The 144179-nt window shown below is 38.3% G+C and overlaps 1 non-coding gene and 1 pseudogene across 1 annotated transcript; one reads left to right on the top strand and one right to left on the bottom strand.

Moving 5' to 3' along the window:
* Positions 1-24189: 24189 nt before the first annotated feature.
* Positions 24190-108172, top strand: LOC129048480 (NADH-ubiquinone oxidoreductase chain 5-like; annotated as a pseudogene).
* Positions 93949-94076, bottom strand: LOC112135331 (small nucleolar RNA SNORA40). Its single transcript, XR_002916629.1, has one exon. It is a non-coding gene; the product is annotated as a small nucleolar RNA SNORA40 (small nucleolar RNA).
* Positions 108173-144179: the final 36007 nt, after the last annotated feature.

Raw genomic sequence — 144179 nt, 5'->3', positions numbered from 1 at the left:
GCAAAGCCACATTGCCAAGGGTTGCTGATTTAGGGAAGAGAAAAATTGCAGTCATTTTTGTAAACAATCCACTTCTGATGATAATGTTTTGATAGGAAAATAATGTACAGAAGCTGGGTTGGATTTGAAGGGAAATATAAAATATTTGAATATATTGAGTTTCAGGCTCTACTTGAGCATCTAGAAATACTCAGTGAGAAATAAATTCAGGAAAAGTAAAGTGACTTGCACAGGTTATGTAATTAGTTTGAGATACATTGCACTTAGACCAAGGACTCAATTTGCAGTCCAACATTCTTTCAGCTAATCTGTTTTTACTTAATTGAAAAGATAATTCAGAAAGATCAAATGATCAATTCTCATTCATTCACTTGATTCATTATTTCTTTATTTTCTCTCTTTCTTCTTTCCTTTCTCCTCGCTTCCTCCCTCCTTCCCTTCTCTCTTTCTTTCTCTTCAATATTTAGTGAGTTCCTAATACATGCTAGATGCTACAGGCATGGATAAAAGAGTTAGACTTTATTTCAAATTGGTTACTGAAAACTAGACTACAATGTACTTAGTAAAGACACTGGACACCACCCTCACTTAGGAAGATATTTATCTGTTTTGAGCTTCAAGTTGGTGATCATCTAGTCAGCCAGCTTTATTTACCTTTTGACAAATAAAGTAATAGCATAAAGAAGCAGAGTGGGCCAAGCATGGTGGCCCACGCCTGTAATCCCAGCACTTTGGGAGGCCGAGGTGGGTGGACCACGAGGTCAGGAGATCAAGACCATCCTGGCTAACACCGTGAAACCCCGTCTGTATCAAAAACACAAAAAATTAGCCGGGTGTGGTGGCGGGCACCTGTAGTCACAGCTGCTTGGGAGGCTGAGGCAGGAGAATGGCGTGAACCCAGGAGGCATAGCTTGCAGTCAGCAGAGATCGCGCCACTGTACTCCAGCCTGGGCAACAGAGCGAGACTCCATCTCAAAAAAAAAAAAACAAAAAAACGAAGAAGAAGAGTGAAAATTTCTAATTGCAAACTGCCTTTTGTGACTTGATTAAACATTCTACTCCAGAAGCAGAAATTAGAATCTTTTGCGTGGCTGCTAATGAGTATGTGAAGCCTCTGTTGTAGTTGGTTAATCATAAGAAGCTGAGCGGGAGAATGCTGCTGTTTACCACAATCATAATAGCTTTAAGATAAGCATGTTTAATACCTCAACTAAAACAGATTTGAGAAGTGTGATGTTTCATTGGCTGAGGTATGATCTCTGTTTTAAAAAACAAAGATCAGCCAGGTGCGGTGGATTACGCCTGTAATCCCAGCACTTTGGGTGACCTAGGCAGGCAGATCACGAGGTCAGGAGATCGAGACCATCCTGGCTAACACGGTGAAACCCTGTCTCTACTAAAAATACAAAAAATAACCGGGTGTGGTGGCGGGCATCTGTAATCCCAGCTACTCCGGAGGCTGAGGCAGGAGAATTGCTTGAACCCAGGAGGTGGAGCTTGCACCATTCCACTCCAGCCTGGGCGACAGAGCGAGACTCCGTCTCAAAAAAAAAAAAAAAAAAAAAATCATCTTTTCCAATAGAAACCAATTTAAAACAAGCTAATTATACTTGAAAATTTATTTTCAAATACGTGTAATGCATATTTAAGAGAAAAATCCCACAGCTCACCCCTAACTGAGAAATGAATTCACTTACTTGTAGGCGTACACTAAGGTCTCAGTTTTTAGTGAATGACTGATGGAGGCGGAATTCCAGATTTTCTTCTTTCTGTTTAATATGATTATTTTAAAAAAGAATACCTAAAAAGAGAAGGTAATCTTGGCTGTTTTACCAGTATTAAAAAGTTATACCCTCTGCCGGACATGGTGGTTCATGCCTGTGATCTGAGCACTTTGGGAGGCCGAGGCAGGTGGATCGCTTGAGCTCAGGAGTTCAAGACCAGCCTGGGCAACACAGTGAGAACCCGTCTCTACAAAAAATACAAAAGTTAGCCAGGCATGGTGGCGCATGCCTGTAATCCCAGCTACGTGGGAAGCTGAGGTGGGAAGATTGGCTGCAGTGAGGAGAGATTGCACCAATGCACACCAGCCTGGGTGACAAAGTGATATCCTGTCTCAAAAAAATAAAAATAAAAATAAGCTATACCCTCCAAGTCAGCTGAAGTTATTGCACAGTTTACATACTTATCCTGTATACATGCAAGTTCTTTCCAGATTCCTCTGTCGTTGGTGATCCTGTTACTTACATATATCTCTTCAAAATATGTTTTAAATATTTCAATTAAGCGTTAAAATTTAATTGTTTTTCATTTAAATATTCATACTTACATTTTTAAATATTTGGGTATTTAAAATTAAAGGAGGTCCTATGCAATATTTATTTGTCAATTATATATTTTAAATTAAATTAGATTAAATTAAAGGAGAAATACAAAAGACTCCAAGTAATAATGTCACTTTCATTCTTTAGTTCAGGTTAAATATAAAACATAGGACAAAAGAAGAAAGACAATGAAAGAAAAAAAAAGAAAGGAGAAGAAGAGGAGCACTCTTTTTTAAATATAAATTGCAACTTCTACATGGTATTTATATTTTTATACTCCTTAGCCTAGCACATCTAATAGAGAAATCACTGTATCTACATAAGAGGCAGAGAAGCACATATTCCTACAAATATGTTTTGGTCTTCCCTGTCATTTTAACTAACCTGTCTGATCATGTTAATATAGATCTAGAATTCATTGTGCCCAGAATATATATTTTTTACTTCTTTTTCAATTTATTCTTTTAATAAACTAACCAGCCAGGTGCGGTGGCTCACGCCTGTAATCCCAGCACTTTGGGAGGCCAAGGCAGGGGGATCACAAGGTCAGGAGATCGAGACCATCCTGGCCAACATGGTAAAACCCTGTCTCTACTAAAAATATTAAAAAAAAAAAAAAAACAGCTGGGTGTGGTGGCACACGCCCGTAACCCAGCTACTCGGGAGGCTGAGGCAGGAGAATCACATGAACCTGGGAGGTGGAGATTGCAGTGAGCTGAGATCATGTCACTGCACTCCAACCTGGGTGACAAAGCGAGACTCTGTCTCAAAAAATAAAATAAAAAAATAAACTAAGCATATTTTGGCATGTCTTACTTTCTTGATGTACGTTTTATCCTCAGCCAGCATTGCATAAGTTTGAACCTGTCAAAAATAGAATGAACAGACTCTCAATAACACTTACCTAATGCTAGAGGGCAGGAACCATAATTAAAGCAGTGTTCTGCAGTCAATATTTCAGCTGCTTCTCAATTCATGGGAAAAACTTTAATTAGTTTAGTACCTGGTGAGTTTCTACTCACTATTACTCACATAAAGTAAGATATATTACGGTTGGATAAAAGATTAATGGGTAAATGATTTGCAAGTATATAACCCAAAATTTCCAAATCAGGATTAACCAGAAGGAAGGAAAGGAAGGAAAAGAAAGTGGAGAAGGAAAATGAGAAGAGGAGGAGAGGATGCTGGAAAGAAAGAGGAGGAGGAGAGCAGACAGAAGAGAAATATTATGATATCTCAGGAGCTGCTCATTATACTTCTAGCCCCTGGCTATACGACTCCTGTGATGGGGAAAGGCTGCGAAGGAGAATCCTGGGAGGTACAAGAAAGCTACAAGAACCTGCGAAAACTCCTGTAGTAAGCTTTGCATGATAAAAGGAAATATCCACATTTTTACTTTATGATTTATTCATTTTGACATCTTAACCTAAAAGAGTGTAATTGTTACATCATTTGAGGTTATTGAATTCTTTTATAGAACACAGAGATATAAATTAAGGGCATAAAGCTGACTACAGAATAGTCAGTAGCTTGTGAGAATCATTAGACTCAGAAAAGTAAGTTCAGCTTAAGTGTGTTGAACATGGATAGGAAGGGAGAAAAGGCCTAAGGAAGCATTAAGTAGTTACAGGGCGCTAGATCTTCCTCAATTTTTGGTTACCTCCATTCTGGCCCCATATGTCTCTTACCTAGGATATGCAGACAAATCCCAGAGCATTTCAGCAGTTTCCAGTGAGCCCCAGCTGCTGGCCAGGAGTCCCTGAACATGTGCCTCTCTGTGGGAGGAAGTGAGTGCTAGCTTCAGGGCACTTACTAAGCCCCTCGCTCACCCTGCGCTCTGAACCTTGAAACCACACCACCGCAGGGCAGGGTTATGTGTCAGAGAAACAGGATATGTGAAGGTTGTGTAACACTGGATTCAGGTGCCATGGTCTTCTTGTTTTGCTAGCTCCCTTTCCTAAGTTTATGAACTAACTTCTTCTCTTTTTCCTTGCATCTTGCTGTATGATTTAGCAAGCCATGCGACTTGAGCATCTTACTTGGGTCTGGGCACCATTCTGTCCCATGACCTCAGAGATAATCGGCTTAGAGCACACTTGGAGGCCACTGGGACTTCAAGAACCTATCCCGTCACAACAGATATAATTGAGTCCACATGTTGATGTTTCTGGATCAAGGAAAACATACTAAGTTGTCTTTCATACTCACATTAGATTTTTTAGCAACAAGAAGTTCAATCACACCCCAGCGAGCTGTTGCTGGTCAATGATACAAGTTGTTTCTATTTTCTTTGTGCCAGCTATCACCAAAACATCTGAATTATATTCTTAGCTCTGTGAATGTTAAAATTTTCACCCTCTTCAGACATTTGCCTCAGCAAATGTCTCATTAAAATTTCATGACTTTAAAGCAGTTTCTCTTGCTCTTAGCATTTAGTGCTTTCTCAGACACTCTACTATTTTGAAGAGGACAATAGTCTCACATGTAGCATAATAACTTATGAGGCTCCCAGTGCTGTATGCTAAATGCTTGCACCCCCAGAGAGAAAAATGGAAATTAACATTTTCCTCCATACCTCTCCATCTGCACGCCACCCGCCTCAGTATATGGGCTCACAGATGTACATGAAATTTTTTCCATTGCATGTAAAGTTTGCCCAGTAGTTTTAACATGTTATAAACAAGAATTGCTGGAACACTAAGTCGCATATGAATAGAGAAAAGCCAAGTTTCCAGCTAAGTCAGACAACTCCATTAGTCTACTAAGTCATTCGCAGGCAGTAAAATGTGTGTTTAGCAGGCTAAAGTAATGGATGTCTGTTGCTCTAGACTATTGAAAATTACAGACACACACACACACACAAAAATATTTTAGAACCTCAATTGGTGTGTTTGAATAGGTGATTAAGCAGAAATAAATTCAACCATCAAGCAGACAGATTTTATTTTTGACTATAGTCTTCACAAGGAATCTGGTGCTTGGAATAGAAAAATCAAGATTCAGTCTTGGACCCTTGACATTCTCTGGTGTCTCATAAATAAACCTTGAGAATTTGATTAATGATGTTAAGCAGGGACTTAAGACATAAATGTCCTTGACCACAAAAGAGTTCTCCTCTCCCTGTTGAAGGTTATTATTTTTCCTTAAGTGCTTGTTAAGAAAGAAGGACCTAAAAATGTGAAGAATGAAGGGGATCCCCACCACGGCCAAGCAGAACAGTGAAATCTGCATCTGATCCCATTGAGGGAGCAGTTAGGGCTATGTTTCCCTTAGGTTCAAAATATACAGTAAATTAATGTATTGTGTGTACATGTTACTAAATGTTTCTGGGTATAGCAAACTTCTCATAGATCTTAACATGAGATGACAACGTTGTCACCATTTATATAGTTCCCCATGTCACAACAGACTATTTTTTTTTTTTGAGACAGAGTCTAGCTGTGTCGCCCAGGCTGGAGTGCCATGGCATGATCTTGGCTCACTGCAACCTCTGCCCCCCTGGGTTCAAGCGATTATCCTGCCTCAGCCTCCCGAGTAACTGAGACTACAGGTGCACACCACCACGTCTGGCTAATTTTTGTATTTTTAGTACAGACAGGGTTTCACCATGTTGGTCAGGCTGGTCTCGAACTCCTGACCTCGTGATCCACCTGCCTTGGCCTCCCAAAGTGCTGGGATTATAGGCGTGAGCCACCGCACCTGGCCTTTTTTGTTTGTTTGTTTGAGACAGAGTCTCGCTCTGTTGCCCAGGCTGGAGTGCAATGGCATGATCTTGGCTCACTGCAACCTCTGCCTCCTGGGTTCAAGCGATTCTCATCCTTCATCCTCCCAAGTGGCTGGGATTACAGGTGTGAGCCACTATGTCTGGCTAATTTTTGTATTTTTAGTAGAGTCTGGGTTTTGCCATGTTAGCCAGGTTGGTCTCGAACTCCTGACCTCAGATGATCCGCTGGCCTCGGCCTCCCAAAATGCTAGGATTACAGGCGTGAACCACTGCGCCTGGCCCATGATAGATTTTATATGTACATCATAATCAGTGGCATAAGAATAAAATACTTATATGTACAATTTTTTACTTTTTATTAGCTAAACATGGGTAATTTTTTTTTTTCAGAAGGAGTCTCCCTCTGTCGTCCAGGCTGGAGTGCAGTGGCAGGATCTCAGCTCACTGCAAGCGCCACCTCCCGGGTTCACGCCATTCTCCCACCTCAGCCTCCCGAGTAGCTGGGACTGCAGGTGCCTGCCACCAAGCCCGGCTAATTTTTTTTTTTTTTTGTATTTTTAGTAGAGATGGGGTTTCACCATGTTAGCCAGGATAGTCTCCATCTCCTAACCTCGTGATCCATCTGCCTCGGCCTCCCAAAGTGCTGGTATTACAGGCATTGAGCCACTGTGCCCGGCCAAACTTGAGTAATTTTTATATTCCATTTTGTTCCATGTTTTGACACCATGTAGGGATAATTTAACATTACTAATTAACAAATTATTTAAAATGTGAAACCTTATCAAATGAGACCAATTTCTGCCAATGAGCATACAATTTTTTCAAAAGAACTTTCACTTCCCATTCCTTGAAAAAAGGAAAAAGAAAACAAATTTTTAAAAAACCTACTGGGTGTCTAGTCTGTAGCAGGCCCTGTGTGAACCGCTTTCACATATTACAACATTTCAGTTAATTTTTCTGCATCTCATAGTGTCTCCTTTCTTCCCCTGTGCTCTGGTGGTTTATTGCCAACGTACACTGTACTAGAACATTACAAACTGGATAATTCTACAACAGGCACTTTTAGTCACCATTCTCGTGCTCTGGAAAAGCTTAGCTGACACTTTATGAGGGCCTTGATTAAGTGACTAATGACTTGGTAATGATGACATCATACCTAGGCACACCAAACAGGATTTTTCTTTTTTGGAAAACTACACAAAGCCAACAGCTCTAACATAAATTGTTAGTGTCAATTGGGTTGATGAAATGAGAATTACATCATTTACAATTTAATGCCCTAGTTACATGTTTAAATTTTATAAAAATTTAGAAGAAAAAATGCTAAATTCATAAAAATAAAATAAATTACTAATTATGAAATAAATCATGAGATTTGTTGGTTATATATTTTTCTTCCACTGATAGGTGATAAAATAGCACCTCATTTTTTAAAATGGAGATTTGCTTGATGATTAAATTAAACATTTAACAGCTATTGACTGCCTATAATATGTATTATTCATTTAAAATCACTCAATTTTCTGAAACTCCCATAAGCTTCCCAATTGTTATGTGAATAAGTAGAATGATTTCTAAAGACATTTTTAGCCCCATTTATCTAATGGCTCATGTATACCTAACAATTCTTTAAAAAAAACTATAAAAGACACTATTTACAGATTCATTTTCCTGTCATTACATATATGCATGACTCTAATGGAAATAGAAAAATTCAATAGTATATAAAGCAAATACACTATTCATTTCTATCCAGAACTGTGGTGATTTTGGACACTGTAAAAATCTAAGTAATCTAAGCCTTTATTAGTCAGTAGAACTTACTAGTTCTTTACCAGCTGATTTGTGCATTGTAATTACTAATTGTTAATGAACCGAGGTTTCCAATTCATTTCTGAAATATCTTGTTAAAAGTAAGTATCTTTGCAAATGAGTTGAACTATGAACATGGGGCACACAAATTTATATATGGTCACTCTGAATACTTTAGTCATCTTAGAGAAGACTATTCCACAAATTGTTCATTCAATGGTTCTTCACTGCTTACAGAATAAAACTTAAAATTCTTTAAGACCGTCACAATTTGGATTATGTATAACTTTCCAAACGTATTTTTCACTGTTTCCTTTAGGCACCTTGTGCTGGAGCAAAACTTAAATAGTAAACATTTTTAAGAAGTTCTCCAACTTGGCTGGGCACAGTGGCTCATGCCTACAATCCCAACACTTTTTTGAACCCAGGAGTTGGAGCCCAGCCAGGGTAACAAAGCGAGACCCAGTCGCTACAAAAAATACAAAATTTAGCTGAACATGGTGGTACTTGCCTATAGTCTTGGCTACTTGGGAGGCTAAGGCTGGAGAATTGCTTGAGCCCAGAAGGTCGAGACTACAGTGAGCTGTGATCATGCCATGGGTGACAAAGCAAGACCCTGTGGAAAAAAAAAAAAAATAGTTCTCCAACTTTATTTTTGTTTCTTTAGAGCAGTTTTAGATTCATAGAAAAACTGAGCAGAAGATACAGATTTCTCATTACTTCATGTGCCACATACACACAGCTTTTTTTTACTATCGAAATCCCACACCAGGGTGCTGCATTTGTTACAGCTGATAAACTTACACTGACATACCATTATCACCCCAATGACATATCACCATTTACATTAGGGTTTACTCTTGGTGTTAATACATTCAGTGGATTTTGACAAATGTATAATGACTTTGTTCTCCTTCAATATTGTTGTGGCTATTTTAGGTCTTTTGTTTGTCCATATACATTTTAGAATCAATTTGTCAACATATTGAAAATATCTTTCTAGAATTTTGTTTGAGATTGCATTGGACCTGTAAATCAAGTTGGGAAGAACTTGGTAATATTGTCTTCCTTTCCATGAACATGAAATATCTTTCAATTGTTTTAGTTTACCTTTGGTTTTATTCATCAGAGTTTTGTAGTTTTCCTCATTTTGTACATAATTTATCAATTTTTAACATAGCTATTATAGCTATATTTAAGTAATTTGTTTGAGTGCTAAAGTAATAACATTGTGTTTTAAAAGTTAAATTATATTTATTACTAGTATAAAGAAATACTATATTTATTAGTTCAAGGAGCTTTTTTGTCAGTACTGTTGGATCTTCTTGAGAGATAATTATGTAATCTGTGAATAAAATCAGTTTTATTTCTTCCTTTCCAGTCAGTATTCCCTTTATTTCATTTTCTTGTCTTATTGCATAAGCTAGGACTTCTAGTACAATGTTGAAAAGGAGAGGTAACTGGAAATATCTTTGCAGAAGATATCTAACTTTCTCACCAATAAGTATGATGTTAGCTGCAGGGTTTTGGTAGTTGTCTTCATTAAGTTAGGAAAAAGTCCTTCTACTCCTAGTTTTCTGAGTGCTTTTAGAAGGTAAAATGAGTGTTGAATTTTATTAATTTTTTTTTTTGTTTATTGATGTGATCATGTGAGTTTTCTTCTTTAGTCTGTTTTGATTACATCACATACAAATGATTTATTACATTAATTGACTTTTGAATGTTGAGCCAGTCTTGCATACCTGGGACAAATCCCACTTGGTCAGGCTGTATAATTATTTTTATACAGTATTGGATTGATTTGCAAATATCTTATTAAATATTTTTGTCTCTGTTTTTATAAGAGATAGTGGTCTATAGTTGTCTTTTTTGTAACATCTTTGTCTAGTTTTGGTATTAGGGCAATGCTGATCATTTAGAATGGGTTAGGAAGTATCCCTTCTGCTTCTATCTGCTGGAAGACAACATAGATAATTGGTATAATTTATTCCTCAAATGTTTGGTATAATTTATCAAGGAATCCATCTAGGCATGATGGTTTCTGGTTCAAAACGTTATTTATTGTTGACCAAATTTCTTTAATACCCTTTGACTATTTCTTTTTGTGTGTTTTGGCAAATTGTGTCTTTCAAGGAATTGGCCTATTACACTTACGTTATTAACTTGTGGGCAAAAAGCTGTTCACAATATTCCTTTATTATCTTTTTAATGTTTATGGGATCAGTAGTGATGTCCCTTCGTGTCTGATATTAATTTGTGCCCTCTTTCTTTTTTCTTAGTTAGCCTGCCTACTGAATTATTGATTTTTATTTATCTTTTCAAATTACCAGCTTTTGGCTCCAATGATTTTCTCTATTGATTTCATATTTTCAGTGTTACTGATTTCTACTCTAATTTTTTATGTTTCCTCTGTATACTTTGGATTTAATACGGTTACTGGTTTCCTAAGATGTCGGCATAGATGATTGATTTCTTTTTTCTACGATATGTATTCAAACTTGTAAATTTCCCTCTAAACACTACTTTTGATGAACGCCATAATTTTAGTAGATTGTGTTTTCATTTTCACTTACTTCAAAATATTTTTATATTTCTCTCAATATTGCTTCTTAAAGTCATGTGTCATTTAGAAATATGTTGTTTAATCTCTAAGTATTTGGGGATTTTCCAGTCATATTTCTGTGATTAATCTCTAGTTGAATTCTGTGGTAGTCAGAACAGACATTGTATGATTTTTATTTTTTTAAACTTAAGATTTTAGGTTCCAAATGCGGTCTATCTTGGTCAATGTTTCCTGTGAGCTTGAAAATATTTACTCTACTATTGTTGGATGAAGTAGTCAATACATGTTCATTATATCCAACTAATTGGTAGTGTTACTGGGCTTAACTATATATATATACATATATACATATATATATATATATACATATATATGTGTGTGTGTATATATATATATATATTTTTTTTTTTTTTAACATGGAGTCTCACTCTGTCTCCCAGGCTGGAGTTTACTGGCTCGATCTTGGCTCATTGCAACCTCCACCCCCCAGGTTCAAGCAATTCTCCTGCCTCAGCCTCCCGAGTAGCTGGGATTACAGGCGTCTGCCACCACACCTGGCTAATTTTTGTATTTTTAGTAGAGATGGGGTTTCACCATGTTGGCCAGGCTGGTCTCGAACTCCTGATCTCAGGTGATCCACCTGCCTCAGCCTCCCTAAGTGCTGGGATTACAGGCGTGAGCCACTGCACCCGGCCCCAAGCTCATTCTTATTAACACTATACCTACCAATTCATGTGCAGTGCAAGTACCTTATAATAACAAAGTAATTTGAACTCCTCTTTCCTTTGTTTCATTGCTACCATTTTTTTCATTTATATGTAAACGTACATAAGTATGTGTGTGTGTCTCTGTGTGTGTATGAGCATGAATACTGGCATATGTTGTTGCTACTATTATTTTGAACAAGTTGTTATACAATAGATCAATTGAGAATAAGTAGACTCCAGTTGCACACCTCACAGAGTTGATGTTTCTCCACACGAAGACAGGATTTTTACCTCTCTCTACTTGCAGGTTTTGTCCAACTATGCTTTGGACAGACCTTACCCTCTTTTGACCTTAGAGCAATAAGCTAGAGAATGCCTGTTTCCTGAAATAAGAACTTTAGATTTCTCAAAATACTTTTTGTGCACTTTTTCTAGATTATTGTGAACCCAAACATTAGGTCTCTTACTCTCCTTGAGTTAACCATCCATTGGTATCTCATCATACACTAAATATACTCCTTGGATGGCAATGATATACAACTACTTGTTATACTTTTGTGCTAATTATATTAAGAAATAGGCTGGGCACGGTGGCTCACGCCTGTAATCCCAGACCTTTGGGAGGCCGAGGCAGGTGGATCACCTGAGGTCAGGAGTTTGAGACCAGCCTGGCCAACAATGGTGAAACCTTATCTCTACTAAAAATACAAAAATTAGCCAGGTGCCATGGCGGGCGCCTGTAGTCCCAGCTACTTAGGAGGCTGAGGCAGGAGAATCACTTGAACCCAGGAGGTGGAGGTTGCAGTGAGCCGAGATCGCAACACTGCACTCTAGCCTGGGCGACAGAGTGAGATTCCATCTCAAAAAACAAAAAACAAAAAACAAACAAACAAAAAAGAACAATTTCCTCAAAAATTTTTAGCAATGGTATTACATTATGAAAAGGTTTGAAAATAACATCCATTTCATCAAAGATTCACAGATGAAAACTGTCAAAAAGGTAGAATTAAGACACTATTGCTCCATATTTAATTTCACATGACAGATATACCGGGTTGATGTAGCCAAGCCATTTAATTTAAAATAAATGTGCTGATAATTATTTAAAATGGGCAGGTTCTGCTTTTTAAAGTTTCTAATAAAATTTAATCAAGGAGAGTATTGAGGAGGCTATGACTATGAGATAAAGGATAAATATTTTTAAGTAGGAAACATAATTAGGAGTCATCATTCCAATCACATCTAATTTGCAGAATGACTTACTGCTCTATGAAAAAAAATTTTTTTTAAAAATGAAATGCCTTAGAATGCTGTGCTGTATTGACATACCTCAACTCTCAGTAGACAAAAATTAAATCAGTTAACTATGTCTTTTTAAAACTCCATAAGATTTAATGTGACCATGATATTTTTGCTTCCTCTTCTATTAGGTGTGAACTCTACTATTAGTTTATAAAGGTGTTTTGGGAGAAACAGAATGCAATCTTTGCCAAATATGACTGAGTAAGGATTTATAGAGGAGGATTTGTATAACTTAAGTCAATAAAGTCCCCAAAAGAAGTAATTGGAACATCTGGAGTCAATAATCTCATAGGACTAGACCCCCCTGCTCAACTTCTCTTTTCTTTTACTTCCTGGCAGGTTGTGCAGCCAATAACTCTAGGAAGTTATATTTGGTTTGAGAATTAAAATATATGTGGAGATGCAGCTGCAAATATCAGCTTAGGGTCAGAATGAGATCAACTATACAGAGAATTTCAGAGATGGATGTTGGAAATCAAATCATTTTATGTGTATTTTTTCAACAAATTAATAGAACCATTGTTAGAAACAATAACATTTTAAAAAACAATATTTAAATAAAACAAGCACAGATCTTCTATAAAAATGATCTGGACTTGTAAAGTCAGGATCATGTATTAATCTGATTTGTCTCAATGCAGATCCAATTGTTGAAATACAAAGGAGCATTTTACCTAATCTCCCAAAGTATATTAAAATTGAGTTGAGGAACCAAATTCAGAAATTTTGAAAAAGAATGAGCTCTTCACTTCCTTCCCTTTAGAATATTGTATCATTTTCTAACCAGTTGCTCAAGCCAGAAACCTAAGAGTCATCCTTGACTTGTTTCCTTATCATTGGTTTTTCTAAATACAAAACATAAAAATGAAGACTTGGGATTCTTTTTGCATTTTCTTTTAATATAATTTTGCTTGTTGGATTAGTAGAATGAGGTCAAGAAGGGTAGAGGTTTTTGCTTTTTTTGTTTCCAATCTGCCCGGTGCCTGAAATGATAACCAGTATGTTGGAGGTGCAAAAAAATATTTGTTGAAATGTTCATAGGTGACATCCCTGAGCAATAAGACACGCAATAAAATCAGTCTATATTTATCATGATATGAAAAAAACAGACAAAAGTTTTTCACCTCGGGTAAGTTACTTAATTTTTTCAAATCAAAGTTTTTACAAAGTAGAGGTCAATATGAGTACCAATAACATATGATGAAGATACACATCATTGGTGCTCAAATCCTCTCCTCACTCTTTCCTCTTTCTCCTAATGTGTCCTCATTAGGCAATAGAAGGCATGAATGCTTTTCTTTTGGCACAACCAAAAGAAAATAGCAGTTTTCATGGCGGCATGACTGAAGTAAAATGGAAGCACTGACTCACTGGGAGTAACCAGAGACAGAGTGAGCGGGGTTGGGGTGAATGAAAGGCTCAGAATAGTGTGAGTGTCAGACAACACAGTTTCAGCCGGGAATCATTTTCTGAAAATAGCTATTGCAGGCGGTAGTCCGTCCAGGGTATTATCTTATCCAAACATGTTTGCCATTCCCTAGTAAGGGGGCTAAGATTTGGGGGGGGGGGGGTGGAATTCACATGCCTTGATTTAACTGAAGTCCCATCAAAGATTGATTAGTTGAAATTGTCAGACACTGAACCACAAAGTGGCTGCTAACTTAGTAACTTAAATAGACAAAGTTTGAGAACAATATCAACTCTGCAGCCTGCAGTGACTGCCACCAAAACATATAATATGATTAAAACTCCATTACTAAGATACAGGATTGTCAGCTCAATATGATCACCACCTGCTGGGAACTGGGATCTCTAGGGATATGATACACAGAAAAGAAGGAAAGAATGAGAGAGAACAAAGAAAAAACAACACATATACCTGTAAAATCATAAAATATCATTCTCTCAGAATTTCAACCCTGGAATCACATTGTCAAATGCACATAAAATCAGATGTTTTCATTCTAATCGTGTCTGTTATTATTTGTGACCAAATATCCATTCCAAGAGCAGAAGAGATAATTTATTTATTAGCTGCTTTGGAATATTTACTTATTAAGAGGTCTTTTAAAAGTTCCATTCCAACAAAGTTTTTCTGCATAATGAAGTTATCAGAAGGACATAAATATTCCAAAGTTTTTATTCACTTCAGCAGTTCAGGTTAGTTCTTCTAACTTGAATTAATTCTGTTAGTTCAAATAATAGACCATAAACTCTGATTAATGAATGAATATCAATGGTGTTTTATTAAAAGTATTATTAATTCTTATCAAAGTGTGCACTGTGTTCACACTTAAAATTCATAGAACCTTGTGGTCACCTACTACGTATTTCATGGAAGGTACTTGTGAGGATGCATTATATTGAATTGGCTTTTATTTCTACTCACAGTCCAGAGACTGGAATGGGAATACCATGAGTACAGTCTTTAGTAAATTTAGAATATGTTCTGGTTTGGGGGGCAAATGATGTGTCAATGCTGTAACTTTGAAACAAACTTTACTCTTTCTGTTTGATTATGGTTCAATAGCTTACAAAATATGTTCTTTTGGATTTTCATCAAATTCTTACATAGTAGAAGCTTAAAATATATTGTCATATTAAGTAGGTATACCTTGATTTATTTTTAGTAACTTATACCTTTTAGAACAGTTTTACTTCATAATAGTTTACAGAATTAAGGCAAAGATTATAAGGAGATTTTGCACAAATACCCACACTCCGTTTTCTCTATTATTATTGTTATTACTATTATTATTGTTTTTTTGAGACAGAGTCTAGCTCTGTTGCCAAGCTGGAGTGCAGTGGTATGATCTTGGTACACTGCAAACTCCACCTCCTGGGTTCAAGGGATTCTCCTGCTTCAGCCTCCCAAGTAGCTGAGATCACAGGCACATGCCACCACGCCCAGCTAATCTGTGTATTTTTAGTAGAGATGGGGTTTCACCATGTTGGCCAGGATAGGCTCAATCTCTTGACCTTGTGATCTGCCCACCTCGGCCTCCCAGAGTGTTGGGATTACAGGCGTGAGTCACTGTGCCTGGCTTCAGTTTTCTCCGTTATTATTATTATTATTATTATTATTATTATTATTTGAGACAGAGTCTCGCTCTGTCGCCCAGGCTGGAGTGCAGTGGTGCAATCTCGGCTCACTGCAAGCTCCGCCTCCCAGGTTCATGCCATTTTCCTGCCTCAGCCTCCTGAGTAGCTGGGACTACAGGCGCCCTCCACCATGCCCGGCTAATTTTTTATATTTTTAGTAGAGATGGGGTTTCACCATGTTAGCCAGGATGGTCTCGATCTCCTGCCATGATCCACCCGCTTTGGCCTCCTAAAGTGCTGGGATTACAGGCACAAGCCACTGGGCCCAGCCAATTTTCTCTATTATTAACAGCTCACATTAGAATGGTACATTTGTCATGATTAATGGAGCAATATTGACACATCATTATTAACTCAAGTCCATGCTTTATTCAGATTCACTCAGTTTTTCCCTAATGTCTGTTTTCACTTGTGGGATTCCATTCAGAATGCCACATGACACTTGCCATGTCTCTTTAGGTGTCTTTTGACTGTGACAGTTTCTCAGACTTTTCCTATTTTTGATGACCTTGACATTTCTGAAGATTACTAATGAATTATTTTGCAGCACATCCTCAGTTTGCATTTTAAATATCCCCTTCATGATTAGACTGAAATTATGGGTTTGGGGGAATAAGACCATAGAGGTAAAGTGCCATTCTTTTCACATTAAGGGTACATACTACAAACATGATTTATCACTGTGCATATCAACCTGAATCCCCTGGTCTGCAGTACTGTTCGCGAGGTTTCTCCACTTTAAAATTAGTGTTTTCTTCTCTCTTTTAGTATTGTCATTTTTGGGAAAAAGTCTTTGTGCACAATCCACAAATGAGGAGTAGAAAGTTCTGTTTCACCTCCTTAAAGGCAGGGGATCTGCAAAAATTATTTATCGCTATTCTGCACTGAAGATTCATTTATTCCCCATGATTTTAAAATGTATTCAATAATTTATTTATATCAGTAAAGATTCGGGGATATTTATTTTATTCTTTGGGTTATAATCCCATACTACTGTATCAGTTAAGTTGTTCTAGCTTTGGCCATTGAGAGACCTTTCAGTTAGATCCTGTATCTGTTTGACACATTCCCATCACTGTGATATTTTCCTTCTTTTGAGCACTTTCCATTTTCTAGCATCACACGTTGCTCTAGGCTTAGCTTTTGCATTACCTGACCCAATCCCAGGAGAAGCCAGTTATCCAAGGATACCTGGTTAGTTTTTTTGAGAATGGCATTAGAAAACAAGATCCAGGTGCTAGATGTACTCTTTGCTACTGCAATGCCATTGATTCTGGGCCCTCTTATTGACATAGCAAAGAATTAGAAGTGCGTGTACTAACCTGCATATATACACATATCTTACATTATATCTACATATAACCATCTATGTCTACATTAACCTAAACATGAGTTCATACTGATATCTCCACTCTAATTCATTACCCATGGAGCATTCTAGCTTCCTCCCATTGCTCATCTAAAACCTTCAACTACAACACTTGAGAAACATGGTTTTTTTAATCATCAACCATTCATTTGTTTAATTTTAAAATTTCGGTATGCATATGTATTAGGTTCTCTAGAGAAACAGAACCAATAGGATATATATGTAGATATATAACATGGAATTTTTTAATAAAAATTGACTTAGACTTATGGTGGCTAAGAAATTCTACAATATGCTGTCTGCAGGCTGGGGAACCAGGAATGCTGGTGGTATAATTTTAGTCTGTATTTGTAGGACTGAGAACTAAGGGAGCCAACAGTGTAGCTCCAAGTCCAAGACCAAAGGCCTGAGAACCACAAAGGTGGGTGGGCAGGTAGGAGGGAATTCTTGTAAGTCCTGGAGTCCAAAGGCCCAAGAACCTGGAACTCGCATGCCCATGGGCAGGAGAAGATGGATATTCCAACTCCAGAAGAAGAGAAAACAAATTCACTCTTCTTCTGCTTTTTTGTTCTATCTGGACCCTCCACAGGTTGAATAATACCTGCCCAAGTTGGTAAAGGCAAATCTTTTCTCAGTCTACTAATTCAAGTGATAATCTCTTCCAGAAACACGTTCACAGACATACCCAGAAATGTTTTACCAGCTATGTAGGTATCCCTTAACACAGTCGACTTGACACCTAAAGTTAATCATTACAGCATGTATAACAGTTCAGAATTATTAACACAAAACCGTGTGGAGAACAACTTCATCAATTAGATTACAGTGCTTATGTACAGTTCCTTTCGGCCTTAGTTTGACATAATTCACTCTTTTTTCCAGAATTATTTAGGTCAGGACAGTATTCCCATACTGCTTTCAGTGAGGTTGTTTCTGATATTTGTAATCAATTTAGATTATTCTGTCACATTCTACATTCCATTCATCATATGGATACACCACAGTTTATTGATCTGTTCATTCCTTTAAAATATATTGTGGCTGCTTTCAGTTGCTATAAATATGTGTGCATAGGTTAATGTGTGGATGTAAGTTTTCATCTCATTTTGGTAAATATCTAGGAATGTGATTTCTAAAACATGTGGTAAGACTATGTTTAGCACTGTGAGAAACTGCCAAACTGTCTTCCACATTGGTAGTGCCATTTACCATTCTCATGGGAGTTCCTGTTGCTCCACATACTAGACAGAAATTGGCATTGTCAGGTTTTTATTTTTGATGTTTTTAGTTTGGTGTGGTTCTTAGCCATTTAAATCATTATGCAGTGTTTTCTCATTGCTGGTTTTTTTTTTTTTTTGCAACATTTCATTGCATTTCATTTCAATTTTCTAATAAAAAGTGATGTTAAGCATCTTTTCATTTTGAAGTTGAAACCAGAAGTAACCTAGTAAGATCCTAACTTGTAAAATTCTCCTTAGTCCCTTATTAGAATGCAGGACATTACTAAATATGAAAAAGTTGGCCGGGCGCGGTGGCTCATGCCTGTAATCCCAGCACTTTGGGAGGCCAAGGCGGGTGGATCACGAGGTCAGGAGATCAAGACCATCCTGGCTAACACAGTGAAGCCCCATCTCTACTAAACATACAAAAAATTAGCCGGGCTTAGTGGCGGGCGCCTGTGGTCCCAGCTACTCAGGAGGCTGAGGCAGGAGAATGGTGTGAACCCCGGAGGCAGAGCTTGCAGTGAGCCGAGATTGCACCACTGCACTCCAGCCTGGGCAACAGAGCGAGACTCCATCTCAAAAAAAAAGAAAGAAAGAGTTGAGAAGTATCATCGTCTTTTTCTGTTGTTTGCAGTGAGTCAGGAATCTACCCAGTAGTTCACCTCCAAGGGTCATGGGTCTTCTAGGTGTTAAATTGCCTCTAAGAATTATCACTTACTTAGTTAAGAGAATACCCAAATGCACTCCAAGAGGACATAGATAAGGTTTTTCTGTTTTTTTTTTCCTTTCTGGTAATTCTGTATAAAATGCATGAAATTGAAGTAGGAAGTTTATCAAAAAAGGCGTTGGAGGTTAAAAAGCACTAAACATATAAATATTTCTGAAATTACTGGTAAATATAATATAATGAAAAAGCTATTTTGAAGACCCTGGAATCCTTTTTTTGAAATTACACAAGTATTTTATTTATTTATTTATTTTCTGAGATGGCATCTCGCTCTTGTCACCCAGGCTGGACTGCAGTTGTGCGATCTTGGCTCACTGCAACTTCCGCCTCCCAGGTTCAAGCAGTTCTCCTGCCTCAGCCTCCCAAGTAGCTGGGATTACAGGTGCCCACTACCATGCCTGGCTAATTTTTGTATTTTTAGTAGAGATGGGATTTCACCATGTTGCCCAGGCTGGTCTCAAACTCCTGACCTCAGGTGATCCACCTACCTCAGCCTCCCAAAGTGCTGGGATTACAGGCATGAGCCACTGTGCCCAGACAGTATTTTTATTTTTTAAAGAAGATATAATTTTGATGAAATTTTAGATTGGTAAAAGATAACTTTGCCAACCCATTTTGAACTGTCATTACACAAAAGTAAAACTGTCCCACAGGTGACAAACACAACATGGATTCGAACTGCATTGGTCCACTTACATGTGGATTTTCTTCTGCCTCTGCCATTCTTGAAACAGCAAGACCAGCCGTTCCTTTTCCTCCTTCTCCTCAGCCTAGTCAACCTGAAGATGATGAAGATAAAGACCTTTATGATGATGATTCACTTCCATTTTATAAATAGTAAATATATTTTCTCTTCCTTATGATTTCCTTAATAACATTTTCTTTTCTTTAGCTTATTTTATTGCAAGAATACAGTCTATAATTTATATAAAATCAAAGTGTTAATGAACTGTTTATTTTATTGGTAAGACTCCTGGTCAACAGTAAGCTATTAGTAGTCAACTTTTGGGGGACTCAAAATTTATATGTGGATTTTTCTCTGCATGGGGGGTTGCTGGCTCTAACTTCCATGCTGTTTAAGGATCAACTATATATCATATTAAATGGTGTCATTTTTAATGAACTGAAGTGTTTGTTAATTGTTATCTGGGTGACTCTGATAAACCCCAATTAATTATCTTAATAATAATTCGGTTATGTGTCTCTTTAAGAAAGAACAGTGAATTTTCTTTTTAAGGAATGTTTCCTTCTATCTTTGCAGCCATGTTATAATATATTAGTATGTGAACGAGCATCATAATATAATTCACAAAATTTAAAATAGATTTATTTTAGGATATGGCAAATCTTTTTCCCCCTTAAATTATTATCTAACAGTGACATCAAATATAAAAGATGCCTAATTTTTATTGACATACAGACATTAGGAATAAGTCAAAAAAAAAATCCCAAAAAGAGACATTACAATAACTTGAAATGTTTTTACAGCTGCCGATATCATACCATTCCTTCACAAGATTCCTTTTACTTATACGCTAGGCAGTAACCTCAGAAACAATTAGGGAAGTATGTTTCTTTGAGCTGGATAATTAAATGCCAAGAAAACTCACCACTCAATATGTAATTCACTCAACATCTTGTTGTTTGAAGGAGCCAGTGTTCATACATAGGATGGATTGAATTCCTAACAACATCTGGCATGAGCAGTGGACTTGGCCCTCACCATAATAGCATTACATTCATGGTCAGACTGACAGCTAAATGGATGGATGGAGCTTGTCTGTAACGGGCCAGATTCATGACTAGAGCATAATGAATCAGAACGTTATAACCTCTGGTCACATACATGCTGGCCTGTTGCTCCTTACAGGCTCTATCAGGGGATATGGAGTAAATTTCTGTTGTCAGATCTAATGGTAAAGGATTCTGGCTTCTAACTTACTGGGAAAGCAAAGTAGAGTTTCCATTCCAATAATCTGGATCAAAACATTTCCTGATTGCTGTGGTCAATTTATTCTGTCACTTAATTAAGCCCAAAGCATTGCAAATCATGTCAGTAAGCAAAAGAGAGACTGCCTCCTCAACCTTGAAACCAGTCCTTGACACAAATATCTTATAAAGTTAGTTAAGTTCTAGGATATGAATTAAAGGAGGTTTTCTCTAGGGCTTTTTTTTTTTTAATTGGTTAAACAGGATTAAAGCAAATGGCAAACAAAGACAGAATTAAGAGTTACAAGAGAAATCAAAATGCAAGCTCACATTCATACAAAGGAATGAGAAGCAGAATTCTCACCACACAAGTTCCCCCACACAATGGAATAAAAATCTGAAATCCAGGAAAAGGATTAACAAAGTAATTCATATTATTTGAACTTTTTCTTCAGCTTTGAAAGTTAGTTGTAAAGTTTTCTGAGTTAAGGGCTCCTGGATAGTGAAAAGAACTAATAATTCATTGATTTTTGTTTGTTTTTCCATTTTTTAGTACATTCCTCTCCTTTACTTCAATATATGCAAGCTTTAGCAAAGCCCAAAGTGACTGAAAAGAGCGTTACAATAATGTGGCCTTTGTTGATAGCTATGCATCACACTTCTGTGTATCCAAAGTTAACATTTGTTCGCGATATTAAATTATCCTTGTCACTCACTAAGTTTTATAAAGTTCCGCAGGGAGAATTATAACTAAGCTCGTGTTTGCAAGCCTTTGTAGGTGTCTGCTGTTAATTTGCATGGAGTAAATAGTTTCACTGCCCTGCACTCTTCATTCTTTCCTCGGAGTTTTGAAGACACGATGATATGCCTCAAGAGAGTAGCTGTTTCCTGATGACATGTATTTATTAAGGAAATGTACATAAACTTCACTGCGAGGCAGGTAGCACTTTTTTAAGGAGGCGAACAGATTAGAACACATTCCATAATGACTTCCGGCGCAGAGAGCACAGTGTGCGCTCTGTATTTTAAAACACTGAAACTATCATTTGAGTATTTGTTAGGTCAATTTGCAACAGTTTCACTAGGAAGAGACCATTCAAGAGGCATTACAAAATATAGCTACACAGTTGAAAAGTGAACATGAGGGTTTTAGCGTCCTGCAAGTTGCTCTGTAACACACACTCTGGAAAAATGCTGTAGCTAAGCAGAAAGGGAGAGAGAGAGAGAAAGAGAAAGAGAGGGAGAGAGAGAACCCACCACTGATTCTTTTCCAATAAGTTAAAACCACGTAGTAGTTAGATTTCAGATTATGATAGGAGGATGGCTATGTAGATGTGAAAACTGCAAAACTGTACCTTGATTTCAGCTTTAATCAGTACATTCAGGGCATTTTAAAGCTATTTAGAGCGTTTAATAGTTGATGGCACTGGTGGACAATTTTGCAACTAATGACACAAATTATACAAAGTATTTCTTAAACCTTTTTTATCTACTAGGATTTACTTGTTTGATTCAATTCTGTAGTAATTAAAACATCATCAACATCTCAAAGTTGTTTCAAAGTTTTCAAAGCTGTGTATTCCACTCCAAAGCCCATAATAGTAATGTGGATGTTCTGTCCAAAAGGTTAAATTAATATGGAGGAATAAAATATAGGGAGGAGACACCTTTGCATATCATTTTAATTTAACTATATTCACATAATGCTTGCATATGTGTCAGCAAATAGTGATTTTGAGACCTACAGAACCATTCAGGCTTATGGAAACTTTCAGTCTTTTTTTGTTTGTTTTGAGACAAAGTCTTGCTCTGTCGCCAGGCTGGAATGCAGTGGTGTGATCTCGGCTCACTGCAACCTCCACCTCCTGGGTTCAAGTGATTCCCCTCCCTCAGCCTCCTGAGTAGCTGGGATTACAGGTGCGTGCCACCACACCCAGCTAATTTTTGTATTTTTAGTAGAGGCGGGGTTTCACCATGTTGGCCAGGATGGTCTCAATCTCTTGACCTCCTGATATGCCCGCCTCGGCCTCTGAAAGTGCTGGGATTACAGACGTAAGCCACTGAGCCCGGCCCCTCTTTCAGTCTTATAATGGAAGCATATCATCCAATTTTTTCAGGAAAAAGAGCTACTTTCTGGCTAGTTACATTAGCCCAGCAGAACATGAAAGTATCCATACAGTTTTTACTTGACTATTTTATCTGCCATCGGGCAATGTTTTTCAAGAAATATTTCAAAACTTTACTTGGAAAATATTGCTTGTTTTAGGAAAAAATAAATCAAACTATGAAGAAATATTTAAATATGAAAATTGTAATTTTCATTGCATGTCTAAAAAGAAGAAACAATTGATAAGGCCCCAATTATATCCTTTGTGTAAGGCCTTTTCCCTTTCTTCATCATGATCTGGGAAAGTAGAGACCAATCTCTGTAGTTCAGCAGTGTTCCTAAGAAATGGAGTGATGGCTGTTCTTTTACACTGCCCTGTAAATCAGAGGTTTCACTTATTTACTGGCCATAGAACTGGTGTGTACATAAAAACCATTAGCTAGGCCACATTCACTCAAAGGAAACACGTTTTTAATTTGGTATTTTGCGGTATATACGGTCCCAAAGAATACATACAATAATTGACTTTCCACACCAGTGATTCTAGAATCATGAAAACGCACATGCACAAAAACATAAAGAAAAGAGGTAACAGTAAATCTCCATCTTTAAGCCAAGTGAAGCATGTTGGCTTCTTGCAGTCTAAACTTTTCTGACATTGCTTTAAAAGAATCCAAATTCCAATATAACTGTATGTGCAATGGTTAGAAAGTGCACACTATCAATTCACTGCAGCACTAAAAATGCATTCTCTTTTATAAGAGGTCACTACATATTTGTTTTCTGAAGGACCACTTTTTCATCTCACAAGGGAAAAGGGAGGTAATATGCTGTATCCTAAGCACCTACAGCAGTGACTGGAAAATAGGGAATGAATAAGCTTTTGTTGGATTAATAAATACACGACTAAGATGTCCATGTAATGTCAATGCATTTTTACTTCCAGTTAGCAATTTTAGCATGGGCTTTGTGGTATTATTTAACAGGCCACATTTACAGCCATTACAGTTTTTGAATTGTTATTGGTACTACCCAATGTTCAAAATGGCAAAGGAAAGTACATGTGAAATAGAGCTTCTCAATCTGAAAATCATAGTTCCATTATTTTAAATATTTTTCTCTTTTATGGACCTAATATTCTAAAGGAAGAAGGGAGGTAAATGCTATACAGTAAATAAATAGGTAAATGTTAAATACAACTTTGAATACTCTTCAATGAATGGAAAAGGGGAAATTTTAGTATGGAATAAGAGGGATTTGGCTAAAGGGAGAGATGCTGAGACCCCTGGAACAGTCAGCCATGGCACTACCTGGGGTGGCTGCTTTAGGTGCAGAGACCTTCAGGGAGAACAGCCAGTTGGAAGGACAGACCTGCTGGGGTGGCCTGGTGTGGATACCAAGGGGGCGAGTGCTGCCGTCAAGTCAGAGAGGCGGCACATCTGGTAGAGCTTGTGAACCATGGTAACGAGTTTCAGTGCATATAATTCAAAGAGCAGAGAGATGAACTTAGTTGCTTTGGAGACAGCAGTGTTTACGAGCCTGCTGAATAAAGAGGCTACCACAGAAGAGGTATATTATCCCTGGTATTAGGATTAAAGATAATTTGTATTATTTCCATTGTATTGTATTCTGTATTTTATAAAGATTCTTATAATAATACGTTACGTTTTAGTAAAAAAAAAAAAAAATCCTGAAAAACGAGGCCACATACATAAAAAATAGGAGGGAATAGCTAATGTTGTAGAAAGAAAACTAGATGACAATGATATCCAGGAAAAGAGAGAATTTTAGTATGAAAAAAGCCGGTTCACTGTGTGAAATACCATGAGAAGTCAAATAAAATAAACATATAACATTGTCCATTGGCCTTGAAAATGTGTTAGGAGTGGCTTGCACCTACAGTATTAGCCTGCTTAGGGCTGCCATAACAAAATACTGCAGACTAGGTGCCTTAAACAACAGAAATGTATTTTCTTACAGCTCTGGAAGTTGAAATTCTGAGGTCAGGATAGGGTTGGTTTCTCCTGAAGCCCCTCCCCTTGGCTTGCAGACAGCCATCTTCCTGCTGGGGACTCACAGGACATTTTCTCTGTGCTGGTGTATTCATAGTATCTGTATGTCTGCATCTCCTCTTCTTATAAGGACATTAGTCAGATTGAATTAGGGTCCACCCTAACAGCCTCATTTTAACTTAATTTCCTCCTTCCAGACCCAATCTCCATAAACAGTCACACTCTGAGATACTGGGGCTTAGGACTTCAGCATATGAATTTCGTGGGAGCACAATTCAGTCCATAACAGCATATAATTGATTCCAGTTATTCACATATTCTGTACTGATGAATTTGCCTACTTGCTAAACTTTATTTGTAACCCCAAAACTGGGACTACAGGTGCCTGCCACCGTGCCTGGCTAATCTTTTGTATTTTTAGTAGAGACGGGGTTTCACTGTGTTAGCCTGGATGGTCTTGACCTCCTGACCTCGTGATCCACCGCCTTGGCCTCCCAAAGTGCTGGGAATACAGGCAAGAGCTGCTGCATCCAGCCGAATATACTAAATATTATATATTAAAAAATGTTCTTCAACCTAAAATTCCTCCTTCTTTCCTTCTGAAAAAAAAAACCATTTTAATAGACTCCTAAATGTATTGTCAGCCCTAGGCACACTGCCTCATAAGTTCCCCTATAGGATCAGGGCAGTTAATTCAGAAAATTCCTGCTCAATGTTCTCAATTTTCTCAGTGACATAGGATGCAAAATCTACTGCAGAGAATGAGATGAATTATAGACCAAAAATAGTTTTATTGAGTTGAAATTTAGAAATGCAAAAAAGGAGCTTGCCAAAATTCAACTAAGAACTCCCAATGTAAGATTTTCAGTCACCATGACTATATGATATTTCTTGAGCAGTACAGCACCCTTGGTGCAGGAGCAGAAGGAAGAATGCTAAACTCATATCGGGTTATATTTTGTAAGAAATATTGGACAGAAAAATTCAGAATGTCAGGTCAATCAGGAGAAAGTGAGTAAGTAATGGATCCTAAGGGCTAGGTTAGCAAGGACGGAGCAAAGACAGAGTGAGCCTGACAGTTTGGACAGACGGGGTGGTTGTCTGGGAACTCTATGTACTTTCTCTGTGTTGGGTCTTAGCAGGTTTTGGAGCAAATGCATAGTGGCTTTTGAGGAATAAGAAAGTGAATGAGCTGTAGGCAGGGCAACATGTTGAGAATGAAAGTTGGAGATATCAGTGGTGGAGAAATTACAGGTTGCAGTGAAGTCCATCGAATGGATTGTTACACTGGAGTGCTAGAAGTCATTCATATGGATGTGTTTAAGGGTTACAGACAGGGGAGTTGGACAGAAATTGCCCTGGGAGTGACACCATGGCTGGAGAGAACCTTCCTTGAGCCAGGAGCCAAAAGAATTGATGCATAAAAGGAGGAATGCCAGGAAGCAAGGAGATGACAAGAATATTACGTTATGCCAGACAGAAACTCCAAATAATTGCTTAATTTGTTCTTGTTATTTCTTTGTGTTTTGTCCAAGCTTCCTGGTAAACCACTGAGCAGTAGTAAATGTAAGCAAGAAAACTGACATCCTTGCATCTAATTCTTGGGCTTCTATTGTTTGGAAAGTAGAATAGTAAGTAACCTACATGGGAAGGGGCCGCAGGAAAGAATGTGCTTCCTTGGAACAGTGAGATTTCAGCCAGGACTAGGAAAGAGATGGAAGATGTAAGGAAAAGTGAGAGCGAGTACAGCAATGTGATTAGAGCGGGAAGGGCAGGCAGGCAAAGGTTTGGTCTGAAGGTTTACAGAGGAAGAATGAGGTTGGGGGAAAATACTATGGCAAAGTTAGAGCAGGAAAGTGGAGGAGAATGTACTCCTGGAGTTTACTTTTTCACTGGTTGTTAAGGATAAGAGTGATGAAAAGTGTTGGATACGTGAGCTCTGACAGAAAGCTGTGGCAGGAAGATCCTTCTCTGCCTACAGAGACAGATCTACTATGTGGTGTCAGGTCAGCAGTTTTAGCAACTGTAAGCAATTTATCTTTCTCAGGCTTATTCATTCCTAGGTCAAAATATAAAAGGACCAGAACTCACTAGATCCCCAAGGTAGCACAGAAAAACATTAAGAGCACTCACCCAGATGTTAATAGTATTCTCCAGTGCTATTATTTTGCTCTTTCCATTGGACATTTTATGAGTTAATTATTTTTTAATGAGTCCGTCTGAGGACTTCACTACCGTTTAACATTTTTTCTATTGGAAAATTGATTAGAAGTTCAAAACATCTAATTTTATAAATGGGCTTTCAGAAACAAACTCACAAGCTGGGGACATACTGTAGTGCCAAGATTTGTGATATTGGTTGGATAAAAAAAGAACTACACTACCCCAGAAAAGGCAATTTTGGAGTGTGTTACTGAGGATTACTCAATAGATTATATCCTTATTTCTTTGATGTCAGAAACTCCCTATGGAGTCATTATTTCTTGGATGATTTGTGAATAATTGAATGTATGATTTTAAGCAGTCATTACTTTGCTTAGCATGAGGTGTTTCAGTGATTATCCTAGTGTTAGTGGAGAGTTTATCCTTTAAAATTTCTCCCCTCCTGATTTTCTCCAAATAGCTTCTTTTTATCAGTCATTATGTACCTTGCAACACACATAAGTCATTTACTTTTACTTATACAGATGGGATATAGAAAGATTACATGACCATCTATCCATCTGTGCAGTTTTACGGTAACAGAAAATCCCCTGAAGTCAATAAATGTTTCCTCTCTAGTTCATAGCAGTGCCTGAAATTCCATCATCAGAGATACCTTGCTTTATGTTCATTGCTGCCAAAATCACTTAAAACTAGCTTATCTGGTATTAAATTATTCTGATAAATAACTGAGAATAGTACTTTTCAAGGGAGGGCACAAGGATCACAGCAGTGAAATCATCCAGGGCAGCAGATTTCAGGCGCTACTTCTCCCCATAATTCTTTTTTTTTTTTTTAGATGGAGTCTCTCACACTGTCTCCCAGGCTGGAGTACAGTGGCAGTGATCTCGGCTCACTGCAAGCTCCGCTTCCCGGGTTCACGCCATTCTCCTGCCTCAGCCTCCTGAGTAGCTGGGACTACAGGTGCCCTCCACCATGCCCGGCTAATTTTTTGTATTTTTAGTAGAGATGGGGTTTCACCGTGTTAGCCAGGATGGTCTCGATCTCCTGACCTCGTGATCTGCCTGCCTCAGCCTCCCAAAGTGTTGGGATTACAGGTGTGAGTCATTGCGCCCGGCCTCTCCCCATAATTCTTACATATGCTTCAGTGAATCCACAAATGTTAGGCATAAAGTTCTATTTTGGTGAGATGTTTTAAGGAAAGATTAGAGACTCAGAACTTCTTGATCTTAATTCTGCTACAAATTTCCTGTGTTCCTTTAAGGAAATATGGCAAACCATTCCGGCAAATTCACAACTTTGGTGTAAAGGGTAATTGTTTTTATAAATTTCACTCTGACCCCAGGGAATAAGGCCTGATATGAGTCCTGTGTGTTAAAGAAAACAAAGTGAATGTTCTTTTCTTATCTGTTCAGCGATTTGCTGAGTCCCATATCCTCACCCATCTTCTTTCTTCCCTCATGTTGACGTCACTACAAGTCATAGAGAGCAACCAGGGATGGTGGGAGACATTCCCATTGGATCCTCAGTCGCCACTAACTAAAGCTTCTCTAGTCAAAGGTGGGTGTGATATGGCTAATACTCAATGAACTCCAATGCCTCCTAATGTTTCCTGAATTGAGACGCAATATTTAAAGGCCATATGATTCTTCTGTGTATGCACAGACCTGTGTGTGTGTGTGTGTGTGTGTTTCTGGGGATGGGGGTGAGGGTTTGGAGGATAAAGTGTGCTTTAAAATAAAAGAAATGGTACAAGCCAAGAAACAGAAAAGAGCAGGTTTTGTTAAAGACTCAAGATGACTGGTTTTATGCTAGGAGGTTGTGGCAAGACATGAAGTGCTGCTATAGCTCATCTGCTAGCTCCCCTGGGTGGCTCACCTGGATGGCATGGGGCAGAATTTGGTCCCACAGCCCTTGCAGCTGTGACATAATCTTCTGCTTCATCTTTTCCAAGTTTCAGGCCAAGTGCATGTTTAGCTTCTCCCCCAGGACATCCCCATTAGATGGTGCACCAGGAAACAGGCTCTATGTGGGGAAGAACATAATTTCCAGAGCGTACACTCTCCCATTATGGCCTATTTCGAGCTATTTATGACCAGTTTTAACAATTAGGTGGCAATATTCCTGAATATTTAACAGCGTGCTCTCTTGAGCTAGTGTGAGCCAGATGCCACCCACTGACAGAAACAATCAACTCTTAATTGTTTTATAGAGAATTGTGGGTAGACAGTGGAAATGAGTCTTGTGCACATTAAGGAAAAATGAGATTTTATGGCTGACTAGTATGCCTGGTATATATGTAGATGTATGTCTGCAGATATGGATATCAAATTTTCTTGATCCAATATCATCCGTTCATGGACACTAAAGGTGATTTCATGACTTTGCTATTGTGAATAGTGCTGTGAGAAACCCATGAGTGCAGGTATCTTTTTGTTCTAATCATTTATTTTCTTTTGGGTGGACACCCAATAGTGGGATTGCTGGATCAAATGGTAGTTCTATATTTTGCTCTTTGAGAAATCTCCCACACTGTTCTCCATGGAGGTTGTATAAATTTACATTCCCACCAGCAGTGTATAAGTGTTCCCTTTTCTCCACATCCTCTCCAACATCTGTTGTTGTTGTTGTTGTTGTTTTAACTTTTTCATAATAGCCATTCTGACTAGTGTAAGATGGTATCTCATTGTGATTTTAATTTGCATTTCTCTGATGATTCATGATGTTGAGCATTATTTCATGTTTGTTGGCTGCTTGAAATTTTAATTTTTAAGTAATGTTCTAAGTTATTGTTGAATCTATAACAAAAATTATTAGAAGACCCTTCTACAGCCAGGCATGGTGGCTCACTCCTGTAATCCCAGCACTTTGGGAGGCCGAGGTTGGTGAATCACCTGAGGTCAGGAGTTCCAGACCAGCCTGGCCAACATGGTGAAACCCCATTTCTACTAAAAGTACAAAAATTAGCCAGGCGTGGTGGTACGTGCCTGTAATCCCAGCTACTTGGGAGGCTGAGGCAGTAGAATCGCTTGAACCTGGGAGGCAGAGGTTGCAGTGAGCCGAGATTGTGCCATTGCACTCTAGCCTGGGTGACAAGAGTGAAACTCTGCCCCCACCCACCCCCGCAAAAAAAAAGAAAGAAAGAAAAATTAGCCAGGTGTGGTGGTACAAGTCTGTAATCCCAGCTACTTGGGAGGCTGAGGCAAGAGAATCGCTTGAACCCAGGAGGTGGAGGTTGCAGTGGGCCAAGATCGCACCACCACTGCACTAAAGCCTGGGCAACAAGAGGGAAACTCCGTCAAAAAAAAAAAAAACAAAAACAAACAAACGAAAAAAAACCCTTCTACAAGGGTACAACCGTTGCTTTCAAAACCTATACACTTCACTGCTCTTAGAGGGTTATTGCATGATCAGGTAACTGGATATAAGCCTTTCTTCAAAGTACTAAAAGATGAAGGTGAGAACATTTAACTGATGTATTTCACACATTGGCTAAAAAGTTAGCACTTAACAACTTTCCTATCTCTGTTTCTTTTTATTTCACCTTTATCATTTTATCAGATGCCTACTAGCTGGCTATTTGTATTTAAAGGTTGTCTCTGTTTATGTCAGGTTTTCCTCAATTAAATTGTAAGTTTCTTCAGGATAAGATCCAGGTGTTGGGTTTTATCTCCATTCCTCATGGAGCTTAGCACAACACCTCATCCTTGGAAAACGTGGACCCTATGAAAAGCAGATGTTGAATTCCCTGAGGTTGAAAAGCCCCCGTCAAGTCCACAAGCCTGCCTTCCCCAACTATTCACAGAAATATTAAAAATTACTCTACTTTTATAATAGAGAATATCAGGTAAAAACATGGTGAGCATAGAATGGGGTTTGTCATCATGCAGAAGAGTCTGCAAAGTCAGTGAATTTATAGGTTACAAGGGGGCCAGGAGGAAGCAGGGAGAAAGGGACAGAGCAAAGGAAGGTGATACCAGGATGATGCCAAGCAAATAAGGCTTTGATACATCCATGAACCCTTGACTTAGGAGGAAGGAGGAGAGTGTGGGCTGAAACTGAAAGCTGATACAAAGCTGGAGGGACAATGTGGAGGAAAGACAAAGGAGCTGAGAGAATGGAGAAGACAGAGGAATTGAGGAGGTTAGCCAGTAAATTCACAAATGACCAGACAGCAGAATGGACCTGATCATCCCTTTTTTTTTTTTTTTTTTTTTGTACGGAGTCTCACTCTTGTTGCCAAGGCTGGAGTGCACAATGGCGTTATCTCAGCTCACTGCAACCTCCATCTCCTGGGTTCAAGTGATTCTCCTGCCCCAGCCTCCCGAGTAGTCAGGATTACAGGTGCGTGCCACCACGCCCAGCTAATTTTTGTATTTTTAGTAGAGACAGGTTTCACCATGTTGGTCAGGCTGGTCTTGAACTCCTGACCTCATGATCCACCCGTCTTGGCCTCCCAAAGTGCTGGGGTTACAGGCGTGAGCCACCGCGCCTGGCCTACTCATTCTTTTAGAAGTAGACATGGTCCAGTTAGAAATACACTTACAGGTGGCCAGGTGCGGTGGCTCACGCCTGTAATCCCAGCACTTTGGGAAGCTGAGGCAGGTGGATCATGAGGTCAGGAGGTCAAGACCAGTCTGACCAATATGGTGAAAACCCGAGTCTACTAAAAATACAAAAATTAGCTGGGCCTGGTGGCGCGCATCTGTAGTCCCAGCTACTTGGGCGGCTGAGGCAGGAGAATCACTTGAACCCAGGAGATGGAGGTTGCAGTGAGCCGAGGTTGTGCCACTGCACTCCAGCCTAGCCGACAGAGCGAGGCTCCATCTCAAAAATAAAAGAAAAAAAAAAGAAATATACTTACAATCTATACTAATAATGATGAAGATTCATATCATAGAATTCTAGAATCCTATGGATAAGAGGGACTTTAAACATAGAACCCACCATAGTTCACAGATGAAAAGATAGAGTATACAGAAGTTGCTTCAATTCCATTTCATCAAAATACGCTCATCGCTTAGTAGATTATAAAAATAATATTATACATGGAAGGGAAAAAGTATCAAAAGGGCCAGATCTTTCCTCAGAGCCTATCATCTCATGAGTATTATAAGTGTGCCAATCAAGGCAAATATAGTAGGCGCTTCAGTTGTGGTGCAAACAAATTGTCAGGAATCACAGAATAGAAAAACACCACTTTGGACTCAAGGGGCCCAGAAAATCCACAGAAGAGAGATCTGAGCTAGGTTCAAATGCAAGAGTATTTTATGCAGGATGAGTTGGAAGGGATACTCTCTCTACCTCTCAGCAGATTTCACAGAATAATCAAATTTTGCCACTCAAGAATTTTCTCAGGTCTTGTTGCTTAACGGCTCATATTTATCTATTAGGGTGCCACTAGGATTGGCCTTCATAAGTTTATTCTGACAGAGCAATAGGAGAAAATGTCTATATTGAAGGCACAGCAAGGATGGGGTAGACTGACACATCCAGCAAAGATTGACTCATGGGTACTGAAGGGCATGAGGACAAAGAATGAGGTTGGCATAGATGCTTAGATAAATGAAGAAGCAGATATATAAGGGGCAAGGTGATGGGTTTAATTTGCCCATACGGAATTTATGTATTAAGATATATCTCAGGCCAGTAGTCCCAGAAATTTGGGAGGCCAAGGCAGGTGGATCACCTGAGGTCAGGAGTTCAAGACCAGCTTGGCCAACATGGTGAAGCCCCATCTCTATTAAAAATACAAAAAAATTAGCTGGGTGTGGTGGCGGGCACCTGTAATCCCAGCTACTTGGGAGGCTGAGGCAGGAGAACCCCTTGAACCTGGGAGACCGAGGTTGCAGTGAGCTGAGATTGTGCCATTGCAGTCCAGCCTGGGCAACAAGAGCTAAACTTCATCTCAAAACAAATAAAAATAAAAAAGATATATCTCCTTGTCAATGACTACTATATACGTGTTGTTTCAATTCTTCTTTTGTTTCTCAGTGATCCAAACAACTTTTAGTCAACATTTGGTTTGCATTCCTGCAGGAATAACTTGATTTCAGAATATCTTCAACCTGAACACTTTTCTTTATATGTTGCACCAACAAATTAGCCAAAAATCTTAAAAATCCTAAAACAAATCTCTATCAAGTTTCTAAGAAAAAAAAAGTTATTTTTCTGTTACTTTTCTTCATTATCTTAAAGAGAAAAAGGACACATGATTATAGTAGAATCATGACTTCAAGCTTAACAAGTTTCTAAACACATTGACTGAATTTAGAGGATTTTTGGTTTTCTGTAAATGGAAAACACTTCCAAATAACGCTCCTGCCTCAATTGGGAGTGTGAGAGACATTCTACATGGCTTTTAATCCTTCTTGGAATCTGCCAAAAAAAAAAAAAAATCAACTAAATTCCTCACTTTCATAGTATTTTGGTAATACAATGCTATAAAAAAAGTAATAGCCAGCATTCTATTACAAGCTGTCTCCTAGTTCACTTTAGTGTCTAAGTAAACAAAAGTCTTGTCAAAAGATCATTTTTAACTCAATGCTATTGCAGTGCAGAATGAACTTGCAGCAGACATAGCTAATATAGGATTCAAAGGAGATACAAGATTTCCCCTTAGAAGGCTTTGTATTTCCCAACAGAAGCAGCTTGGGACTAGAAGTCAACTGTAACCTAATAAGTTTGCCAAATATAAACACACAGAATAGGAGGGGGGTGATGTATTGCTGAAAATACAACTTAATGTGTTAAAAATGTAGATTGATATCAAACCTGAAAATAAAACTTTGAGTCTTTATACTTACTTCCTCTCAATTTAAAATATTTTATTGATGATTTAAAAATCACAGAAAGCGAAACTTTTGTAGTAATAACTATTGAAATCCACCTTATATTTCATTTCTTGAAACTGATCTCATTTGATAACTGAAGCACTTTATAGTCCAGATTCTCCTGCCTGTTATTTTTCCTTTTGTCTTTCTTTCTCTGGATTTTTCTCTCAAGCTTCCAATTTATAAACTATAAGTATTTCCTAAAGATTTAGAACCCAACTGTCTGCTCCTACCTCATTCCTTTTCATATTCTTACTATTAAATACAGATGAGTAGTTTTTAACTTCATGACTCATTTCCGTTTATTTGACACATAAACCTGTATCTGCAATTCATATTTCCTTTCTACCAGTCACTCACTAATCTTTTTGCCGTCCGGATGGTCCATCACCATTCTAAACTCCACATGCCTCGGCATCATGACTTAATCCCATTTCTTAGCAGAGACAAGTACTTCTCACATTTTTTTTTTTTTTTTCTGAGACAGACTCTTGCTCTGTTGCCCAGGTTGGAGCACAGTGGCACAATCTCGACTCCCTGTAACCTCCCCATCACAGATTCAAGCAATTCTCCTGCCTCAGCCTCCCAAGTAGCTGGGACTACAGGCACCAGCCACCATGCCTGGCTAATTTTTGTATTTTTAGTAGAGATAGAGTTTCACCATATTGGTCAGGCTGGTCAAGACCTCAGGTAATCCACCTGCTCCAGCCTCCCAAAGTGCTGGGATTACAGGCATGAGCTACCACGCCCAGCCACTTCTCACATTTTATATCACCAAAAGGAAAAAGATTTCACCAGTGTTCTGTCCTAATTACTTCCATTGCTTGGAATAGCCCAGCCCTTTGCATGGACTTTCATCATGAATATTTTACTCCTCTAAACTACCTTGAATAGTTCTGCTAAATCATCTTCTTAAAATACTGGTTTCACGATAGCACCACTAAATTAAAAACTTTTAAAAGACTCTTCAGTAGCTAGCCTATAGAACTGATCAGCTATCAGCAGCCACAGCTTGATCTGTGTCCTTTAAGGTTGTATCATACAGTCTTGTCAAAGGCCAGCACCCCACCTCCCAGGCAGACAGCGGTCCCCTGCTATTTCCATCCACATAAACTCTACCAGTTTTTCAGAAAGCCCTGTTTTTCTGTAGTATCTTTTCTAATATCACCAATCCTTCTGTGCATTTGCAGTAGAGTTGGCTGACTTGTTACTTACACCTAGGAACACTGGTTGTACTTAGTTTCTAATGTGCCTCTCTTGGCTTTTCAATTTAAGTATATATATTGCACATGCAGGAATTGTGAAGAAATATTGTGTGTACCCCATAATGCAACCAGTGTCATGCACACAGTGGGTATGTAACAAATATCTACTCAATACATTTAATTGAAATCAACGCACATTTTCAAAGTTTCTATTATAGTCTACTTACATGCACATAAAGAAAAATAATTCCAAGCCCCTACACTTAAGGTTTTATACTCCATGGAAAAACAACTTCATGGAGAAAAATATGAAAGAAAAAGTTGGTCATAGTTCTGTAGATTTTTGGTTATCTGAAATCCACTTGGAGTATGCAAATTTCTCTCTGTAATGATTAGAAAATTATATAAGTTAAATTGATTATCTGTAGTAGATAGATCATTGGCCTTCTCGTATTGCACTCGCAATTTCAATACATTCCAACGGTGAGCACCTGTGACTCTCTGCCTGAAGGGTTTCTTTCTTTCTCTTTTTTTTTTGAGACTGAGTCTCACTCTGTTGACCATGGCTGGAGTGTGGTGGTGCGATCTCAGCTCATTGCAACCTCCCCCTTCCGAGTTCAACTGATTCTCCTGCCTCAGCCTCCTGAGTAGCTGGGACTGCAGGCACGCACCACCACACCTGGCGAGATTTTGTATTTTTGGTAGAGACAGGGTTTCACCATCTTGGCCAGGCTGGTCTCAAACTCCTGACCTCAGGTGATCCACCCTCCTTGGCCTCCCAAAGTGCTGGGATTACAGGCATGAGCCACTGTGCCCAGCCTGCTTAGGTCCCCCAGAACCTATTAGGGCAGGAGTGTGCACTCCAGAAAGGTCAGGAAGTTAACTTTCCAGGAAGTCAATCTCGACCAATGAGCATCAGGAGTCAGTGTTTAAATATCCCCCAGTTTTGGCTCCCTGGGAGGAACAACTGTTCTACTTTTCTTAAAGATCCCAGCAGGATATAATCCCAGTTGTCCTCAGTACTAGCCCCTTCCAAATCCTTCCTTCTTCTCTCATCTACTTTCTCACTCTGTTTCCAGTTCAGGGGGTCACTTCCCATGGAACCCATGAGCATCCAAAAACTCATCTTAGGTTGTTCTTCTGGGGAAACCCCACCAGAGACACTGTGTACATCACAGAGTGGGGCCAATTTAATAGAGCAGGCAGTCAGAGATGGTATTCCATAGGAGTGCCTTCATGTTTTCTGAACCTGGCCCTTATCCAAAAACTACAGTATTTATTTTTCTTCTGAGGGTATATTGAAATGTACAAGAACTTGGTCTCTGTGGTCAGAATAGCATTTGCTGAAATCCTGGTTCTACCTTGTACCTTAGGTAACTTTGTTAAACTCCTTTAAGATCAAGTATCCTCATAGGTAGAAGAGGAATAATGATGATCTCTACCATACAGGGTTGCAATGAGGATTAAATAAAAATATGCATATGAATAATTTAGCATGGTGCTGGGCACAGGAACAATAAATGTTAATTGCTAGTTTTATCAAAGAATTTAAAGCATCCTGAAGCACCTTTCATCTTGAAAGCACAGAATGCTTCAGAATGCAGTGATTTTTATACTAAGAAATTCAACTTCAGACTGATGCCTTAGAACATAAATTGTTGGAAGCCCATATATACTCAGAGCAATATATTCTTCAAAAGCTTGTCTGTGACCGATTATTTGAAGGTGATGGTTGAATCTGATGGCAGCAGAGTGCTGGGGGCTGAATGTGGGTTCCACAAATATAATCCTGAGCAATTTCTGAAAGGCCTACAATGAATCATTGTTAAGATTCCCAATTTAATAAAATAATTCTGTGAGTGTATTGCACAGAATAAATATTTAGACAATTAATCAATCATTGGCACTTTGAGATTCAAATACTTTATATTACAATTGAGGTTACAAAATATGTTTAAGGAAATATTAGAGACTGTTTACTTCAGATAAATATTTTCCACAGAGATATAAATTGGCTGGAGATTTTTCATGGAAAAACAGATTCCATTTATTTTTCTCTTAGTGATATGAACTTTTGTTCCTTTTTCTGTTATTATTTCTGGGTGGGTACAGAGCTCATGAGTTATGTGAGAAGCTATTGGAATATCACAGAAGAAACTGTTGGAAAATATTTTAGTCTAAAAGTTGTTGTAACAACATTCCTAAACAAGAAAGATTTTAGTATAATCGAGAGATTTTTCTTTTGTTTTCATTAGATAGCTTAATGAAATACTTCATTGGTTTCATGTAAATCAGAGATGCCAAGGTCTCTCCCACATCTTCTATGTAATCTTCCTTCCAACACTGAATATTTCATCAAGTTTTCCTTCAATTTTTTGTTCATGCTATCAAAACACCTCCTTTCTCCTTTAACTTCATTCTATAATTCAGATTGTGCCACAAATATTATTGCTTTCAAATGCATGGTAGCTCACACCTGTAATCCCACCACTTTGGGAGGCCGAGGTGGGCAGATCACCTGAGGTCAGGAGTTCAGGACCAGCCTGGCCGGCATGATGAAACCCCGTCTCTACTAAAAATACAAAAATCAGCTGGGCATGGTGGTACACACTTGTAATCCCAGCTACTCAGGAGGCTGAGGCAGGGGAATTGCTTAAACCTGGGAGACAGAGGTTGCAGTGGGCCAAAATCGCTCCCCTGCACTCCAGCCTGGGTGACAGAGTAAGACTGCATCTCAAAAAAGAAAAAGAAAAAAAAATGCCTCTCTATATTAATAAATATTTTTAATGTTTACTTTTCTTCCAGTATACAGTGAAAAGAAAGTTAAGTGTTGAAATAGAGAATTAAATAGGCAGAGAAACAAAGATGTGATTAAACAATTTCTTCCATAGTCAAATATTGGGAGGGGTCAAAATATTTTAAGATATTCCCTAACTGTAAGTAAATAAAACAAAGATATGTGACAAATGCATGCTGAGGACAAAGAGGTACAGACCCAAGAAGAGGAACATGCCACCAGTGACCTCATTGGCCTTCATTAGGCGCAGACCTCTCTGTTACCCGTATTTTTTTTCTGGCTACTCTAGGTGTCTGCCTGTTTCTGTTGTGCTTCTATGATCTGTTTCTTACAGCTGGGTCTCTCTCATCTATTGACTTTGCAGTGAAAAGACTTGGGTCCCAACAATAAGAAGAGTTAAGTGTTTTAGGTGATGGATATCCCAATTAACCTGATTTGATCATTCTATATTGTATGCATGTATCAAAATGTCACAGACCCCTGAGATATTTACAACTATCATGTATCGATTAACAAATTTTTAAAAATTAAATAAAAAAAAAGACAAGACAGATTCAAATCAAGGCTCTGGCACTTAAGTATTTGTGTGACCTTCACATGCTAATTAAACTCATAGAGCACCAGTATGTAATTCTGTTAAAAATGAGGCTAGTAATCTAATCACAAAGTTCTGTTGAGAACTAAATGTAATGATGTAACAGAGTTTAACATGACACCTAGGAGAAACTCAAGAAATATTAGATGCATTCTCCCTCTTACCCACTGTGGAGCACGATGTGGCAATATAACCTTTTATTATATTCTCCCTGAAGATAGCTGTTTTGTAATTTTATTGTTTCCCTGATAGTAACTAAGACATTTGAGACTAAATGCCTCCACTTCCTGTTCCTTATCCTATGGACCACCTTCCTTCATCCTATGGCCCACCTTCATCCAATCACCCTTGCTTTTGGGAAGAAACAAGTCAAACAGTAAGTTTTCCAGGATTACACAAACATATAGTAAAATAATGTGAGTATGTGGAAAAATAGACTTAGAACTTGGAGTCTAAAATTCAAGAACAAGATCATGAATTCTCTAAGCCTTAGTCTTCTTGTCTTTAAATGGAAACAATGCTTTTCCTATCTTCCTCCAAAAGTATTTTAGTATCAAATTAAATCCTTTGATATGAACATATTTTAATGTATCTCAAGCAATGTACACACAGAAGTTTATGAAATTTACATTCAAAGAAAACCACACAAGTTAGCCAAAGAAGCTTTCACACTAGGGCAACCATGAAAATATGCGAAATACAGGGGCTCCCGCTCCCCTATATCACACAAATTTCTGACTCCTGAAGGCCCTAACATGGAACAAGGTAGGCAAGAAGCAAAAAGCAGGGAATTATTTCAAACAAAAGGACGAGTGTTAATGGAACTGAGAGTGGAGACTCAACTCCAGCAGTGAAAATATGAAAAAAAGATGGATTTTGTGGCCACTGGAATCTCTTAGCAGGCAGAGATTAACAATATCTCAAGGATATGTGAGCTGAAAGCGGTACATATTAAAATCCAAAGTGATTTGTTTGCAGTGACTCATTAAATCCATCATCAACTAGCTGATGACTCAAAACTCCCACTCACAACTTCTCATCTTTGTCCATTAGTAGGTGTGGCTGCAGTAAGCATTCAGTAGCACAGACAGTGCTGGTAGTGTTGATGTCTTGATGGGATGGAAGTTTTCTGTTGATTCTCAGACATGTCTTTATTTTTATAGCAGCCATCTGGACGCCAACAGTGCTAATATACTGCAAATCCTCTTCTTTTCATCCATGCCATTAAAGAGAGAAAACACAACATACCCACACCACACATATCCTTTCCTTTGAGTAGTTCTTCTATGCAGGCATGATGAGAAATGCCTACAGGCAGGTACCAGAAGTGAAAAATCATCCTCTATGAGAATTTCCATTTCAAGCTAGAGTGCCGGACAACCAGGTCTAATGTGCATGGACAGTGCCAGAACCGGCCAGTCCGAGAGAATGGAGCTTTGCTGAGGCATAGAGTATGAGGGAGAAATAATTTTTCAGCTGTGGAGGGTCAGAAGGCAGCCCAAGCGCACAAAGTGCACAGAGGTACTGCCAATTATACAGTTTAAAACACTCTTTAAAGGTTCCACTCTTTTTCTATTATCAAGGAAAATAAGATATGGGGGAGGGGGTTAGCGGCTGGCAATTAGACAGAGGAAGGAGAGGCTGGATATTTGCTTTGAAAGTGATGACTTTTTAGGTGAAGAAAATTTCTTCATTTTGGTACATATTCGATTTCTTTAAACCAGCCTTAATCAATCAGTAAAGACATGGCATCCTTTCTAAGCTTCCTCTGCAATCAGGAATAAAATATTATAAATTCATTATTATCCCAATAAAATTTAAAAATTGGAAGTCACATACAAACCTGAATGACAGAAAAGCTATTTGATGTATTTCAACAGCGAGAGAATGCATTTACAAAGCAACATATTTTCCTATGTTGAGTTCCTTCAAAATTAAATTTATGGACCAGTCATACATTCCAAAAGTGGAAGGTCACTGTGATGTCTAAGTGTATCATATGACTTCAGGAGTTCAGATATGGCAATTCTTTCTCCTGATGCAATAATTGTATAATTGGAAAGGGTAAGTATTAAATATCAAAACTCAGTATATTTATCTTAATTTTGGATATATTTTGAATTATTTACTGACAATTATAGTTTCAAGTAGAAAAGCATAGAAATGTTTGTTAATGATTCTGGAACACAAAGCCAAGACAACTTCGTATAGTTACCAAAAGGAACAGCATTTTGGCATATGTCAGCTTCCTGGCTCCAACTGGTCTAAGTGGAAAACACACACATGCACACACTGCCTGCAAAGAAAGTAGTGATCCTGGTCCTGCTATGAGCTGAACATTGAATTTTATGCAAATCAGCTCAATTTCCTTGCCTGGAAACTTGCAATTTACTATCCCCATATCTATTCTACCTACCTCCAACAATAGATGTGAAAAGAAGTTAGAAACTTATATAGAAGTGGACTGAAAAATAAAAAAAGTTCTACTACAGAACAGCTACAGAAGGTTCTATTATGATTATTTATTTGGTTTAATGACTCATAGGAATCGTGCTCACCCTGGATTCATGGCAGAGCTGTAACATTTTTCCTGGTCCTGAGCCCACTTTGACTTGGATGCTCTGCAGTCTGGGTTTTTATGGCAGAGACATTCTGACTCTAGGTGAAGTGAGATGTGAATTTGGATATTTTTTGCAGTTTTCCACAGAAGAGAATTGACCTTTTCAAAACATCAGCCCAGTTCTTTAAAAAGTGGATGCTATTTCTTCTATTATGGGATTCAATCACTTTCCCAGGCAATGAAATAATTGTAGCATGGCATTTTATCAGGAGATGGAGCTAGCTCTCTTGATTTTTCTCAAACAAGTGACAAAAGGTTTTGTAAAAGGTCAGATCACTTTGTGAGACACTCAGTCAAAGAAATAAGAACAAATCTAGGCCACTTTGGGTCGATGAGAGGCCTGATAATTTTTGGAGCACAGAGAAAAAGAAAAATAACCAATCTAACAAAATGGAGCAACATGGAATATGGTGAAAATAAGGATGATTTTTCCTGCATGTACCCTCTTTATCCCTGTGGGCAATGTCCCTTCTTTACAGCTCAGCTTTCCATTATGGATGACCATTTGGACAGTGAGTGATATCTCTGTATCACAAGGGCTAACAAGCTGAAGTAACAGAATATTCTAGAAGCTTCAGCAGGAGTTGTATGGTAGACTGAGGGAGATCCAGACATAATGATGATATCATCCAGACCCTCTTCCTCTCTTGTTGAGCTTCATGGTGTTCTTCCTGGACTCCATTCACCACTTAAAAATTCACTATTGGAAAGATATGAGATGAGTGACAAACGGCTGTAAGTACACAGGACAGCCCAGATGGCAGGTAGGAGAGTGGGGGCTCTGACATAAGAACTAAATGCATCTTACATGTGTGGAGGGAGTGCTGTGTATAACTGGGAACCGCCCACCCCAGGGACCTGAGACAGTAGAGCAAAGAAGAATACTGGCATTCTCCTGTTTAGGGCCTGCTTTGTCCATTGGAAGGAGAAAGAATAATTCATTCTAACAAGTATTTCAGGCTTTCAGAACATGCTCTTTTAGAATTTGTTTAAATAATCAGTTTCATAGGTCTTTGAAAGTCATGCAGAGCAAATAAAATAATTCTGCCTACTGTTCTCTCAGCTTTCTATGTGGGTTTTTGCTATGAGTTGTTACCTAATAACAAAATCAGTAGGATTTTGCTAAACAGACACATTATTCCACTACCAATGAAATTAATAACAGTTTGATACACATGCTTACGATACCATTATTGTTATTAATTCCCTAATAGACTGATTACTTTAGATTAGGTGATTTTTTTATTGTTGTCTGTAGTGTTCTTTTTATCGCTGACACCTAGCAATGTACCTGATATGGCAATAGAAACTAAATAGATGTTTATTGATAAATGAATAAACCCTTAACTATGTGTGAGACAATATAACAGGTGCCCATATAGAAGAGGCACACTTATATCTTTATATTCACTGTCTTTATCTAGGAAATGAGAATGTTTGGACCTATCATAGCTACCACACAGAGTTGGTCTAAAAACCAAACTCTAAATCTAAAAGGAAGTTCATTGAAAAATTAAAAGTGTTCTAAAATAAAATATGTCACTGCCCAGCAATTACGTGACCATATTATGAATCATAGTGATGTCCCCCAAAACCTCATTGCATCTGTCAAAGTTGATTCCCATAGATGCTGGTCCTTTCCTAGATGGCACTATGTTAAAGAAGTCTTCATCTCAGTTCAGTTCTCATCTTTGTTTTTTCGAGACAGAGTCTTGCTCTGTCGCCCAGGCTGGAGTGTAGTGGTGCGATCTCGGTTCACTGCAAGCTCCGCCTCTAGGGTTCACGCCAGTCTCCTGCCTCAGCCTCCTGAGTAGCTGGGACTACAGGCGCCCGCCACCACGCCCGGCTAATGTTTTGTATTTTTAGTAGGACAGGGTTTCACCGTGTTAGCCAGGATGGTCTTGATCTCCTAACCTCGTGATCCACCTGCCTCGGCTTCGCAAAGTGCTGGGATTACAGGCGTGAGCCACCACACCCACCCCAGTTCTCATCTTTATCTAAGGCACTGTATTCTAAAGAACAAGTCTACAACCAAGCTACTTGTTCATGTAATCATCTGAGAGTGGAAGATGGTCCACAAAGATAAATTCACAAATCAAATAGTGGTTATGAAATGTGCTGCCACAGGAAGACTCTTACAAAATGCAAAAATAAGATATGCTAAGGAACATCAAAACAAGTAATCAGTTGAAATAAAGGGCATTGTGTGAAAATATAAGAAAAAGGAGTAACAAGCTATGAGGATTTAATAGAAAGATAAGTAAATAACTCCATGGCAAGAAACTGGAATTAAACAATAGCATTTTCCCTCACAGGTCACACTCAAAACTCCGTTAACCTTTATCTCCTGTGCTGGCTGAGACAGGAAGAAAGAAAAAAGGGAACAGTCTGGAATGAATGAGAAACACAAAGAATGACTAGGCCAAAAAGGGAGAAATTGGCAAAACCTAAGGATAAATGGCAGAGAAGGTCAAGTGTGTAAACTCATGAGTAAATCCATGTAGGGGCACTAGGGAGGACAACTCTAGCTCTCATCTCAGACCTCCTGAAAGCAGCCATCAGTGTTATTTCAGTCTTGTTTTTGATGGCAAACCCTGACTGTTGCCCAAGGTCATGACCTTCGGGGGGCAGTAGTTCACCACTATCCACTGGAGATGAGAATGGTTTGCAGACCTGTAATTAGAATAAAATGTATAGAGATTTTTACACGGGTTGTCCCAAAAGTGACTTTTTCTCCAGACACAACCCGGTAAGTGTTTTTCTGATGCCTACTTTTTCATTATAGTGATGCCTCAGGGAATCCATGAAGGAAAAAGAAATTCAATCTGGCTATGAGTAAGAGTGCTGCTAGAAGAGCTTAACATTCTTCAGCACTTTTTTCTCCCTCAAAAAGGAAACAATGGACTTAAGTGTATTTAAAAATGTGCTGACTTCTGTCAGGGTTTTCGGATAAGCTGATAGGAAGGCTACAGCTCCTAGGCCTTGCCCACTGGGCTTGGAGAGAAGATTCTCCCCAAGCTGGGTCCCCTCCTCTAAACAGGATTCAGTTCAAGGAGCTAGCCTCCCCTGGTCTCCTCCAAGTGGATGCACTCAGATGAGAGGCCCTGGACTCACCATGCTCCCCTACTCCAGGACCTCACCTGAAGGCCTGGCCTCATGGGTCCAGCCGAGAGGAACTCTACACAGTTATTTCTGGCCAAGAGTCATTGGCTCCAACCCAGCAAGAAAATATTTCCTGATTCTTTTTTATTTTCAAGCTAAGGTCAAAAGAACTTTAGAATCCAACAGAGGGTTTTCCAGTATCTTTCACTTGTTCTGTGTGCAGGACAACAGCTTGAAGGAAAGGAGGGTTCCTGTTCTCACTTCGACAGATGGCATGTCACACCTCAGAAAAAGGGGCTAAGCAGAGCTATCACAGGAACTGTGAAATTATATGAATAATCAAAACGTTTTCTTTGAGTGGCCATACAATGACTTTTTGTGACAGAGACTAGTGGGGAAATGTACTCAAGAGTCTAGACTCTTTCAGCTACCACTTATTTAAAAGAGGAAGGAAGGCCGGGCGAGGTGGCTCACGCCTGTAATCTCAGCACTTTGGGAGGCTGAGGCGGGTGGATCTCCTGAGGTCAGGAGTTTCAGACCAGCCTGTCATATGGTGAAACCCTGTCTCTACTAAAAATACAAAAATTAGCCAGTCATGGTGATATGCACCTGTAATCCTAGCTACTCTGGAGCCTGAGACAGGAGAATTGCTTGAACCCAGGAGGTGGAGGTTGCAGTGAGCTGAGATCACACCACTGGACTCCAGCCTTGGCGACAGTGAGAATCCGTCTCAAAAAAGAAAAAAAAAGCAAGGAAATGAGGGTGCAGGAGTGGGGAAAGTAGTGGTAGGGTGAGAGCTGAAAAATTGTCCTGGCTCGGAAACAAATTGGTCTTAGGGAAATGCAAGTCAGAATGACAATGAGATACTGCTTCACACCCATTAGCATGGCTGTGATTAAAAAACTAACAACCAACCAAACAAACAAACAGAAAATAAATAGTGGTGCAGATTGGAGAAATGTGAATCCTCTACATAGCTGGTGGAGTGTAAAATGGTGCAGCTGCTGTGGAAAACAGTAAGGCTATCCCTGAAAACACTAAATATAGAATTATCACATGACTTGGAAATGCCACTGCTGGGCATGTGCCTCAAAGAATTGAAAGCAGAGACTTGGGCAGATATCTGTATACCCACGTTAATAGCAGCATACTTAACAACACCCAAAACAATCCAAATATTCATTGATAGATGCACGGATAAACAATATATGGTAAATAGGCATATTGAAATATTATTCAGCCTTAAAAGAGGAGGAATTCTGATACATGCTACATGAAAGAACCTTGAAAACAACATGCGAAGTGACACAAGCCAAACACAAAAGGAAATAGGTTGCATGAGTCCGTTTATGGGAAGTATTATGCCTAGCATAATCATATTTCTAGAGACAAAAAGTAGAATGGAGGTTGGAAAACTGAATCATAACAGTTTTCCAAATGTACAGCCCTCTGGAGGGAAGGGGAAATGGGGAGTTATTGTTTAATATGTACAGAGCTTCAGTTTGGGAAGAAAAAAATTCTGAAGATGAATGGCGGTGATGGTTGTATTATAGTGCAAATGTACTTAATGCTACTGTACTGTATGCTTAAAATGGTAAATTTGATATCCTTTAATGTGGTATATTTTTGCTATATATACACACACAGATTTGGTAGCTGCACCAAAAGCAGAGTTTCTCCACTGCCGTTTATATACCAATGCCACCCTTGGAATCTTCAGTTATGACATCTCTATGTTCAGTATCCTCCACCAGGCAGCAAGCAGCACTCACACACATTTGATAAGGAAGGCCGCATTCTCTTTGCCCTGCCAAGAAAAAATTTAGAGCAAGACTGTAGAAGATCCACTTCCACTGTTTAAAGAATCTTCAAAACAAATATATATCTAAATATTTGAATAAATCACATTACTATCATGATTTTAAATATACATTGATATGTAATGTTTTTCCCCACAGAAGGCCTGTGGGCTCAATAGAACAGGAAATAGGGTCCCCTCTATAAAGACGAGGGCCCTATAGACTGAAAGCTCTTTGGTAATACAACTAGGAAGAGAGGAATGGGAGTGAAATTTAGTTTCCAACTGTATTACTGTATTCCACACTGTCTTCTTTTATATGGGAAGGCCGAGTTAAACAGTTGCATAGGGTAAGCCAGAGATTTAAATCAAGCCACAGGATTAATTTCCTAAAATTGCAGGCTACATCGATGACAACCTGATAAATATCATCTATTTCATTCCTCACCATAATCTCAGTGCTTAGAAAGATACCTGGCACAAGGTGGATGTTCAGCAAATGTTTACTGGCACAATTAAGGGACCTTAAGCTTTACATTTTCTGAGAGAAGAACACTGTTGTTACATGGAAAATTAACTATAAGATAAGATCTTCAGAACTGTAGGCTTGTTTCGATTTTGGAAAATAACATTCATGCAGAAAAACTGTATAAATCATATATGTAAGTTGTAATCAATAAAGGGAATGGGAAAAATTTTAAAAAACACTTTAACCAGGTCAAAATAATGAGAACATGACAAACATCCCAGAATCTGCCTGCGTCCTCCTCATCACCACCTCCTCCATGTCCCCGGAGCCAACCACTTTCCTAATGTTACAATAATCGTCGTCTTCTTTGACTTTATAGTTCCACTGCCTCTGTGTATATCATTAAACACTGTATTTTAGTTTCCTTTGTTTGGAATTCCATCTGAATGGGATTGTGCTATGTATATCACACTATCTGTTGCTTCCTCTGATTGACTTATGTCGGTGACATTCACCTCTGTTGTGGGTACTAAGGAGCAGTTTTCTTTATTTTTTGTGTAGCATTCCATTGTATGATTATCACTTAATATTTTATCTATCATAGCATTAGAGAGCTTTTAGATTTCTTCTCATGTTGGGCTCTTGTATGCTGCTATGAACATTATTTCATATTCTTCATGATGTGCATACTTCAAGGGTCTATCCAGGGTGTATTCCCAAGAGTGCAGTTGTTAACTCATGATATATATCTTCAGATTACTAAATAACAACAGTTTTCCAAGGCGCTTGTATCTGCTTAAAGTTTCACAAGCAATGAATGAGAGTTACTTTACATGCTGGCCAACATTTTAGTTGTATGTAATTGTGTATTTTAAGGTTTTAATTTGTATTTGATGATTATTAATAATTTTATTACATATATGTCATATTTGCATACACATCTGTTTAATTTATTTGTGTGTACCATAAATGTGTGTATGTATATATTTATATATATAAATTTGTGCATGTGTAAGTGCATATAGTTTGGGTCTTTTATAAAAAGTACCTATTCAAGTTTTTGTCCAATTTTTTATGGGGTTATCTGTTTTTCTTTTTGTTTGTAGAAGTTACTTATAGATACTGAAAACTAATCTATTGTCAGTTTTATATAAAACAAATGTCTTTTCTGAATTGATATTTTGCCTTTTTTACTCCCTTAATAGTGACTTCTGATGAATAGAAGATTCTAATTTTAAGTCACAAATGTATCAGTCTTTCATATCATAACTTGTGCTTTCTGTGCAGAACAAAGGAATGATCATACTCTTTTATATTACATAGTACATGAAAGCACTAATTATGATAGAAAAGACATTATATAGATTTGTGACATCAAAATTAGAATCTCTATTCAATGTGAAAGGAAAAACAGAGAAACTTTTAGTACATAATATAATCCTGAAATTGCTTTATTTGGCTGGGGTGAGATACTGTATCTTTTTCTAAATGGGTATTCAGTTATCAGCACTACTTATTCAAGAGTCAATTTTCCCAATTCTGACTTCATATTATACATTATATTATCTATTTAAGACTCTCTACTCATTCACTTCAACACAGAGTGTTCGGTATGTCAGGCACTGCTCACCAATAAACAATGCAGAACATGTGGAATGACTTTCTGCCCTCATGGAGTGCGTGCATTTGTAGGAAGAATCAGATAGCAAACAATGGACATAGTAAATAAATAAGTTGTTCAAATATATATGTATTTTGAGAAAGGGTCTCGCTATGATGCCCAGGCTGGTCTCCAACTCCTGGGCTCAGATATCCTCTTGCCTCAGCCTCCCAAGTAGCTGGGACTAAAACAGGGACCACCATGCCTAGCCTCTGTTTAAATATTATAGGATGATAAGTACTATGCAAAAAGAGAAAAAGTAGTCCTGAGGAGGAACAGAGGGGTTGAGTAGTTTTCAATTTAAATTGGATTGGTCAGAGTAAGTGCATTGAAAAGTGATCATCAAGCCGAGCGCAGTGGCTCATGCCTGTAATCCCAGCACTTTGGGAGGCCGAGGTGGGTGGATCACGAGGTCAGGAGATCGAGACCATCCTGGCTAACACGGTGAAACCCCTTCTCTACTAAAAATACAAAAACATTAGCTGGGTGTGGTGGCGGGTGCCTGTAGTCCCAGCTACTCGGGAGGCTGAGGCAGGAGAATGGCATGAACCTGGGAGGCTGAGCTTGCAGTGAGCTGAGATTGCGCCACTGCAGTCCAGCCTGGGCGACAGAGCGAGACTCCATATCAAAAAAAAAAAGAAAGAAAGGAAGAAAGAAAAGTGATCATCAAAGAGTGAAGAAGATGAGGCAGTTATTACAGCATCCAAAAGAAGAGCATTCCCAGTGACTAGGCCTACAGGCAGCTGCAGACCTGGCAGATCAATGAGACAGCAAAAAGACCAGTGATATTAGTAGGAGCAGAGGCCACAAAGTGATGGGACAGGTTATGCGAGGTTCTAGGGCATCATAAGGACTTTAAGCCTTTGCAGAGAGGAGCAATCAGATTTATGTTTCAAAGAATCCTTCTGGCAGCTGGTTGAAGAAAAGACTGGGTCTGGGGTAAAAAGGAAAGCAGGGAGATCAATTAGGAGGTGATTACAGAAATATATGTCAGATATGATCACAATTCTGACCAGATGGTTCAAATGGAGGTAGGAAAGAAGAGGTCAATGCTGTGTATTTTAAAAGTAGAGTCAACAGAATATATAACTAGATTGGTATGGCATATGAAAGAAAAGGATGAGTAAGAGTGAGCCTGGGTTGGTGTTTGGGAGAATGATTAGAAATCTAATGTTGGATGCATGAAGTTTTAGTTGCTTATTGGGCCTCCAACTGGAAATACTGAAAATATATAGAGACGGTTGAGTCTCTAGTGCCAGAGAAGGGTGTGGGTTTCACATACAAATTCCTCATACTATTCAATTTCTCTTTCCCTGAAGCAAATCTACATTTTCTTAAATACCTAGCTGTGTAAGTACATTAAGACATTACATGTGAAAAGGCATTCCTCCCATCTTATGTTTTCTTCTCAAGAGCATCTTAACTATTCATGGCCCTTTGCAAGCCCACAAAAATCTTCAAATAAGCTGAGTTTCATTTAAAAGCAAAAACAAAATGAGCAAAACCTCCTGATACTTTCAGTGTAGTTGCTTTTAATCTATACCTCATTTTTGAGAAAATCAACAATTTAATAGTTTGGAGACTTCTGATCTTTGAGTATGGTTTCCCTCTCAATATTTGTAGGTCTTATTTAATATCTCAATGACATTTTGTAATCTTTTCTGTAGAGAATTTTTCCTGCTTTTGTAAAAGTTCTATAATCTCTATCACTTTGATATTTGCTAATATGTAGAAATACAATTGATTTTTGCTAATAATTTATTTCCCAGTAAACTTGCTAAAATAATTTGCACTTCCAGATTTAATATTTAAATAATTCTAATTTAAAATTCTACTTTGTTCATAATAATAATATTCCTCTAGAGATCCTCTTACAACTTTTTTGCTCTTTTTTCCTTTATCATCCTGTTTCCTTTGTGCTTGAAGGAAGGGGAAGTTATTGCAATGGTTAATATCTGCAATAAACTATTGTGCTGAAATGGTGGTATCAGGCACCTTTGTCTTGATTCAATCCCAAAAAGAATACTGTCAATATTTTAGTGATAGGTACAATGTTAGCTGTAAGGTTTTTATAGATATGTTCTATTGGAAGAAGAAAGTTCAGTTCAATTATTTGTTTACTATGAGGTTTTTGTTTTCACCATGGATGGATTTTGAATTTTACCCTATGTTTTTCTGTATTTGTTGAGATAATTTTAGGATTTTTCTCTTTCTACTCTTAACATGATAATTACATCATTTTTAATATAAAAAATTCTACATTCCAGCCGGGCACGGTGGCTCACATCAGCGGAGGCTGATGCGGGTAGATCACAAGGTCAGGAGATCAAGACCATTCTGGCTAACACAGTGAAACCCCATCTCCACTAAAAATACAAAACATTAGCTGGGCGTGGTGGGAGGCACCTGTAGTCCCAGCTACTCGGGAGGCTGAGGCAGGAGAATGGCGTGAACCTGGGAGGCAGAGGTTGCAGTGAGCCAAGACCGCTCTGCTGCATTCCAGCCTGGGCGACAGAGCAAGATTCTGTCTCAAAAAAAAAAAAAAATTCTACATTCCTAGGATAACTGATTTGGTCATGACATATTATTCTTTTATAATATATTGCTCGGTTAAGTTTGCTAACATTTAATTTAAGCTTTTTTACATTTATTTTCATGAATGGCAAGGAATTATAATTTTTTTCCCTTTTATCCTTGTTGCATTGTGGTTTCTAGGGTTATGTTATTCTCAGGAAATGAGCTGCAGAATGTTTCCTCTTTTCTTTTTCTCTTGGAGGCTGTGCTTGTTTGGATTTATTTCAACTTTCATTGAATATAAAAACTCTAGTAAAATCATTTGGGCCAGGAGTTTTCTGAAAACTCCTTCTGAGGGAAGTTTTCTGAATAGTCAGTCAGACTTAATGGTTTCTGGACTTATCAAGAAATCTATTTTTTCTTGGGTCAGTTTTGTTAAATTGTGTTTGTTTTACTTTGAGGAATATTTCCATTTTATCTAAATTGAAATGTTGGCATAAAACTTTTCTTGATATCATTTTATTATTCTTGTCTTCATATTTCTAACATTAATTATTTTGCTTTTACTGGTTTTCTTTGAACAATACTATCAGAGATATTTCTATTTTATTAATTTTTCTCAAAACACTATCTCTTGTTTTTTCAAAATTTTCTATTGTGTATATTCAAGTTTATTAATTTTTGTTCTTACCCTTAATATTTCCTTTCTTCTGCTTTTACTGAGTTTAATTTGCTCTTCTTTTTGTTATTTTTCAAAATTCTTGGATAAATATTTTATTAATTTTTGATTATATTTTCATATATACATAACTAAGCCCATAATTTTCCTTTAAGTTACTATTTTGGCTGCATCTCGCAACCATAGACATGCATTTTCTTTATTGTTCAGTTCAAAATATTGTCATTTTTACTATTATTTCTTTTTGGATCAACTAATTTTTAGAACTATGCTTCTTTTTTATTTTATTTTATTATTTTATTTTATTTTAATTAATTAATTTATTTTTTTTTGAGACAGAGTCTCGCTCTGTCGCCGAGGCTGGAGTGCAATGGTGCTATCTCAACTCACTGTAAGCTCTGCCTCCTGGGTTCATGCCCTTCTCCTGCCTCAGCCTCCCGAGTAGCTGGGACTGCATGTGCCCACCACCATGCCCAGCTAATTTTTTGTATTTTTAGGAGAGACGGGGTTTCACCGTGTTAGCCAGGATGGTCTCGATCTCCTGACCTCATGATCTGCCCACCTCAGCCTCCCAAAGTGCTGGGATTACAGGTGTGAACCACCATGCCCGGCCTTTTACTTTTTATTTTAATAATTTTTGGGGAGGCCAATCTGAGAAACAATGACCAATCTGAGAATCAAATCAAGAACTGTATCCCATTTACAACAGCTGCAGAAAAATAAAATACCTAGGAACATACTTAACCAAGGAGGTGAAAGTTCTTTACAAGGAAAACTACAAAACACTGCTGAAAGAAATCACAAACAAATGGAAATACATCCCATGCTCATGGATGGGTAGAATCAATATTGGGAAAATGACCATACTGCCAAAAGCAATCTACAAGTTCAATGCAATTCCCATCAAAATACCATCATCATTCTTCACACAACTAGAAAAATACAATCCTAAAATTTATATGGAACCAGAAAAGAGCCCACATAGCCAAAGCAATACTAAGCAAAAAGAACAAACCTGCAGGCATCACATTACCTGACTTCAAACTTACAACACTATAGTTACCAAAACAGTACGGTACTGGTATAAAAATAGGCATGTAGACCAATGGAATAGAATAGAGAACCCAGAGATATAGTCAAATATTTACAGCCAACTCATCTTTGACAGAACTACATTTCTTAATCTTCAATCATATGAGAGGGTTTCTAGTGTTTGTTTTTGTTTTTTGTAATTGATTTCAAACTTAATTAAATTACATTCTTAGAATACATTCTATATTATTATATTTCAATTTGAAATTTGTCAGGAGTTGACTTATCCTCCAGGAAATGATCAGTTATTGTAAGTTTTAAATGCATATTTGAAAAGAATGTGTATTCTCCAGTTCATGAGTGCAGAATTCTGTTATTCTCTTCTGTTATGTCTTTTAGGTGTTACTTACCAGTTGTGTTCTCTACATTTCCTCTACTGATCTCCTGTTTGTTCTCAAAACTACTGATAGAAATATGCTGACATTTTTCACTTTGGTTATGTTGCCTATTTTTCCTTATACTTATATCAATTTTTGATTTATATATCTTGAGACTATGTTTTGAGGTACATAAACTTTTAAATACTTTCTAAGACACCCTTATCTCTAAAAAATGTCCCATGTTATGTCTAATTGTTGCTTAAAGTCTGTTTCATCTGTTAATAAAATTATAAGAGCTTTATTTTGATTATTATTTAAGTGCTATTATTTTCTTTTGAATTTTTTTCTGTCAACTATTCTGCTTCCTTATAATTTAAGTAGGACAAAAGATGGTAAGATCTTTTTTAAAAAATTGGCAAATAATATTTGTCCTTTAACTAGAGGATTGGATCTATTTATGTTTTGCAATTATTGATACATTTAGCTTCATTCAGCATTTTTTTGTGCTTTTCTTTCTTCATACCTGTTCAATTTTAATTTTCTCTTCTTTAATTATTTTAATTGAGCTATTTTTAATCATTTGACTTTTTAAATTTATATCCATAATTTTGTCTATTTAAAATACAAGTTATCAGAAAAATTCCAATCTTTACATATTAATGTTTAATTGTAATACTTTTAATATCCTGTTGAACCAACAGTTGAATTTTGAGCACTTAAATCCTGTTATCTTGTCCCAACTTTATTTTACTTTCGTTACTTATTTTACTTCCCTTTTGCTCGCTCTTTAATCTCAAAACTCTTTATTGTTACTGATACAAATAATACTTCTTTAGATTAACCTACATACTTACGAGTTTTTCTCTTCATTACTTACTGCATCTAAAACTTTTCATCTGGGATCCTTTCTCTTCTTCAAGAAGGACAATAAGAAGCAAATAAATAAAAGAAATTACCTCAGTCACATTTAGAGAGCCTTTCTGGCTTTGGCCTACAGATAATAAAATTTGTTTCCAGTTGCTTTTTGTCTCTTACAGTAGAGATAATGTCACACATTGAAAGCTGAATGAGGCCAGGAGCGGTGGCTCAAGCCTGTAATGTCAACACTTTGGGAGGCCGAGGCAGATGGATTGCCTGAGGTCAGGAGTTTGAGACCAGTCTGGCCAACATGGTCAAACTCCATCTCTACTAAAAATACAAAAATTTTAGCCAGACATGGTGGCCCACGCCTGTAGTCCCAGGTACTCAGGAAGCTGATGCAGGGGAATTGCTTGAACCTGGGAGGCGGAGGCTGCAGTGAGCCAAGATCGCACCACTGCACTCCAACCTGGGCGATAGAGCGAGACTCCATCTCACACATACACACACACAAAAAAGGAAAGACAAAAAAAGCTGAATGAATAGCCACGTATACGGCCTGATTCCATTCAGCAATAACAGCCTGTTATTAAATGACTTGTTCTTGATTCTCTGACTAGACTAGATCCTATTAGAAGGGATTTATGTTAATCACCTCTTGACCAGCAATGCTTAGAACTGTTCTTGGTACCATCAACATTCAACAAATATTTGCTAAAACTAAATAAAATCTTGATGGCTATCCTCAAAGAAAAAATATTCTAAAAATAAATAATTTTTAGCATATGCAGTATGATGTTAAAAAACTTGAAGGGTCCACGCGTGGTGGCTCATGCCTGTAATCCTAGCACTTTGAGAGGCTGAGGCGGGCAGATTGCCTGGACTCAGGAGTTCAAGACCAGCCTGGGCAACACAGTGAAACCCTGTCTCTACTAAAATACCAAAAATTAGCCAGGTGTGGTGGCGTGCACCTGTAGTCCCAGCTACTAGGGAGGCTGAGGCAGAAGAATTGCTTGAACCTGGGAGGCAGAGGTTGCAGTGAGCCAGTGAGCCCAGATCACACCACTGCACTCCAGCCTGGGCAACAGAGTGAGAGTCTCCAGGAAAAAAAAAAAAAAAAAAAAAAAAAACTTCAAGGATGACATCTTTTACTGTTAATAAATATACATTTTTATTATTTTAAAGTAATGTAGTTTTACACATATATCTTATAATGTTTCTTTTTTGTAATGATGAGATTTGATTTTAATAAGGGAAAGAGGTTTGCCATGTCTCCTGCCCTGCCCATGTGATTCAGGTTAAATGTTATAATAAACAGTGTTAGTAATCAACGTTCTGGAAGCATTATAACACATTTATCATCCCAATTTAAAGAAAGGTAAACAGATATTTGATCACGCATACTGTATAAAGAATTGTACTGGGAATTTGTATTTTTCTTATTTATTACACAATGTTTAAAACTATATATTCTGGTTTTAACGTCATATCCCAGTTTTAGGAATTCCTAGCTATGTGACCACGGTCAAGTTACTCAGTGCTCTATAAAATGGCAAATAATGGTAACTATTACTTTTATTTTTATTTTTTTTTTGAGATGGAGTTTCACACTGTCACCCAGGCTGGAGTGCAGTGGTGTGATCTCGGCTCACTGCAAGCTCCACCTTCTTGGTTCACACCGTTCTCCTGTCTCAGCCTCCTGAGTAGCTGGGACTACAGGCACCCGCCACCATACCCTGCTAATTTTTTGTATTTTTAGTAGAGATGGGATTTCACCATGTTAGCCAGGATGGTCTCGATTTCCTGACCTCATGATCCGCCCGCTTCAGCCTCCCTGAATGCTGGGATTACAGGCATGAGCCACCGTTCCCGGCCAATAGTAACTATTTCCCTTTCAAAGTTTTCATTGAAAAAAGAGTTAATTTACATAAAGTCTTAAAATAACACCTGGAATATAGTACTACCTGAATAAATATTAGCTTTTTTAAGTCATATTATTGTGTTATATAACATATATTTAAGTTTATTAATATTTTATAATAAAAGACAAATAAATTATAAAATAGATTAAATATTGCATACCATATTATTTCTCCAGCACTTTTCAGAGTGATTGCACATGTTTATCATTCTGTTTCAACAACATACATGTGAAGAAAGCAGGACAAGGTGAGTATGATATTCTGATGATGAAACAGTCTTAGAGAAAATAAGTAAATTGAAAAAAACTACGTCATGATTCTGGCACTGACCTGGACTCTGAGTTTTCTTGCTCCCAGAGGAGTATATTTCACAGCCTGCTTGGCCACTTCTTCCAGTAGAAAGAGAATGGGCCTGCCCTGCAAGGGTGACCGCATCACTCCTCAGCATGGGAATCTAGTTAAGTCACAGTAGTTATGCGAACCACTCCATTATCATTTCTACTATGGAGATAACCCTACCTTAAAGAGAGACACAGCCTCTTTCCTAGACTTTGAACTTGACTGTATCCCTAAGAACTTCATACAGCACATGGAAACCTCTGCATGACAGGATGGCCCAAGTGGCAGAACAACTTGCACAGCAGCCTGGACCTGTTGCAAAGCCTTCTCCTGTTCTGGACCCCATTCAAAAATGGCAGCCTTTTGGGTCACTCGATAAATTGGCTGGAGTAACACACCCAAATGAAGAATGTGTTGCCTCCAAAATCCAAATAGGCCCACTAGGTGTTGTGCCTCTTTGTTCGTTATAGGAGGGGCCAAATGCAACAACTTATCCTTCACCTTAGAAGGAATGTCTTTACAGGCTCCACACCACTGGACCCCTAGAAATTTTACTGAGGTAGGAGGTCCCTGAATTTTAGACAGATTTATTTCCCATCCTCTGGCATGCAAATGTCTCACCAATAAATCCAGTGTATTTGCTACTTCTTGCTCACTGGATGAACCAGCATAATGTCATCAATGTAATGGACCAGTGTGATGTCTTATGGAAGCAAAAAGTGATCAAGGTCTCTCTGAATAAGACTGTGACACAAAACTGGAGAGGTGATATACCCCTGAGGTAGGACAGTAAAGGTATATTGCTGGCCTTGCAAGCTAAGGGAAATTGCTTCTGGTGGGCTTATGGACAGGAATGGAGAAAAAGGCATTTGCCAAGTCAATGGCTGCATACCAGGTACCAAGAGATGTGTTAATTTGCTCAAGCAATGAAACCACATCTAGTACAGCAGCTGAAATTGGAATCACCACTTGGTTAATCTTATGATAATCCACTGTCATTCTCCAAGATCTATCTGTCTTCTGCACAGGCCAAATGGGAGAGTTGAATGGGGATGTGGTGAGAATCACCACCCCTGTATTTTTCAAGTCCTTGATGGTGGCACTAATCTCTGCAGTCCCTCCAGGGATGTGACACTGTTTTTGATTTACTATTTTTCTAGGTAGAGGCAGCACTAGTAGCTGCCATTTCACCTTTTCCACCGTAGTAGCCCTCACCCTACCAGTCAGGGAGCCAATGCGAGGGTTCTGCCAGCTGCTAAGTATGTTTATGCTAATTATGCATTCTAGCACTGGGGAAATGATCACAGGATGTGTCTGGGGACCCACTGGATCTACTGTAAGTTGGACCTGAGCTAAAACTCCACTAATTACCTGACCTCCATAAGCCCCTACTTTAACTGGAGGACCACAATGACGTTTTGGGTCCCCTGAAATTAATGTCAGCTCAGAGCCAATATTCAGTAGTCCCCAGAATGTCTGATCTGATCAGACATTTGATGATTCCCTTTCCCCAATGCACAGTTACCCTGGTAAAAGACCAGAGGTCTCCTTAGGGAAGGATGGGAGAAAGATTCACTGCATAAACTGTTGGTAGTGTAGTGGGGTCCTTCCTCAAGGGACCTGGCCTCCCCTTTATTCAAGGAGTTCTAGGTCTGTAAACTGGCTCAAGTCTGGAAATTGATTGAAGGGCCATCATTCTCTGTTTTTGTAACTCAAATTAGTCTTTTGTCCATTCAACCTAGAAGTTTGCTGCTCGTATAAATTAAGTAAGAAGGCAGTAAGCTTCCTATCAATTTCACTAGTAGGAACACTGTGATTAATTAGCCAATGCCAGAGCTCTGTAAGAGTCAGATTTTTCTGATTGCTGCTTTGCCTCTGCTGTTCTTTTTGATAGCTACACCCACCTTGCCTTTGATGGTTGAGTGCTGCCATGTGGCCCCCCGCCACCTCAGAATCCAATTATTCCCATTGTATTTAAATTATGTGATTGAGTGACTGTGGTTCCTACTGTTAGATCTGACATACAGAGAAGAGCAATTACGGGGCTCTTCAAAGAGGCAGAGGCTGCCCTCACAAATCTATTTCATAAGGCATTGGTCAAAGGTATATCTTCTGGTCCCTCCCAGCTGGGATGAGTAAGACTAAAGTGACTAATCCATTCCAAAATCCCAATCTCCCTAAGCCTTTGGATCCCTTCCTCTACTTTAAACCAAGGGAGATTAGGCATTTCCAGCTTGCTCACAGTGGGCCATCTTTTAATCCATATTTTAGCTAACCAAGCAAATAAACTATCAGAATCTTTTTTAACTCCCCAAGCTGCAACATTAAATGCACAGTCCCTACTTAGTGGGCCCAAATCAATAAATTCAGCCCGATCCAACTCTATGTTCCTTCCACCATTTTTCCCCACCCTTAATATGCATTCCCATGCTTGTTCTCTAGATTTCTGTTTATATAAATTGGAAAACTCAAGCAGTTCTTTTCGAGTGTAGAGCACCTCCTCATGGGTCACACTCTCAACCTTATCTCTGGGGGCCTGCCGGGACTTTAGTCTAGTTATAGGTCTAGAAGGAAACGTGGGTGTTGGGAGTGGCTCCTGAGAAGAATCAACATTATCTCGCCTGGCAAATGCCTCAGGGGAGGCCATCGCTGTTGCCTCAGGCAGCACAGGGTTTATCTCCTAAGACAGGTAGAAAGGCTGATGGCAGCCTGGGTTGGGGAGGGGATGTTGCCACTACTGGGGATGGGGAAGCTGTTTCTTTTGGCAAGAAAGCTTCATCAGAGTTTACAAACTCAGTGTCCCCAGCTTCATCAGGTCTTCCCACACGTCCCCATTCCAAGTTGCAGGGTCCCATTCTTTTCCAATCAATGCCCTCACTTTAACAGTAGACACCTGGCGAGGCTGTGCACGCACCTTTCATTGCAGGTCAGCCACTCGCATGATAAGAGCTTGTGTCTTTATTCACAATTTCAGTTCTTTCTCTCCAGGAAATAAGACTCTTGCTCAGGACAATCTTAGCAGATTTGAGGCTCAGTTTCTGCTTCTGAAACCAGGAAATAGAATCCCAAAGTGCTGGGATTATAGGTGTAAGCCACCGTGCCCAGCCTGTAGGTGCTTATTTATTACAATTACATTGAGAGATTTCATCTACTAAGGAGCATTTTGCTTTTCGAAACATCCCTGATCTACATGATTTACCCAAAAAAAAAAAAAAGTCTCATCTGAGAACTGTGAACTGTGGAAGAAATCACAACTAATTTTTTCTTTTAAAAAGCCACACCCACCCAGGAGGCGGAGGTTTTGGTGAGCCCAGATCGCACCATTGCACTCCAGCCTGGGCAACAAGAGCAAAACTCCATCTCAAAAAAAGAAAGGGAAAAAAAAAGCCACATAATGAAACCACTCATGAAACCCTAACAATGTACTTCACATTGAAGTGGAAAAATATCCAAAAGGAGCAGCTTCAATTTCCATGAGATGAAAGTGTACCATGAAGATTGTTTGCCTTTGCTGCATTTGGGAGTCATATGGTTATTTAGTAACACTGTTTAAGAACTACTGGATTTTAATGCAATCCTGCATAAAAATATAATTTATTCTATGTGAAAAAATAAGACAGGTCTTATTACTAGGAACCACCAAGACCAATCATCATGAACGTTTTTAAGATTGTGTTTTATTTTTTAAAAAATCAAATGTGTGCAGCTATTATCTTATGTTGAAAAGACTGAAAGTTTAAAACAACAGAAATTAATATTAAAAATTTTTTGTTCACACTTAAAAAATATACTTTACATGTAAGTATATAAGTGTATAATACATAAAATTAATGAGAAGATTTTATTAAATATATTCCATCAAAAAGTACTATAAATGTAAGCACTTATTTATAGAATCATTGAGTGTTTTCTATGGCAAGCCAAGGGTGGTGCTTAATTTGAAGCTATAATATTTATATATATTGATGTGAGGTACCATATAAAGATTAACATTTTAAAAATGCATTTGAAAGTAACCTGTAACTAATTAAGTGCTTGCTTATGCAACCATGTTTGTTATGGATTATTTCACTTGTTCATTTTACTGAGGAGGTGAAATCAAATTTTATGGAGAAGGTTTAATTAAATTGATCATTCAGTGATCCAGACTTTTCAGTAAGGCAACAAAAATAACCAAGCAGACTTTTCAATATTTAGTATCCACAGCATGAATTTCAACATCCTTTATATTTTGTTTCTCAGAAAATATAGGCTTTATTGTCCTAGAGTTCCCCTTATTATATCATATAAGCAATATCTTTTTAAAGAATAAAACATTAGCCATCAATCATATATTATAGAATAAAAATGAGAGATTAACCTTTCCTGAAGAAAAATAAAATTGATTATAAAGCATAGAAAGATGATGATACTGAATTCATTTATTTGCCATATGGGTAGATATGTATATATTTTGTTATATCTGTAAATATCTTATTAAAGATCCTATTTTTGTTTCTACATTCAAATCTTCCTTCTTGCTTTTAATAGAGCATTAGCTCCTCTGAGCTTCAGCAAAACATGTGACAAGGTTAGAAACTGCAGAGAAATATGACACAGGTATGATGAAAACTCCTTTGTATTAATTCATGAATTAATATGAATCTCTGATGTTGCAGAAACCCCTAGATTTTTTCCTCCTTATTTCTTTTGATTGGTACCATTTGACATTACTGTTCTTTAGTATGTTAGTCCTTTATTTGACATCAGAATTTATCATAGCTTTGGACACGTTGGATGCTGATACTTTCTTCTTTTATGGAAATAGATGATCATACACAGAACTCTTGTAAATTATTTCTAAAAGCAGAAAGGAATAGTAAGATAAACATTGAAGGACAAGTGGATTCAAAGATTGAATTCATTTGTTATTTCTCAAAACAAAGCATTAAATATTCATGCTGCATTTGTTCATGACAGTTAGACTTCTTGAGTGGAATGCAGAGATCTTTTATTTCAGCACTGTCTTAATGCAGGATTAGTTTATTTTGGTAATATATTATTGTTAGAATTAAACCAGGCTTCAGGCTTTCCAAGTTTGATTTGGGCTTTTACTTTTCATGTCTATGTGTGGTCCTTTGGTCTCAAGCTTTGGTAGATTAACGATGACCACAGATTCTTTCCCATCAGTGTTCCCATCAAGAGGCAGAGGCTATTTCTGACACTGGCCTGTGACCGGTTTGACCAATTGTGTGTGGCAGAAGTGCCACCATGACAGTTCCAGGTCTGGGTTGTAAGAAGACTGACCCTTTCCCCCTTGGAGTTTCAGGGCCTTGAGTATCTTGTAAATGTTGACTACTCCATTGACCCCCTTGTGAGGCCCTGGGGATACATAAAGGGACTCAGCAAAATCCAGGCTTCCAGATGCCTCTGTCAAGGCACCAGTATGTGCCTGAAGTCCTCGTGGCCCCTCCACACCAGACACCAGTCCAGCTACTGGCCGACTACCACTGAGTAAACCGAGGTGATGGCACCCAGAATGGCAGAATCACCCAGGGGAGACCTGCCTGAATTCCTGACACACATTGAGATGAAATGAGATGGTGGTGATTTGTAACCTCTTGTTTTGAGGTAGTTAGGCAGAACAAAATGGCCAAGGGAATAGTTAGTGTCACAAAGATGGCCAATAATATTAATGGTATTAATTAACTTTTGAACAACAATAAAGCTAAAATTTAAATTCTGAGTTTTTAGTTCTAGATGTAGTCGACCCTCTGTATCTGCATGTTCCACTTCTGTGGATTCAACCAACTGTGGATCAAAAATATTTTTTTAAATTGTGTCTGTTCTGAACATGGACAGATTTTTTTCTCATCATTATTTTCTAAACAATACAATAGAACAACTGTGCAATTACATAGCATTTACATTGCATTAGGCATTATAAGTAAATTAGAAATGATTTAAGGTAACAGGAGAATGTGCCTAGGTTATAGGCAAATACAGTGCCATTTGATATCAGGGACTTGAGCGTCTGCGAATATTGATATCTTAGGAGGGTCCTGGAACCAGTCCTTCATGGACACCATAAACCTTCAAAATGTCCTAATGACCTCCAAACCAACCCAATGAAAATTTAAAATAAACACATTGATTAAAAAAACTTATTCTAAATCAGTGACTTGTGTATTAACCATTTATGTTATTGACTTAATTTTCAACTTTAATCCATAGTGTAGGTCAAAGCAATGTATATTTAATAACCTGTGCACTTACGAACTAAGGTATTTTAAACAGAATTTTGAGTAAAGGAACCTAAATTAAGAAGATAATATGTTACTTTTTGAATGTGGTGGTTGACCTCATCAGACAAGATGTAGTGGCAGCCGGCGGAGAGTGTGTTTCATAGCCCTGGCCTCCTGGGTCACTCAGTTCCCTTTCGTTACTTCATCTCTTTATTGTCTTGGAGGCTTCTGCCTGGACCCCTCATTCTTCTCCATGGTAAACCCTTCTCATGCAGCTTCATGACTTGCTTAAGGTCACTCACTCAGTGACATTTTCCTTTTGACCGTTCAATAACAAGATACTTAATTCCTTCCTTCTTTATAACTCCACAGACCCAGGGGCAAGGACGATAAATCTCTGGATGTGCATCTTCACATAGAGTCAGCCCACTGTAGTCCTGGTGACCAGTGACTGTGCTTCATGTAGTTCAATGCAGAGGTTGCAGAGGTGCAGGCTTCTTCAAAATCTTGTGGTTTTATTGTCACAACACAGGACCTTTTAGGGTGCAGGGAAAGAAAAGGCTTCTCACTGACTCAGCCTATGTGTAAGTGGGCAGGAAGGGGTGGTTCCTATGTGTGCAGGAGGGAGAGGGTAACCAGCCATATCGGGGCAATGCCCAAAACACCATTTTTAACCTGTAAGTCATAAGACAAAGGCAGGAACCAGACAACAAGAGAGCAATTCAGTTTCATTATAGACATTACTACCCTATTCATCTGCGTAAAGCATCTGAGATAAAGCTATTTTGATAAATAAAATCATGTTCACAATGCAGAAAACGATGAGCATCTGAGACTCATAGAACTCTAGAAACTGAGAAACTGTATTATTCAAACTCCTAATGTGGTGTGCCTGGGGCATACAGACCTGGGTAACATCTTCTATGTAACCAAGGACACACGTCCAGTGAGTGCCTGAGACAGGAGGAGATCTCTTTGTCTAAGCTCTCATGGCAATGATCTTTCAACCACATCATAGATGATAAAGAAACTGTAGTGGGAAGAGAAATTTGAAATTGAAGATATTTACCCATCTTCCAATGGTTTCTAGATTTTTCCTACTTTCTTTCTGACCTGAAATTTTTTCATTTAAAGCACATCAAGTTTAGGCCTTTGAATTTGGAAACACGCACGTATACCCCAAGCATGAACTTTGGATTTACAAGTGTTGAGAAGCATTAACTATGTGTTTAATGGGATTTTGTTGTTGTTGTTGTTTTTTGCTAAGTGGAATGTGGGATTTGTTCTGGCTTGCCAAGTATTTCATATAAATAGTTTGCTTAATGAAAAGAGGCTTGAGAAAGATTCTTACTTTGAAAAGGAGATTATGATTAAAATTCCTCAAATTGTAGCCCACAGGGACAATTATTATTATGGACTAGGTGATTCGAAGAAATAATTTGTTTTAAAAACCAACTCTATTAATTAAATTTCCAAATTCATGCACAAAGACTTGGCTTAATTAGTAATTCCATATACATATATGCAATAGAATGAACAGCTTCCTTAGCACCTGAACTATGAGTCATTTTTGCCCAAAGCAGGTGAGGATAGTGAGCTACTCTACAGGATAATGGAGACTTGGTTGGGGGTGGGGTGTGAAGAGTCTGGCATTATTTTAAAAGGTTGTTTTATCTACTGAAGTAGCTACCTGTCAACTAATGCTATTTAAGCACATTCTTTTAGATAGGAAAAAAAAAAACAAACCCTGGGTTTTATGTTGTTCAATTTCTTGAATTAAGATGATTAAAAGTGGAGATTAAATATAATCTTTATTCCAAAGTCACTCCTGTGTACTATGCCAGATACTTAGGCAGCACTTAAATTCCTTGAGTCCACTAAAATTGCATTTGCCCTGTTACTATTTCAGCAAAAGAAGCTATTTTCATTTGTGAATACATGATTTAGTTATAAACATTTCAGGCATATGTTTTTCATCTTCTATTTGCTTACTGACTCTTTCCCCGAATTTTCTGTAGCCTTGGTGTATAGGATTGAACTATATTCTTTTTTTTTTTTTTTTTTTTTTTTTGAGACAAGAGTCTCGCTCTGTCACCCTGGCTGGAGTGCAGTGGCGTCATCTCCACTCACTGCAAGCTCCGCCTCCCAGGTTCTTGCCATTCTCCTGCCTCAGCCTCCCGAGTAGCTGGGACTACAGGCACCCGCCACCATGCCCGGCTAATTTTTTGTATTTTTAGTAGAGATAGGATTTCACCGTGTTAGCCAGGATGGTCTCGATCTCCTGACTTCGTGATCCGCCTGCCTCAGCCTCCCAAAGTGCTGGGATTACACGTGTGGGCCACTGTGCCTGGCCTGAACTCTATTTCTTATAACCTGGTTTGTGTAAGTGCACAGGATGAAGAGTTTGGTGGGGCTGAAGGCAGAACTTGCTAGGAAGGCTGACTCTTTTTTTCTCTATGGAAATTTCTTCAAATGCCCTGCATCGAGTGACACTCCATGGAAACAAAGGAATATCATCACACTGCAGTCATTTGCAGCTTATTTTCCAATTACCACCCTACCTTGGAGCTCTGAATATGTTCACTGGGCCATCAACATCCATTCATGCCTCCTCTTATGTGCCTTATGGTATGGTAGAGGCTGGAAAACTAAAAGCCTATTTCCCAGACTCCTCTGTGGACAGGGTCATGGATGCAAATTAGATACATTCATGCTCTACCTGCAATTCATCTCTGAACTGAAATCTCATATCCTGCTGAGGTTTCTGCAGGCAAGCAAGGTCCCAGGGACATGAGTGTGGACGGGAGCTGTGGAGGCAGCCTTGTGGATCCACTTTCTGGTCACAAGTGCAGTCAGGAGGTATTGAGCTGGTTGTAGAAGAGGAGATAGCAGTGGTAGTGCCTTCCAGGTTCTTAGGTTGAAGCTATAGCAGTGGTTTCTACACAAGAGAGAGCCATTATTAGATCTGACTCCTACCATTCTAGCCCTTGCAAAAATGTTATATTCCTTGCATTAAATCTTCTCCTTAAAATACGTAAATCAATTTATTGCCCTGAATCTATCTGATATGCCTAGCATATGGCAAGCCCTGGAAGGTTTTCCTGCTGATGCAGAGATTCCCAGGTGGCATGCAGGATTTCTTATTCCCAGTTGATCCTTGATTTTTCCCAACCTTCCCACTCGGCCCTTAAGTTCACTTATTTGTTTGTTTGATATGGGTTTTGTTTGTGGTCATGGCAGTGGTTTATTCTACTGGATTTGGAGGGAGGTAGAGTCTTAGATTCATTTTTATTCCACCATCTTTCCCTTATATTGAAAAGAATGATTTAAAAACTCATCAAAAAGAAATATACTTTAGGTTAATTTTCCTTGACAAATTTCTTTGACAAATTCAGGTCTTCCCCGAAGGTCTTATAAATTCAAAGTGGAAAGAAAATGTACAATTAATTATATTTGTAATCAATTTGTTTTGGGTCTGTTTTATGGTACAATATTATATTTTGTATATGCACTTTTTGCACCAGAAAGTTTTTAAAAATACATATATCTTGGCCACTTTAAGCATTTGCTCTTTGGATCACTGACTATTTATAGTGTTTGTTATGCACCAAACAAAGATGAGTGAGACAAATGATTAGCTTTATTTATCCAATAAATATTATTGCTTCAGAAACTATCACTATATGTTTCTAAAACGTCAATACACTAAATATAGTAACCTACCTTTCTTAGACCTTATTGAAATGGAAGAATGACGAAAATTGATATATATTGGTTCTGTTACTGATACTGTCTAATAGTGATCACAGAAATTTTCATAAGCAATTATCATTCAACTTTTACATCTGGGGAAACAAAGATCAGAAACATAAAATGACTTCAAAATCATTTTCCAGGCCACTGAATAATGGGGCTGAATTCAAAATCCGTGGTGTTTTCACTTTCCTGTGCATTTCCTCAGGAGATACAGTTTACAAAAAGGTAAATTTTAGAAAAAAAAATATACATGTTATCTTATATTTGAATGGTCTTACTACATCTCAAAGTAATTCGTAGGTTCATTATTTCATTTAGTAGACATTGCCAGGAGATAGACTGGCAGGAGTGGAAGTATTGTGCCCATTTTATACATGTAGGCAATAGAAGTATCTAATCTAAGTTTTTACCTTTTACTAATTATATCAAGTTATTGTTTGTTTTAATGTTTCAAAGTCACGTGATTGCTAGGTAAAACACTGACAAATTCTTTAAAGAAGGACAATAATTTTTACTTTTCTCAACTTTCTTGGCTAAATGCATGTAGAAAAGTTAACAAAAATTAGTTAGAGAAACTACTCTCTGACAACTTTTGTGTATAATATTTACGTCAATTTTACTTAAATGGCAATGTTCAATTTTTCAAAATTTGATTTAAAAAATGTACACGAACATCAAGAAAGAGTGTATGAGTAATGTTTTAATCAGTTTTTTAAAATTTGCCTGAGAAATGAGTATTAGGAGAAAGGATGTGAATGCATCCATGAAATTTTAAAATAAATGTTACTACATTATGGCACTAATCTGTGAGTTAGGACTATTATAGAAACATAATGCTGCTTAGTTCAAAAACAAACACGCTTACTCTGGTCCCCTTCCCTTTGCTGTGACTTTACCTACCTCAGTACTTTTCCAAACATCCTCACTAACTATGGACTGGAAGAAACAGCAAGCAGCATGCCAGCTCCAGAGGGCATTGCTCCCTGTGTAACCGAGCTGCATCCAGAGAAAGAAAAGAAGTGAATGCATACTTGGAAGGTGCATCACACAGACATGGCATTCAAAATACATGTGATGCCCTTGAAAGAAGAAAATCAGAGTGATCAAACAGGGAGGTTCAAAGAGACCTTGGGAATCACTGACACTGTTCCTTCTGCCAGGCAAAATTATACTAAACCCACCTGGGATTGTTTCAAAGTAAGCTATTTGTCTTTGGTTGTTTTCTGTTTTACACTAGTCAGAATTTGTTCATTTTTAATCTCAAAGTTATTTCATACTTCAGCTAGTTTTCAGAATTGTTGAAATTGCTTATTTGTTGAGTTGCATAGTACACCTTGCCCACATTCAATCCTCTGCCCCATTTAAACTTACATATTTTGATAACCCCTTACGTGACCATGATGAATTGTGATTACCTCCTGAAATGAGGTATGAAAGTATGACTCAATTTCAACTTGTTATCCTTGATGCATTTCACATTAATTTAAATATAGCTTTCTTCAAGATTACAGACAAGAGGGAAAATGGAAGAATAATTTCATGGATCTCCTAAGAACTGTTCAGAGCATTAGCTCTTTCAAAACTGTGGTTGCCAAAAATTCAGCTGAGATAACAGAGAGCTCCCTTCATGGACGATACAGGAGCATTTCAGATCCTACTGCTTTCACACACAAAAGTATCAAAATCTAATTCCTAAAAACGCAAAATGTTGCCAAGTCTGCCAGCTATAACTTAGCAAAGCTTTCAGGGATTTCCAGTGTGCACTTTCATCTTCTCACCAGCCATGTGTATATACACAGTGACTTCCACTGTTCCATGTTTTCTTCTTCCAAAGACACATTTAAACAACATGTTGTTGCTAATTTTGGAATTTTGCAGGGGGTGCATGTAACTATGAACAAGCACGATGCTTTCCAAATCATTAGCTATCAACATACAGTGGATTTTGCAGTACAGAGACAGTTTCAAGTAATAAACACTTCACAATCCTAACATTTCTAGAATTTGATGTAATTTACTAAACGAAGAATATAAAACCATTTCTATAAACAGAGCAAAATGAAGCCCCAATAGTGAGGGCGTAGAGCAGGCAGAGCATGTTGAAATATGACTTTTACATTTGTATGTATGACTGAAAATAAGAGGCGGCAAGCTGCCTATTCTCAACTTTACCAACTACATACATTTTTCTGTGAGGCAGTCTTGCTATTGAGGATTGCCTTAAGGAATCTGAGGAGATCAACTGCAATTGTAAACAAAGAGGGCACTAAACCAAGCAGTGTCAATGTATTACCATTAAGAAAGGATCCAATAAGATTGCTGATATTAAAAATTGACTCTCAATATCTTCATATTTTAAACGTGGTGTTAAAATAAATATTAAATAGGACAAAACCAGTAGCCAAGGAGATTATGGCAAAAGACTTTCTCAATTCACGTGAACTACTTGTTTTGATTACATCCTTTACCCAGTATTGTGTTTAAGAGATTTGGCTATAACAAAATAAGTGTCTATTTCAAAATCTGATGATGAATTTCTCCCATTGGTTTGTAAAGATCAAAATTGAATGATCACGCTATGGTAAAATTTCTCTAATATTTTACTTAATGCTCTACAACATCAGTCCCCAGCCTTTTTGGCATGAGGTACTGATTTTGTGGAAGATAATTTCTCCATCCAGGAGTGGAGTGGAGGGTGGGGTCAGGATGATTCAAGCACATTACATTTATTATGCACTTTATTTCTATTATTATTACATTGTAATATATAATTAAATAATTATAAAACTCATCATAAAATAGAATCAGTGGGAGCCCTGAGTTTGTTTTCCAGTAATTAGATGGTCCCATCTGTGGGTGATGGGAGCTAGTAACAGATCATCAGGCATTAGATTCTCATAAGGAGCATGCAACCTAGATCCCTCGCACGCACAGTTCACAATAAGATTGGTGCTCCTGTGAGAATCTACCACTGCTGCTGATTTGACAGGAGGCACAGCTCAAGAAGTAATGCAAGTGACAGGGAGCAGCTATAAATAACAAATGAAGCATTGCTCCATGGCCTGCTGCTCACCTCCTGCTGTGTGGCCCGGTTCCTAACAAACCACAGACAGGTACTGGTCCCTGGCCTTTATAACCAGTAATATTCATAAGAGCAAACATTTGGATGTTTACTGTATTCCAGGAACTTTTTATAGTGTTTTACATGAACTCACTTAATTCTCATCACAAGTCTACATAGAAGGTATGATTATTTTTCCCATTTTGCAGATGAGGGAATGGATGCACAAAGAGATTAAGGAGGCTGCCCATGGCCACATAGGAAGAAAGTAGCAGAGCCAACATATGTACCAGGTAGCCAGGTCCCAGAGCTTGATATATTCTAGTGTCTCCCTGGAGATCTCTACAAATTAATCAACCAATAGGTAACAAGTTTCTAATACTGACTGTAATAGTCACTTAGCCAAGACACCCAGTTGTCATAATTATCTGTCCTCTTTCAATATTTCTTTTCCATTTCTCATGCTTGTTTCTGTTCTGTCATGCTAATCAATTTTTCATGTGGCTGTCTTTGTGCCAAGAACATCCTTTCTCAATAATCTCCTAGGAAGTTTTCACGGTACATGATTTACTATATAATTAAAAGAAAACGGTGTGCTTTGACACCTACTTGTAAATTGCCTCAATTTGGAAACGAAAACACAGCTTTTTAGGCTCAACTATAAGGCCTTTATTTTCTAAACTGAATACGTTCACAGTTTATTTTTACAGTAAGGAATATTATAGATCATAAAAATATAATAAGTGTAGCTCTCTCTTTAAATATAAACATTCATATTTTTATTTTCCTATTTTTAAAATATTTTTCTTTATTTTATATTTAGATTTAAAAGCATGATCATGAATTAATTTATTAACACTGCTATTTATGATGTTGTATGTCAATACAGAACAACAATTGTTTTTCTGTGTGACAATGATGTACATTTGCTGAAACAAAAATTAAGACTCCCATCTTGACTAACAGCAAAAAAGAGGAAAAGAAATTCATAAGCTAAAGATGAATTTAACCAGTGTAACCTGTTCATCAATTCTTAGTGTGTTCTATGTTAACACATTTTGAGAAGTGGCAAGCTTCTCTCTGACGTTGTGTCCTTTTTCTGAGAAATGTCCACTGAACTATAGCTGGCATTCTATGTGAGAAGCATGTGCCAGAGATTGCAAAAGAAAGATCATGTGATGTCAACTCAAGCTAAAAACTGGTACATGAACCTGTTGGCAAATCATAGTTTATCACTCCCTGTCCATGAGTCATTTGAAATGGGAGTGCCAATTTTAGCAGATGTGTTTTCTGTTTCCATAACAAGTTGTGAATGTGAAAAATTATTTTCATAAATAAATCTGATTGTCAATATAATCTGAGTTTTCTTAGTGTTACAAACATCTTACTGCCTGTATAATTTGAAGCATCTTATAGGATGACTTTTGTAGCATGCAAGATCAGAGTGAAGTAGGGCAACTTGAGTAACAATTTATGGTAAATTGGTAAATTATACAAAATGATTATTTGTTGTCTTTTATTATTTGTTATCAATTTTAAAATTTCAAATATTTAATAAGGAAGGATAAAAAGACTAGAAACAGAAGAATATGCCTATTTTATGGGCAATGAAAAGACAGTGTAGACTCTAGGAGTTTACAATGGAGGTTGAGGTATAAGACAGCTTTGTATAAGTCAATATTAATAATTTATCTTTTGTGACCAAAATTAAACCATGTGGTCTGCAATCCACCTGGTAAAGCTTCATGGAAAAGTTAAATCTTGATCCAGGCCTTAAAAATATAGAATTGGAGTAAAACCAAGGTAGTAAGTAAGATGATATTGAAGAAATAGATTTCGGTATGAGAAGATAACTTAACAAAATAAGAAAGCATAATATTCTTGTGAAGGATGTACTCTTGGCATTTGAGAAGTCTTTAAGAAAATTAACAGCATCAGTTAACAGGCTGGTTTGGAAGAGGAGGATGAGAAAGTTGGGAGTAATCAGGAAGTTTTGTCCAGAATCCAAATGTGAGGAGAGCAGCTTATGTTGAGATTAAAGCATTGAATCGGAGCATGCTTCATAAGAATTATCAGCAGAACACATACATTGATTGCGTATGACAGTTCCAACAAGAATTAGTCATCAGAAAATTCTCGAGAGAGTTTACTGGACTTCATGGGGAAGGGAGATGTTAATGAATATAGGGAGATGACAAGTTTGTTTTTTGTACATGTTGTTTTTGAGGAGAGAGTTGCTTATTAAAGTAAGTACATCATGTTCCTGGTCTTTATAACTTTGTAGGAAACAAAAGATAAGTTCTTAGAAGCCAAGATGTAGGTTTTCGATTTCTTCTGTAACTCCGGCAATTACTGCAGATGTTTAGCAAATATTTAATGGTGTTATATGAGCTGGAAATATGGGAGAGAAATTAAAAGTTCAAGAATAAAAATGTAGATAAAGTGTTTCTCATGATTATAAAAGGGATAGTTACATACATAAAACCTGATCTTCAAAATTAGAGTTTGTCTAGGTAGGAGAGAAAAGGATTGAGGCCATAATTCTGGAGAAACAGGATGCAGAGAATGTAGCTGAAGCTATAGGAGAAGGAGAAGAAAGAGGAAATCAAGAAGTAGAGGACTGTTGATGTCAAGAGACTATTCAAAAAAGAAGTACATAAAGGTCAAATGCAACAAAAATATATTTGAGGCCAGGAGCGGTGGCTTACACCTGTAATCCCAACACTTTGGGAGGCTGAGGCAGGCTGATCATGAGGTCAGGAGTTCGAGACCAGCCTGACAAACATGGTGAAAACCCATCTCTACTAGAAATGCAAAAAAATTAGCCGGGCATGGTGGCATACACCTATAATCCCAGCTACTGGGGAGGCTGAGGCAGGGGAATTACTTGAACCTGAGAGGTAGAGGTTGCAGTGAGCCAAGATTGCACCACTACACTCCAGCCTGGGCGACAGAGCGAGACTCTGTCTCAAAAAACAAACAAACAAACAAATAAAAAACAACAAAAAAAGATTTGACACTAATGAATGACAGAAAGCTATTAGTTTCAGCTAAAAGTGATTTTGCAATCTGCAATCTAATTCTCACTAGCCCTTTACACTTTGCATAACTTTGCATTTTAGACCCTGTTTTATAAAGTTTTGAGAAGTTTGGCCATAGGCAAATCAAGAGTGTTTTATGGATATAATAGCCTGGTATTAGACAGCATTGGTTCAATTGCATTGGTTCTTAGGTGGTCTGGCACCTAGAATTCCCCTCACCAAGACAAGTCAGTGCAGCCAATTCCAGGGCTTGTGTAAAACATATGTCAGCTGTTCAGGCTTCTGCTAGTTTGATACCATAACCAGAATGGAGATCAAAATTAATGCTCAAACTAAAATTTCACCAAGAGGCTTGTAGCATGAAAACCCTTTCCCGGCCAGGTGCAGTGGTTCATGCCTGTAATCCCAGCACTTTGGGAGGCCGAGGTGGGTGGATCATGAGGTCAGGAGTTTGAGACCAGCCTGGCCAATATAGTAAAACCCTGTCTCTACCAAAAACACAAAAAGTAGCCTGGCATGGTAGTGCATGCCTGTAGTCCCAGCTGCTCGGGAGGCTGAGGCAGAAGAATTGCTTGAACCTGGGACACGGAGGTTGCAGTGAGCCGAGATCATGCCACTGCACTCCAGCCTGGGTGACAGAGCAAGAATCTGTCTCAAAAAAGAAAAAGAAAACCCTTTCCTCTCACTCTTGGAAAACTAAAAACAGACTTCTTGTGCTTAGGACTAAGCCCCTTCTCTCTTCTGCTTTAGTTCCCTGTTGCTTAAAAATAACTTGATATTAAATAAAAGTATTCAAGCATTAAAAAAATAAATTATAAAGAATTGTACAATATTAAGGCACAACTAATGACAATAAAGTAGCAGTGGTAGTAGTATCCACAGTTATAGTAGCAGCATTAGTTAGCTAGTATAGCATTAGGGTAAGATGGTATATGGGAGGTACAGGTGATGTCATTATTACCAACTCTCCCTTGTGGTTTGAAACTTTCTTTGTGTCCACTACAGCCATAGAACTCCCTAACATGGTGGTGACTACATTTTGTTTTACTAAGTTTTATAGATTGTATTTACCTTTATAAAAACAGTGGTTGAATTTTGTTCTGCCTACTACTGAGTAATGTTCACACACACACACACACGCACACACACACACTCCCACATATATACATATATATATATAAAATCTTCCTAAGGGTAGTGGAGGCTGCGATGTCGTAGTGAATGCAAGCATCAGAAAGTCTGTTCCTTTAAAAATATCTTTCTTGGCCGGGTGCGGTGGCTCACGCCTGTAATCCCAGCACTTTGGGAGGTCAAGGTGGGTGGATCACGAGGTCAGGAGATTGAGACCATCCTGCCTAACACAGTGAAACTCAGTCTCTACTAAAAGTACAAAAACTTAGCCGGGCATGGTGACAGGCACCTGTAGTCCCACCTACTCAGGAGGCTGAGGCAGGAGAATGGCATGAACCCAGGAGGTGGAGCTTGCAGTGAGCTGAGATTGCACCACTGCACACCAGCCTGCGCAACAGTGCAAGACTCCATCTCAAAAATAAAATAAAGTAAAATAAAATAAAACAAAATAAAATAAAAAATAATAATATATTTCTTGAAAGGCTGTTATTTATTTGGATTAACAAACTCTTTTTTTGAAGATTTCAGAATCCCATAGGATTAACTTGCCTTTAATCACTGATATGGTCTGGCTCTCATCTTGAATTATAATCTGAATTGTAATCCCCATTTATTGGGGGAAGGACATTGGAGGAGGAGATTGGATCATTGGGGCAATTCCCCCATGCTCTTCTTGTGATAGTTAGTGAATATTCACAAGATCTGATGGTTTTATAAGGGGCTTTCCCCCTTCTCTCTGCACTTCTCTCTCCTGTTGGCTTGTGAAGAAGGACATGTTTGCTTCCACTTCTGCCATGATTGTAAGTTTCCTGGGGCCTCCCCAGCCCTGTGGAACTGTGAGCCAATTAAACCTCTTTTCTTTATAAATTACCCAGTCTCAGGTATGTCTTTATAGCAGTGTGAAAATGAACCAATACAATCACACCTCAATATTATATGAGACTGATAAATTCATTGAATCCAAATTTGGATTAGTTGGGAAAAGTAGAAGAAAGAAGAGAGGGGGAGAAGAAGGACAAAATGCAAAGATTAGGAGATAAGCACTAACAAAAGCCTGACAGAACCTTGATCTCTCCCTTTTAATCTTGGGAATCTCTAGAAGCATTTTACAATGGGCTGAAATCCATGCTCCTTTTTGATATCCATAACAATCTCAAATGCACAGGATTTTGTGAAATTTTCCCCTTAGGTGCAAAGTGAGGGAAGGGGAGAGCAGGCATACTCCTCTGCAATCTAATTCTCACTAGCCCTTTAGACTTTGCATAACTTTGCATTTTAGACTCTGTTTTATAAAAAGAATAGCTTGAAGAGAATTTATAAATGCCTAAACTTGAGGAGGCAGTTTTTCTAATTAAAAGAAACTAAAAAAATAGTAAAGAGAAATATAATCTGGCAGGATCAGGTGATAATGGCAGGCAAGAGGAAACATCTGGAAAATGTACAGGGGGTAATCACAGGCCCACTCTTTCTGGGCACTGAGCTTGACTCCTGCTACTGAGATTTACAGCCTTGAAGAAATACGAGTTCAACATCTGCTTATATATTCCCAAATGGTGCATGCAGCTAAGAACAGTGCTTATGATACTGATTACCTTAGAAACTGCATGGTCCATTCCTGCAAATACTTTTTTTGTTGTTGTTGTTGTTGTTGAGACAGAGTTTCCCTCTTATTTGCCCAGGCTGGAGTGCAATGGTGCTGCTGAGACCAGCTAGGTCGGGGAGACCCTAACCCAGCGGCGCTAAGGAATTAAAGACACACACACAGAAATATAGAGGTGTGGAGTGGGAAATCAGGGGTCTTACAGCCTTCAGAGCTGAGAGCCTTGAACAGAGATTTACTCACATATTTATTGACAGCAAGCTAGTGATAAGCATTGTTTCTATAGATTATACATTAACTAAAAGTATTCCTTACGGGAAACAAAGTGATTGGCTGAAATAAAGGGATGGGCTCTGGCTAGTTATCTGCAGCAGGAGTATGTCCTCAAGGCACAGATTGCTCATGCTGTTGTTTGTGGTTTAAGAACACCTTTAAGCGGTCTTCCACCCTGGGTGGACCAGGTGTTCCTTGCCCTCATTCCAGTAAACCCACAACCTTCCAGCGTGGGCGTCATGGCCATCATGAACGTGTCACAGTGCTGCAGAGATTTTGTTTATGCCCAGTTTTGGGGCCAGTTTACGGCCAGATTTTGGGGCCCTATTCCCAACATGGTGCGATCTCGGCTCACTGCAACCTCCACCTCCTGGGTTCAAGCAATTCTCCTGCCTCAGCTTCCTGAATAGCTGGGATTACAGGCATGCGCCACCATGCCCACCTAATTTTGTTTTTGTATTTTTAGTAGAGAAGGGATTTCTCCATGTTTGTCAGGCTGGTCTAGAACTCCCAACCTCAGGTGATCTGCCTGCCTCAGCCTCCCAAAGTGCTGGGATTACAGGCATGAGCCACCGCACCTAGCCCATTCCTGCAAATATTTGCATATTCTCCATGCCCAAATGGAACTGCTATTGGAGTAAGTCCTACATGGCAACCTCCAAGTCCATTTGAAAATTTCCATTATTTTTAGGCCCCAAGGGCCAATCTGATTATATGTAGAAGCCCCATCTATTGAAAGATGAAATAAAATGAATAGCATTGTCAAAAATTTTCCTTGTATTAATGCTTTAGTGGCTATTTAAAAAAAACCTCAGATAAAAGGATAACAACTGAATTTATTCTTTAGGAATTTAGTACGATACGTTGATAAATATTGTATGGCAATGTAAATTTCATGTTATATGAAATGATACATTTTAGGATTTCTATGATTTCCATGTTATACCCATATTTTAAAAAGTATGCTAAGAAAAATATTCACTAGCCGACTGGGACATTTCCCTGTTCACTTATTTTCTGTAATTTAGCACACATAACTCTTTTTAAAAGGCTATCATTAGCCCTCCTTTTCTTTTGTTTTTCTTTTTTTTTTTTTTTTTAAGACAGAGTCTTGCTCTGCTGCCCAGGGTGGAGTGCAGTGACATGATCTCTGCTCACTGCAACCTCTATCTCCTCCCAGGTTCAAGCGATGCTCCTGCCTCAGCCTCCCAAGTAGCTGGGTTTGCAGGCACGTGCCACTACGCCCGGTTAAGTTTTGTGTATTTGGTAGAGACAGGGTTTCACCATGTTGGCCAGGGTGTCTCAAACTCCAGACTTCGAGTGATCCACCCGCCTCGGTCTCTGAAAGTCCTGGGATTAGAGGTGTGAGCCACCGTACTTGGCCAGTTCTCATTTTCTTAATATAAAATAACCTATGATTTAAGACTATTGGCACTGTTCAATTTACTCATCTATCTGCTTTTTTATAAAGCATTCAGTGGCTAAATTTGATTGGTTTAAGTGTAAACAAACAAACAAAAAAAATCACTTAGGGCAGAGAGATAAAGCCATTACAGTGTAACTGCCTATTGTTCCTTCTGGCTGTTAAAGTGTGATCAGTAACTGACTCACAGGTAAATCGTTTTGAGAGATTTCATTTTGCTTATCTGGCCTTGCCTGATATCAGAGGTGCTCACTGGTTGTTTTTAGATCTGGCAAGAGTTAGCTAGTCAAACCTCTGTACTGAATACTCATGCTGGAAATCTTAATTCTGTATTCCTATGACTTGGAAAGGAACCAACTGCTCTAGGATTTGTTATTGTAGAAAAAAAATCCGTTTAAAATGACTGAATACTCACTTTTATTCTTGACTAAGTCTTGGAAGGTAGTGATTCATTAGGATTTTTTTTTCCTTCAAACATTTAGTTTTAGTTTGAATTTGGCCCCAATTCTGAATAAAAAATGTGTAGCCTTGAGCTGAGTTACTTCAAGTAACAATCATCTTTAAGCTAGTTTATTTTTGTTTTACATAACCTATTAAAATCCTACATCTTCACTTAATGGGATAGTATAATTTAATTGACTTAACTAATTTAATCCATGTTAACAAATTAATTCCATCATCTCAGTGACTTAATAAACAGATGTCTTATCCATTCACCCCCAACTGTGTTGCAGGTCCGGGGATTCTCCAGGGAAGCTCTCTTCTGAGTAGTAACTCAAGAATCGAGTCTGTTTCCATCTTCAGGCTTCACATTATCAACATAATCACTCTGGCAGAAGATGAAAGAGGGAAAGAAAACTCATGCCTCAACTTTGAAAGAGCATTCCTCCTTCTGTCTAATTGGCCAGAATTAATCACATGGTCCCAAAATAACTGGAAGGGAGGATGGGAAAGAAAGCCTTTCTATCTGACTAGGACAACGAAATGAGATTCAGACAATCAACAAATATCCTCAACAACATCGTAGTTTGTCAAACCTAGCAACATGAAAAAGGATAATACATTATTCCAAGCAGGGCTTATCCAGGGAATAAAAGACTAGTTCAACATTTAAAAATTAATGTAATTCATCTTATCAACCTAATGAAGAAGGAAGAAACATGTGAGCATCCGCATAGATATAGAAAAAATACTTGACAGAGTTCAGCATCTATCCATTATAAAAACTCTTTAACAATCTGGAAATAGAAGAATACTTCCTTAAGAAAAAAAGAGTCTACAAAAAAATTATAGCTAACATCATACTTAATATTGGAAGACTGAATTCTTTCTCCCTAAGATTAAGAAGATAAAGCTGGGCCGGGCGCGGTGGCTCACGCCTATAATCCCAGTACTTTGGGAGGCTGAGGTGGGCGGATCACGAGGTCAGGAGATCGAGACCATCCTAACATGGTGAAACTCCGTCTCTACTAAAAATACAAAAAAATTAGCCAGGCGTGGTGGCGGGCGCCTGTAGTCCCAGCTACTCGGGAGGCTGAGGCAGGGGAATGGCGTGAACCCAGGAGGCGGAGCTTGCAGTGAGCCGAGATCGGGCCACTGCACTCCAGGCTGGGTGACACAGCGAGACTCCATTTCAAAACAAAAAAAAAAAAAAAAAAAAGAAGATAAAGCTGTCCACTCTTACTACTCCCATTAACATAATGTTGAAGGTCTTAGCTAGTGCAATAAAAAAACTTATAAAATAAGCTAGGCGTGGTGGCTCACGTTTGTAATCCCAGCACTTTGGGAGGCCGAGGCGGGCGGATCACGAGGTCAGGAGATCGAGACCATCCTGGCTAACACGGTGAAACCCTGTCTCTACTAAAACCACAAAAAATTAGCCAGGCATGGCGGTGGGCACCTGTATTCCCAGCTACTCAGGGGGCTGAAGCAGGAGAATGGCGTGAACCCTTGAGGTGGAGCTTGCAGTGAGCAGAGATTGTGCCACTGCACTCCAGCCCGGGTGGCAGAGCAAGACTCCGTCTCAAAACAATCAAACAAACAAAAATAATAAAATGAATAAATAATAAATAAGTAAAATTAAAACAATTTTCATATGACATAATTATGTAGAACATTCTAAAAAATCTATAAACAAGCTATGAGAACTATTGTGCAAACTTAGCAGGTCACATGAAATAGGGTCAATATGCAAATCTAAATCACATTTATATCTGCTAGCAATGAACAATTGAAAATGAAAATTTTAAAATTACACACAAAAAAATTAGGTAGAAATCTAACAAAATATGTTCAAAGTATATGCACTGAAAACAATAAAACACTAATGAAAGAAATCAATAAAGATGAAAAAAACTGAAAAAGAGAGATATACCATGCTTATAGTTGGAAGAATTCAAACTCAAATTTGCTGAGATATTAATTGTCTCTAAATTGAGTTATAGATTCAACAGAATTCCAATGAAAATCCCAGCAGGATTTGTTGTAGAAATCAACAGACTGTGTGTAAAATTTATGTAGAAAGGCAAATAGTCAAAAAAAATTGTAACAAAGTTGGAGGATTTGTTCTACCTAATCTCAAGACTTATTACAAAACTACACCAATCAAAAAGGCATGGTATTAGCCTAAGAGTGGACATATAAATAAATGAAATATAATAGAGCCAGGATCAGCAAACCATAGCTCCTGGGGCCAAATTCAGCCTAGCAACACAGCTGCACTTATTCAATTGTATATTTTCTATAGCTGCTTTTGTGGTAAAGAGAATTAAGTAGTTACGACAAACATTATGTGGTCCAAAAAGCCTAAAATATTTATTTTCTGGCCTTTTACAAAAGGAAAAAAAAATAGCTTGCTGCCCCTGGAATAGAATGTACAGAAAAACACTCACACATCTATGGTCAATTGATTTTTGACAAAGGTAAAAGACTATTAAATGGAGAAAGTATAATCTTTTTAACAAACAATGCTAGAACAATTGAAAATTCATATGCAAAACAAGCAAATACTTTGATGCATTGAATTTTTTAAATTAATAAAATTCAAAGTGAATTATAAATTTAAATGGAAAATCTAAAATTATAAAATTATTCAAAAGGATAAACTAAAAAAAAAAAAATGACAGTACCAAATACCAGTTAGGAACTGGAGACATTGGAGACATACATTTCTGGGAAAAATGCAAAATGGTACAGCAACTTCACAAAAGAATTGGGAAGTTCTCAGAAAGCTAAACATATAATTATCATATGACCCAGCAACCTTCCTCCTAGGTATCATTCCAACTAAAATAAAAACTTACGTTAACACAAATACTTGTATGCGAATCTTTAAAGTGGCTTATTCAGAATCAACAAAAACTGGAAACCACTCAGTCACGCATCAGCCGGTGACTGGATAAGCTGTGATATATCCATACAATGGAATTCAGCAACAAAAGAAATAAACTACTGATACAAGCCACAACATGGATGAATTCTGAAGTGATTACTGTAAGTGAAGTATGTCAGATTCAAAAGACCGCATATTATATAATTCAGTTTTGAAATATGCAAAACCATAAGTATAGAGAAAAGATCAGTGGTTGCCAGGGAAGAGTTGACTTTAAAGCAACCTGGGGGTTTTTTTTGTTGATAAACTATTGTTTACCTTCATTTTTTGATGATCATATGAGTGTATGCATTTGTCCAAACTCACAAAACTATGTCCTAAAGAGGAAGAATATTTGTCTGCAGATTTTAACTTAATGAAAAAATAAGTATTTATTATCAAGTAATATAGGGCATAAATTATTTAGAGCAGCAGTCCCCCAACTTTTTGGCACCAGGGACTGGTTTTGTGGAAGACAATTTTTCCATCCATGAGCGGGGGATGGTTTTGGGATGATTTGAGCATATTACATTTATTTTGCACTTTATTTCTATTATTACTACATTGTAATAAATAATTAAATAATTTCACAACTCACCATAATGTAGAAGAGGTAGGAGCCCTGAGCTTGTTTTCCTGCAACTAGATGGTCCCATCGGGAGGTGATGGGAGACAGTGACAGATCATCAGGCATTAGATTCTCATAAGGAGCATGCAGCCTAGATCCCTTGCATGTGCAGTTCACAGTAGGGCTTATGAGAATCTAATGCTGCTACTGGTCTGACAGGAGGCAGAGCTCAGGCAGTAATTCGAGCAATGGGGACCAACTGTAAATACAGATGAAGCTTTGATCCCTTGGCTGCCACTCACCTCCTGCTATGCAGCCTGCTTCCTAACAGGCCCTTACTTGTCCAGGGTCGGGGATGCCTGACTTAGAGTATTACTGAATAATGGCTTGATGTTGGAGAAAGAAAACTTGGGTGAGATACCAGTTCTACTACTTCTGAGTAATATGAACTTGGGCAATTTGCTTATCTTACTGTGCCTTAATTTTGTTGCTTATCAATAGGAATAGTAATTATACCTAATCTTAGGGTAGGAGAAACAAATCAGGTAATGCCTGAAAACTACTTAAGGCAGCATCTAGCAAGTAGTACATATGGTACTAATGTGTAGGAATAGCAGGATGCTAGCATATGTTCCGCACAGATTCCTACCCACTGTCTTATTTCAACTGATCCATGTTTCGTTTAAATACCTACCATTTGTCAAGTACCAGAGGGAGTCAAGTGCACAGCTCTTGCAGAGTTTATGATCTCACTGAAAAAATGAGTTACGCACATGAAAATATTTAATTAACCAAGACCTCAACTGGTCTGCAACATACACTGCCATGATATTACACAGAGGCACTGCATGCAGTCTTGGGTACAGAAATGCAGGGGATTAAGGTCTGTCGAGGCATCTGCCCTCAAGGTTATTACAACCTAGATGTAGAGATAAATATGAACACAGATCTCAAATCACTAACATATTTTAAAATGAAAGTGCAGGCCAGGTGCGGTGGCTCACGCCTGTAATCCCAGCACTTTGGGAGGCCGAGACAGGTGGATCACAAGGTCAGGAGACCGTGACCATCCTGGCTAACACGGTGAAATCCCGTCTCTACTAAAAAAAAATACAAAAAATTAGCCGGGCGTAATGGCGGGCGCCTGTAGTCCCAGCTACTAGGGAGGCTGAGGCAGGAGAATGGCGTGAACCCAGGAGGCAGAGCTTTCAGTGAGCCAAGATCGCGCCACTGCACTCCAGCCTGGGCGACAGAGCGAGACTCCATCTCAAAAAAAAAAAAAAAAAAAAAAAAAAAAGGTGCAATAGGAGAAGTAAAATTTACCCCATTTCAGCAGGTGTAGCTAAAAGAAAAAAAAAAAAGTACAATGTACCCCCAAATTATTTATTTAGGAGGATTTAGAGGGGATAGACAGAGATAAGAAAAAAAGGCATTTCTTTAAAAGAGAGTACATATGTTTAAGTGTCAAAAGGAAATTGTGGTCAAAGACAACTTGAAATGTTGGAAAAATTCTTCTAGACCAGTTAGTTGAATCTTGAGTTAAGAGAAATAGAAATTTTATGGATAGTTTAGAAAAAAATGAGGACAAAATTGTAAACAATTTACAGTAGAAGAGAGTTTATTAATCCAAAATAACACTAGGAAATATAGTATTGCTATGTCTATGGTATCATGTGGGTGGAAGCTATTTGACCCACATTCTTTTTTTTTTTTTTTCATTGTTTAGAAAACAGAAGGGCTCGAAAGAAATTTAAGACTTTCTGTCCTCCCTCCTTCCTCTCGGAGTCTGGAAGCATCTGTTTTAAAACAGTGTCAGAGTCCCTGTGTTGATTAGCACCGCCTCTTGCTCAGTGGATTCTCACATACCTTCCTGCAAGCAATTCATTATTTCTTCCCACTCACTTACGCAGCTTCCTCTAGCTCACCAAGCAGAGGCCAGACGTGAGTGGCTTTCACACTGTCTGATATTCGGCTCACCTCCCACACTGTCTCAGAGCAGCCTCGTCCAGTGGGCAGAACACCGATTGGAATCCGAATCATTCCAAACAATGTCCTTAGCCCACAGTTCGAAGAATTCTAATACCAAACACACTGGACTGTGTATGTTGGGGTGTGGGAACACAGCGCTGTGGCAGATTCTATGTGGATATTTGACAAAACATCATGCATGGACATCTATGTAAGAACAACTGTCAAATGTCTATTGAGAGGAAAAACAGTATTTGGCTTATACAGCAGCTAAAGAAATGTGTCTGCGATTACAAAAACATTTGTTCTTTCAGAGGAACAGTTTGTCTTTATTGTTCTTATGATGGCTTTAGTTTTTGGTTTCACTCCCCACCTCCACTTAGCACCAGCAAAGAAGGTATAGAAACGTGGGTAAATGATTTCACCTCGCTGGCCTCTTGAATATAACTGAAGAATGGGTTGGACTGTGGTTGTGTTTCTTTCCAGCTACAGATTGTCCAAGCCCAGAGACTTGAGGGCTGGGAGTTCACCCAGAGAGCAGGTGAGAGAGCCCAGCTCATGGTAGCTGCTCAGCACATGTTCAGTTCTTTTTCCCAAGGTGGCTCCTTAAATTCCTGTCCAGCCTTATAAATGCATGATCCTACAAAGGAATAATTAGAGGGAGAAGGTAAACATTGACAAGAAACATAAATAACCCCAAAAAACAAAGAATGATAATACGAAAGGGTCACTACACCACCCCCTCAATACCAAGTTGGTTTAGAAAGACAAGCAATGAAAAAATACAGAAGTTCGTTGTACTAAAGATAGGAAGAAAAAAAAAAACGAGGATGAAACCATGAACTAGAAAATCAGCCTCTGGAGTCCCGATGACTAGAACGAACAGGCCTATTTGCATCTCCTTTCACACCCCTGTTATCCGAACCCAGGGAGTGTCATTGTGCCCTTGACCAAAACGATCCCCCATGCTGGGAAGCCTAAAGCCAGGTATTCATGATTGCACAAAAGTACCAGATGTTGCAATCTTGGCTTATTGTTTATGCACATAATTAGATATATGTATTTCTATTTTGAGCTCTGCTGATGCGTTTTCAGCTAAATGGCCTAACAAGCACGTTATACATATAGAGAATTAAAAAGTCAAATTTTCCACAGATTCCAGCAATACTATGCATTAACTTCCTCTGAGGTGCAGTTTATGCACACGAAAACACCAGAGCCCTAACTGCTGCTGGGTTTACCTAAACTAAGTTAAGACCTCAGAACAAAGTTATTTACTTAGCACGGAGCCAAATGACCAGTCTGAAGTTTTTAGGGAGATAACCTTTAACCTAACTCCTGAGGGAAAAACAAAGCAATGAAATAAGATTTGTGTCTTCTGTGAAAACAAAAGTAACTCTTGCTCTAAAATATCCACTCCCTTCTTTTAAGGAACAACCAAAACCCCCAAAACACAAAACCTCAAGTTATCTCTGAAAACGCAATTAAAAGCATGAATTTCCAATTCAACTGCAAAAGAAAAAAAATTATTGGTTCTGCCATGCTCTCAATGTATCCTAAATACTGATTGCTATCAACTGACAGAGTTACAAACAGAGAATATGGTCAGAGGACAAAGCACACAAAGAAAATTGCCCGTGAAATAGGGGTTTTAAATTCTCAAAGGCTCATATTTTCCCCAAATGATTGAAGGGGGAGATTGTGGGAAGATGAATGGTATTGAAAAGAAAGTACACCTCAGTATAAGAAAATATTTTTAAAAATCGTGTTGGTAGCTCATCCCCAAACCTCCAGACTGTCACTGTGTGTGTTTGTGCCATGTGTACTTTTATGGCTTATTTTTTTTTTTTTTTTTTTGAGACGGAGTTTCACTCTGTCACCCAGGCTAGAGTGCAGTGGTGCGATCTCCGCTCACTGCAAGCTCTGCCTCCCGGGTTCACGCCATTCTCCTGCCTCAGCCTCTCGAGTGGGACTACAGGTGCCCGCCACCATGCCCAGCTAATGTTTTGTATTTTTAGTAGAGATGGGGTCTCACCGTGTTAGCCAGGATGGTCTCGATCTCCTGACCTCGTGATCCACCCACCTCGGCCTCCCAAAGTGTTGGGATTACAGGCGTGAGCCATTGCACCCGGCCAACTTTTATGGTTTTTAGGCTCAAAGAAACAATGACTTTGCACCAAGAAAAAAATATATATTTATGTATGTATGTAACTATATATTCTATACATATTATACTATTTGGAATAAATATATCTAACATATTGGTGGCGAAAAAAACGTGGTTTTATTTCTATAGGGAGGAGAGAAATCTGAAAAAGAGAACATTTACTTGTGTGAATGCAATAAATTCTAGAGCAAACTTAAACAGTAAAATAATATAACATTGAATCGTTTAAAAAAGTTACTAGAAGAGTGCCAATGAAGGAATGCACTATTAATGCATTTGTTTATTTTTATGTGAGCTATGTTAATTGATTACCAAATACTACTGCTTTTTTGAAAAAAAAATGAATTTTTTTTTTGCTCTGTCACCCAGGTTGGAGTGCAATGGTGCGATCTCTGCTCACTGCAACCTCCGCCTCCTGGGTTCAAGCAATTCTCCTGTCTCAGCCTCCCAAGTAGCTGGGATTACAGGTGCACACCACCACACTCGGCTAATTTTTGTGTTCTTAGTAGAGATTGTGTTTAGCCACGTTGGCCAGGCTGGTCTTGAACTCCTGACCTCAGGTGATCCGCCCCCCTCGGCCTCCCAAAGTGGTGGGATTACAGATGTGAGCCACCACACCTGGCTGGAAATTTTTATAGTCAGCATAAAAGTGTGTGTGTGTGTATATATATTGTGTGTGTATACACACACACACATTCTGTATATTTTTTTTCTCTATTTTCTTAGAAAAGAAATCTTGGCCAGGCATGGTGGCTCACGCCTGTAATCCCACCACTTTGGGAGGCCAAAGCGGGCGGATCACAATGGCAGGAGTTCAAACGCTGTCTGTACTAAAAATACAAAAATTAACTGGGCATGGTGGCACGTGCCTATAATCCCAGCTACTTGGGAGGCTGAGGCAGGAGAATTGCTTGAACCGGGACCCGGAGCTGGAGGTTGCAGTGAGTAGAGGTCATGCCATTGCACTCCAGGCAGGGCTACAGAGGGAGATTCCATCTCAAAAAAAAAAAAGAAAGAAAAAAAAAAGGAAAGAAAAGAAATCCAAGGAGAACAGGAGGAAAAGCAAACCTAATATTTTAAAGTCAAGTTCTTCTCAGAGTCTCTCATGGAAAGAAACCATCACTCCGTCAGCCAAGAGAGAGGCCAGAGAAGGGAGGAGCTGCTGGGGAGAGAGGACTGGCCAGAACCCGAGTCTCCTGCACCATCATTAGGATGAGGAATTCTGGGCTGTCATAGTGAATATGGGAGCTGCATGAAGAAGAAGAGCAGGGCATTGGTTTTGTTTTGCTTTAACATGTGCCATGCGGCCTCCTGGAACCATCCCCTCTAACATGGAGGGAAAGCAGGAACAGGCTGTGGATGTGGGCACACAGCCAGGAAAGAGGCAGCGTCGCCTCTGCCCGCCTGGGCGGGACATTTGCCAGGTGATACCTTTCAGCGCCTGAGGATGTGAACACAAATGACAAACTCCTTTCCACGTGCCGTTGTTCTAATCCAAAATTGCTACGCTTCTTCAGTTGTTAGGGGAGTAAACATGTGCTGCTTTGCACACATTGTTTTTACTCCTTTGACTTCTTCCTTTCTCCTTCTAAAAAAGTGGTACCCAGTATTTTCTCACCAGTATTCTATTGCCCTGTTGCAGCCAGATTTTATGGTGGCAGAAAGCATTAGCAAACCAGGCCAAGAAACACACTGAATTTGATTTGCTATGAAATTGTACATTGCATTTCCAACTATTTCCATCATTATAGTAATTGACTTATTTCTGCTTTTATGCTGACTATAAAAAGTTTCTATTTTTTCAGAAAAGCAGTAGTATTTGATAATAAATGAACATAGCTCAGATTCCAATAAACAAAATCATTAATAGTGCATTCCTGCATTTGCCAAGTTTTAATAACTTTTTTAGAAGATTGAATGTTTTATTATTTTACCCTTTAAATTTGCTCTAGTATTTAATACATTCACACAAATAGATTGACTCTATTTTAGAATTCTCTCATCCCTATAGAAATAAAACCATGTTTTATCTCCACCAATATATTACATTATATTTAGTACATATAACAATGTATAATATATAAAATTATGTAACATGAATTACATAAATATCACAAACAAAAAATTGCTGTTAAATATTTTTACTTAGGTGACTATTTCAAGATAAGCGATTGCCAGATATCCTTTGTTTTATCTTCACTCTGTTATTATTAAAATGAAATCTATGGATTTGTCACTCTCTATGTATATAAACCCCCTTGGTTAAAAAATAAATCTTTTTACAGACTGTGCTCACCACATGACAAAACACTTATCTGGATTTTAGATGGTAAATGTGATCTCAATGAAAATTATGCAATGATAATTGCAAATACTGTTATCAAAAAGTACCATAGTTTATGAAGTTAATGTTTATTTTTCTGTAGCTACATACTATTCTCTTTCTGATATTGCCTAATTCCATCACAGTTTGTCTATGTTCTATGTGTCAAAGACTTATTCTTAAACAGAAATGAAACTTCAGGTGCACAGAGCGGGTAATGATTCTACCTCTCTGAGAAAAAAGAGGTGAAATCAGGTTATCTATGAAACTCCTGTGGGGCCAGAAATGTGAATACAAAGGCAGAGCCCTGTAGCGAGTGACACCCGGCATCCCACAGTCCACCTCAAAAACAGCTAAAGGAGTCGTTGCTCCATGACCTATTTTGCCCACAAGACAGTTGGATGCCATGTGACAGTCTATTTTAGGGATAAAATTATTGCTAAATCAGAGTATCCTTCATGACCCCTTAAATCTGGGAATTGGAGTTGCTCAATTTTTCGGCAGTCATTAGAAAGAAACTTGCTGGCTGTGTCTACATATGTAATGATACAAATGCAAAAGAGAAGTTCCCACTTCATTTTTATGGCAGAGAGTCTGAGAAATTCTGTTCACTCTGTGTGTCTGGATCAGTAGGCTATGTGAAAGGAAAATATCTTGTCCCCAAAATCACTGAGGAAAACTCAAGCCTGGAACTGCTTAGGGCAAACCTGCCTCCCATTCTGTTCAAAGTCACTCTTCTGCTCACTGAGACAGATGTATATCTGATTGCCTCCTTTAGAGAGGCTAATCAGAAACTCAAAAGAATGTAACCATTTGTGTCTCATCTATCTGTGACTTGGAAGCTCCCTCCCAGCTTCATTTGGAGTTTTCCTGCCTTTGCTTCAAGTTGTCCCGCCTTTCCAGACCGAACAAATGTACTTCTTACATATATTGATTGACGTTTCATGTCTCCCTAAATGTACAAAACCCAGCTGTGCCCTGACCACCTTAGGCACATGTCTCCAGGACTTCCTGAGGCTGTGTCATGGGTGCGTCCTCAACCTTGGCAAAATAAACTTTCTAAATTAACTAAGACCTGTCAAATTTTGGGGGTTCATAGCTACTACTCATTAATTTGGCCAAAGCTTATTACTCAGGACCATTTTGATAAGAATTATTTAACCGAAATCTAAATTAAATGAATTCGATTTTGTATTTTTGATTTATTTCTTTATTTTTCTGAGATGAAGTTTCACTCTTGTTGCCCAGGCTGGAGTGCGCTGGAGCGCAATGGTGTGATCTCAGCTCACTGCAACCTCTGTCTCCTGGGTTCAAGCGATGCTCCTGCCTCAGCCTCCTGAGTAGTTGGGATTACAGGCACCCGCCACCACGCCCAGCTAATTTTTGTATATTTAGTAGAGACGGGGTTTCACCATGTTGACCAGGCTGGTCTTGAACTTCTGTCCTCAGGTGATCCACCCACCTAGTCCTCCCAAAGTGCTGGGATTACAGGCTTGAGCCACTGCACCCAGCCCGACATTATTTTCTTTCTTTTTTTCTTTTTTTTTTTTTTTTTGAGACAGAGTCTTGCTCTGTCACCCAGGCTGGAGTGCAGTGGGGTGATCTTGGCTCACTGCAAGCTCTGCCTCCCGGGTTCACACCATTCTCCTGCCTCAGCCTCTTGAGTAGCTGGGACTACAGGAGCCCACCACCATGCCTGGCTAATTTTTTGTGTTTTTTTGTATTTTTAGTAGAGACGGGGTTTCACCGCGTTAGCCAGGTTGGTCTCCATCTCCTGACCTCGTGATCCACCCACCTCCGCCTCCCAAAGTGCTGGGATTACAGGCGTGAGCCACCATGCCTGGCCATTTTCAGGTATCTTTATAGCAATACCCCACTTCTCAGTACCAATTTTCTGTGTTAGACCATCCTTGCACTGCTATAAAGAAGCATCTGAGACTGGGTAATTTAAAAGAAAGGAGCTTTCCTTGGCACACAGTTCTGCAGGCTGTACAGGAAGCATGACAGCACCTGCTTGTGGGGAATCCTCAGGAAGATTCCAATCATGGCAGGAGGCAAAGGAGGAGCAAGCATCTTACATGGTGAAAGCAGGAGTAAGAGTGAGAGGGGAGGTGCCATACACTTTCAAAGCCAGATGTCTCGAGAATTCACTATTGCAAAGACAGCACCAAGGGCATGGTGCTAAACCATTCCTGAGAAATCCACCCTTATGATCCAATCACTTCCCATCAGGCCATACCTCCAGTATTGAGGATTACGATTTAACATGAGATTTGGTGGGGACACAGATCTAAACCATATCACCATTTCTTCAATTAAAAAAAAAATTGAGAAGGCTTTATTATTGGAATTTATGAAATGTACTATAATACTAAAACATGAAATTCCAGGTAAATAGTGGATACTTAATAAATATCTGTTGAATGAATGAATGAAAAAAAATCTTTGATTCTACTTTATCTCCTTCTTATTTTGCATATTTTACCCCCATTGTAGTTTATACATTATCTTTTATGGAAGGAGAAGAAATGAAGAACCTGTGTTCACAAGATGTACAAAACTACTGAAATCTAAATACTCATGGAATTACTCATGTGGGTGTGTGTTTGCATTTTTTTATAATTTAAGTTCTGTTTCATTTGATCTTGTTTTCAACAAAAATCCAAACTGTCTTTATATTGATAAGACTAGTAACTTTGCTAGACATTTTCCTAGTATTTTCAAAGCTATACTAACATGAAAACTATACATGTGCGTGTATGCCTGCATTCTTTGTAAATCTTGGTATTTATTTATATTATTCAATTAAAATGTTAGCTTAATTCCTTTTCATGTGGCATATTTTTGTGTACTTGGTTCTCAGTGAGACATTTAGTTATATAATTGTGGACTCTGTAGTAACTTTCTGAAATATTTATAAAAAAAAAATTTTTTTTTAAATCATTCATCTAAGTGATTATTGACACATAATTTTTATCTATCACTCATTAACCTTACAATTTTTAGCTTCAATAAAACTGACCCAAGATTGAGGACTATGGCAAAACCAGGTGAGCCCATCAGATATATCTATCAGATATGCGGTGACCTATTATAAAGGAATGCTTGTCATTTCCTGCCTTGCATATCAATTTTTTTTTTTTTTTTTTTGAGGCAGAGTCTCGCTGTCGCCCAGGTTGGAGTGCAGTGGAGCGATCTCTGCTCACTGCAGGCTCCGCCCCCCGGGGTTCACGCCATTCTCCTGCCTCAGCCTCCCTAGTAACTGGGACTACAGGCGCCCGCCACCTCGCCCTGCTAATTTTTTGTATTTTTAGTAGAGAGGGGGTTTCACCGTGTTAGCCAGGATGGTCTCGATCTCCTGACCTCGTGATCCACCCGCCTCGGCCTCCCAAAGTGCTGGGATTACAGGCGTGAGCCACCCCGCCCGGCCCTGCCTAGCATATCAATTTACTGCAATGTTATTTTCATGGAAAATGCTGTTTAACAGGTCTAAAAGAAAAGTTTTCTATATTTTCTGAGTTAATTTGCTGACTTCTGTCACCAAATTATCTAAAATAATGTATTTTTAATTGCCAAAAGCATGAGTGTCTGCATGTGTATTTGTATGTGTAGAGAAATAAAGAAAACTGCATTGTTTTATTTAGTGCATTTGTGTGAAATACGTGTCTGAAAGAATGGACGAGACACCACCATCAGTACCACGCCACATCTATAAAAACAGAAGCACTAATCAAATATGTTTTATTAGAACCTGCCTTTGGTTTTTCTTGGAAGAGTAGATTTCATCAGGTTTTAGAGCAGGAATGTACTCAGTCTTTCATAGCACAATATTGAGGGTCTGATTATTCCCCCAACTCATGGATAAATATTCTATTATAGAAATATTCCATTGTTATTATGGGTCCAGGGAAAGGGGCGGGGGGTAAAATCTAGAGACAGAGGTAAACTTACCATTAAAGGTAGAGATGGGATCTGAAAATATTAATATTCCCACTAGTTGCTGGAGATTCCTTTCTGATTTTCCTCTGTGTTTCCCCTAATGTTTCCATTCAGACCAAGACAAAAACTAGGATGTGATTTGGAATAAAAAGTGATCTTCTATGAATCCAGACTCGCGCAATGGCTAGGCCCTCATTGGCTCCCTGAGCAACAAAGGTAGGTGAGCCTTACTACTGTTCTTAGGAACCTGGCGTTCACAGGGTTGCAGGGCCCTGGTACATTTGTGAGTGAATACATGGACGCATGTTTACGGGAATCTCCTATGCTATCTCTCAGACACAGATAAACTTGTCAGCCACTTACCAGGCATTGAAAACTGTTCCAGACCCAAAATATCATCCCATCAGTCCACCAGCCACTCAGAAATTCTCTAGAGTTGAGTCACCCCTTATGTAGGCCAAGTTCCTGTTAAATACCAATAGTTTTAATTAGGGGAGAAGTAACATATTAACCCATTAGTAAATCTCAGCTGTTTTGCAGCCAGCAGGACTTTCAAGAAAAGGGACAGATGGCAGAATGCATGATTCCAGATTGATGCAGACCATGCGTATTGAGTGAAATGTGAAAATCATGACAGGGCACAGTGGACAATGCAATTGTATGTGGTGAGAATGAACATCTTGCCATTTTGAAGGATACCAAGATAAGGCTTTATCCTTGAGAGACAAGACTTGCAATAACTACAGTGCCACATCTACTGTGATAACAGCTGTAAGTCAGACATTAAAACATGAGTAAAACCTAATACATTTCTTCATAAAGGTATCATCAACTAAGCTCAGAAAATCACAATAAAAGTACACAAATAATAAAAGCACAGCAATCGATATAAAGTATCAGTAAATACTTGTCTAAATGAACATGCATCCCTGTAGAAGTATTAGTAATGGAACACAGAATTTCAAAGAAGGGTGAAAAAGTATATCTAGCTGTACTTGTCACTAAAGACTTCAGAAAAATTAGGCAGTTTTAAAGGCTGGGTAAGATGTTAGCAGGTTGATATAAAAGGAAGGAGGAAAGGGACAGCACGTCTGGTACACAGAACAACATTAACCATGGCACAGGGCTGGGAAAGTTGAACAGATATTTAGGAACCTGCTTAGAGTTCACTTCGGTTATAGCACAAGAAACATAGGAGAAACAGTGGAGAAAAAGGAAAAAGGGATAGCTCTGTTTTAAGGGAGAACACTGAAAACCATTAAATGTTGGACTAAGGTGCATGTATTTAATGACAGAAATGCACTGAAGTTTTTAATTGGAATTTTAAAAACAGAAAATGACATCATTGTTACCCAAGTTAGAAAATATCAGTCCTACAAAATGGAAGTCACATGCAAGATTAGCGACAGGAAGAGACACCAGGGTCCATCAGATGTCCAGGATGGATATCCAGGACATGTGGCAGAGAATCTTTAGAAAAGTGACTAGGCTGTGAGGGCAAAGAGGATGAAAAAGGGTCAGAACAATTTTTGAGTTTCAATTCTACAAAGCTGTCACATAGGGTAGTTTGCAGAATGGGTAAAAAGGGCAAAAGAGAAGACAATGTAGTGTTTGTTCTCGTTTGGTTCACAATGGACACATAAAGGAAAATGTTCTCCAGATATCCAGTGAAAGATTTTGGCAGACAGTGGAAAATGTAGCTTTTGGATTCAGGAGGTCATCAGGTATAAAGGACAATGTCTGTGTGGGATTTACAGGGAAGTCGACAAGGGTTGACTAAGAAGCCAAATGGAGGATCTGAGCAAGCTGGGGAACATGTGGAGTTAGCGTGATCTCCAAGTTTACACGACACTTCTAGGAACAGGAGAAAAGATGACAGACTTTAGGAATTACTCAAGTATGAGAATTAGCAAAATGCTCAAGTAGATGAGGGAGAAAATCACAGAGAAAAAATGTCTCAATAACTCAATTAACTGGAATCATTTAAAAATCACTAGGGCAATTCCTTGCTGGCAAGCTCAGTCATTTTCTAGAAATGATGTCATATGATGCTACAACCTTTATTTCTAGCTTCTCATCTATAAATTACCTTGAGAATCTTAAAAAATGAAAATAAAGTTCATCTTCTAGCTTCAAGGAAAATATCTGTATTTATGTGAGGCAGACTCTTGCTTCGACCCTTATGACATAGAACACGTGTGTTCTCTTGTACCCCAAACAGGTGCGGCTTCATCAGGGTTTTCTTTCTTTCTTTCTTTTTTGACAGCGTAAAGAGGTGTTTTTTTTAATCGTGTGTATGTAACATTAGGCAAAATTATTTAAAGTCAATAAATTTTTATTCGACGAATTCCATGTTGTGATTTCTTTCACTCTCCATCAAGGTCACTTTAGAGCCTCTAAAGAACTGGTGTCAAAATTTATCTTCAAAAGATTTATCTTCAAGTTAGCCCTTTTTAATGAAACTGATGCTTATTTTAATCCAGTTGTCCTGTCAGCCCATAATTATTTTATTTTGGTTTCTGTCATCTCCTTTTTACATGGATATACTGATGAAGACTTCAAAATTCACCTACGGAAAAATCAAGAATCTTTGGGGTCTAATTTCTTTAACCAACTTACTTTAGGGTCATTTTTAGTATAGGTGGATCTGCCTGGTTCTCAATTTGATGCCCTAAGTGATCATACTCAAGAATAGTACAGATGTGTGGAATATGTCAATACCTTTAACTCCAGACATCATGTTCTCAAGATAAAAGCTTTAAAAACCAAATGCCATCTTCTGTATCAAGTCAACATGAAATTGGAATACAAATTTAATACAGCTGAGGATTTCCCTCATATCCCATGCTTTTTAACTATCTATTCTACAGTCCTAAAATCAACCTTTTTAAAATTAAGAGTCAGGGTCTGTCTTTGCTGCCCAGGCTGGAGTACAGTGGTGCCATCAAAGCTCAGTGCAGCCTGCAACTCCTGGGGTCAATCTTCCTGCCTCAGCCTCCCCTTCCTGAGTAGCTGCAAGTACAGGCACATGCCCCTAAACCCAGCTAATTTTTAATTTTTTGTAGAGATAAGGTGTTACTTTCTTGCCCAAGCTGGTCTTAAACTCCTGGCTTCAAGCAGTCCTCTAATCTCAGTCTCCCAAAGTATGGGGATGGCAAGCATGAGCCACTGAGCCTGGCCTGGAACCAACCTCTATGGTTATCAATACTCCCATCAGTTAACTGTCTCAGGTACCATAATATCCCTTCTTATATGTATCAAAACTCATACTGAACAATGTGTTCCAGGTTGCAAAAGAGGACTTATTTTTTGCACCTATCCATAAGTCTTTGTCCACAAGTTAAACAAAAACATACATAAGTGCAGTCATCAGGGTTTTCTTGACCACTGAACTCCAAACATCATCTTTGCCTGTGTGACCAAGAAAACAAATTCTAGCTGGACTTTTTAGTAGTTACAGAGAATGACAACCAACAAAGCAACTCAAAAGATTAAAAGCAATGCTCGAATTGACTCCTAATAATTACTCCTATTACCAAATGGCAGTCAGTGGTTGTTTTCTCCCATTTCTCAGTTTTTCACATGCTTTCTGATTATAATAAATTTGTGAATCAGCAGGGGAAGAATGTAGTATGAGGAACTTAGATATTCTTGTGATTGCTGCAGAAAACAAAATAACTGATGAGTTGAAGAAAACTAGTCTGTGTAATGGATTTTGTGGCCTTTGAAATTATTACAAAAGTTCATAAAGTGTTTTATTTCATTCATTTTATTTATTTATTCTAAAGATTTTTCATTAAATATTTAATCAAATTAAATAATAAATAGCATATAGGCTGTGTAGAATGCTCTGGAGAAAAAGATAAAGAATGCATGGACTCTGCCCTCAGGGTGCTTCTGGTCTCATAAGAAAGATAAGGCATATACAAAAATAACTATGATGCTAAGTAAAATATTGTCAAGAGCAACTTGCATTTCTCTTACAGAGTAACTGTTATAACCAGAATGACCTTTCCACCATAAGCAACTATAAAAATGAAACACAGGCACTATACGGCTGTGATACTTGAAAGAATGAAAACACATAAAGTGAGCTTCCTGATGGCTCCAGCCTTTTGCCTGGAGGCACTTTCTAGAAATAATTCGGAGATGTGCTGTCCAAGCAGAGAAGAGTGATCTCACTGAAATGGGTAGTCAGAAATCAGAGTTCAAGGCTGTCAGGCAGTCTGCATGTACAGGAAAGGGAAAAGTACAGGAAGAAGTGGTGCTGAGAAGCAGCCATGGAAATGTACATAGCTTTCTCCAAGTTCTTGGAGGAATACCAAGCAGCACACAGAGACCTCACTGAAAAACCAGGCATTTATCTGAGACCTCAGAGTGCAGTAGAAGGGCATCTATCTACTCTAGACCTGTGAGACTGAATTTTTTTTCTTTCTTTCTTTTTTTAGATGGAGTCTCGCTCTTGTTGCCCAGGCTGGAGTGCAATGGCATGATCTTGGCTCACTGCAACCTCTGCCTCCTGGGGTTCAAGTGATTCTCCTGCCTCAGCCTCCCGAGTAGCTAGGACTAAAGGCGTGCGCCACCACGCCCAGCTAATTTCTGTATCTGATCTCTTGACCTTGTGATCCACCCGCCTCAGCCTCCCAAAGTGCTGGGATTACAGGAATGAGCCACTGCACCCGGCCAAGACGGACTTTATATCCACCTTTACAAAGCTTTTACAGACCATTGGAAAATGAAGCAAAAACTGTCAGTAAACTGTCTACCAAAACCAAAGAATCACTCGTAAAAAAAATCTTGGCTTTTGATAAAGTGATATTTCACAATATCCACCATAATTTTCATTTTAATTACTAGATATAAAAAAGTGACCAATAACTGATGAATTTTTTGAAAGTCAGTAATTATAGACCCCGAAATGACAAAGGGACTGGAATTAGCTGACAAATATAAAGGAACTAATGAGCTTAATGAGTGAACAGATGGGGAATCTCAGTAGAGAAATGGTAATTGTAGAAAATGATTACGTGGAAATTCCAGACCTTAAAACCTAAAATATCTAAAATTAGTTAATCACTTAACTAACTAGTAAATTGGATACTGTGGAAACAATATCAGAAAAGCTGAGGAAATCGCATTAAGAAATAACAAAAATGAAGCACATAGAATAAAAATGCTGAAATATTAAATAATGACAGTCTTAAAGACAGTGGGGCAATATCCAATGTTCTCAGATACATGTAATTGGACTCCTAGTAAGAAAGGAGAAAGAAATTGGGATAGAAAATGTATTTGAAGAAATAGCCCCAAATTTTCCAAATTTGCTGAAAATATCAACTCTTAGATCCTAAGCATTCAATAAATTACAAGCAGATTGAACATATACACAATAATAAAAACTTGTATAACTATCATAGACATATCTCTGAAAAAAACAATGATAAAAAGCAAACTTTTTTTTTTTTTTTTTTTGTGTTCAAGACAGTCTCACTCTGTCTCCCAGGCTGAGTGCAGTGGGAAAATCTCAGGTCACTGCAACCTCCACTTCCTGAGTTCAAGTGATTTTTGTGCCTCAGCCTTCCAAGTAGATAGGATTACAGTCATGAGCCACCATGCCCAGTTAATTTTGTGTGTGTGTGTGTGTGTGTGTGTGTGTGTGTGCGTGTGTTTAGTAGAGATGGCGTTTCACCATGTTGGCCAGGCTGGTCTCAAACTCCTGGCCTCAAGTGATCTGTCTGCCTTGGCCTCCTAAAGTGCTGGGATTACAAATGTGAACCACTGCTCCAGGTCTGAGAAAACCTTAAAAATCAACAAAACACTAAGTATAATACACCACAAATAGAAGGAAAACATAAATTAAAAAGTATTGTATTTCTTACAAAAAAGACAGCAATGCAAGCCAGAAGACACTGAAATTCTATCTTAAAAATACTGAAAGAAAAGATAACATGTCAATCTAGAATTCTATAACCAGTGAACATTTTTTTTAAAATGATGTTGAAATAAAGACATTTTAAAATAAACAAGAGTTAGAAGAATTCAGCACCACAAACTTGCATTGAAAGAAATGTCAAATAAGGTTCTTCAGACTAAAGGAGAAAAATGTCAGATGGAAATTTGGATTACACTTCGAAATACAAGCCATGGAAGTACGAACTACATTGGTAAAAATAAAGACATTTTCTTTTTTTAAAATTTGTTTTTAAAAATTGAACCTTAAGGCAGGGTGTGGTGGCTCATGCTTGTAATCCCAGCACTTTAGGAGGCAGAGAAGTGGGCAGATCACGAGGTCAGGAGTTCGAGATGAACCTGGCCAGCATGGTGAGACCCCATCTCCACTAAAAGTACAAAAAATTAGCTGGGCATAGTGGCGTGTGCCTGTAATCCCAGCTACTCGGGAGGTTGAGGCAGGAGAATCATTTGAACTCGGGAGGTGGAGGTTGCAGTGAGCCAAGATAACACCACTGCACTCCAACCTGGGCAACAGAGCGAGAGTCTGTTTCAAAAAAAAAAAACAAAATTGAACCTTGTTATCATGGCTATCCTTATTCAAACTCCCTGAAGCTTTACCGGTGCAATTACCCTCATAATTGCCCACGGACTCACTCTGTCCTTACTATTCTGCCTAGCAAATTCAAATTACGAGTGAGTCCACAGCCGAATTATACTGCTCTCTTGATGCCTTGAACCATTACTTCGACTAATAGCCTTTTGATGACTTACAGCGAATCTTACCAACCTTGCCTTACCCCCTACCATTAATCTAATAGGAGGATTCCTTGTAATAATAGCTTCATTCTCCTGATCAAACATTACCATTATGCTTATAGGACTTAATATATTAACCACAGCCCTTTATTCCCTTTATATACTTGTCACAACACAACGAGGAACATGTACATACTATATTAACAGTATTAAACCCTCCTTTACATGAGAAAGTATATTAATATTTATACGTCTTTCACCTATTATCTCTAAACCCTACAATAATTATAGGCTTTATACCCTGTAAATATAGTTTAGTCAAAATAGTAGATTGTGGATCTGATAATAGAAGTCTGTAACTTCTTATTTACCAAGAAAGTATGCAAGAACTGCTAACTCATGCCCCCATGCCTAACAACACGGCTTTCTCAACTTTTAAAGGGTAAGAGCTACCCGTTGGTCTTAGGAACCAAAAATATTGGTGCAACTCCAAATAAAAGTAATAATCATGCATTTTTCCATTACTATAATAACCTTAATTTCCTTAACCTTACCAATCATTATTACCTTCATCAACCCTCGCAAGAAAAACTCGTACCCATATTATGTAAAAATAGCTATCGCGTGCACATTCGCCATTAGCCTCATTCCCACAACAATGTTTATGTATACCAACCAAGAAGTCATCACCTCAAACTGACATTGAATAACAATTCAAACCCTTAAATCTCTCATTAAGCTTCAAACTAGACTACTTCTCCATGATATTTATTCCAGTAGCACTATTCGTCACCTGATCTATTACAGAATTCTCAATACGATATATAAAGCCAGATCCTAACATTAGCCAGTTTTTCAAATATTTACTTATCTTCCTCACCAAAATATTAATTCTAGTTACTGTCAACAACGTTTTTCAACTTTTTGTCGGATGAGAAGGTGTAGGAATTTTGTCTTTTTTACTAATTGGCTGATGACATGCCTGAGCAGATGCTAATACAGCAGCCCTCCAAGCACTCCTACATAATCGCGTTGGTGATATTGGCTTCATTCTAGCCATAGCATGATTCCTCTCATCCTCTGATACATGAGAACCTCAAAAAATATTTATCCTAAATCCTATCCCCGATTTTCTTCCATTAATTGGCCTTCTCTTAGCAGCAACAGGAAAATCAGCTCAACTTAGTGTCCACCCCTGACTTCCTTCCGCCATGGAAGGCCCAACCCCATTCTCAGCCCTACTCCACTCTAGCACTATAGTTGTGGCAGAAGTTTTCCTGCTTATCCGCTTCCACCCATTAATAGAGAATAACATGCTAATCCAAAACCTTACACTATGTTTAGGAGCTGGCACCACCTTATTTACAGCAATCTGTGCTTTAACACAAAATGACGTAAAAAAATTGTAGCATTCTCCACCTCAAGTCAACTAGGCCTTATAATAGTCACAATTGGCATTAATCAGCCACACCTGGCATTCCTACACATCTGCACCCATGGCTTTTTCAAAGCTACATTATTTACATGTTCAGGATCCATCATCCACAACCTCAACGATGAACAAGACATCCGAAAAACAGGACTATTTAAGACTTTACCCCTTACTTCTTCCTCCCTTATTATTGACAGCCTAGCAGTTACAGGTATGCCCTTCCTCACAGGCTTTTACTTTAAAGATCTCATCATTGAAAGCACAAACACTTCATATACCAACGCCTGAACCCTCTCTATTACTCTCATTGCCACCTCTCTAATAAGTTTCTGTAGTATCCAAATTATTTCCTTCGCCCTAATAGGACAACCCTGCTTCCCAATCCTAATCAACATTAACGAAAATAACCCTTCCCTAATAAATCCAATTAAATGGCTTATAATCGGCAGTATATTCGCTGGATTTCTCATCACCAATAGCATTATCCCTACTTCATCTCCCCAAACAACAATATCACTTGATCTAAAACTTACAGCCCTAAGTGTAGCCATCCTAGGACTCTTACTTCAATAGAACTTAGTTTTATAACTAATATTCTTAAAATAAAATACTCATTACAAATATTCAACTTCTCTAATATACTAGGATTTTACCCAATCACAATTCACCGTACAACCCACTGTAAGGTATATACAAAATGAAATAAAATATACAACAACAGTGGAATAAAGGATGAGGGAGCAGTGAAAGTATGTTGTTATAGATCTCTCACTTAATATGTGAAGTGGTATGTAATATTGCTCTTTCAACAGAGACTGTGATATGGTCTCCGTTTTCATGCTGCAAACCATAGACCCACCTCTAAAACTAAAACAAAAGTGTCTTGTTAATGAGACAATAATCAGGATAAAACAGAATACACACACACACACACACACACACACACACACACACCACTTATTAATCCAAAAGAGGGGAGGACAAGAAGCAAAGGGAAACAAAGAACAGATGGGCCAAATAGTGGGAGAAATGACAGGGTGTAAACCCAATTACATCAATAATTACTTTAAACGCAAATGGATGAAACACTCCAATTTAAAGCACAAATTGTCTGTCTGGAAAACATACATACAAGATTCACTATATGCTTTTAACAGGAGATTTATTTTACATATAAGAAAACAACTAGGTTAAAAGTACAATGATGGGAAAAGATGAACCATGCAAATGTTAATCATAAAACAGCTGGAGTGGGTAGAAAGTGTATGTTTCAAGGCATGGAGTATTAACTGAGATAATGAAGGACATTTCATAATGATAAAAAGTTCAATTCTTTGGCCGGGCGCGGTGGCTCACGCCTGTAATCCCAGCACTTTGGGAGACGGAGGTGGGTGGATCACAAGGTCAGGAGATCGAGACCATCCTGGCTAACACGGTGAAACCCTGTCTCTACTAGAAATACAAAAAAATTAGCAAGGCGTGGTGGCGGGTGCCTGTAGTCTCAGCTACTCGGGAGGCTGAGGCAGGAGAATGGCGTGAACCCGGTAGGTGGAGCTTGCAGTGAGTGGAGCTCACGCTGCAGCACTCCAGCCTGGGCAACAGGGCGAGATTGTCTCAAAAAAAAAAAAAAAGTTCAACTTTTCAAGGAGATATATATGCTCACCTTATAAAAGAAACTCAAGATACATAAAACAAAAACTGAGATAATTAAAGGAGAAACAGACAAATCTGCACTTATAATTGGAGATATTAACTCTTCTGTTTCAATTATTAATAGAAACTAACCAAAAGTAAAACAAAAAATAATAAGGATATAGAAGATCTGATCAACACCCTCAGTACACTTGACCTAATACAACAGTTCATCAACGAGCAGCAGAATACACATGCTCTTCAGGTACACATGGAATATTTAAAAAGATACACCATATGATGAGACATAAGTCTCATTAATTTAAGACTACTGACATGACACAGAGTGTATTTTCCAAACATAACGGAAGTAAAGTAGAAATTAAAAGCAGAAAGATACTTGTAGAATCCCCCAAATATTTTTGATTTTTGAAGATCAAAAATCACATTTTTTTTTTTGAGATGGAGTCTTGCTCTGTTGCCCAGGCTGGAGTGCAGTGGTGCGATCTCCACTCACTGCAAGCTCCGCCTCCCAGGTTCACACCATTCTTCTGCCTCAACCTCCCGAGTAGCTGGGACTACAGGCACCTGCCACCACTCCTGGCTAATTTTTTGTATTTTTTTAGTAGAGACAGTGTTTCGATCTCCTGACTTCATGATCCACCTGTCTCGGCCTCCCAAAGTGCTGGGATTACAGGTGTGAGCCACCACACCTAGCCCAAAAATCACATTTTTAAGCAACCCAGAGGGCAAAGAGGAAATCACAGGGGAAATGAGAAATTTATTTATTTATTTATTTATTTTATTTATTTGTTTATTTTTTGAGATGGAGTCTTGTACTGTCACCCAGGCTGGAGTGCAGTGGCGCAAGCTCGGCTCACTGCAAGCTCTGCCTCCCGGGTTCACACCATTCTCCTGCCTCAGCCTCCTAAGTAGCTGTGACTACAGGCACCCACCACCACACCCAGCTAATTTTTTGTATTTTTAGTAGGGAAGGGGTTTCACCATGTTAGCCAGGATGGTCTTGATCTCCTGACCTCGTGATCTGCCTGCCTCGGCCTCCCAAAGTGTTGAGATTACAGGCGTGAGCCGCCATGCCCAGCCTAGAAATTTATTTAAACCAAATGAAAATGAAAACACAGCCTATCAAAATGTGAGAGATTCATTCTCACACTCTCCAAGATTGTCAAATTAAGAAATGCCATCACAGCAAAAATCCAATCCAGCATGCTGTTAGGAAAATATCATCTAAAGATAAAGCCAAGGGCATTATTGTAAAATATTTTGTCAAGACTTCAAAAAGAATCAAGGAGGTACCTCAAAGAGAAAAGAAATTTCCTGTAAGGTTCTGATGCATATGTCTCAAATATATTCTTTATTACACATTAGGACATCTAATAATCTCAAGGACATTGTCCCATAGCTGTTTTATAGGGAGCCCTATATAAAAACTGGTTAGTATTGAAATAGATGGGTAGGGCTTTTACATAAAGAAATCAAGTACAAAGAGATTCACAGGAATCCCACAAGATTTTTAAGAGAGTAGTACTGACAAAGCTGCCACCAGTTTTGGGAGAAAAAGGACAAAATTAAAAAGATGGCTGGGCACGGTGGCTCATACCAGTAATTCCTGCACTTTGGGAGGCTGAGGAGGGCAGATCATGAGGTCAGGACTTCAAGACCAGCCTGACCAATATGGTGAAACCCCATCTCTACTAAAAATACAAAAATTAGCTGGGCATGGTGGCACACATCTATAGTCCAGCTACTCGGGAGGCTGAGGCAGGAGAATCGCTTGAACCTGGGAGCCAGAGGTTGTTGTGAGCCAAGATTGCACCAGTGCCCTTTAGCCTGGGTGACAGAATGAGACTCTGTCTCCAAAAAAAAAAAAGATGTTTATGGAATCCTGAAGAAACTACTTAGCTATAAACACCAGCTGGATAACACACAGGGAGGAACCAAGAATCCAGAGGGTGGATCCAAGAGCAATAGTGACTTTTTCTAACTAAGCTCCAGCCAAGGAACTGGCAGCATGTGCCTGCATGCATTTCAGAATTGCTATGGCCCAATGAGTGTGAAGTGCTTCTTGTTTCCCTACTCTTCAAATAGGACATCTACAGTGGTTATGCTCTGCTGATCTTACCCTTGTACATTGGGTGCCTAAGAAGCAGGTAATATCTTTAGCTCATAGATCTTCTGATTGGAGAAACTGTATTTGTGGAAACTCATCTCCAAGGCCTTATCTGCACCTGCACATTATTTTAGATAATGAGATTCACAAATGTGGGCTTGATAAATTGGTCATAATCAAGATTGAAACTTGCACTTATCAAAAAACACTACTTAAACAGGTATAGCCAGCCCCGAAATTGGAAGAAAGCATTTACAATAAGTACATATGACAAAGAATTTGTACCTGGAATATGTAAAGAACTCCCATAATTCAATAATACAAGGGCAAATAACAAAATTTAAAAATTAGATCAAAGTTTAAACAGACAATTTACTAAGGAATATGAATTATCAATTTGTGCGTGAAAAGAGCTCAACTTCTTTTGTCATCAGGGAAATGAAAATTATAATTATGGTAATTTACCTTCCCACCAGACAGCTAAAGTTAAAAGGACTGACACCAGGCTGGGTGTGGTGGCTCATGCCTGTAATCCTAGCACTTTGGGAAACCAAGGTGGGCGGATCACCTGAGATCACGAGTTTGAGACCAGTCTGACCAACATGGAGAAACCCCATCTCTGCTAAAAATACAAAATTAGCTGGGCGTGGTGACGCATGCCTGTAATGCCAGCTACTCGGGAGGCTGAGGCAGGAGAATTGCTTGAACCCGGGCGGCAGAGGTTGCGGTGAGCCGAGATCGCGCCATTGCACTCCAGCCTGGACAAAAAGAATGAAACTCCATCTCAAAAAAAAAAAAAAAAAAGGACTGACACCAACTATTGAAGAGGTAGGCAGCTGGATCTCTCATACATTATTCATTAGAGTATAAAAGGTTTTAAACACTTTGGCAAATATGGCAGTATTTATCCATGATAAATGAAAATGTGTGTTCATAAAAAGATTGCTCACAGTAGCTTTCTTCTAATAGCCAAAAAACTGACAATAATGAATTTTCATCCATGAATGAACAAATTATGTTGTACTCATCCAATGGAATACAACTAAGCATTAAAAATAATAAACAATTGATAAGTGATAAAACGTGGTTTACTCTCAAATATAGTTTAAGTGAAAGAAACTACAATATTAAAGAAGACACTATTATACTGAATGACTCCTTTTATATGAAGTCATAGAAATAGTAAAAATAATCTGTAGTCAAAGACATCAGAACACTAGTTGCATTCGGTAAGGAGTGGCAGTGGGGACTGACTGTCCAAGGGCCATAGGGAATTTTCTGGGATAATGCACATACTCTGTATCTCTATTTCAGGGGTATGCATTTCTTAGTACACATTAAACTATACTATTGAGAATTGTGCATTTTACTATATATAAAGTTGTTCTTAAGTAAAAACATTAAAAAGGGAAAAAAAGTGGTCAAGAATTTAACACACAATGTGTTAGGATAGTTATGAGGGGAAAAAAAGATTGTGCTCATTCTGTGAAGCAAGTATTGTGGATATCTTAGAAAAGGTAATATTTCTTCTGGCCCTTAAAAATTATAAGGGATTCTGGACCACAGACACTGTGGGAAGGAAATTCCAGTAAGATTTATGCATAAGAGTAAGCAAAGGTATAATTACAGAAGTATTTGGGATATTCAATGAACAACAATTAATTTCTTTTAGCTAATGAGTAAAAGGAATGATGAGGCCAGATCGTTGAGAAATTCAAAGGGAAGAAGATTGGATTTTATTCTATAGGTAATTGAGGGGCACAAATGATTTTGCACAAGTGAGTGAAATGATCAGAACTATGGTTTTGAAGGTATAATACAAATGAGAAAGTGAATGAATAAGAGAAAGAGAAGAAATTGTGAGGCTCTTGAAATATTCCATCTAGATAAGATGAATACAGCTGCCGTAGGAAAAGAAAGGAGGGATCAAATCAAGGAACAAAACATTCCGGGTGTAAATCAGAAAAACTCAGTACATGTTGGACCAAAACAGCAAAGAAAGAGTAGGGCTAAATAATGATGTAAGTTTTCAAGTTATAATTGCCCAGTAGAGTGTTGACAACATAAATAAAATTTCTTGGGTCTATTTCTGAATTTGCCTTCAGTAATAAATTGTTTAAATAATATTTTTTAAAAATATAGTAATGGTTTAATTTGTGTCATGCTTGAAACAGACTGAAAGAGTGTCTGGAGTTTAATGAAGACCAGTTGTATGTTTAGGCAGAGGTTCTCCTGGTTTCCTTATAAGAAAGAAACTGTCGAAATTTCCACAACCCACTTCCACCCCAGCCAAATATGCCTCCTATGCTACTTTCATTCCTTTTCATTAATACTCTGCTTCCATTAGAAATAAAAATACCTCCTAGAAGGTGTCATATACACATCCATTACTATTTTAGTCTGAATCAGTGTCTTGAAAAATAACTTCGTGGTCATCTGTCAGGCCACAGAGTCATGAGATGGAGATCAGGTAAGTTTCAAAGAAACAGTGGGGGTGGCAGGGGGAAAACATCACCTTATAGATCCCTGAAGTGAGGAGTCTGGGAAGCCAGGATGAAATGGTGTCATGAGGACACAGCCTCTCTGAACCAAATGCAACGAAGGGAAGGGAGAAGAAAAAAGCAGAGGGAGGCAAAGATGTGGGAGAATAATTTCTATCCATTTCATAACTGTAAGACCAAATAGTGACACAAAGCAAACAGCAAAATCTCCAGTAGCTGTAGCACAGGCAAGCACATTCACTGTCAGTCATAATGAAAGAGGATGAGGAATTGTCTTTATTCAGGCTGTGGTAACAAAATACCTTAGACTGGGTAATTTATAAACATTAGAATGATTCTGGAGGCTGGAAAGTCCAAGATCAAGGCATCAGCAGATTTGGTGTCTGGTGAGGACCCTTCCCTCATAGATAGTGCCTTCCATGTGTCCTCACATGGTGGAAGAGGCAAGGCAGCTCTCTGGGGCCTCCTTCACAAGGGCATAAATCCCATTCATGGGATGGCATCCTCATGGCCTAATCAACCCCAAAGGCCCCACCTTCTAATATCATCACCTTGGTGATTAGGTTTTAACATACAAATTTTTGGGGAACACAAACATTCAGACAAGGAATTGGCTTTGTGCCAGCATCATCACTTCCATTCAGGCAAGCTGTGAAAGAGAGGACTCAAGATGTGTAGAAATCACTGGTATCTTCAGGTTTCTTCCTCTCCCATCAATCACCATCAAAACCAACTTTGACACTCAGGTACAGAAAAATGATTAACCCCTGAAAATGTTACCTGCTTTCTGTATAAAGTATAGCAGTGAAGCTCAATGGCTTTCACCTTTTTGGCCCAAAGTAAAAGATGCATTTTACGATATGTCCTTATAAGCACAGGTATATAAAACAGACAAAACTGATACTGAATTCTATTCAATTCTATTCTATTTCATCCCATCTCCTCTTATTCCATCCATTCCACTGCACTCTACTCCACTCTACTCCATTTCATTCCATTCTAATTTGTTCTACTTTATTTCATTAAAAAATTCTGGTCTCAACCTATGCATTGATATCATGGCTCACTAAAAGATTGAGAATGATAATTTCAAAAGCACAGACATGTTGTGTCAGAGTTCAGGCTGTGTGTGCAGGTGTGAGTTCCTCTATCTCTGTCTATATTTAACGTGTAAATGTACCCCTTACTCTGTACCCCAGACATGTACATTTTGCTATCCTCAGTCCTATCATATGTAATACCCTTTTTATAACTAATAGGTTGAATCACTCCTTTACTGTCCTGGAAAAAATCAAGTGCTAATGTAACACACAGTACTCACATAGTTTTAAGCAATTATTGTACTAATATAAAATCCAAGATGAATAAAGAGAAATACTTTATGATAAAAATATGGATTTCGTGCCCAGGCACAACCACACTAAAAGACGTACCAACTTTTTCTGCGGTTTTTTTTTCTTTTTGTGGAGAACAAGGTCTTGCTATGTTGCTCAGGCAGATCCAGAACTCCTGGGCTCAAGTGATCCCCCAACTCTGCCTCCCTAAGTGCTGGAATTACAGGTGTGAGCTACTGCACCGAGCCAGACTAGAAGATCTTATAAAGTGACCCCATTCACACCTATGCATACAGTCACCATGAAATTGACCACTCCAAATTTAGATGACTGTAAGGGTGTTGTGTCGGAGGCTCACATACTACAGTTGTGATATCAGCAGTGACCTGATTTTCCAAAATGTTGACCAACCCTTGGTAAAATTCTGATGAAAACAAATTTGTATCCAGGTCTATCTTCACTCAAGTAAGCTTTGCATCATTAGTAAATTTATTGCATATTAAAACCCTGCAAATGTTATTTGTATTTATGTATAAGACAGATTTAGGTTTTAGGCTCAGAAAATTAGATAATTGGTTACATGAATACCCAGAAACACCCTAAAGTTGTGTGGGGCTCTCTCACTCATTGCAGAAGATTTAACATCCTTGGTGTCTATTCTCAAAATGCATCCTCTCCCAATCTGTGTGAAAATCAAAACTGTCCTATAATTTTCTAACTGCATCATCTTTTTTGAAAACACGATTCTAGAGTAAGGCAGCCCTGCCATTTATCAATTGTTTGGTTTTGGGCAAGCTGTTCAACCTAAGTCCCAAATGTCCTCATCAATAAAATTGAGATAATATAAAGAACTATTTGACAGTGTTTTATTGAAGATTAAGTTAAGTCTGATATAATAGCACAGTGCCTAGAAACACAGTGAGCAGTGTAATAGTTGTTTGTAACCTTAATAATTGTTATTTTAGAGGGTCTCTACATTACTGCTGTAATAAAAATGATAATAATAATTGAATTTTAAAATATACTCATTCTATGACATACAATTGTTCTTCTAGTACAGAAATAATCAAATAGTATACAAAGATTTTTACACAAATGTAATTGCTACATGATTATTTAAAACAAGAGAAAATGTAAAATACTCCAAAATGTTCAACAATAGTTGTTCAAATATATGATGAAAATATAACATGATTGGACACTAAAACCCATAAGAACAATCTGAGAAAATGTTTAAAGATAATGCATAGATAAGTACAAATTTAAAAATGGCATATACAGAATAATTCAAGATTTATTAATTATATATAGTACATGCATACACAAGTATTTATAAAAGTCTTGAAAAAGATAGGTCAACCTGTTAATAATGTTTTCCCATGAACTATTATGTGATAGGCCATATTTTAAATGATTGTCATCATTCAATTAGTCAATGAAAATCTGACTAACAAACTTTTCAACAGAAAATAATGTTTGAATGGGTATACATCTATATATCTCTGCTTTTGTTGTTTTTTACAGAACGCAAACAGAAAACAATCTTGCCTTTTTTAGTAGCACTGTTACTAAAACACCAGGGATTCGGTCTAGGTCCTGCTGCTTACTGCACAGAAAGCCAATGACTGAGACGCCAAGTATTGTCAAGGAAGAAGGCTTTAATCAGGTGCCACAGCCAAGGAGATGGAAGCTAAGTCCCACATTCATCTCCCTGACCGATTAAAATCAGGGGTTTATATTGCAGGCAAGAAATGTAACAATGTGTAAGAAAACAGTAACTTCGGAGGGGTAAAGAAGCCATCATGGTGAATGAGGGTCCAGCATTGGTGCCATGATCTGGTTTCAGTTCTTCAATACTTTTTGTGAGGCCTGAAGGTGGTCTCCTGAGGAAGGAACTCAGATAAAACAAATATAAGTTTCAAGCTTTTTAAGATCAGAAGGGTCAATTTCTATGTTTATCAAGAAGAATATTCTATGGGACAATTGGGTCAGTTTCAGTATTACCATCCTGGTAAACAAAAATGATTACTCTTACAGTAAAATCTGAAGTCACTCAACAGATGAAAGATCTTGGCTGGTTTGGCAATGAGTGAGGTGGGTGAGAAAAAGCATCGGTTATTTTACTGTCATGCTTTTAGGTAATCATCCAGACTATTGAAGCAAAAAACCCACGTCCTATGGAGAGTGCAGTGCATGTTCTTTATTCCCTAAGCAAATCCCTAGCCCTTCTGGAGCTGCTGCAGTGAGCACTGGTCAGAGTTCTTCTGGTGTTCAACTGCTGGTCTTCACCACATGTGACATATTACAAAAGTCCATGTCATGAAACCCTCTGGGATACCATAATAAGGAACTGACAAAGAAGAAAAACATTGCAAAGTGCAACGGCTGCAATAATAATCATTGAATTTGCTTGCCTTTTCATTTTTTTAAAGTATGTATACAAACATGCACAACAATAACATTACTAGATATTGGTGAGAACCAACATTTGAAATTTACATAATTATTGGGCTTGGTGAAAGCTGAGTCTAAAAATTGATGATACATGAAGAAAGATAATAACTGCTTAAGAGCCATTTTCAACTACATTTCTGGAAGGTTTTAAATTTTCCTTTATGAGCAGTAATACCAGAAATGTGGTTTTTTTTCCTAAGCCAACTCTTATTCTGTTTGGTCTCTAAGCCCCTGAGGTGCACACTTGAAGATGGGGAAGGAGCTTTAAATAAGCCAAGATTTTATGAATACAAAAAATTGAATCTGGGCTATTTCTAAATATAACTTATTAGTTTCCAATACACAAAGTAATTTATTTAAAAAATCAATTTAAAGTCATAAACATGGAGCTTTTGAGTCACTTGTGTGATGCAACAAAATACATAATTAGAGGTGTCTTCCAATATTATTCACTTGAGCTAATTTTGCCAATTAAAGCTAAAAGCATGAGAACAGGTCAATAACATCGATCCTTTTAATTCTTTTTGGAACAAAAGTCCTGTGTATCTCTCCTGTTCTAGAAGAGAATGCTAGTTTTGTGATAACTCCATGTTTCTGGTTTACCTTTTTAACTAATAAGGAAGATAATTTCTTTTTTCAGTTACTCATTTCCTCTTACATAATGTAGTTCTGCAGTTTAAATGCTAATTGGCCATTTTGGCTGAGGAATTCCTACTTAAAAGGTTTGCCATTTAATCCCAAAGTGTCTTGATTTCTCGAGAATGATTAAATGGAAATTCAGCCCTGGTTCAGTATCGTAGAAGCCCATGTGTGCTCCCCTGTTGAATTTCCATGGTTTGAGCATCCTGCTGGGAAAGTCAGGCTGAGATTTTATTGAATTGGGCCCTCCGTATTCAGACTCAAAATAACCTCCAGCACACTGATAAAAATAATGACCCTTTTGCAGTTGTAAAACTTGAAACTATTCCTTGAATGTTAACTAATACCAAAAAGCTGTTTCTGCAAATGAAATGGGGGCATTGGAGCCAAGAAATTACTCTGGATGAAGACCTAGAAATGACATTCCACTCTCTCTTTCAGTAATTACAGAATTCTGAACTTTTCATCAAAGTGGGTGAAGCCATCACTCTAGATGTCATTAAGAGAAGGGTACGTAGAGATGATGATGACCCTGGCAGTGCGCTGGGATGTAGTCATCTTTGCCTACGGAATTCACCAAGAGTGACTTCTCAGTCTCCAGTGCTAATGGCTTCTACAATAATAAGATTATGTAGCTGATGGAAAACAAAACGTAAAAACTCAAATAAGTGTTAGGAAATGCTGTAACTTGCAGTCTCTGACATCTATTTCCCAAAGCCCTTAACACTGTAAACACTTTCAGGTAAAATGACTCAGTCCTCTCATCTTCCTTCTCTCAGAAGCCAGGAAGTCTTTTACTCACAGCCTGTTTAATGGGCAATGGGAAATAGCCCTATTAGCTAAGTTTATTTATGCTGACACAAAGAAAACGATGAAAACAAATCCAAGTTCTAAACTGTAATTTATTCCTGATAAGTAGTAAATCAGCGGGATTCCACTGCCCAAGTAGGGAAGGACTTGCTGTTAAACAAGAACTGAAACATAATGAGCCTCATAAATGTTCACAGCCTTACGGAGCTGTTATTTATACATGAGCTCATTCAACAAACTCTCCTGCTGGCCTGGCCATGATAACCTGATGTACCCAAGACACTATAAGATATATAAGAAAAATGGTGAACGAATTCTAGAGTTGAGTTCAAGAAAAGTTTTTTGTTCTCAATTTTCTTCTTCCAAGCTTTTCTGAACACCTATGTCAGTTTTTCAAATCCAAGTCCTCTGCTCCTGTTGTTGATGTTTTTGGTAAAGGTAACAATTGTCTAGACCGTATTACATGAGATGTAGATAAACAAATTTTGACAATTTTTCTCCAGCTAAAATAGAAAATGGTTAACCCCATAAAAGATGAAGTAGAACATTTATAGAGCAAAATCATACTTTTCTTATTGCCTAAGTAAATTATGGTCTGATACAGTGCACACATCAAATACATGAATGAGTCCATTTCTATATTCAAGCAGAGAATGTAACAAAAAATTGGGCTATAGTGAAGCATCATATTGAAATGATCAAAAAGAAGCCTGATGGGTTAAGAGAAACAAGGCCTGAATTTTAATCTCAGATTCTCTATTTTCCAGCTATGTAAACTACATTAACTAACATAACCTCAGTGTTCTATAAGTTTGATCAGAAAGTAAAGGAACAGAAAGAAATGAATCTGGAGATGCAGGAGTGGAAGGAGGTAGGGGAAATTCTGGAACACAAAAGCACTGTTAAGTTAGGATGGAGCTAAAAGAGAGATGGCTATGGGGTGGCCTGGTTACCTGGTAGCAGCATGAGTACCTGGAACACCTTGGGGTATGTTAGGCCGTAAACAAACAAAGAAAAAGATAGAGTGCCAAATGTTAGCTTCTACTGTGTGTGTGTGTGTGTGTGTGTGTGTGTGCAAGAGGTCACCTTGGATGGGTTGGAACATTTCCCTGAGAGTGTAGTGTAAAACCCTTGCTACTATGTAACCACTGGCATCTGCTTCTAGCCCACAAGATGCTCTGCATGTGGAAATACACCTGCTTTTGAATTGCACTGATGTTTTCCAGTAGACTTGGTCTTTTGTTTTCAGCAAGGAAGAGGAGGGAGAGTACAAGGACTTTGTTTTCTTACTTAATTGTAAGTCCTGCTTCTGACGCTTTTTCCATAGCTCAGCTTTGTCTATAAATTCTCAAGCAGGCCAAGCACACACTTTGAATTTTGTGTAGCCCTCGCTAAGGCACTGAAGGGAAAGTAAAGGTGAGAAGAAAAAGGGGGAGAAAGGTCAGAAAAAGGACCCTGGGGCACATTTCATTACACCAAGAGTATACCTGATACATGTTCTAAAGATGCAGGTCTCACAGATCAAATCCTGGGAACAGGGTCAGGAGCTCAATTCAGGGGCACTCTTATGAGCTCTCTTTACATATAAGTGCAGATTTGATTGCTTTGGGAACAAAATGCCCAGGAATTCACTGAGGATGGTAGTCTGTTGTTACCTCTTTTTGTTTTCTTTCTATGTTGAAGAGTTTGCTGTTTATAAGTGGGACTTCAATATCCTAAGTTTGTGTTGAGACATACTCACTTGGAAAAGCCATCTTTAACCTGAGAGGGATTTTAAGGACTAACAGAAATGGAGTCCAAAACAAAAAGGCTACTCCCTATGAATAAGACAGCTTTGGCTCCTCTTCTTCTGTGTCATGCATTGTTTCCAAAATACTCTTGGCTCCCCGGCTGGGAAACTTGTGTCTGTGAGTGAAACTCCTTAGGTTGATTTGCATGTCTAAGTAGGGACATCACAATCTGTATGACCTCATTAAAAGTCTTTTCTTCATTTACCTAAAGTGTGCATGCATTGCATTTCTCAAATAAAAATATTAAATCAAAGGAATACACCAAATTATAAGGACAGATTATATAAGTAATTTCTTAAAATATATGTCTTAAATATATTTACCTCCCTGGGAAGGGACTGAAAACATGGCTATTCCCAGAACTCTCTCTCATTCTTTCCCTCTTCCCTTCATTTTGCTCTAGAAAGCAACTACATTTTGGATCATATATTCATTTCTATGCATAACTCAAGGAGAACTTTGAAAAGTATCGTCCAAGTTTTATAAAAATTGCATGGACTTTATTTCTGCACTAGAAAAAGTATCACCATCCATTTAAGAATCAGTCATTTATTGAAAGTACAGTTTTACAGAGAAAAAAATAAAATGAAAAACATGTGTTTTACCTGCCTTTGTCCACGAGGATGAATAAAGTCTGTGAAACCATAAAACACACACGGGACAATTTTTTGTCGAACACAAACCAGACAAAAACCTAACACAAATACAAAACTTGTAGTTTTAAATACGAGTGGTTCCTTCCATAAAAGCAGAAACTGGGCTGGGCATGGTGGCTCATGCCTGTAATCCCAGCACTTTGGGAGGCTGAGGTGGGTAGATCACGAGGTCAGGAGGTCGAGACCATCCTGGCTAACATGGTGAAACCCCGTCTCCACTAAAAATACAAAAAATTAGCCAGGCGTGGTGGTGGGTGCTGTAGTCCCAGCTACTTGGGAGGCTGAGGCAGGAGAATGGCATGAACCTAGGAGGCGGAGCTTACAGTGAGCTGAGATTGCACCACTGCACTCCAGTCTGGGTGACAAAATGAGACTCCGACAAAAAAAAAAAAAAAAAAAAAAGCAGACACTAGTTATTTCTCTAATAGTAAGAAAATAGGTGACGGGCACGGTGGCTCATGCCTATAATCCTAGCACTTTGGGAGGCTGAGGCAGGCAGATCACCTGAGGTCAGGAGTTCAAGACCAGCCTGGTCAACATGGTGAAACCCTGTCTCTTCTAAAAATACAAAAATTATCTAGGTGTGGTGGCACATGCCCGTAATCCCAGCTACTTGGGAGGCTGAGGCAGGACAATTGCTTGAACCTGGGAGGCGGAGGTTGCAGTGAGCCAAGATCATGCCACTGGACTCCAGCCTGGGTGATAGACCAAGACTCTGTCTCAAAAAAAAAAACAACTTTTTGGCAAGAGCCAAAAAGAAACTCCTGGATCTCCACTGTAGGAGAGATTCTGCCCTCCCAACAGCACATCCTCCTGTGTTCCTCCATGCACGTGCACATCCTGCATTGTGGATGCCCGAGAGGAAAAGAAGCATGCATGTCTAGGCATCTAATAAGATGGAACCACAGGAAAAAGCTAATAAGAGAAAAACATCCAGAAGGGAAGAAGAACAGATTTCTTAGCTACTGGTAGTGAGTGGCAGAGGAAACCAAGAAATGCTCCCATTGTTGTTGTTTTTTTTTAAGAGGATTTACAATAAGATTTTATTTATACAAGCAGGAAAGTAATATTTCCTCACTGTTGACTTTAGGTCATGACATGTAGACAAAAGGTTGAAATCCTGCAAAGGTAACAAATAATCTTTTTTGGACACCGAAATATATACTCAGACAACATCATAAGTGCTAACACATGCCGTATAAAATACAAGTGTAAGCAAAACTGATGTTATGGCAGTTCAGGAAGGAATCCATGTAATTTCTAAGATGCTTTATCAGTGTGTCTTCAGTTTGAATTCACTAGAGAATATTGCTGAATGCCCTGAGAGGGTACACCAAGCCTGTCTTCAGGAGTAGACTTGAAAGTGATGATTTAATAGAACACGATTAAATTCATAAGGAAAGTTGTTTTTTGCACAATGCTATTATGTGCTTTAACTTGAAAATACATTTTGGATAAAATTAAGTGTGCAACTCTTAAGTGTCCAGTTTAATGAATTATCACAAAGATAAATTACCCATGAAGCCACTATCCATGTCTCATGAAAATAGAACTTTATTTAAATCTCAAGAACTTCACTTGTGTTCTCTTCCAGTGACTATGGCCCTTTCCAAATATAGCTGACATTGACTTATAAGACTATTGTTGGCTGGGTGCGGTGGCTCACACCTGTAATCCCAGCACTTTGGAAGCCCAAGGAGGGCGGATCACAAGGTCAGGAGTTCGAGACAAGCCTGACTAACATGGTGAAACCCTGTCTACTAAAATACAAAAAATTAGCCGGGCATGGTGGTGCGTGCCTGTAGTCCCAGCTACTCGGGAGGCTGAGGCAAGGGAATTGCTTGAACCCAGGAGGCGGAGGTTGCAGCAGTGAGCTGAGATCACACCATTGCAATCCAGCCTGCGGGACAGAGTGAGACTCTATCTCAAAAAAAAAAAAAAAAAGACTATTGTTGATTTTTAAAAAATTTTCTATTCATAGAATAAAGTGGTTTGAATTATTTGTAATTGACTTATTTCACCTATCATTATGTTTATAAGATTCATTTAGATTATTGCACATAATATTAGTTCATTCATTCTTCCTGAATGAATGACTTCAGGAATCGATTATGAAATCCAAATCCATTTCCTAGTTCTACTATAGATGATCATTTGTTATTTACAGTCTGCCTTTTACAACTATAGCTTCTATAAACATTTGTACATATTTCTTGATATTCTATTGACTATACCTTGGGAGTGAAATTCTCTGGCCATAGGCTATGTGTATATTCAACTTCAAGGAACAATGTCAGAGTCTTTTACAGTGAGTGGTCCAATTTAGTCTCCAGCCAAGAGCATATGCAAGTTCTATCCACATCAAAATATTTTATCAATTACTGAGTGAAGTGTGTGAAAATCTCCAACTGTGACTGCATATTTGCCTCCGATTTTATTTCTGAAAGTTCTGTGTTTACATATTTTGAGACTATATTATTAGGAGCATGCAAATGTAGAATTATACATCTTCTTTTAGTTTATTATTTTAGCCTCATAAAAGTCCTTTTTGTCAATACTAATGTTTATTCTTTCAGGTATACTTTGTACCATATTAGTATAGCCACCCTAGCTTTCTTTTAAGTTGGCTTTTGCCTGATACATCTTTTGCCTTCATTTTGTTTTCTGCAATGGATTTAAATGAACTCTTTACTGTGGTTTTCTATTGACTACCTTTTCTGTGCTCCTTTTCCTCTCTTTCATGACCTTCTTTTAGATTTAGTACTTAATGAGTTTTCTGAACTTTTCCTCTGCTAGCTTGGTCCTTATGCATTCTCTTGCTATCATTTCAGTGGTTTCCTTAGGCATTACAATTTATATTCTTGACTAATGAGACTTGCAATAAGTCAACATTTAAGTATATCCCAAACAGTAAAAAATAACCTAATAACTCCTTATTTATATTTGCTGTTTCAGAAATTTTGTGCTATTGTTATCATACATTTGTATTCTCTCTGTTTTTAAAATATTATGGGACATAATTTTCTCATACAGACAATAGTAATTTAGATTGTCCCATATATCCACCCTTAATTTATTCCTTCATCCTTTGTGCATTCCTTTCCCCCCACCTAGACATATATCTCTGAAGAACTCTTTGTATTTCAAGATTATACTTTCAGGGATCATTTTTACAGCTTGTTACTAGTATTTCTGTGTGTGTTTGGGATGACAGTGTGTTTAAAATTTAATTTCTTGGTCGGGCACAGTGGCTCATTCCTGTAATCCCATCACTTTGGGAGGCCAAGGCGGGCAGATCACAAGGTCAGGAGATCAAGACCATCCTGGCTGACATCCATCACTATTAAAAATACGAGAAAAATTTAGCCGGGTGTGGTGGTGGGTGCCTGTAGTCCCAGCCACTCAGGAGGCTGAGGCAGGAGAATACTGTGAACCTTGGAGGCAGAGCTTGCAGTGAGCCAAGATCATGTCACTGCACTCCAGCCTGGGCAAGAGAGCGAGACTCGGGCTTAAAAAAAAAATTAATTTCTTTTAGCCTTTAACAGATATTTTATGGCTAAAAGAAACATGTGAAGATATAATTTTTTGAAACTGGTGAAACACATGAAGTCACAGATTTAAGAAGCACAGAGATCCTTAAGCAACATAAACACCAAAAAAGCTAATGTGTTATATATATATATATATACACACACATAGAAAGAGAGAGAGAGATTTACTTTAATATTTCCCTTAATGAATTGGCTCATGTGTTGTGACTCAGTGCAAAAAGTTAGCAAGTCTAAGTCTGAGATCTTCAGGGCAAGTCAGCAGGCTAAAGACCTAGGAAAGAGCTGATGTTGTAGCTTGAGTCTGGAGGCAGAATTTCCTCTTCCTCTGGGGACCTCAGTCTTCTTCTTTTACAGCCTTCAGCTGATTGGATGATGCCTACCACATTATGGAAGGTAATCTGCTTTACTCCATGTCTACTGATTGAACTGTTTATTGTATCTAAAAAACATCTTCACAGCAATATCTAGACTGGTGGTGTCTGGCCAAATATATCGGTACTATAGCCTAGCTAAGTTGACACATAAAATTAACCATCACATTTGATAGGGTGCAATTGCTCATAAGTCAGGTTAGAGCTATAGCTAAGAGAAGATACCCTGCCTCCCCAATAAATTATTAGATTTTTCTAAAGTATTGCAATGGACACTTGCTAATGATTATGGAGTTTTGTTTTTTAATTTATTTTAGTTTCAGGGGTACATGTTCAGGTTTGTAATCTAGGTAAATTTCATGTCACAGGGGTTTGGTGTACTGATTATGTTGTCACTCAAGTAATAAGCAAAGTACCTAATAGATAGTTTTTAGATCCTTTCTCTCTTCCTACCCATTACCCTCAAGTAGGCCTCAGTAACTAATGTTCCTTTCTTTGTGTTCATATGTACTCAATGTTTAGCTTCCATTATAAGTGAGAACATGTATTATTTGGTTTTCTGTTGATTTGGGATAATGGCCTCCAGCTCCATGCATGCTGCTGCAAAAAACTTGATCTCACGCTTTTTTATGGTACATAGTATTCCATGGTGTATATGACTGCATTTTCTCAATCCAGTGTACCATTGATGGGAATTTAGGTTGATTCCTTGTCTTTGCTGTTGTGAATAGTGCTGTGATGAACATACAGATGCATGTGTCTTTAAGGTGGAACAATAAGAGATCCTTAAGGAAGTGCTCAATATGAAAACAAAAGAAGGTTACTGGCCACAACAAAGACACACTTAACTACATAGACCATTGACACTGTAAAGCAGTTGCACAATAAAGTCTGCATAATAACCAGCTAACAACATAATGACAGGATCAAATCCACACATATCAATATTAATCTTGAATGTAAATAAGCTAAATGCTCCAATTAAAAGGCATAGAATGGCGAGCTGGATAAATAAGCAAGAACAAAATGTATGCTGTCTTCAAGAGACCTATCTCACATGCAATTACACCTATAGGCTCAAAGTAAAGGATGAAGAAAAATCCACCAAGCAAATGGAAAACAACAACAACAAAAAAAGCAGAGTTGTTTTTCTAATTTCAGACAAAACAGACTTCAAACCAACAACAATCAAAAAAGATCAAGAACAATATTACATATGGTAAAGGGTTCAATTCAATAAGAATACTTAACTATCCCTAAAACTGGGTATAGGAGGAACATACCTTAGCATAGTAAAAGCAATGTATGACAGACCCACAGATAATCTGACACTGAATGGGGAAAAACTAAAAGTTTTTCATCTTAGATCTGGAACACAAAAAGGATGTCCACTTTCACCACTGTTATTTAACATAGTACCAAATGTCTATCTAGAACAATTAGACAAGAGGAGGACATTAATGGAAAATGTCTAATAATTTGATTTAAAAATGGGAAAAAAGTTTGAATAGACATTTCTCAAAAGAAGATATACAAATGACAAACAGGCCTATGAAAAAGTGCTCACCATCATTGATCATCAGAGAAATGCAAATGAAAACTACATTGAGAAATCACCTCATCACAGTTAAAATGGCTTTTATCCAAAAGTCTGGAAATAGTAAATGCTGGCAAGGATATGGAGAAAAGGGAACTCTTGTACATTGTTGGGGAGAATGTAAATTAGTACAAACACTATGTAGAACAATTTGGAGGTTCATCAAAAAATCTTAAAACAGAGGTACTTTATGATTCAGCCATTGCACTCCTAGGTATATACCCAAAACAAAAGAAATCAGTATATCAAAATGATATCTGCACTCTCATGTTTATTGTAGCACTACTCACAGTAGTCAAGATTTGGAAGCAATCCAAGTGTCCATGAACAGACGAATGGATAAAGAAAATGTGGTATGTATACACAGTGGAGTACTATTTAGCCATAAAAAAGAGATTCTGTCATTTGCAACAACATGGATGGATGAAACTGGAAGTAATTGTGTTAAGTAAAATAAGCCAGACACAGAAAGACAAACTGCACATGTTATCACTTATTTGTGGGGAGCTAAAAATTAAAACAATTGAATTCATGGAGATAGAGAGTAGAAAGATGGTTACCAGAGGCTGGGAAGGGTAGGGAACAGGGTGACAGAAAGGTGGGGATGGCTAATGGGTACAAAAAATAGAAAGAATGAATAAGACCTAATACTTCATAGTATAACAGGGAGACTATAGTCAACAATAATTTAATCATACATTTAAAAATAACTAAGAGGTATAATTGGATTGTTTGTAATACAAAGGATAGATGTTTGAGGGGTTGGATATCCAATTCTCCATGATGTGATTATTATGGGTTGCATGCCTGTACCAAAATAACTCATGTACCCCATAAATATATATGCCTACTATGTACTCACAAGATTTTTAAATAAAACATATATATAAGAAAATAAATATATATGCACCCAACATAGAAGCACCCAGATTCATAGAACAAGTTCTTAGAGACCTATGAAGAGACTTAGATAACCACACAATAATAGTGAGAGACTTCAACATGTCACTATGTTAGACAAAAGTGCCAAGTATTAGACAGATCATCAAGGCAGAAAACTAACAAAGATATTTGGGACCTGGAGTCAACACTTGGCCAAATAGACCTAACAGACATCTACAAAACTCTTCACCCCAAAACAACAAAATACACATTCTTCTCTTCTGCATATGGCACATACTCTAGAATTGACTACATAATTGGCCATAAAACAGTTCTCAGCAAATTGAAGAAAGCCAAATCATACCAACTACTCTCTGAGACCATAGCAAAATAAAAATTAAGATCAATACTAAGTAGATTGCTCAAAACCATAAAATTATGTGGAAATTAAGCAACCTGCTTCTGAATGACTTCTGTATAAACAATGAATGAAATTAAGGCAGAAACCAAGAAATTCCTTGAAACTAATGAAAACAAAGATACAACATACCAGAATACATGGGACACAGTTAAAGTCATCTTAAAAGGAAAGTTTATAGTACTATACAGGCACGTCAAAAAGTTAGAAAGATCTCAAGTTAACAAGCTAGCATCACATTTGATTTTTAATTTTTATTTTTCAGGGGGACAGGGAGCAGAAGATGGTGCATTCACAGTAGTGCCTGGCCACATGCCCCCCTAACACCACATTTAGAGGAACTAGAAAAACAAGAGCAAACTAACTCCAAAGCTAGCGGAAGAAAAGAAATAACCAAATTAGAGCTGAACGGAATAAAATTGAGACACAAGAAACCATACAAAAGATGGACAAAACCAGAGATTTGTATTTTGAAGGATAAATAAGAGTGATAGACTGCTAGTTAGAATAATAATGCATATATATCTTAAGGGCAGAAAGACTCACACTGAGTTTTGCTTATGATTATTTGTAATCTATATACATTTTAATATTGAGTTAGCTAATATGCAAATATTAAAATGTACACAATAATACACTATAGTGAATATCTGGTACTCTTCCAAAATTGCTTTTGAGGCCAGTGAACTCATTCCTTAGTTTGTAGGCATGGTGGCTTATGCCTGTAATCCCAGCACTTTGGGAGATCAAGGCTGGCGGATCACTTGAGGTGAGGAGTTCGAGACCAGCCTGGCCAACATAGTGAAACCCCGTCTGTACTAAAAATACAAAAATTAGCTGGGCATGGTGGCGCACGCCTGTAGTCCCAGCTACTCAGGAAGCTGAGGCAGGAAAATCGCTTGAACCCAGGAGGCAGAGGTTGCAGTGAGCCGAGATCGTGCCACTGCACTCTAGCCTGGGCAACAGAGCAAGACTCCATCTCAAAAAAAAAAAAAAAAAAGAAGGAAAGAAATATTTGTTCCTGATGCTCATAGTTGTGTCTGTCATTGGAAAGTGTTCTCAGCTTCAGAACTGCTTCACTCAAGCACGATCTTTCCTAAGTGACAACAATGGCCAATCACTGTCAAGGGCCTCCTCATTACAATTTAACAAAATTCTGAGGGACGGTTCCAGCTACAGCTGCAAAGTTCCCCATAGGAATCCCTAACGTTAGATTTGAAGCTGCCCCAGCTTCAAAGGAAGGAAGCTACCCTTTTCCTTTGCCCAATCCTGCCTTACTCAACTCCTTATACTTCTCCAGAGCACTTTCTAACAAATTTATTGCACTTGTTTTCGGCATGTAATCCTGGGAAGCAGGGATTTGTATGCAAAAGTCTTTATTGGTGAGTGTTCTCAGTAACAATACCTTCAGGGAAATACAAGTGGAGGAAAAAGTTGAACTGTGATGCAATTGCAATTAAAGCTTTATCTAATTCCAGGGAGTTCAGGGCTGGGATGGCTTTTTATAGTCTTACTGAATCAAAGCAAGGGATCTAGGCCCTGTACCTTCACCTAGAGCACTCATGGAATGTAGGCTGCCCCTGACAAAGGCCCATAGGTTTGGGTGAGGCAGCTCTTTTCAGCAGAAGGAAAATCTTGGGAAAAGACTTCGCTTTGAGCCATCAGCAGGCAACACTCTTGGCAACTAGGGCAAAGAGTGCCTTGGTCTTGAAGGGAGGATCCAGGTAGCACACACAGTGTTGATTATAACACTTAATTCTCTGTCTCAGATTCAGATTCCTGATTCCAGTAGTGGTCATAAGAAGCAAACTCTAAAATGTAATTTTGGACCTGGCTGCTGGACAATAAAGACTCTTACTTTAAACAAATGGTACATGGATAACAACTATTGTGCAGAAGTCAAACTCTTTTTTTTTTTTTTTTTTGAGATGGAATCTTGCTCTGTCACCCAGGCTGGAGTGCAATGGCGCCATCTCGGCTCACTGCAAGCTCTGCCTCCTGGGGTCACACCATTCTCCTGTCTCAGCCTCCCTAGTGACTTCTGGGACTACAGGAGCCCACCACCACGCCCGGCTAATTTTTTGTATTTTTAGTAAAGATGGGGTTTCACCATGTTAGCCAAGATGGTCTCGATCTCCTCACTTCGTGGTCGACCCGCCTTGGCCTCCCAAAGTGCTGGGATTACAGGCGTGAGCCACCGCGCCTGGCCAGAAGTCAAACTCTTTAGATTTTCACTAATGTAAACCTTCTCTGAGGGAGAATCCTAGTGAAAGGAGATGTGCTGTCTGTTGAAATATATCCACAGTAAAAGAAATGATATACATAAAGATCTGGGAGATTAGTAGCTGTTACTAAGTACCAATGATTTGCTAAAAGAGATAATGTCAGATTGGGAAGGTTAATTACTAATTTAGACAAAATATGAAAGTCAGAGGATGTTCTTGATGTGAGTTTTGTATAGCTAAAAGGCAAACAGGGCAGAAAAGCAGGCTTAGGATTTAATTTTAAAAGTAATAAAGCTTCAGAGAAAGTGTTTAGCCTGACCAGGTCTCATATGCCAATGTGAGTACACAAATAGGGAAATGCTGAGATATTGAGACTTGAGATTGAAATACCTGGGTATATACAGCTCAAAATCTTGAACTCACACATTCCCTTAAACCTATTGGATCTGAGAAAGTGGTCTACCTCCCCTTGTCAAAGCATAGGCCCCCTGGAAATAAAACAAAAACAAAACCAAACATAGCACGCCTTACATATAGATCATGCAGAAGTCTCAAATGAGGCAGGTGCCTTTATGACAATTCCTGCCCCCATCTCAAGATCTACCCTTAAAGCCTTGAATTCTGATAATGATGGATTACATGCTACAGAATATAAAATTGGAGAAGGTAGAGTTCATGTATATAGAGCACTCTCCAATTTTACAGGATTTATTGCCCCAGGAAGAACCTAGGAGATATTATCAACACATTGGTGAGATGGACTGTGAAATATTGGAAAGAGTGACAGCCCACACAAGGTAAAATAGAAATATCAGAAGTGACATGGCACATGATGAATAAAACAATCAAAAGGTAGAAAAAATGGGTATGTCAGAAGATAACAAATCAGGAAATTCCACCAGTTAACTATTTTCTTGGGAAAGGCCAGAGGAAACTCCATTCTCCAAAACAACAAGAAATACGACAGAGAAAGAAACACAAGTGTCACTAAGATGCTCAGTTGTGGTAGTCTACTGAAGGTCAGGGCTGCTGGGAGGCAATATTATCAAGAGTTGTGTGCCTTGAGAGCAAAGGGGATGAAATAACAGATGCCAGGAGTTGGTACTTAACTGTCAGAAAAAAAGTTTAGCAAAATTAATGGTAACGGATGGTGTCTTAGTCTGTTTTGTCCTGCTATAACAGAATACAACAGACTAAGTAATTTATAATAAACATAAATTTATTGGCTTATGGTTTATTGGCTTACAGTTACAGAGTCTGGGAAGTCCAAGATTGAGGAGCTGGCATTTGTGGAGGGCATTCGTGCTGCATCCTCCCATGGCAGAAGGTGAAAGTCCAAAAGAGAGCCTGAGAGATAGGGAGCAAGAAGGGATCAAACTCAACTTCTTCTAAGGAAGCAACTCCTAAAATAACAAGCCCACTCTGATGGTAGTAGAATCAATCCATTTATGAGGGCAGTGCACCCATGACCCAATCATCTCCCATTAGGCCCTGACTTCCAACACTGCTGCACTAGGGATTAAGTTTCCAACACAGAAACGTTGGGCAGCACATCCAGACCATAGCAGATGGCAAGGTTGGGGCTGCAGCCAGAGAAGCCCAGGCCTGAGAAAACTATGGAGATAACTAAGTGAACTCACAGTCCTTAGGGGCAAGATAATGGGCATTCAGAAAAGATATTATTGTTCCCCTTTGGTATATAAGCCTAGAAGTTGACATCCCACCCTAACAAGTGAAAAACTGAGGCTGGGCGCAGTGGCTCACACCTGTAATCCCAGCACTTTGGGAGGCTCATGGGGCTGGATCACAAGGTCAGGAGATCGAGACCATCCTGGCTAACACGGTGAAACCCCATCTCTACTAAAAATACAAAAAATTAGCCGGGCATGGTGGTGGGCGCCTGTAGTCCCAGCTACTTGGGAGGCTGAGGCAGGAGAAAGGCATGAACCCGGGAGGTGGAGCTTGCAGTGAGCCGAGATCATGCCACTGCACTCCAGCCTGGGTGACAGAGCAAGACTCCGTCTCAAAAAACAAAGAAAAAAAAACAACAACAACTGAACACAATGAAAAATCAGCAACTCTTCTTAGACTTTTCAGAGAAGTGAGGTCACAGGACCAATCGCTGCCTCTCAAATTGAAGAAATAGGTAGGTGAGCACAGAGAATCATAATCTACTGGAACAGAAATCCATGAGCAGGAGCCACTGCAGGAATTCGTACTGGGACAGGAAACCCTAAGCTGTAATTGGCAAATTGCCTGAGGCTCAGAGCAGATAAGCTTGAGAGTTAAAAATCCCAAAAGGGTCCAGTCTAAGAAGGACACTCACACTTTTGCCAGTTTTATTTCCAGGAGCACCATCAGGGCCTCACAGTGAATATCAATGAGAAATTTCCTTATGCTTTGGCCAGGGAAAGGAGAAAAAAATCAGTATGAAATAAATCATGGTTTATTTTGTTATTATCAAGACCTGTGCTTAAGGTAAACTACTTTACCAAAGTCTAAATTATTGGGATTTTATCAGAGCCTAATCAACTTGGGGAAGGTAAATATCCAATTCCAGCCTGCTCGAGCTTCCACATGATCAAAAGGAAATAGTTAACTTCCACCCCCTTAGCCTTCCACACAGGAGAAGGGAAATACCCAATTCCAGTATCTCTGAGAGGAAATACCTAACTTTAATCAACTCTAACCATGCTGTCCCACATAAGGTGGGGTGGGGAGAGCTGAGAAACACTAGTGTAGTTCACTCTGCTTCAATGTGGGCTCACTTCTAAGACCCACTGAAGTTTCCTGTGGGGTGAGCTGAGGACTCTGTTCTAACCAAGTTGTTGGTCACTTTCTCCCCATCCTGCCCTCTTTACTTCTCTATATTTATTTATCTCCAAAGAGCCTTTCCTGGAGAGCCTCTAAAGGCAACTTTGTGTTTCCAAGAAATTCAACCTAACACACACACACACACACACACACACACACAATGAAGGTACTAATTATCCACTTATATCCATTTATGTCAGGTAATTAGGATATGGTGCTAAGGAGGGTAAAAGTTGTTGACAGACTCTTCATTGGTAAAAGTAGAAGTGAGGATTGGAAGTAATGAACTATTAGGTTTCCGTCAACACAATACTAAGTCTAGTACACTTCATTGACCTTAATGTTCATAAACTAGTTTATAAACTATTTTTTTCTCTGATAGAAAATTTGATATAATATAGAATATGATTCCATAAGAAATGTACCTGCCCCAAGTGATTGATCTAAGATATATGTGTGTTTTACGGCACAGGAACCAGAAATACAATATTTACAGCTCAAAATAATTCCATAACAAACACTGAAAACACAATAAATCAGATTTCCCACCATTAATGGGTCAGTAACGCCATTCAGGTAAAAGAATCACTTTGCAATTAATTAAATTACTTGGATCACCATGTTCACAGTTTTAGCGTATTCTGTAAGACCTAGAAATTCTCTTGTATTACTGATTCTCTTGTATTACTGATTACAGTGTGTGTTTTTCCTACTTTTCAGCTTATTTTCCTTTGTTTATTTTGTTAAGGCTACTATCCAAGGATTTCTTCCCAATACTAAATATGTTATTCATGGTTTTCAAAACTGCCCTTTTCAGAATGCTAAATTTTAAAAGGCATTTTATACTATTTCTCTGATTTTGCTGCCTTTTGCGACCATTCCCAAGTTAATGACTCCACTGAGTTTGTTAACATACTTGCCGTTCTCTAATCCTGCCAGCAAATATGACTGCTGTGAATGCCGCACATGAACAGGCCTCCAGCCATGCCATCACCTCGGTTTGTGAGCACAGCACTGCATGTTTAATACTAGTCAATTCAACTACAGTCCATGCATCACTTAACAACAGATACCTTCTGAGAAATGCAGTTAGGAGCTTTTGTTCTTGTGCAAATATCCCAGAATGCACTTACACAAACCTAGATGGTATAGCCTCCTACACACCTAGGCTATATGGTATAGCCTATAGCTATACATATATATATATATATATGGAGAGAGAGAGAGAGAGAGAGTTAGTTCACATAAAAGTTACGGGGCCCAGAGACCGGGCGCGGTGGCTCACTCCTGTAATCCCAGCACTTTGGGAGGCCAAGGCAGGCGGACCACGAGGTCAGGAGATAGAGACCATCCTGGCTAACACAGTGAGGCCCTGTCTCTACCAAAAATACAAAAAAATTAGCCGGGCGTGGTGGCGGGCGCCTGTAGTCCCAACTACCCGGGAGGCTGAGGCAGGAGAATGGCGTGAACCTGGGAAGCGGAGCTTGCAGTGAGCTGAGATCGCGCCACTGCACTCCTGCCTGGGCGACAGAGCAAGACTCAGTCTCAAAAAAAAAAAAAAAAGTTATGAGGCCCAACCAATCCCTGAAAATAAAAAGATATCCATATTTAGGGTGTTGATTTGCTAATGAAGCGATCCCATTCAAATGTGTAGTACAGTACTTGCTGATAATTTCCTGTTTTTTTTACAGTAAAATTGTAAAATGGCAAGTGGTAAAATGGGAAGGATAGTCAAACATTGTATCAAAACAAGAAATTAATTTTGTAAATGCTGTATGATTAAAAGTTTTTTATGTAATAATATTTTATATGTTGCCCAAAGATAGGAATTACTGGTTTGTTGTTTGGTTGGTTGGTTGGTTGGTTGGTTGTTTGGTTTGGCATTTAAGGTAAGCAATGGATGTAATTGATAGATATTAGAGCATTCTGTCATTTCTTTGAAAAGAATGGCTGTTAGAAAATAATATAATTGTGAAGGTATAATATTTTGTTACTTAAAGATAAAATATTACAGCATCTGCTATTTATATACCCCTTTATTTGCTGTAACTTAAATAACAAAATATAATAACAGGTTTATTAGATTATCTACTGTTCCCTAACAAATTATCCCAAAACAATATTCCTCCTATTACAGTTTCTTGGGTCAGGTGCCCAGGTGCAGATTGGCCAGGCGCCTCTGGATCTCACAAGCCTGCAATCAACATTGTCAACCAGGTCTCCCATCATCTTAAGGCTGGACTGGGGGATGCTCTACTTCTAGCTTCTTCATGTGACGACTGTTGATGGCCTCGAGTCCTCACTGACTGTTCGCTGGAGAGCTCTGGTCCTTGTCACGTGGGGTCCTTGTCACTCTACTCTCCGCAAGGAGACTCAAAACATGGAAACTGGCTTTTCTCATAAGCCAGTGAGAAAGCAAGAGAGGGAAAGTAAGACAGATATCACAATGTGTTCATAACCTAATCTCCAAAGTGACATCCTAGCACTCCTGCCATATTCACTAGGTCCATTACACATTTAAGAAGAGGAATTTCACAAGGGCATGAGTACCAGGAAGCGAAGATTATTTGGGACCATCTCAGGGGCTGCCCACCACAGCAGGGCATTGCCAAAAGGCATTCACTGACTCCTATATAAATCTTCTTATATATGAGAATATCACTTAAGGCAAATACATGTCTTTCCTCAGGGAGAAACATGACTTTGAATTATAGCCTTAATTTGAAATCACGCTTTTTAAAAAATAAATAATCATAGGCTTTTACAGGTAATGTTGGATATACCCTTTATCAGTGAGAATAATATATAAAACTTCAATGGCATAATAAATCTATAGTCAATGCCCTGGCAAGGTCCTCTTTAGGAAACTCTAAGGTAAAGTCCTGGTGCATCCAATCATGATCTAAAATGATAATGATGATAATTAATGACCTTCACAGAAAAGTAGCATTAATTCCATAGATAGCTGATTGTATTTTTAAAAGACAAACAAAAACCATAAATATATTTTATTGTGTAGGTATCATGTTGAGTTCTTTGCTTAACCATGGCAACTAGGTTGATCTCCATAGTGTGTGGTTAATTGCTAGGACTGTAACCCAGGAGAAGAGGACTTTTGCTTGACTGCTCCATTCCTGTACCTGCTGTGGACAATCCTGGTCTAAGAGCATGCCATAGGACCACCCTAATAATTTCCCTCCCTCCCTGTTTCACTCACTGTCAATGATATTGTTTTAGTTTAGATCCTTCCACTTCGGTCCAGCTCTGGTAACTAGTCTCCCTGTCATGAGTCTCTCAAACATCCACAAATCTACCCAATAGACCACAGCCACAATGCTCATGCTACTCTCCTATTTAACACCCTCCATCAGTTTCCTGATGGTTACAGATAAATCCCAAGGCTATTTTAATGATGTGCAGACCCTGCCTCTTTTTCTTAAACTCGTCGTTAATTCTTTTGTTAACCCAGACCTCCCAATGCACAATCTCTGCTCAAGTCATACTACTGACTTTGCTGTCCAATCAGCAAATCCCATTCCTCTCTTCAGAGTTCATCCATGGCCTCCCCTATGAAATGTATCCTGATTCCAATTTTGTGTCCAGTTAGACTCTTTTCTGCTCTGGCTCTTAAAGGTATTTCTATTATAAAACCTCAACAATAGGCCGGGCGTGGTGGCTTATGCCTGCAATCCCAGCACTTTGGGAGACCAAAGCAGGTGGATCACCTGAGGTGAGGAGTTTGAGACCAGCCTGGCCAACATGGCAAAAACCCATCTCTACTAAAAATACAAAAATTAGCTGGGTGTGGTGACGTGCCTGTAATTCCAGCTACTCGGCAGGCTGAGGCAGGAGAATCGCTTGAATTTGGGAGGCAGAGTTTGCAGTGAGCTGAGATCGCACCACTGCACTCCACCCTGGGTGACACAGCGAGACTCTGTCTAAAAAACAAAAACAAATAATTAAACAAAAAAACCCTCAACAAGAAATCACTCTGATTCTTTTGTACTTCTGTAAACTTCCTAAGGACGGATACCCCGTGGTATTTTCAGAGCCCAGCACATAGTAGGCACTTCATTTCTGAATCCACGGAAATGTTATCACATCTCTAAGCAGCTTTCTGTCCTGAATCAGGAGCATGATAATTAGTGTGGAAAATTTTCTAGTTTTCTGAATTTGAAAAAATGACTAAAATTTTGGTGAGAATAACTTCCCTGTTTCTCTCATATTTTAGCTATACAAATGTCCAAGAATTTATATTGTTGGAGAATGTTTCCAAACTGCTATGGAGTTCAGAGAATTCAAATTCAAATTCAATAATCTTTGAGACAGAGTTTCATTCTGTCACTCAGGCTGGAGTACAGTGGCGTGATCTCTTCACATTATGTGCACGAAGTCAGTTTCCATAGCTTCTAGGATCATTTGACTAGAATTTATTTAGCCAACTATTTTCTCAGAGTCAGTCATAAAAATTATTTCGATTTAGAACAAATAGCCAACATAGTCATGAAAATAGGCTGAGAAATTTTTACCTTAGTCTGTGAAGGCTCACCTTGAAGACAGAGAAAATGACAGGGATGACACAGTAGTCAAAATACTAATTCTCAAATGCAAAACAGTAACAGCAAAATAGAAGCAGAAGAATCAATTTTACTGAGAGATCTTAGGCAAATGCAAATTATTGCCTTCTAATAAGTCTTTCTCCTGGTGTCTTATGAAGAGAGCTGTTTACCTGGCCAAATGTAACTGGGGCAGGCACCCCAACTGCCAGGAAAAAAAGACCATTTCCAATATGCTGGGAAGTAGGATACCTGTGTGCTAGGAGCATTCTGACAAAGCCATTTTCTGTTTAGTTCCACGAGCTCTGAAAGGTCAAAAGCAGCTTGCACCTTCCACCCTTAGCCTGATGTGGTGAATGGAACACTGAACAGGGAAAGATCTAGATGATCAATTATTGCCCTGGCTTCTCAACAAAATTGAATCATTTAAATCATAAAAAGATGTTAAAAGTGACTATGAACAGAATTGAGAATATTACAAAATTCTAGGTAAACATAATTGTTCAAATCCATTCGTATAATATAGAATTTAAATATACTTAACAAATATATGTATTTCCCTTTTTCTTTCCAGGATATTTGAAAAGGAAAATAATCCATTATGTAAATTGTAATAGTTAATTTTCATATCAAAAATTTCCTTGATGCTGCATGCAAAACTTTTAAATACTAAATTAAATGATCATCTTAAATATGAAAATAGAGGTATACCAACCCACGAAATGCAGGTGGTATGTGTTACAGTGGCTGATGGAGAAATCTGCCTTGTGGGAAAAGATTTGTGATGTTTAAGAAAAATTCCTAGAATCTTCCCTCGTTTTTTGAGATGGAGTTTTGCTCTTGTTGCCCAGGCTAGGGTGCAATGGCACAATCTTGGCTTACTGCAACCTCCACCCCCTGGGTTCAAGTGATTTCTTACCTCAGCCTCTCAAGTAGCTGGGATTACAAGCACATGCCACCACGTCCGGCTAATTTTTGTATTTTTAGTAGAGACAAGGTTTTCACCATGTGACCAGGCTGGTCTCGAACTCCTGACCTCACGTGATCTGCCCCTTGGCCTCCCAAAGCGCTGGGATTACAGGCATGAGCCACCGTGCCAGGCCGAATCTTCCCTCTTTTTTACCTTCCACATCTAGTAGAATTTAAAGCGCAGATTCATTTTACTAAACGGAACTTCTTCCCAAATCATTGCTAAAGCAGGACAGCATTTGTTCGACGCTGGACTGCAACTGCTATGGCCGATGTAGCCTCCTGAATGAGGTTCCCCTGCCAGATGCACAGGAGCCTCTGACCTGTAATCTGTCTGCTGATTATGACTACACAACACGAAAGCATCAAATATCCCTTTAATCCCTGCCTCCTGAAGCCAATGGTCAAATCAAAACTACTGCTCTTCATTCCTTTCCTTGAAATCTGCTTTGACCCAATAGCTTTCCGAAGTCACTGGAGCCCTGAATACTCTGGGCATACGGTAGCCCCGCGTCCACCTCTTCTGGGCAAACACCCTCGTGGGCACTCTGTCATAAATAGGAGGACGAGGACTATTTGCATTCTTTTACTTCTCTCAATAAATTCCCACTCACCAGATCTTGATGATGTTTCCCCTGGAAATAAGGGGTTCAGGTGCCATGAAAACATGCTATTACTTTAGTTAGAAAATGGGAGGCAAGTCATGGTAGCTCACTCCTGTAAACCCAACACTTTGAGAGGCTGAGGAGGCAGGATCATTTGAGGACAGGAGTTAGAGACCAGCTCAGGCAACATAGTGAGAACTTTTCATGACTAAAACCAAAAAAGATTAGCTGGGCATGGTGGCATGTGCCTGTAGGTCCAGCTACTCTGGAGGCTGAGGTGTGAGGATGGCTTGAGCCGGGGAAGTCATGGCTTCAGTGAGTCTTGATCAGGCCACTGAACTCTAGCCTGGGCAACAAAGCAAGACCCCGACTCAAAAAGAAATAGCTATTGTTCCATCTCTTGCCAATATTTTCATGTTAACAGTCACTCTTCATAACTCCTCTCCATTGTATGTCTTTGATACTTTCTGAGACCTTCTTTAATGTTGAAAAAGAGGTAGTGCAGTGGCGCGATCTCGGCTCACTGCAACCTCCGCCTCCCAGGTTCAAGCAATTCTCCCACCTCAGCCTCCCGAGTAGCTGGGATTACAGGCGCCTGCCACCACGCTCCGCTAATTTTTGTACTCTTAGTAGAGACAGGGTTTTCCCATGTTGGCCAGGCTGATCTCCATCTCCTGAACTCAGGTGATCCACCCACCTCAGCCTCCCAAAGTGCTGGGACTACAGGCGTTAGCCACCACGCCTGGCCAAGCATTCTTTAGAAGAGGGGGACAGGGATATTTGAATTACGATTTCCAATTAATAAGCCCCGTTCTTAGGTACTCTTACAGGTAAACTCCTGATAATATTTTTAACGTAATGATATGCTGGCAAATATTGATTAGGAACCATCACACTGGCATGCCTCATTCTCATTGTAGAAAAGCACTTGTTGATACCATTTGGAGCTCTGAGGAAATCAGAAAATACCTGGAAACAAAAATAAGACTTCTGGAAAACAAGTTAATAGAAATACACACCAATGCCTAAGACATAGATTCTAAAACATTCTAAACAATACCCTTTCAGTAATCAACATCAATATATTAGTGTTTTCTGTTCTTTGTCTTCAACAAGCATGTGAGAGAAAAGTGTTTCTGTAATTGCACGTCAAATTTTGTTATTCTGGTTTGAGACTTGTAAGTAATTATTTTGGAAAGGTTTTAAGTAAATATTTGAGTTGATTGTTCTTATCTGATTGGTGCACTGCTTTTAAAAAGCAGCTGGCTGCCAAGTCAATAGTTCCAGTGAGTTCATCTTGAAAAACAGGGCATTCCAAACAGCATATTATAAACATTAGTGAAGTTACTCTGAACAAGAAGCTGTAATAATAGAAACAATCTAAATTATCCAGTAGATGTTACAATAACTGAGCTCCCTTTGAAAATTAACCTGTTTGTAGAAAATCACAGCTTTAATAACATTAAAATTATATTCATAGATTACTTCTTAAGGCTGCAGCATGTTAAGGTTGTGGGGAGGAAACTAAAATGTCTTTCAAACAGCTTATGGCAAAGTGACAGAATATGTAATTTAGTGGCATATATAATATGTATATACTTGTTGGCATATATAATATGTATATACTTGTATGTGATGACAAGTTTGGTTAAGAATCAATCTTAAACATTAAGAAAACTAGATGATGAAATTATTTTAATTTTACTTGTTAAAACTCTCTATTTTTTTTTTTTTTTTGAGATGGAGTCTGGCTCTTGTCGCCCAGGCTGGAGTGCAATGGCACGATCTCGGCTCACTGCAACCTCCCCTTCCCATCCAGGTTCAAGCAATTCTCCTGCCCCAGCCTCCCGAGCAGCTGGGATTACAAGTCCCTGCCACCACACCCGGCTAATTTTTTGTATTTTCCATAGAGACAGGGTTTCACCATGTTGGTCAGGCTGGTCTCGAACTCCTGACCTCAGGTGATCCACCCGCCTTGGCCTCCCAAAGTGCTGGAATTACAGGCATGAGCCACCACACCCGGCCTAAAACTCTTTTTATTTCAAAACAACGTTCCAAAAAATTGGCATCACTTGAAGAAAGGAAAAAAAGGTATTGTTTGCTATTCCAAGGCTTCTATTTCCATTATTAGACTTTGGTCTATCCAAGCATATTAATGGCACAAAACTTCCTTGAAGTCCTGCTTTTTATAGACTAATGTGACATGTGTTAGCTTATACAAATGTTCTATTTCAAGAAATCTTGTGTCTCCTTAGCTGGTTCTTCTCCCAAGAATGCCCCTCAGTGCTAGGGCTCCACAGACTTCTGCCCAGGGCCTTTTCTCACCCACATCAATGACTTCAATGACCACTTTTATGGTCTTGCTTCCAGAATGTATCATCTCCAACCTAGGCATTGCTCTTGAGTTATAGCAATATGGATTCATTTCCAACTCTTCAAATTCGCTATATCCCAAACTGAGCTCATCACCTTCTGTGAACCTTCTTGTTTTTCTGTATTCCTTATCACCCATTACCCCACAGACTAATCAAAAAGCCTTGTTTTCTTCCCACCTGATATTCCTATTTCACATCTAAACGATAATCAAGATTCATCCATTTACTTCCTAATTTTTTGTAACATAATAGCTTTATTGAGATATAATTTATTGATAGTACAGGCACCCATCACTGCACCTGGCTAATCTTTTTGTATTTTTAGTAGAGACAGGGTTTCACCGTGGTCTCGATCTCCTGACCTTGTGATCCACCCACCTCGCCTCCCAAAGTGCTGGGATTACAGGCGTGAGCCACCGCACCAAGCCTGTATTTATTTTTTCTTTTGTTTCCTGTGTTTTTATTATCCTATCAAAGATGACTTTGCCTAACCCAAGGTTATGAAGATTCACTACATTTTTTTTTTTTTTTGGAGCTGTATATGTTTTAGCTCTTACGCTGGGGCCTATGATCCACTTTGAGTTAATTTTTGTGCATAGTATGAGTCCCAAATACTTTTAAAATTTGTCTTCTCATTGCCAACCAAATGGTCACTTCTTTTGTCCAAGCCAATGTCCTTTCTGGCCTAGATTACCACATGAATCTTTTCATCATTATCTTTGCTTTCCATCTGGGTCAGCTTCATTCTATGTTCTGAAACAATCAGTCTTTCTAAAATACATACCTAAGTGTGTTACTCTCCATAGAGAAATATATATATTTATTTTCGAGACTGAGTCTTGCTATGTGGCTCTGGCTGAGCTCAAGTGATCCTCCTGCTTCCACCTCCTGAGCAGTTGGGAGTACAGGTGTGCACCAGCACATCCAGCTAGAGAAACATATTTTTAACAACGCAGAGTATACCTTGGCTTTAGCCTTAGGTATACAAACTCAAAAAGAGAAGAATTCTGTAATCAGATAGTCTCATATATCTGAGAGTTTGCTGTGTTCCTGCCTAAAAAATTGTATTATAAATCTGGATACTTGAATATTCTCTAAGATTTCAGAGTAACAAAGTGAAAATTCTACCCCAAATTATAAGGAAGGTGATAAGAACTTTATTTTATTTGTTTTCTCTTGTGTTTTTGTTGTCATTGTTTTTGACTAATATATACATATCATGAGGTTATATGAAACGATTCTGACATCCATAAATATTCACTCACAACAAAGATACATATAATTTTAAAAAATAACAGTCAGGAATTTTTTTATATTCTTAGATTTCAAATTATAAAATAAAGATATCAAGTAAATAATGAGAGATATATTTTGCCTTCAGAGTTGATCAGCATCAACTTTGTGCTCATGTGCCCAGTATTCAGTTTTGTATATAGTGGGCCATAAATAAATTGGTTTCTAAGTGAATTAATAAAATGTGAGCCTGCTAAGATAATATAATAAATTAGAACAAAATTATTAGTTATTAGAAGTGCTAAATATTGTTGTAAAGTTTAACTTCTCAATTAAAAATAAGTATAAATTTAACCAGTGTATATATAAATAAATTTGCTAACTTATAAAAGTTTGAAAGATAATTTTGCATAATCAGAAAGAATTATTGATCTATAGTTGTTATAAACTTGTTTCATGTATCTTTAGCCATGCATTAAAATATAATTTTAATGGTTTTTGTATCCTAAAGAAATTTAACTACATACTTCATGAATAAACTTAAATATTTATTTTAATAGCACTTAAATCTTGGTTTTCATCCAAGAAGTGATTGCAGATGGATTTACATGCTGACCTGACATATAAAACATTCTTACTGTAACTCACAGGCATCCAAGAAAGCTATGGGATGGGAGAAAGAAATATTTTTATAAATTTTATTGGAACAAACATAGCATTATGAACAATATGCGATTTTCTCCTGGGAACTTACCCGTGAAACAGAAGCCTGTTCATTATGCTCTCAATGCAGCAACGAAACTGTACAGGTTGTAGGGCAGTGACACACGCATGAATGGCCAGAGTGTTAGTGAGATCTGACCCAGAATGATCTCGCATATGAATCTGCCTTTCTCCAAAGAGAACCGTGTGAGGCTATGAGGCTTACAGCTGACATTTTACTTAATTCATGTTGCACATTGGCCATTTATTACATGAGTTATTTTGTGAAATAATAGAAAAGGAAGAACTGTGGATTAGTGGTCATAGCCAGGAAACTGAAAATCAGAAGTGCGTGCTCAGGTCTGACAATGGCTTTTTGTGTAGTAGTAGACAAGGTTCCTGACTTTAGCAATTACGGTTACCACAGATTAACTGTGTACTACATTAATTTTCCTCCCTTCTAATTTAGGGAAATTAAGTTCATTAAGTCATCAACATTTACTGAGCACTTACTATGTACAAGACACAGACAGCATAATGAGGCATACATTCCAGAAAGAAAATGTGTCTTGCGGCTTTGATATTCAGATATTTTGAGTGAAACAATCTGGCAATAAAATTTCTTTGGAATTTTAATAGGTCCAGTTTGGAAAGGCCCATAAATGGAATGATAACTGGCAGGAGCACCTCTCCAACACTTTATAAATTTCCTGAATTCCACTAGTGCTTAGATTAGATTATGCAAAGCTGAGTTTGCAGCACTGGAGACCTGACATGGCATAAAAGGGTGTGGCAGATAACTTGGTCTAAGCCCACCTACAATGCCAACATGCTCAACAAAGTTGCTGGTATTGCCTCCCAAATGTCATAGGCAAATGACACAGTGCATGGTGTGGGTTTGATCCCATCCTTGCTATTCAAAGGCTACATGATCTCTGGCAAGTCAACCTCTCATGATTTTCTCACCTATGAAAGGAACATCATAACAGTAATCTCAAATGCTATTGTAAGAATTATATAAAATAACTGCCAGCATTTAGAGGGTTCAACAAATATTAGCCCCGTGGTGTCTTCCTCCGACCAGAAACATCTCAAGATGCCGCAGCTGCAATCATATAGTTGCACGGAAATTACGTTTTTCAGCCAGTCCAGATCAGATTCTAGTCCAATATCTATAGCTGAAAAAATGTAGAGAAATAAATGTTAGAAACATCTGAGCTGGGAGTCCTTGGCTCTTCCCTAGTTTTATTTGTGACTTTAGGAAATTAATTCAGCATCCTTTGGCTTCATGGAAACCCCTGGGAATAAGGAAATCAATACTATTCCAATGCTTCTTATATGGTTATTGGGTGAGTCAAATGAATCATGGAGGTGGTTCCAAAAAATAATGCATTAATTCATTTGCCATTTTATTCTGAGCAAAAATTAGAAAAAGGAGAGAGGAGAGAAAATCAAGTTGAATTGTATCCAATCATTCCCCGAAGAACAAGTTTGCAAATTCATACTACGGAGAAGTTAGTTCAATATGTCCACCATCAATTTACACAGAAACAATCAGCACTTTGGGCTAAAACACAAGACTAGTTGTGCAAATTTCATCAGCCAGAACATTCAGACTCAGGGCTGCCTGTAAGAGTGAACAAGCATGGCATCTACTTTCAAAGCTAAATAGTAACAATAATAATAATAATTTATGAAACCTTGGCAGTATTTTTTTTTTTTTTTGAAACAGAATTTCACTCTTGTTGGCCAGGCAGGAGTGCAGTGGGGCGATCTCGGTTCACTGCAACCTCTGCTTCCCTGGTCCAAGCAATTCTCCTGCCTTGGCCTCCAGAGTAGCTGGGATTACAGGTGTGCACCACCACGCCTGGCTAATTTGTTGTATTTTTAGTAGAGACAGGGTTTCATCATGTTGGCCAGGCTGGTCTCATACTCCCGACCTCAGGTGATCCCGCCTCGGCCTCCCAAAGTGCTGGGATTACAGGCGTGAGCTACCGTGCCTGGCTCCTTGGGAGTATTAAAAATAGTAAAATAAGGATCTGATGAGATAATTGGAAAAAAGTCAGTCCCATGTTTCCACCACACCCATGACATTTCAGAAGAGGTGTTTAACCTTATGAAACCTTCTCATGTTAGCATGAGGATTCCTTTCACACGTCAGTATTTGTAAAAGCAGCTACTGCAATGTTTTCCACAAGCAACTACTAAGAATATGTTCTTTTCTCCTTCTCCAGAAAAAAAAAAAAAAAAACCCAGAGGATTTTCTTTTTTTTTTTTAATTTATTTTTTTCTTTATTATTATTATTATTATTATTATTATACTTTAGGTTTTATGGTACCATTTCTTCAAGAATGAGAAGAGAACAAGCTGGGAGTGGGAAGCTTCACTAAAGGCAGCAGCAGGTCCCAGGGAAGAGAGAGCATGGCAGCCCTGGCCCCTCACAGCCGGCACGGAGACAGCTCTCCCAACCTAAAAGGATGCGTGTGTACCACATAATACAAAGGAGAAAAAACTCAGAAAATCAGAAAGAAAACATTAAAATAATCTCCATTCCATAGGAAACATCACATTTTAAAAGTTTAAAATTTTGTTATATGTATAACAAAATTTATATTATATATAAAATTTATAATTTATATTAAATATAAATATATAACATATATAAATTTATAAAATTTGTTTTATGTAAAATCTTCAATTTTATGTGTACAAGGTCATAAACAAAATGGTTTTCTCAACATGGGGGATTATCAGAAAATAATTTTTTAAAATTTATGTGAGACTAGAATTATTCTTACTCTAAATCATTGTGATATTATTAGATGTGAGAATGCCATTTAGAATCCAAGAAAAGTCCAAACCTCTTTCCAGCTTAGTTAAAAAAAATAAAAAGGTAAGTAGGTTCCATGCTGGCCAATAACAAACATACCATTCAAGAAAGAATAGCAAATAATAGCCAGGTATTCAGACTTCCATCTTTGCAGATACTCAAAGGCAAAGCACTTCACCCATTGTTACAATTGAACACTGTGTAAGCAGAGCATATACTTTAGTTTATGATGAAAAGCATAGGAAGAATGTAAATTAGTTTTGATTTTGAACTGCATGTGTGCATAAAAATGTACAGAAAGACATTCAAATAGATGATATCTGTACAAATCTATGTACCTGATTTTAAATTAGTGTAAGATTATATTCGTTCCGTGTGAAAACCAAAGAGCATCATCAAAAATACCTGAGTGCTCTTATTTTCTTTCCCTTTTTCATTTTAAGCCCTGCATATAGTATCTGACCTGACAGCTTTTTGTTTGTAAATGAAGTGAATAAGCAGACATACTTGACAGCATCACTTAAGGCATTCTGAACATTCTAGGATTCTGTGCAGACACCAGGTCATGACATCATCACTGCTCTTGCTTCAAAGCACAGAAGAATGACTTGGATAAAACATAGTAGGATTTTGAAATCCTAGGCCCAGTTCTACTCTAATTCACCTATGATTTGGGCACTTTTCTTTCCTGGGTGCCACTTGCTTTGTTTATAGAAGCTAAATATATAAAGGCATTAAGTTCTTTTACTACAATACCCACAAATGACCATTTCTTGAAGAAAATTGTTGGGATATAGAAATACTGGGCAGGAAAAGTTAGGGAAATCATTTGTGCTTGAGAATCACAGTGCCAGGCTCAAATCGGGTCAACATCATCTAGACATGAACTAGAACCAGTGACTAAACATCTTTAAGTCTGTTTCCTCTTGTATAAAATAGGGATAATAAAGGTACGTGCTTCACAGGGTGGTGAAGATGAAGGGATATAATGCCATCAGTAAATAGTCAATGAATGTCACTATTTTTTGCTCCTTTTAAGACAGGAAGGAATATTTATGAGCTAACTGGACAATGACCTCTAATGACTTGGATGGTGCCTTCCCTCATTCCTCCACAGTCCTGACACAGTGTTGTAAGTTGTTAGAGCCACCGAAGGTTATGATGTTCACAGTGGCAGACAAGAACAAGGCAACATATGGAGACATAAACCAATAGATCTCATTTTGGTGAAACATTAAGCCTACCCTAACACTAGTTTGCAGTTGCCCGATTTATAGCTAAATTGGAAAATTAACCTCTAATAAAAACAGGTAGCCCTGCATTGAATTAGCTTCATTTCTGGATAAACTATAGACAAGAAGAGAACAGGTTTATAACCATTACCATTTGCCCAGTCTTCATTGCCCAAGCCAGAAACCAGAAAAACATCATTAACTTCTGAAATCTAAAACTTCCCATACCACTTTACTGCTTAAATAATTTTAATAATCTCTATTGCTTAAAACATTTTTCCGCCTTGAAGTAAAATTTATATACAATAAACCATACATATTTCATACATATTTAAGTCTTGCAGTTTGATGAATTTTGCTATAATGGTACACCCAAGAAGCTATCACTGCGGTGAAGATAATGAACATACTCATCAACACCAAAGATTTCCTTGAGCCCTGTAGGGTCCTTCCCTTTCCCCTACTTCACACCTCTAGCTTGCCTGCTCAGAGACAACCACAGGTCTACTTTCTGAACCTATAGATTTGTTTGTCTACAACCTTATGTATATGGAGCCATGTAGTATGCTATCTTTTGTGTTTAGCTCATTTAACTCAACAAAAGTATTTTTAGTCTCATTGAAGTCACTGAACGTTTCAACAGATAATTCCTTTTCTGGCTGAATAGTATTCCACTGCACAGACATAATGCAGTGTGTTTATTCATTCACCTGATGATGGACATTTGGGTTATTTCCAACTGAAATATTTCCAGTTTTCAGCTATTATGAATAAAGCACATATCAGCTTTCAGGCACAAGTTGCTAAACAGTTTATGTTTAGACATAAACATTTGTGTTTTGGTTTCTGCCTGTGTATGATTATCTTTTACGCTTCTATTTCTAATAAACTGCAGTTGTGTAGCTCAAAACTTCTCTCTGTACCCCCTTGCCAGGCCAAACCCCTTTTTATATCTCAAACTCCGGAATCCTTTCACGAGAGATGCATATTGTTACACCTTCACTTCTATAGACTGTTCTCTGTAGGCCATTCAGGAGAGGTGCTCCTCTTCTCTATAGGCTGAGCTCATCAGACAGGATCCCAATTTCCCATCACAGTAATTAGAACTATCTATTTAGATGTTCACATCCCACTGGGACTTTAAACTCTTACATGTCATGATCAAGGTAGTTTTCTTCTTAACTCTCCAGGTCCTAGAAAATAAATATTTGTTGAACTGGGTGTTGCATGTGCAAGGAAATAAGTATAATTATATATTTAAACTACATATACACTCAAAATCACATTTATAGATGGTGGATTTGTAAATGTGCAATTTCTAATGTTTCGAAACACTCACCACCGCCTCAAGATTTCCAACCTAATTTTTTTTTTTTTTTTTTTTTTTTTTTGAAGTGGAGTTTCACTCTGTCACCCAGGCTAGAGTGCAGTGGTGCAATCTCAGCTTACTGCAAGCTTTACCTCCTGGGTTCACACCATTCTCCTGCCGCAGCCTCCCTAGTAGCTGGGACTACAGGTGCCCGCCTTCATGCCCCACTAATTTTTTTTGTATTTTTAGTAGAGACGGGGTTTCACTGTGTTAGCCAGGATGGTCTCGATCTCCTGACCTCGTGATCCGCCCACCTCAGCCTCCCAAATTGTGAGATTACAGGAGTGAGCCACCTCGCAGGGCCCTGGTTTCCAACCTAATTTATGCATGTTTTACAGTCGCAGGCGAAAGCTGTGTTTTAAAATATGTCATATTCCACAATTCTGCAGGGATGTTTATGTCCCTATTTATTCAAAGTATTAGTATTTTATAAATCTACGTAACTCACACGTGTCTCATAAAGTAGCACGAGTACTTCTGAGTCAGCAAGTCACCGGGTTGCCTTTGCTGTGCTGGATCAGGTATTTTACATTCTTTTGTTGTTTAAGCTTATTTTCTTGCAACGTTGTACTAAGAAATTATGTTTCTGAAAAGTTCTAAAATTACAGTCCCTCTTTGGTGATAGACGGTTTCTAAATACTTCATAATGTGCTGACACTGTCAACTACGTTGTGAACTTTCCCTCCTCTGAATGAAGCTCCACATCCTGGGCCCATCCAATGGGGAAGCCCCTCAGCTCAGGATTTTCTGTGGTACGTAAAGGACAGTGTTTCACCAAATTAGTTCTTTTTGCACTGGGGAATTGGGCACTTTTAAATATTTTAATTAATAACTTAAACATTTGTATAGCATGTTTTTGTTTTTATTATCTTAAATTTTCCCATCACAACTTCATAACTTTCATTTTCCAGTTGAGGAAACTCCAGTTTTACAAGGTCATAAAATATGTCCAGGCCTACAGACTCCAGACTCAGAAATGGATCTTCAGACTCCAAACCCTTTGTACTATACCCATTGCCTCCCTGTCAATGCAGCCTAATTAAACTGCTAAAAATCAAAGCAAACATTTTCCTTTGAGATTCGGAACATTTATCATATGTCATTGGTCCAGGTTTTTGCCTAGTGTCTTAAGGATGAAATTGAACTTTTGGTTTCTTTGTGAAAAGATGTCAGCACTTAAAAGGAAAGATAATATAGTATAGTTTTACCACAAAACCCAGTGATACCAGATTGATGTTACCTAAGCTAGGGGTTCATTGCAAAAGTAGAATCCAAGACCAAGAAAACTAACAACAAAACCATGACATAGCTTCAGTACTCAATGGTCATGGCAGGCAGGATGCGATCTAAAGATGCAAGGAGGAGATCTAATGAATAATATTGTTCAAATAGTATGAGATTTTTGTTTCTAAATAAAAAAATGTGTTTTTTGCTTTCTTAACTTCCATCAATTGTCAATGTTTTACAGAAAGTTTACAAAACCCATGGAGAGGAAATTGGACCTTAACAATGGGAGCCAGTGCGTTTGTTTTTATACTCAATATACTTAGGAAAAGAATTAACCAAATATTTTCCCTTTCAATTTATTACTTATTAAGCTGTTTTCCCCACACACTGTTATTGTTGTATTAGTTAACATGTGTCTAAGTCCATTTGGGTTGCTATGACAATGTATTTGAGACTGGGTAATTTACAAACAGCAGGATTTTTTGTTGATAGTTCTGGAGTCTTGGAAGTCCAAGATCGAGGTGCTGGCAGATTCAGGGCCTGGTGAGGGCCTAGTTTGTCACAGAGGCAACTTCTATGTGTCCCAACATGGCAGAAGGACTGAATAAGTTCCCTTAGGTCTCGTATATAAGGAAATTAATTCCAGTCACAAAGAAGGACCCCTCATGATTTAATCACCTCTTAAAGGACTCACCTCTTAATACCACTGTATTGGAAATTAAATTTCAATATATGAATTTTGGGGGTGAAACCAGTGTTCAGACCATACCATTCCATTCCTAGCTTCCCAAAATTTGTGTCCTTCTCACATGCAAACTGTATTCATTCCATCACAATAGCCAGTATCAGCCCAAAAGTCTAAAGAAGTCCAGATTCTCATCTAAATGTCATCTAAATCAGATATAGATAAGACTCAAGAAATGATTCTTCCTGAGGCAAATTTGTCTCAAGCTGTGAGCTTATGAAATCAAACAAGTTATGTGCTTCCAAAACACAACAGTGAAACAGGCATAGGATGGAGATTCCCATTCTAAAAGGGATACATAGGAAGGAAGAAAGGGGTAACTATTAATAGTCCCAAATAAGTTCAAAACCCTGTTGGGCAAACATTAAATATTAAGGCTTGAGAATCAACTTATTTGACTCCATGTCTCATGTTCTGAAAGAATTGGCTGAGGGTTTAGACCCCCAAAACTCTGAGTGGCCACACCCCATGGCATTTAGGCACAGCCCATGAGTTGCACACCAGTGGCCCCACAAATCGAGGAGGGCCGATGGTTCCACCAGACATTGCCCTAGCTGGAGCTCTTTGAGGTGGTTCTGTCCCCAAAGCACCACTGTAAATTGCCCTAGTTGGGTTCTCTGCAGTGGCCCCACCCCTATGACAGTTCTCTGCCTGGGCCTGAGGCCCTCTGGGGTGGCTAAAAAGCTAAGCTATAATAGCTCCATAATGTGAAGCTTCAAAACGCTTAGTAGACAAAGGTCTTCCAGGAGGACACTCTAAGAACAATAATGAGTGTTGAATGAAAAGTGAAACCTCATGATCTCACTTGTATGTGAAATCTAAAAGAGTTGAATTCACAGAAATAGCAAGTGGCAAGTGGTTACCAGATGCAGGAAGTGGGAGGTAGATGGAGGAAGGGGAGATGCTGGTCAATGGGTACAAAGCTATAGTTAGTTAGAGAAAGAAATTCTGGTGTTCTCTTGCAGAACAAAGTGACTATATTTGATAAAAATGTATTGTACATTTATAGCGAAAACAGATCATTTTAAACATTCTCACTGCAAAGAAAACACAAATATTTGAGGTTAAGGATATGCTAATTACCCTGATTTGATCATTCTACGATGCTTGCATCTATCAAAATATCAATTTGTACCCCACAAATATATGCAATTATTATTTGTCAATTAAAAGTAAAATAAAACTTAAAAAAAATGAAAATCTCCCAATTGTTTATATCCTGGAGGCTCTGCTGATATGGACACAGCTAGATGATCTAACTCTACAGGAGCCCTTTTTGGGGAGATAGAAACAATAGAACCATTGGTGGCTAGACTTGACAAAATTAGAGATTTGAAGGGATTTAAATTCCCCAGCAGACCTCTCCTTTAAGGCATTTGCTACATTCTGAAGCTGTTCATGGAGGAAGCCTATGGATCTCAAAAAAAAACAAAAAACAAAAAAACAACAAAAAAAAGAAAAGCAAAAAACAAACTACTGAGCTCTAAGGCCACACAATAATTACATAAGTCATAAGTTCTAGAGTCAATGAGTTGGACTAACCTCAAATGGACAGTTTTCAGAGTCTCCCTTGACTGGTAGTTGACTGAGAGATGTCTGATTTCGCTGAGAAGCAAAGCCAAAATTCCAGATTTCTGGGTACTGAGGAGCCGAAGACATCGTGATTTCAAATAAACCCT

This window comes from Pongo abelii, chromosome 8, assembly GCF_028885655.2.
Source record: "Pongo abelii isolate AG06213 chromosome 8, NHGRI_mPonAbe1-v2.0_pri, whole genome shotgun sequence".
Lineage (NCBI taxonomy): Eukaryota > Metazoa > Chordata > Mammalia > Primates > Hominidae > Pongo > Pongo abelii.
This window is presented reverse-complemented; position numbering and strand designations above follow the sequence as displayed.